The 118,501-nt window shown below is 35.3% G+C and overlaps 1 protein-coding gene across 4 annotated transcripts; it reads left to right on the top strand.

Annotated features, from left to right (window-relative positions):
- The first annotated feature begins 10,901 nt into the window (after positions 1–10,901).
- PLOD2 (procollagen-lysine,2-oxoglutarate 5-dioxygenase 2) lies at positions 10,902–95,968 on the top strand. 4 transcript variants are annotated; one of them, XM_063096046.1, is made up of 20 exons: positions 10,902–11,075; positions 47,328–47,419; positions 50,129–50,265; positions 61,167–61,330; positions 64,712–64,824; positions 67,092–67,155; positions 68,401–68,498; positions 74,114–74,215; positions 77,392–77,517; positions 79,209–79,330; positions 81,011–81,115; positions 84,049–84,174; positions 86,635–86,776; positions 87,965–88,027; positions 89,035–89,148; positions 91,697–91,762; positions 92,827–92,931; positions 94,105–94,251; positions 94,362–94,487; positions 94,653–95,968. In XM_063096046.1, the coding sequence occupies exons 1-20, from the start codon at positions 10,964–10,966 to the stop codon at positions 94,806–94,808; spliced, it is 2,280 nt and encodes a 759-aa protein (XP_062952116.1). In that variant the 5' UTR covers positions 10,902–10,963; the 3' UTR covers positions 94,809–95,968. The 4 variants fall into 4 exon arrangements, with proteins under 4 accessions (XP_062952116.1, XP_062952117.1, XP_062952118.1 ...); XM_063096047.1 differs by lacking the exon at positions 87,965–88,027; XM_063096048.1 differs by lacking the exon at positions 94,105–94,251.
- Positions 95,969–118,501: the final 22,533 nt, after the last annotated feature.

Genomic DNA, 118,501 nt, shown 5'->3' with positions numbered 1-118,501 from the left:
ACTGCAAAGAGAAAATTAGTGTCAATGCTAAACAAGGGGAAAACTGTGTGTGGACCGTCTCTTCTACATCAGCACTTTAAATCATTATAGGAGAAGCACTGGACTGAGTTTAGACTAAGGAAAAACTGATTTCTGTTTGTTGTAAAGACTATAAAACAATTTTTGTTAAAACTTATACTGAGGTGAGCCATTATCGTGTTTATACCTTTCAGTTAAGTTTTTTTTACTTAAAACTGTACAAAATTTTTATGTTTAAAATAATTTAAATACACTCCAGAGGTTTCTGAATATACAAATGCAGTTATAAATCACATACTGTCTAGAAATCTTGTTAGTCATGTTGTTTAACATAATCAGATTTCAAGATGTGGTGATGCCATTGTACTAGCACTGCACATGTTTAATTTATTGTCTTATTTCGTCCATCACAAAGCTAACAAGTGAACAGCGCCACCATGCAGAGTTCTACAGTTCTCACCATCTGGAGATTTGTAAAGCAGACTTACATAGTCATAACAGCCATATGGACTACAGCAGCTGTAAACATTAAACTGTGGTGACTTTAAAAACCTGAAGGTTCCATATTACCTCTTTATGAGAAGTTTTGTAAAAGATTTAAATTATTTTACAATCAAGCTTCAAAGTTTTACCTTATCCAAAATCTTAAATTTCAGTATTATTAAAAACATTCTTAACAAAGATACCATTTAACTTAAAATCTTTCCCTTCTAGGATTTTATGTGAATAAAATGTAATTATTTGTACTGCAGCCACAAAAATCTTCTGCTTCTAAGTTTAAAAGGGTTTTTCATAATGTATGTTTTGTGTTGCTTTATTGTCTATAAATCTTCTTGGTATCATGTGTGCAAATTATTTGAAATATGAATAGAAAAGTATTTTCATGCTATAAAACAAATTTTAGTAAAAAAAGTTTTTGCAAAATTAAATAAATATAGGATGCTTTCCCATTCAAAAATTAAGGAATTGGTGCCTCAATATTAAATGAGACATTTTCATTAGAAACAAATGCCACTTGTAGTGGGGTGTGAGTGTGTGTGTGTGTGTGTGTGTGTGTGTGTGTGTCATAAGAGTGCTGAATTCTCAACTTCCTTGGTAGGTAGCTAACAAATGGGTAATAGACTGTGTTGGTTACCCAACCATTTACACATGCTTCCTAATGAAACCTACATTTTGTTTAAATTTCCAAAACGACCTCTCTTCTATGTGATTTGGAGAAAGCTGACCTCATCCACAGCTCCAGGGATCCATCCTGATGAGCTAAACATGAATGGCAATTGTTTTCTCCTTGCATGATTGATTTAGGAGTGACCATGTGACTTAATTCTGGCAAGTGACATAAGAGGAAATCTTTTGGGCAGCTTCTGGGCAAAGACAGGAATAAAAGCAGTTCCTTTTGTTTTTCTACATAATTTCCTGTCAACATAATGACCAGAACTGCTACAAATATATTGGTACCAGTCCAAGAACAACAGGAGGACAGAGCCAAGAGCATCAGAGAGAAATAGAGACAGAGACCTAATGCACTGTGTCTGAGGAATTCCCTTCCTCTGGTCACCTTCATATAGGCAATAATAAATTTTATTTAATTTCAGCTTAATCAAGAGGCTAAGAAACCAGTTCAAGGGTTCACAGGTATCAGAATTGGAACACAGGTTGGACTGAGTGAAAGACCAGAGGCAAACATAATGTCAATTTGTCATTGCTGAATTACCTTTAGAATATCCCCTTAAAAATAGAAATCAACTCTATGACAGAGAAAATAATTAAGGCACATGAAATTTAGGTGACATGCCCTATTGGTCAATAGCAAAGACTACAAAAAACCCTAATAACTTATCTTTCATTGCTTTACTCTTATAATAAAAAATAGCATTTTTGGTAATTGTTATTTTTTTAGGTAACTGAAGAATCAAAATTAATTATTTCCTTGGTTTGTATTATGCTTTCTAAAATGACCAGTACTAAGAACTGACATGGACAAAAAACAAAGACACAAAAGCACATAAATTTATTAACTTCAACTATTTAATTACACATCAGCTATACCTTATTATAAACAGTAAATGACAATGAAACATTATCTGGAGAGGATAATTCAAATTACTATTTTACCTGAGATATTAACATATATTTACAATAATCTAGTATTCAAAATTCAGAATATTCATTTTTTAGTGAATTTTTATTTTAATTAATTAATTAATTAATTTTTTTCTGTCATTTTTGTGACCGGCCACACCGCGCTCAGCCAGTGAGCGCACCGGCCATCCTTACATAGGATCCGAACCTGCCGTGGGAGCACTGCTGCGCTCCCAGTGCCGCACTCTCCCAAGTACGCCACGGGGTCGGCCCTTTAATTTAATTTTTTAATTGACACAAAATAATTGTACATATATATGGGGTACAGAGTAATGTTTTGATACATGTATATGCTGTGACGATGAAATCAGGTTAATTACCATGTCCATCACCGCAAACATTTATCTTTCTTATTTTGTGATAAAAAGATTTGAAATTTTCTCTTCTAGCCAGTTGAAATATACAATAAATTATTGTAAATTATAGATTCTTAGCACTACTATCAAATATAAGAACTTATCCTTCCTATCTAGATGTAATTCTGTATCTGTTAACCAACCTCAGTAGATATATTATAGACTAAAGAAACTCATAATGTGATTTATTACTTAGCACAATGACTTGCTTGTACATGTAGATATTCAAAGAGAGAGTGGTGTCTAATTCATCTTAAAATCCTGAAAACAAAGTAGTGTCTGGAATATGGTGCCTGCATTAAAACTATTTGTTGGATAAACAAATAAACAACTGTGCACCCACTTTAAGGAAACCATCAGTGGAATAAAGAGAGAAAGAGATTTTCTGCTTTTGTGATTGATTTTGGGCAATCTTGCTGTTTGAATACTAGTTATAACCATTATTTGTCTTGATTTAGGCAATAAATTATAAGCATTGAAAAATGAAATTCAAAGGAGGCATTAGGGTAACTGATTTGATAATACTTCCCAGTTTTAGAGATTTGAAAATTTTTAAGGAAAAAAATTATTTTTTAAAAAATTGTTCTTTAAATGATTATTTGCCTTTACAGTCTATACCTGTCTTAGTTGGTTTTGTGTTGCTTATAACAGAATACCTGAAACTGGCTAGGTTATAAATAAATGGAATTTATTTCTTACGGGTTTGAGGTTGGGATGTCCAAGGTCGAGGGGGTGCATCTGGTGAGGGCCTTTTTCTTGGTGGGAACTCTCTACACAATCCCACATTGGCACAGATCATCTCATGGAAAAAGGCCAAGAGTGTGCTCATTTGCTCTCTTCCTCTCCTTGTAAAGCCACCAGTCTATTCCCATGATAACCCATTAATCATTAACCCATTAATCTGTAAGTGTATTAATTCATTCATGAGGGCATAGGCCTCATTGTCCAATCATCTCTTAAAGGCCTCACTTTTCAAATACCATAATCAAATTTCCTACCCTTTTAATACTGTTACAATGGGGATTAAGCTTCACCGTCAGTTTTGGAGGAGACGTTCAAACCATAGCAATACCTAAAACATTTTTATGTGTGTAAATACTGATAATACTTTGCATCTAAATAGTGTCTTTACTTTTGGAAAAAAAGTTGGTGTTAAGTATTTCTAAATTCCGACTTTTTTAAGAATCATATTAATAGCTGAGAAAAAAAATAAGAGGTCACACACACATTAACAAAGTAACACTACAGCACTAATTTAGAAAAACACTGTGATTTAACTAAAAGATAAATTAGAGGGCAGTCACAAAATGGCTACCTTCTGATACCATAGTAGTGTGATGATAGCTTCAGAGAGCTTTACAAAATATAATGCCTGCAGGGAGTTCAGTGGACGTTTCATATGCAGTCAGCAAATGGGCTGCATGGTCATTATGGCAATCTTCAAAAAGTATGAAGGGGCTCTGTATGTTGTGATCTGTCCCTATAATACAGAAAATTATACCTGATGCAAAGTATCCCTTTTGGAAACTTGCAATGAAAAATACTCTAAAGAAGACAACACTTGTAACTCTGAGGTGCTGCGTTCAGAATGGACATGGCATGCCATGTTTTTCTCTATTGGCATATCATTTAAAGTAAATTCTCCCTCCATTCAGTTCTATTGCAAAAATATTTCCTTTATGGCACAGAATGCATTTCCAGATTTTAGAAATGATAAAGAATAATATTAACACTTTTATGGCATATTTCTGAATAATATCTATTTCCCTAAGGCCAAAGCTTCATAATTTTCTATTATTTTATCTTCTCTGTTCTTTTTATAACATCTAATATTAGAGTTATTTACATCTGTGTTCAGTCCATAATGGGTCTGTGTTCAGTCTCAGTTAGGCTATGCCTTTTTTTCCAAGTTAGCATCTTTGCAGATCTTACCAAGTGGCATTATAATAAAACGATCTAACCTAAAAGTATCCTGGTTGAGTTAAACACTTGTAACCGATATATGTTAAGTTCAGTTTTGCCATAATCATTTCTACCAGAACAGGGATGACAAGTGCCTGTAGAGCATCAGCCATGGGGTAGGGCACATGAGGAAGTACCCAACAGCAGGTAGTAAGACACTGCAGGTGGGAGGCTGCTTTGGATTGAATGTCCCCCCAAAACTTGACCTCCACTGTGACAATGATAAGAGGGTGGGAAATCCTAATATGGTAATTGAAAGGTGGGGCCTTGAAGAGGTGATTAGATTGTAGGACCATGCCATAATGAATGGATTAATAATGGTGGTCATCAGCGTGGTTCTGAGAGCTTTGATAGGAGAGCAAGTGAGATTCTCTCTCACTCTGTGTTGCTGTAAAGACACCACCAAGATGTGTTCCCTGGACTTTGGACTTCCCAGCCTCTGAAACTGTCAGCAATAAATTTTCTTTTCTTATAAATTACCCAGGTATTTATTTCCAGATATTTCATTGTAAGCAACAGAAATGGACTAATACAGAGGACTTGAGGAGGTTCAGATGTTCAGGGAAAATACAGAATTCTATTCTCTGGAAATTCATGAGAAAATAAGGAGAGATCTCAGTCTGGGATGAATTAGACTATCAGACAGGGATCCAAAGTAGTGACTAAAACACTTGAGCTAAGGTGTGTAAGTAAGTATGTAGTCCCAAAGGAATAGAGTGACAGTACCATTACTGAAACTAAGCATAGCATACAATCAGAGCTGACTCAGGAAAGTTCAATTCCATGCTGAGCTGAATGATTGATCATAGACTCTTTATATTCTCAATATTTATGGAAAGGATTGATTCTAGATTTTAGGGGCAGGACAAGGAACCAATCAAGGTTTAATGGGGATCCAAAACTTATATATACTATTTTAGGGATCTTTAAGAAAAAAGATTGTAAGAGTTAAAAATACAAAATTAAAATTTGAGAGCTAATTGAAGATAAGAAAAGAAAATCTAATCATTTATTGAATCCTTGGAGCTCAGGCTCTTTTTTGAAAGATCTCCATAGGCAGTTTCTGAGAAATGCTTTCTTAGTGATTGTTCCTGATTATAACTTGGCTTCCTTTCCAACCTAAGATATTGTACAACTGCCAGCCACTCCTAACACTCAAAGGAATGCATGTGACAGGCACTGACATTTAAGTTTCATTAGCTTCAGGAAAAATCTGCCTCTGGGCAGAGCAGATTCAAGAGAAAGGAGTTAAATGGTCCTGAGAAGCAAGATAATGAGAAGGGCAGAAAGCCATTAAAAAAAAAGAAAAGAAAAAACTACCGGTTAACAAGAAAATGATGACAGTATATTGTGGTTAATTATAATTCATGTCATTCTGGTGTTACCTATGCCAACAAATATGTCATAGCATGGAACTGTGGTCAAATATATTTGGAAGACTGAATGTAGATGCCACATATATCTGCTACTGACTCTGTAGGGCGACTCATGATCCAGACAGCTCTGTCCCAATCATTGTGACTAGTCACAAAACATCTGCTAGGATCATCTTCGGAATACTTGTGTGCTGTCTGGCTCTCTTTGCTATCCTGGCCTGATCTTCTTACTTTGAACTTGGCTGAGGTTAGTCTTATATCCGATATCATTTTGCTAAGTACGAGGGTTTCACAACTTCTATATACCTAGAGAAAGTTCCATATAAGCATGCTAAGATGACTAAAACATACAATCAAGATTTTTTTTAAAAAATGATAGTTTGTCTGGATGTGCTGAATGAGAACTAGGATTTATAAAATACAGTGTTCTTAACCTTTCCTGAAGACAAATAAGAAACCAGAGAAGTAGAAAACTTCAGAATACAGCTCATGTTCATTTTCCCTATGATAAATAACTGTTTTTGTTGGGTGAAGCAGTCTATCATGCTTATTATGTGTGAAGAAGTTCACTTTATTCTCTCATACTGGTTTTGCTTGAAAGGATATCCAACCTTGAAGAAGTCACCTGGTAAATCATTTCTCTCAAATTACAGCTTAAGGAGTTGAAAAAGAAAACTGCTGGGGCCCACAGAGTATGCTACAAACCTCTCATATACAAAGAGCAGCTTCAGCTTTGTGGCAACTGGATCACCCTAAAATTAGAAAGGGCGCTCTCGGACATATGCAAGAGAGGCCTGCTTTAGACTGAAGAGTCACAGCACAAAAACTCAGCTTCACAGTAATTTCCACATCCTCATCTCCAGTTTGTATCTTATATCCGCTGTGGTTTCTGCTCCCATCTAAAGTTTTGATCTTAAAGTTGTGTCTTCCACGCTAAAATCAGTGACCTTCTGTCAGTCCTCCTCCTATTTCCCAAATCTCTCTTCTGTAGATATTTTTCCTATGTCTCACTTTATCAGTCTCCTTTGGTGACTCCTTTTTCCTCTCGCCCCATAAGTGTCCGCCTTCTCTGAGTTTTGGCTCTTTTGGCTGTCTGGCTGTTTTTCCTTCTCATGTATTCATTTAACTTCCCCCTCCCTCTGTACCCACAGGGTTATTACATATGTTCCCAAAGCTTTGCTTCCCATTCACTCAACAAATATTCATTGAGTAAATATTCTGACTGCTTTTTCTCTCTTACACCCACATTCAAACCATCAAATTTTACTGGCTCTACATTAAAAACCTATCTAGAAACTGACTGTTGCTGGTGGTCTTTTTACCAACCTGGTTAAACCCACTACCATCTTTCTCCTGGAACACTGCATTAGTGTGTTCTGGCCTCAGGGTCTTTGCACTTTCTGTTTCTTCTGTGTGGAAGAGAGTTCTCCCATACAGCACGGTCACCTCTCTCTCACCACTTTCAGATTTTTGCTTAAGTATCATCTTCTCAGTGAAAGTTTCAGCATACCCCTTCCTTTTTGGTCCTTCCTAGTTAACTTTCCTGATTTATTTTCTCTGTACTACTTATTGCTATTACATGTTTATTATCTCTTTCTTCACCTGAGAGTAAAAACTCCATAAAGATAGAATTTTTTTTCCTTTTTTGTTTGTTTTTTTCATTGATATATGTTTCTGCCAATATCTAGAACAGTGCCTGAAATATAGTAGCCACACAGTAAATATTTTTTGAATGGACAAATGCATGAATGAATACATGGGTGTATGTGCCAGTTACTTAGAATGCAATGATGAAAAAGAATTGGATCCTGCCCTCGATAAACAAATTGTCTAATTAAAAAGAAAACACAAAAACAAAAACACTGTCACAAGTGAATGAGAGGTTTGCTTAAGGAGTTACAGAACATGAAACAGGGACACATAATCCAGCCGGAGGTACAGCAAGGTACTTAGTAATCAAGCTGGGTTTCCTAGAAGAGGTTGCACCTGAGCTGGAGGGAAGTTAGCCCAATGCGGGGAGGAGGAGAGGTTTGCTATTCCCTTTTAGATAGAGGGATTACAGGAATGAAGGCATGGTGGGCAAGCTCACACTGCTGGTGCCTTTCATTTCTCCTCAGGTCTCCTTACCATTTCTGAGCATGCCACTCTGACTTCTTATGGTCAAGACCTGTATCATCACTGGAAGGCTTCTATGCCTTTGAGCTTAGCAGGCTGGAAAAGCCTGGGTTTTAACAAGTGCCTCTCAGCCCTTATATCAATGATTAATGGGTGTTGGGAGTATAAATAACCCAGTTCCTTTGCCCCTTGGCCAAAATATTTCTGAAGGGTGTATTGTATACTAATCCTGTGGGATTGAGCTCCAGTTGCCACTGTGGTAGATTTACACATGTGCCCATTACTGGCTATCTTTCCTTTCCCGTGTCACTTCACCCTTATCTACCTTGTTTACTTCAAACTCCCCACCAATTGCAGGTCACTGAGTCTTGGCTCAGGGTTAGCCTCTGAAAGAACCCAGATGAAGAGAGATTCCTACTTAATCTCTAGAGAATAAAAATGACAAAGTATCTGGCCTGCTTTGGGAGGTAATAAAGCAAACCAGATTATTTGGGTATAGATATCGGGAGCGATCGTTTAGTTTGATAGTGAATGAATTTGAAGTCTAGGTTAAGGAATTTGGATTGAATCTTTGAGTTTGGGGATGAAGTAATCAAAAGGATATCTGAGTATGATGAATCTAGCTGTGGCATATATAGTGGTGTTGGATTGGGGGCAGGGAAAGTCTACAGGAAAGGCAGCCAGTTAGGAAACAGTTAAAGCAGCATCATTAGTGTATACTCAGGAGTACATTAGTGAGGTGGCAGTGAGACTGGAAAGGAACAAATGGAGAGAAAATGCGAAGGGAAAAAAACGACAGGATTTGGAATCTAGCTCTGAGTTGGTGGATGTGGGGAGCGGGAAGAGAGAAATAAAAGAATGTCTGAGGCCATATGAGTTAGAGAGCAGTAGCATCATTAACAGAGCTCAGGAAGCTGTGAGTGGGATCTGGATTCGATGAATTCAAGACATGTTGAGTTTGTGCCAGTGGAACATCCAAGTAGACATGTTCAGCAGACGGCTGGGAATATAAGAAGGCAGGAAGGATTTGGTTTCAGAATTAGGACTCTTTCAGACTGCGATAGAAATGTCTGGCTATTTTGAAAATCCCAAAGACACACTTGCTTTATACAAGCCTTACAGTCCTGACCTGAAACCCTTAACAGAGAAGGAGGAATGTCATAGAAACCTGCAATTATTGGTGGTCTTTGCAGTTTAAATACACACCTGTGATGTAAAGAGGCTGTAAGCATGCATGGAAGTAAGAAGGGGCCTAGGGGCTTGAAGATGGGAGGGCAGAAAGCCAAGTCCTAGCCATGCAAGGTCTTGAAAGTATTGGAGGACCAGGGAAGCAAGAATTCAAGGAGTTTGGCAGAGACAGGTTTGGGATTCTGGAAACAGATTTGGCTAAAAGACCAGTCACATTCCTAGCACAGTACCTGGACTCTGAGGACTGATGCTGTTTGCCTTCTGCCTAGTTTTTATGGCGCTGCACTTGCCACTCATTGAAGGATGTCATTACGGCATCCATCTCTTAGCTTTTTTCTTCCTCAGACTAAATAAATCTTATTTCATTCTTCACACAGGTAATACTTTCCATTACTTTGTTACTCTTTTCTAAACTTTCTCCAATTTTCCTCTTCTGTTAAAAGACTGAGACCAAACCTTCAAAACACTGCCTTAGTTCTGGGCACAGGAAATGTTGCATTTTCTAAAAGGTCACACATCCCAGCAACATTTTTTTGCAGGTTTTTCCATCTGTTTTTAATGCTTCTATTTTGTGCTTATTTTATCTTGATGTCATGCTAAGTTTGGACAAAACATGATTAAACGTAAAATTATCTTTTCTAATAATTTTATGTTTTAATTTCAAAGGCTCAGAGTCAGAATGAGTATTGGCTTGAATTTTTTTTTTTTTTAAATTTCAGAAAGATTTACGTAGAAGGTTCCAGAATGCTACCAATCTGATTCTCTTTCTCCCATAAGATAGCTCACATCATGAAATGTATGCGGCAAAATTGTCAAGCTTTTTCCTTAATTTGCGCTTTTTTGCCCCTGCTCATTCCACGAGACTAAACGGTGGGTAGCTAAAATGTGAGAAGTAATGCACAAAAAAAGGAATTTGCCTAGACATTAGTCAAAACTGGAAGCAGTGGGGGACGCGCCAAGGAGCCAAGTGATTACTCCAACTGCATCTTCAGGAGTACTTTTCCAGGTGGACTGGAGGAAGAACTTGTAAGGCACAGCCCCAGATTACACACGCCTGCCTGGCTCTGATTCTGCAGATTTACAAGCCTCATTACTGGAAAGAGTCTACAGCGCTCCTGGCATCAGCGGTGGAGGAAGAAATGTTCACTGGACAAAAAAACTTTCGGTTTACATAGTAAAATAAAAACACGGCTTCCCTTTTACAGGAGGATAAACCTGTCCCCTGAATTAACGGGAGGCGATTCATTTCCACGGCTAAGAGTCTGGCGAGATCCCCTTTAGCCAAGATTGTTGCGATGTGCGGTCATTTCTGACCTGGGGGAAGAATCCACGCCCCAGAACGAGCAAGTCCTCACCCTGAGGCCGTGTGGAAGCTTCTGTGCGGGCCGGAGCGGGCGCTCCTCACCCAGGCCCGCTCCCCGCCGAGCACAGCCGCGCGGCTGCCGCCCGAGGGACGCGTGAGCCTCCACACGTCCTGCAGGGGCTCTCTCAGCGGGGTCGCGGGCCAGCGCGCACTCAGGCGTGGCCCCGGCGGGCGAGCCTGCAGCTGCTCCCCCGGCGCCCGCGGCGGCGGGTCAGGCGGCGGCCAATAGCCAGGGCGCGGCCCGCCTCGTCGCCTCCCCCTCGGGGAGCCTATAAGTCGCTCACTGCGCTGGGGGCGCCAGCGGCTCTGCGCCTCCGCCTGCCTCGGCTTGCTCTCCGCCCGCCGTCCGGCCCCGCGCGGCCGGGGGTCCCGAGCTCTCGCGAGAAGTGCGTTGCTGCGGGCGGCTGGGTGCAGGAGCCCGCGCGGCCCTCGAGGGGCGCAAGATGGGATGGCGAGCGGGGAGGCTGCTGCTGCCACTGCTGCTGGCGCTCGTCCCCCGCCCCTGGCGTCCCTGCCTGGCTGCGGACTCGGAAAAGACCTCTGGCATCCCCACAGGTGAGCACCCCTGGTCCGCGCGGGGCCTGCCAGGTGAGCCCCGGGACCGCCGGGGTCAGCCCCAGAGCTGCGGTGGGGCGGGGCTGGTCCCCGTGGACGCGTGCGGGCGCCCGCACGGTCGCGCCTGGAGTTCTCCGTCAGCCGCCTCGCGTCCGAGTTTTCCTTCACAACGAATTGGGGCTGCTTTTGGGTCTTGCAGGTCGCTGGGCACCGGCACCTTTCCTGCACTCTCCTTCCTCTTTTCCGGGAGGAAAGGCACGATTTATCCGTGAGGGACCAGGCAGTACTCCGTCTGTGACCTAAACACGGGCTCAGTGTACTTTCGGATGGGTGGTGACACATTCCTTCTAGCGCCCCAGGAAGCAGCCGGTAACACCTGCCTCTTGCCAAAGTCAACGCTCAGAACCCGCGGTGTCCCCGAACGGCCGCCTGCTGCCCGGCGCCTCCAGGCGGCGCTTCCTCTCCCGGGGCTTGCAGGGAAAGCTGTGGACACACGGCTTCTCCTCTCCGCTCCCTGCTCTTAAGTCCATGCTGTTTCTTGTTTCCAGAAGCTGGAACTGCAGCCAATAGTCAAGTTCGTGTAAAGCAAAACTTTTTCCATGTACCCAAATTAAGAAGTCTCACCGCTTGTGTCTAAACATACTTTGCTGTTATTTGCCGCACATGAGAAATCCTTGGAGTTTTCCACTTTTGTGCTCTTTGTACTCAACTCTCTGAAATTGGATCTTGCATTTAAATGGCTTTCTGATGTACAGTACTTTTTTTTTCCCCCCTTAAGTTTTGGCACCATTTTTCCCCCTTAAGTTAATAGGGTGCTTTTGGGCTTGAGCTTAAGACTGAGGACGGAAATTTCTGTTTCAGTCAGGGTTGCATTCATTAGGTGACATTTGGTATAGAGTAAAACTAATCTGTGTAGCAGTAGTTTTGTCTTCATCTTTTAAGTGTTTCGCAAAGCTTCACCGGGCTGAACTCTCATCTTTCCACATTCCTGCCAAACAGTGCTTGCTTTGTTAGCTTGAGAAACTTAGGCATTCAGATGGATTTTTGTCATAGGATGCTTTTCTTTCTGTCAGGTATATGTGATGGATTAAAAATGGATTTCGGAACCAGTGTGATTCTTATAAATTTAAGCTATACTTTTTCCTAATGTAAAAATATTTCTTTTAGCCTAATATCTAGAACATAGACAAGTAAATGCATTCATCATACTTGGAAATGAAGAAATTAAAAAAAAAAAATTCCCTCTGTCTTTGTTGAAACACCCAAGGAAACATTTATTGGGAAATAAAATTACTTCTAAGGGCTTTGTTATACTTAGGGGGGCCTCTTCAGCGTGTGTGTGTGTGTGTGTGTGTGTGTGTGTGTGTGTGTGTGTGTGTGTGTTGTGTTAGGGGGGCCTCTTCAGCGTGTGTGTGTGTGTGTGTGTGTGTGTGTGTGTGTGTGTGTGTGTGTGTGTGTTGTGTTTTAAAGATGACCAGTAAGGGAATCTTAACCTTTGACTTGGTGTTGTCAGCACCACGCTCTCCTGTGTGAGCTAACCGGCCATCCCTATATAGGGATCCGAACCCTTGGCCTTGGTGTTATCAGCACCGCACTCTCCCAAGTGAGCCACGGGCCGGCCCTAGCCTTTGTATATTTTATTCCACTTCATTACCAACACCCCTCACTTTTTATAAAAGGCATACCTTTGTAGTTGCTTCCACGTTTATAGTCCAAATCAACTGCCTTTCTCACTCTTAGTGGTGGACGGTAAGCTTTTAATGGATTCTAACATCAGAGAAAGGGAATTTCAGATATGAATGTTTTCCTCAGGAAAAACCATGTAACTCCCATTGTTGAGTTCTGAGGACCGGTCACTTTTGGTACCTGGGCATGGGGAATTCAGTTATGTCCTAAATATGGGAAAATATTAATTTGTAATAGGTGGAGCCAGCAGTAGCCAGTTTGATTGCAAACTTCTGTGTAGGTAGATGTTCTCACAGGTTATGTGATAAGCTCATAAATGTAGAAGGCACACTGCCTGATAATGTGGCCAGAATCATGGACTGTGGTCTATTTTATCTCTTAAATATTACAACTGAAAACTATTAAATGGAAACTTATTTATGTCTCTATATAAATATCAAGCTCTTTTTTTAGGACTCTAAGTTGCCTAGCTTAATGGGAGGTCTTTAAGGACAGTTCTTATCATCTCTAATTCCCCATATTTGCAACATGTCCCAGCTAGCCAGGAGGAAATGGATTAGATAAAATTTCTTGCCCTATTGATGTTTTGAGCCAGTACTTTGTTATTGGGACTATCCCATGCATTGTAGTATATTTAGCGGTATCCTTGGCTTCTACCCACTAGATGCCAGCAGCAACCCCTTCCTCATGTGAGGACGAAGAATGTCTCAAAACGAAAAGTAGCCAAATGTCCGCTGAGGGGCAAAGTTGCCCAGGGGTTGAGAATCACTGGCTTAGACAAATCTATGTATTTGAGGCAATGGGGCATTACAGTGTTACTGGAATGATAACAGCAACTGTTTTTTTAAAACAAATATTTTTAATGATTTTCTGTTTTTCCAGTGTAGTAGAAAATGTGCTATTTGAATCACATACATCAGTTTTTGGAGTATAGTTTTTCCTAGCTTTGGTGCTATGTGTTAACCAGAGTTGAGAACACGGCTTTTTGTTCCATTTGCTAAGAATTCTGCTGTGTGCTGTGTTGATTGCTTTTTGGTTGCCACTTTATTCTTAGCATGGAAACAATCTGAATAAGATTTCAGTTAAAAATACTCATTTTCTCCAAGGATCATTTATAGGAATTGTACCTGAAAATTATATCCTTATGGGAGCTTTCATAGACAGAACCCTCCTAATCAGTGTCAATAAGTTGTTCATACCCTGATTGATCTTTCCTGTACTTTCTGCCTCGAGAGAAGGAGGGAGTGGATGTATTCCTGCCAGGTCTTTGGCACCAGGTCTTCAGACATGCATCAAAATTTGTGTGTGCTTTTTGAGGCACCTTGACTTTTTTATGATCTAAACTGGGCAGAAACCAAGTTTTGGGCAAAAATGAAGGAAATGGTTTCAGCTGTTTCTGTCAAAACTAGTATTTTTCAACTATGTTCATTTATAAACTCTTTAATTTACTGTGGTACACTCAAGGAGGAAAGGAATAGTTTGTCCCTATCTACTGATGTAAACCAGCAATTTATGGGGTGGAGAGGGAAAGAGCAAGGTCCTGGAAAAACCACTGGAAGGAAGAGAGAGAAGCTTGTCCTCTGCGCACTTTCTGTGTCCTGGGCTCTAGCCACACAGAACGACATATCATCCTTAGACAGATTACGCCTTTTATTTCATTATAGGAAAAGAGCCATACAAAACAACTCTGGGGAATGTGAGGACCAAAAGTGAAAATTAAATTGAGCCATGCTTTTCTATCCATTTCACAGGTCAAAGCATTTTAAAAATAAATTCCGATAATACTGATTATTGAGAGGATGGGAACTCAGTCAATTGATGGAAGCACATCTTTGGAGAACAATTGGGTAGTTATCTAGTAGAATTGAGAATCCACATGAACTGCAATTTTAGATTTATGCATCAACAGTACTCTCAGATTTCTGTGTCTGCCTGTTCTTGAAATCCTGTTCATTGTTTCAGTCTAGCTCCTAGGAAGTTCTTTCCCTTATTATCTTTCTTTTGGCTCTCTTTCTAACTTCTTAATACAGTTGGTTTATACAAATTATACCTGCTTTGTATTATAGGTGTTTATGTTTCATAAGTTATAAATTCTTTGAAGTGAAGGACTGAGTTATGTTCATTTTTATGCTCTTCACGGTGTCTACCCTGTTCTTTTGCCTCAAAGATATTCTCAATTTGTTTGTTCAGTTTTTGGCCTACTCTGAGAATTATGAAAAGTGGAATTCAGTCAATGAGATTGCTTGTTGTTCTTTTTCTCAAGACTTTAGCTAAATTCACTGAGCTTCCTTTCTCTACTTGGAGATCCATATACGACCATGACCCAGCAACTTACCCATGAAATGTCAGGCAAGGCCATGTTTTTGAACTGAGGTTGGCAACTCTTGTCCACAGGTTATGTTTCCGCCTCTGACTGCCTTACTTGATGTAAAGTGGCACCTTTATTATTACTTGCAGGTGGTTGGGTACTATAATCCTTTCTTTATAAAAATGGAAATTAGGAGTGGTTACATAACTTGCACAGGATCACATAGCTGGAAAGCAATAGAAGAGGGGCTTGTGCCCTCCCTCTTCTTCAGGCTGTTCTCCTTGTCTCTCTTGACCTCATGATTGTTCTGTTAGACTTTTGGGACCTGGAGGAAAGAAATAGACATTAGACATCAGTAACTTAGAAAAGCAAAAGAAATGCTTTGCTAAAAGGAAAAGCACATAACTTGTAGGTTTATGTAAATAGAAGGGAAAAGGATACGCACAGGCTGAAGGAAAATTTGGTCCTAGGCCAGTGTGGCAAACTATGGCCCTTGGGCCATAAAATCCAGCAGGCCAAAAACAGCTACCTGTTTTTGCATGGCCTGTGAGCTAATGATAGCTTTTATATTTTTAAATGGTTGAAAATCTCAAAATAAAAATATCTTATGAAATATCATGTGAAAATAATATGACATTAAAGTTTTGTTGGCTCTCAGCCACTTTCATTCATTTAGGTGTGTTGTCTGTGGCTGCTTTGGTGCTACAAGGCAGAGTTGAATAGTTTCTACAGAGACTGTATGGCCGCAAAGTCTAAAATATTTACTATCTGGCTCTGTACAGAAAAATGTTGTCAACCCTTTCCTTAGGAGATGACATCCCCACTTAAGCTGTGGCTCATGAAGATCTGCTGCTGTCTTGGAAAGAGCCAGACTCTGGACAGTAGCAGCTGGCTCTGGGCATTTCAGAGACCTGTTTTTCATTTTAGACTTTGCCAGTGATTCCTATGATGTTTTGAATTCAAACACAGAGTTTCTCTTACATCTTTTTCAACACAGCACTTGAAGCTAGCTAGACATGTTTTTTGGGTATAAATAGTGTTCTCATGATCAAAAATGAGTAAAATGCTCTGATGGCCAGTTAGAAAGAAGATGTGTATTTCTTCTTTAGAGCTTGTGTATATTCTAGAAATTCATTCTAGAAGCTTGCTTATGAATTAGTGGCTTAGTTTCTGGGAGAAAATAATTATCACATTTATCAATGAGTATTTTTATTCTTCTTTAACCATTGCTATAAGTTAGGCTAAAGAGAAATTGGTGGCTTTTAAAAGTGAGAGATATTCTTTTTATTCTTCTTTAACCATTGCTATAAGTTAGGCTAAAGAGAAATTGGTGGCTTTTAAAAGTGAGAGATATTCTTTTTTGTTTACATTTCACTAGTTTGTATTTGCTGTGGCATCCTTGCCTCACTGAATTGAGCTAAGTAAGAACTAATTTTCAAAGCTGTTGAGATAGTAGTTAGCCAGAAAAGTTATCCAGAGTCACAGAATTGTAAACAATGTGTTATTACTTCTTGTCCTTTCTCTGCTCACTATCTTAAGGCCGTATGTTGCGATCTCCATTTGGTAATGATGTTACTGAAGGTGGTGTGAACTGTACAGAACTATTTCCCTACTAACTGTGTCTAAGGATGCCCCTTCAAAAAATACTGTTTATAATAAAAAATAGAGTAACTTTAAATACATTTTAATGTTTCTTACTCAAGATAACTTTTCTTTTCTTTTTTGGTGGCTGGCCGGTACAGGGATCCGAATCCGTGACCCTGGTGTTATAAGGCTGTGCTCTAACCAACTGAGCTAACCTGCCAGCCCCTCAAGATAACTTTATTAAAAAAAAATTCAAGGGCAGAGGTTTGTTATTTTTATTCACAGAGGGAAGATTTCCATTACATATTTTCTTTTTGTGTAAAAAGAGGGAAATGTACTTTTGTTAATAATTTTAATTTAGTTTTTTAATGTAAATCTTCTTATAAAATAAGTAATTCAGATTAGTGTATTTACATATTTAGTTGCCCATTTGTTGATGCATTTTTTTCAGGCCTTTATTGTTTTATCAGCATATTGTAGCAGTCCTAGGAAAATAATAGTCATTTTATATTCCTGTTGGAATATGAATATATCCTCCCTTCCCCTTCTTGAATTTATTTCTTAAAGGAGATGTGATTAAATGAGAAAATGCTTAATTTGTTAGTATGGAAATGTACTTCACATTTACTATTTCTATTCTGCTATAAGAAATTTGATTTAAAGTTTAGTTTATCTAGTTTTTGAATTAAATTCTGTCCAATCAGGGTGATATCTTTAAGTAGCAAGTGGACAATTTTTTCTCTGCTTTTTATTTCAAGAGCAGTCAACACTGTACTTTTTGACTGTTACTCTTCTTCCAACAGAGTATCAGTTCCCATGTTTAATTTTAATATTGCTTTCATTATTTTGGATGCATAAGACAGCCTGGTGTTTGCTGCATTAACTGATCATCTGCTCATTTTCTTTAGGGTTGCCTTCTCAAATATTTAAAAGGAATCCCCCTATTTGCTTTCTAGTTTCTGCTAACCTGTTTTAGGGTTTCTTTCAAAGGGTAGGAGAGAGACAGGATTTTTCTCTGATTTAAATGCTGTGGTTCTAGTCCTGTGCTGTGGACTGATAAAGATTATTTATGGAACCAAGGAACTTCCAAGCATACGTTATTTTTATTGTTCTTGCCACTGCTCCCCAGTCAGTCCCAGACACTCAAGTGCACTGAGATACTGAATATGCATCATGTTATATGGCTTGACACTCCCACAGGCACAGCAGCAAGTAGAGGAGGTACGTGGATCCTGGCAGTTTTGGTTTCCTGATGCTGGGGCATTGTCTGGCCTGGGAGAGGAACACCCCCAGAAACTATACTTCTTCCAGATCTCCAGCAGACAGTTTCCCATCGGCAAAGCTCTGTCATTGACTAGTCTGTTTTAATTAGTTAAAACCCACAACTTTTATGGGGACTTAGAGTGCTGAATACTTATAGGGTGCTGCATACAGGGGTAGGAAGGGGGCAATTACTTTTCGATATTTTAAATGCATTCTATAACAGGTTCTTTAAACATTTAAACCTTTTCTTCGTTTCTAGCAATATACTAAATGCCAGTAGCTATTTTGTCTCAAAATAAAATTCTGCAAATATAGAATTTAAATCATTTCTTAAAAAAAAGGAGAAAATGGCTAACTGTTTGCAGGTAGACTAAAATGACCTCCCTAATTCAATCATCTGGGGAAGTCTTACAGAGCTGTTATGTAGAGGCAAACTAGTTCATTGATGGGATTTTCCAGTCATGCCCAAGCCAGCTGTAAGGCCCCTTGTCTTCAGAGGTCCCCTTCTGCTCTAGCCATGCTGGTTCTTTTCCTGGCCTCCAGCTGGCACCGCAACTGTGACCACAATGCCCTGCTCATCCAAGCTCCCTGAAATTCCTGTTGGCCACGTCTAGAGAAGGACAATTCTCCTTTTCTTAGTTTAGTTTAGATGAGGTTGGAATTTTTTAAACAGTGACTTTCCTAGGTAACCAAGGGCTAAACAAAATAAAACCCAAACTGGAAAATCACCAAAGCAAAGAAATGAACAGACTTACAAAGTAGAGATTCAGAGTTCTTACTCCACTCTCACTTAAAGGTCTAGCCATGTGTTGCTTAACGACGGTATGTTCTGAGAAATGCGCCATCAGACGATTTTGTGGTTGTGTGAACATAGTTGTGTACATATACAAACCTAGATGGTGTAACTACCACACACCTAAGCTGTATGGTTTAGCCTCTGTCATATATGCAATGTGTCCTTGTCTGAAATGTGGTTTGTAGCACGTGACTAGGTACCCACACGGCTGGCACATTCCTGGGGGTTTGTAAGTTCTGTGTCTTTTCCCAGGTTTTCCTTCTCCAGTCTTTTCTTTTCTTTTTTTTTTTTTTTTTGTCTTTTTCGTGACCAGCACTCAGCCAGTGAGTGCACCAGGCCATTCCTATATAGGATCCGAACCCGCGGCGGGAGCGTCGCTGTGCTCCCAGCGCCGCACTCTCCCGAGTGCGCCACGGACTCGGCCCCCTTCTCCAATCTTTTCTCTCACTCCTTACTCCCCACCACTTCCTTTTACACATTCAACTCTTCCCCATGGTTGGAGACCATGAGGCCCATGAGTAGACAGGGTTAATAGATGGACTAGGTATATTTGTAGTTTCCTAGGGACGTAACAGCATAACCCCAGCCGCTAGGTACTGTATTTTCTTCAGTAGGCAAAAGTTTTTTTATGTGTTTTTGACCGTAACTCTTTTTGTATTGGTTTAATTATTGTTTTTGAGTAATAATTTACAATTGTTTTTGTGAATCTACATAATTTAATAAATCTAAATTTACTTAATTAACTAAGCTTTGAAGGTTCTCTCCCATAATATATTTTTTCCAGAGAGAACTAACAGTAGTGTAACCTCTTAAACGCAAATTTGTGTCAGGAATAATTTCCATTGTGTAATACTATGAAATGTGACAATTAATATTTCAAAATTTAATTTGAGTATTTATTGAATGGTTAGTCTGTGTTCTGTTGCCTGTGCAGAGGAAAAATAGAAAACAAAACAAGGTGAACAGGTAAAAAACACACCTGGCTCAGTTCTTGTTCCACGTTGAAATTCTAAGATTCTTACAGGGAAAACAATGCACATGTAAACTGAATGAATCAAAGGAGTGCTTAGGGTGAAATAACCTGGGCTATGGGGAAGAGCATAGTCACTTAGCATCAGGAAACTGGGATCTAAGGTCTAATCCTTCCACTTACCAACCTTGAGCCAATTACTGGGCCTCTCCAGACGTTATTTGTAATTTTTTACCTTTCTAGCTGTTACTTGATGTTTCTTGAATTGTAAGTGTCAGGATGAGTAGTAGAGACAGTCAGAAAAGAGTCCTCAAGGAAACTTGATGTTAATATATTTCTTAGGGCAAAGGAACCATAGGTAGAAGGTTTTTTTGTATTTTGAATTCTACTTTTCCTTCTAGTTATTGCATCAGGAGTTGGAATTGGCCAGGACTTGATGTTGCTTTTTCTCTGATTAGCTTTTGATTTCGAGGTTAGAAAGTAAGGCCAAGAATAACGAGATTAAATTTGCATTTTAAAATATTCCCAGTGTTTTTATATGAGAGTGGAAAACAGTCTGGTGTTTATGTGAAGCTATTTCCTGTCTTTTGAGAGGAATCATATACTGTTCAGTGCCTTTAAATATTGTAAGCTGTTTTTAAAAAATAACTTTATATTCCTGTTTTCATTCGGACTGTTTAGGTCACATATATTAACAAAAATGATGCTGGTAACTCTTTAGAAGTTAAAAAAACGTCTTTTATAATATACGCTATTTAAAAATTGGAGACCTTCCTCCAAATTGTTACAGAAATAGTTATCAAAGCATCTAGAATGGAGTCTGTCTAGTTAGTGATACAGTCTTAGAACTATTCCTTGGAGAAGATGGTGCTTTTTTTCTTTTTCTGGCTTTTTTCCTACTCTTTCCAGAGGATTTTCTGTAAGTTGAAGGAAGTAGTGCAGATAGAACAATTGGAGGGGAAAGAGGGTGGTTTAATTTTGAAAACATATGTAATTATTACTTTTTCAAGTGTAAGATTAACAAAAATCGAAGAAGCGTTTAGCCTGAGTGTTGTTTTGGGGAATTAAACATGATTGATTGAATAAGCAAGTAAATATCAGCAGTTATTTCTCCTTTACAGTAATGAAAAATTGGGTTGTTAGGTTAATGAAAATTTTGGTTTGTTAAACTGATAAGCTAACCTTTATATGAGTCATTTAATATCATGTACTTGGTATTTTTATGTCCCTCAGGTGTAAGAATATTTTTTCATAGTGTATAAAATCCTGACTAGCCAAGCCGCTTTTCTCTATGGCAAAACACTGAAGGGCTCCATTACACCAGTACCAGCAGCTCCATGGTTAATGGGTGGGTGGCTGGGTGAGATTTTTTCAGGCTGAGGTAAAAGATAAGCTAAACCATACACCCAAACTTAAGAAATAACTATAATTGATAGTTATACCTCCTTTTCTCTAACTTGATTTAAATTATTTATAGATGCAAGGTATGAATTTTTCTTAATAATTCTAAGAATAGCCCTCATTTGAATTAGTTTGTAAAAAATTCTTTTGAAAAAGAGTTCTATTGAGTGTGAGGAGGTGATGGGAGACAGAAGGAAAGTGGAGGAAAGAAGGTGAAATTGCTTGAAATGTGGTATAAAATTACAAAATATGTGATTTGAATGGGTTTGGACAGTTAATTCAGAAAAACTTGAGCTAGAAGCCACTGCCAAGTTCTGGCAAAGGGGAATTTTGCTTATGTAAATTTGGACACCTAATTCTGCCCGAAGAAGAGATATGGTTTGGGTAGTTTCATCATAGGGATTTATTTGTCTGGATTATGCTAATTGATGTTGTAGCATTTCATATTAACCATAACAAATAGAATATCCCAGCCATTCTTGCCATGCCATGACTTCTAGCCTGTGGTCCAGTGTGTGTGGACCTTGATGGGACATGCACACTGAGACAGTGTGTTTTTCATTTGGTTGCAGGAAAACAGCTAGTTGCTTTGGTGATCAGCAGAGGTAGAGAAACATAGATGCTGTGACTCTATGATTCAACCATGGATGTTCCGTGGCAGATGAGGAGACTTCACATCCCTTGGTATTTCTGATAAATTGAGGCACAAGCCTGTTATGCTTCGAATTATCAATAAAAATGGCCAAAAGTAGTGGAGAGAACACCATCTGTCTTTCAAATCTCATGGGAATACATCTGAAAGGAAGGGCATAATTTTCATGCGGTCACTTAGCTCCAAAGGAGTTGGGGAAATGCACTTTTAATATTGGATTTTTCCATGACTTTCTTCAGTAATGGTTCTTATTGAAGCTTGACAAATCATTTAATAGTTTTACAGTTTTATGGGTAAGTCTTTTCAACAGGAAGGACCTAAGTGTCGGCTCAGCGTTACTTGAAATACATGCTCTACTTATTAGCATGGAGCTCTGCTATAAAGTTCTAAGATTATTAAATACTTTGTCAAGCTTCAATAAGAGCCATTACTGAAGAAAGTCATGAAAAAAATACATGAAAGTATAAAATAGAGACAACTGAGTAAAAGAATTTTTGTTACCTCACCCTCCTTTTTTTGGACCAGTGGATCATAACTGATGTGGGGACAGTGTAGGGGCAAGTTTATCACTCATTACACTTTTATAGTGTTTGTTTGACTTTTAGCTATTTATTTTCTTATTTTCTAGTGCTTTCATCTTCTACAGCATCCTTTTAACTTTCAGTAAATACATATCTGACTTAAGTAACTTTTTCGACATGAATCAACCAGGGCTTTCTCAAGGCTTCTGGGTTTTGAGAAGAGATAACAGAAAAATCCTGACTTATTTAGGAAGGGAGGATTTAATTTGATTTAGCCTCTTAGATATTCGTGAAAGAAAAAATACAAAAGAAAATTTTGCAATCACCGTAACTGTACTTTGTAATTATAGATTTATTTTTAATGATTTTTTTTTTGTTATTCATGTAACCATTTTTTACCTTTGTAGTTTCTTTGTTCATCTACAGAGGAGTATCGTGCATTAGAATTAGACTGTTGATTTTCTTCACATTATTTGGAATTTGGGACACACAATTGTTATTTCATTTAACTTGACTTTTCTAATTTCTCTAACTACACATGGCATTTATTTATATTAAAATTTCATTTGTTTTGCTCATTGTTTGTGACAATTTTGGGTGGTAAGTAGATACACCTCAATGCTAAAACGAACAAACAAAACTAGATTGGGAATGGTTGGATTAGATTAATATATTCCTACACAGGTTTAATATGCTGTCATGGACATTTTAGTTTTGTGGTTGTATGTATGTGTATTTAAAAGGATACATCTCAAAAATGTTTGCTTTCATTTTAGTTAAGATAAAAATAAATCTTTGGTGAATCTGGATTTATTTTGATGACGTGTGCCTCGTACAATAACATGTGCCAGGAGGCAGTCAGTTTGGCCCTTCCTGATAGTGTTATTCATCTGTAAAGCATTTTGAAAACTCTAGTAATAAATTACATAGCTCTTGAAAAAAATGTTGACATAGCAGTAGAAATCAGTAAGAACTAGGGCATAATAGATTTAATAAAGATGTTATAACTTCATTTAAAAATTGTAGTTTGGTTACAATGAAAATGAATGCTTATAATTGAAAATAAAGGCAATTAAGAATAAATTAAATTTGTCCGTAATGCAACTATCAACTAGTAAACAATGTAAAAAATTGTGATAGTATTTTTTCCTGTTTGTATATCTTTATATGTCTTCTTTTTATTGCAAGTATTTCTTATGACATTGAATACTCTTCAAGTCATGATTTTTTTTAAGTAACATTTTGACATCTGTCATGGGATTATACCATGATTTGCATAACCATTACCTTATTATTGGATATATAGTTTGTTTGCTATTTTGCACTTATAGAAATAATATTATAGGGATATTATTGAACCTATGTTTTGGTATCTATTTTTTTTATAGTATAATTTTTTTTCAGGGTAGGTTTAAGAAATAAAATATTTAAATCAAAGGATGTGAACTCATTAAATCTCTTGTTACATATTATTGAGTTACTTTCCAGAAGGTTATAGGGATTGTCATCTCCACCAGTAGTGTACAAGATGGTCTGTTGTTGGAATTCTCAGCAGCATTCCTTTTTTTTTTTGGCAGATGGCCAGTACAGGGATCAAACCCTGGACCTTGGTTTTATCAGCACCACATTCTAACCAACTGAGCTAATCAGTCTGCCCCTAGCATTGCTTTTAAAAAAAACTCTCTTCCAGCTTTTAAGGGAAAATAGTATCTGATTTTTTAAAACATTTTCCTTTTTTAATTCTTAAATTTATAGTGCTTTATTTCCTTACTTGCCGAAATTTAAAAAAAAAAAATCTTTTTTTTTTCATTGCTGCTGCTTCTGTGAGTTGCAGGTCTTATCAATGGAGATACATTCTAGTGGAGTGAGAAAGTACAATAACAAATGTAGTAAATGTATATAAATCTTGAGAAGAAAAATAAAACAAGATTAGGGGCAAGAGTGATGAGACTGTGGAATGCCATTTTAGGTACTGTATTCAGGGAAGTCTTTTCATCTTTGGTTGCATTTGAGCAGAGACTTGAAGGGAGGGGTTGTTTCTGGCAGAGGAGGGTTACAAGCAGCAGTAACCACAAGTGCAGACGCCCAAGGCGGGGATGTGCTTAGGTGCTGTGGAGCGGCCAGGAGTCCATTGCGCCTCCAGCAGGGGCAGGAGGAAATGAGAGTGACAGACTGTGGTAGGGAGTTTGGATTTTATTGAGTACTAGATGGAAATCACTGGAAAATTTTGAGGAGGAAAGAGATAAGATCTGTCTTAGCTTAGAATAAGTTACCTCCTCTGAACATATGGTTGGTGAATGTAGTGCAGACTGAATCAGCCCCATTCTCCTCTTTGGGCCCTCTGCTGGGTGAGTCTGTGCAGTACAATTTCTGAACTATGTATGTTATGGCCCTGAATTGATAGAGTTGTAGCCGTATCATTCTGGCAGCGGCGGTGTAAGGACTAGGTTGATGAGGGCGTGGATAAAGCAGGGAGATTCTTTAGGAGCAGATTTCAGTAGTCCAGGAAAAAGATGATGGGTCCCAGTTTTAGGCCAGTCAGAAAAGGTGGTTAGGAGAGTCTGAATTCTGTAAAGCTGGCAGGATTTGTAGAGATCAGTTGGGGAATGTGAGAGGAATACAAGAGTGAGAGATAACTACAAAATTTTTCATAAAATTTTGCATGTTTAAAGTTTAAATTTGCCTGTCTACACCAATTAGGAATACACTCTACTTGCCATTTGTTATATTCTCACTCATGTTTGCATTGATCAGAACTTCCTTGAGGGACTTTGTTGACTATTTTTGTGTTATTTTAATAATCACTGTTATTAAAACTTAGAACGTTTTTTGTGTCTATAATGTTATCCAAGTGTTTATTCAGTGGAGTGTAAGTGCTGAAAACAAGGCCCCTAAAACAGAAATTTTGCAGGGAATCCAGAGTGTTAAACTCCAGGAAGAAGGCCAAAACAGCTGCTGTGATTCATGGAGCTGTGAGTTTAGGAGAGAACGCTCTGTAAAATGTTACAGTGCTAAAAATTACAGAGCAGCTTGAAGCAGATTTTTAAGTTTGCAGAAATTGTTGTGTAAACAGAGCAAGGAAGACAGGAACAAAAGGGGGAAAATTCTGGCTGCATGACTCTAAGATCAGTGCTAGTAAAAAGTCCCCGAGTCAGCTGTGGTTTGTACCAAAAGCATCAACTGTATTTGGTTTTTTCAGGAGATTGGAATTTGCTGACAGTGTCCGTCACTGATGCAGGATATTAATTAAAAAGCATTATTTTGAATTTAGCTGTTATGGCTTGTTCTTTATTATGCTAAAATTATGTTTAAAGGCAAGCATTCGGAAATTCGTGTGCTTAAATTTTAAGGGCAAGCCCTGGGAGATTTATGTGCCTGGAAAACACTCCCTCCCACACCCCGCTTTCCATTTAGTTCAGTGGGAAAATTAATCTTGTGATATGAGAGGTTTGGGTTTTGTAGTTTTTTGACTGACCATCCTTTGCATAAAAATGCAGCTACACTGTAGTTGGAAAAACATCTCTAGTGATTTTGATATGTGGTACTCTTAGTTTTCAGAAGCAGACAAAGGAAGAAAAACTGGAAAAAGACGACGATGGATAGGTAGAGAGATGAAAAAATAGCAAGAAGCATTAGGAGGAAGTAAATTAATAGAGCTGGACAGTGAATTTGGCACTAAACTTTTTTGCTGACTTACAAACACGGACATTTGTTAGATAACATAATTTTATATTTATCGAAGAAGGAAAAAACTGTATTCATATTGATTTAGGCAATATTTTTTTGGTGACAACAATCTGCATGGAAAGAAATAGTTATTTTTCATAAAGGTCAGTAAGTATTTATTTATTTATTTCATAAATATCAGTAAGTAATACCTTCAGTTGTAGTTTATTTAGAGATACTTTCAAAGGGATAAATATTTTCTTCATCTTTTTGCAAGATAGGGTGGAAAAAAGAACAGCCCAGAGCTTCTGAATTATTAATTGACCTTGGGCAGCTCTTGGGTATCAGTATTTTTTTTTAAAGCTCTTTAGGTGTCTGTATTATGCATATGGGGTTCAAAATTGCATTCTAAAGGAAGAATGTGGAATTTATATGTATAGCACACTCTTCAAATACTATTTGTTTTATTTTGGCAGAGGAATTTGTAGGTAGGGTGTGTGCATGTATATGTGTGTATATTTTTTCCCCAGAGGAATTTTGAATTTTTTACATGCCGTTGTACTAATTATCAGAGCAACATGATTTTTCACCAAATACCATGGAAGCCTGAGATATTTTACACTGCTTTAGTTTGGAGGTGTTTTAGGTCAGCCTAACTTTTCTTTCAATAAAAAGTAGAACCTCCCTATTGTCATATTCACTTTATAAACTGAATCTGGGGAGTGTGTGCAATTTAAGTAAGCTGCAAGATAAATTTCTACAGACTCAAATAGTAGTGGTCATTTTATTCTTGATGAACGTATATGGAATGCAACAGTTATAATTTTAATATAGTTAACTTTGTACTTTTTTGTGGGACATAATTAATCTGAACTTCCAGCTATTTCTTTATATTACTTATTAATGATATAGGTAAGCCATTTACTGACAATTTAATACACAGAATCAACCAATGAGTCCTCTACCTCTTAGTATATAATCTGTTATAAGAATTATAAAGGGTCAGTAAATGAAAAAATGTACTGTGTTGATAGAAGCAGGCACACTGATGCTAATACATTAAAATGGAGACCAAGAAATTAAAGGTCAGAAACAGCATGTGAAAAACACTCTGTTTTGAGCCACTTGTAGGGATGAACAGCTCTGTAATATTAGACGTGTCTAGGGAATGATTGTATCACTGGAAATGATCAAGAAATGTAAGAAATGATCATGAGACCTCAAGAAGAGGTTATATTTGTTTAATATTTTTGCATAATTTTAGTATTTTACAGAATGATTTCTATTAAAAAGTGTCTAGAGAAAGATCAAGGGTTCATTGTTTTACTGATTGGAGTGTTTTATAACTAAAAAGCAGAAAGTAATTTGTGAATTTGAGAAACTTTTTCTATTCTTATTTTAAGCCATATTGTGTATTTCTGGAAAAACACATTTAGTGTAGTTTCATCCGGACTCTTTCGAGCTATGTATTTTTTTTAATGGTATACCAGTTTGTAAAATTATTGTGTTTCCTTCTACTTTAAGAAATTTGGAATTAAGAGCAAGTGAGGAGTGTGGGGCGAGGTCACTGATGATGCTTACCCTGCTTCCAGACCACAGTGGAATCAGACTTTACTGGGGACCCGTTATTGATGAGTAATGTCATGAACCCGTTCAGCAGTAATCCTTGTTTGATTCTGTAGTGTAGATGCGTTTTGAGAGCTTGACTTTTTGAGGACTCCCCATTGGAACTGGCCCGATATGACACTGGCTGTATTTTCCCAGAACGGGACCCACATTTCCTGCTGCACAAGTTCCCTGACTGAGCTGCTGATGCTTTCAGATATGACCTGACCCAGTGCCTGGAACCATCATGTCCCTCTATGGGTTTATACAGCTGAGATTAGATTGCATTAAAAAGAAAGCTATTTTATGAACATCTGTTTTAAATATGTCTTGTTTATGACTAATTAATGCCTAGCGATGTTTTTGTGAAACAGTTGTTAAGTCTTGAAGAACCAGTTGGTGAACCATTTATGTCTAATGTGTTTCAGCTAGGAATTAATTGAATATGATTGTACAAAGATAGGGAAAGAGAGAGGGAGGAAGTCAGGAGGAAGGAGAGGAGGGATGGATCAACTTTCTCACATCGACCTTTTAACGAGGTTCTTTGCCAACAGCTGATATTTCTTTCCCCCCACTTGCATTTCAATGTACATGTTCTAATCCCTGTAACACATTTTTTACTGATGACTTACAATGATGGTATTTATACAGGAATGTGCAAGTGTGGCTTGCTTATTCTACAAATTGGTTTTAAAAAGTGAGAGAAAAACCTCTGCATGTTGATTTCTGCTAAGTCCAGTGAAAATCTAAATAAAATATTGTAAAGTGGAGAAAAGCTTTACATTTTAGGATTAGCTCAGTCATTATTCTGATAAAACCCTTAATACCGTATTTAGGTTGTCTGCTAATTGGTATCCTTAACTCTCCCAGGAGTAAGCAAATATCAATAAAAGAGAAGTTATAGGGACTGTGTCTCCTTCAGGATAGGAAGGAATACATTTAGATTTCTTTTTATCTAGAAGGTCACAGTAAATACTTCTAATTTAAACATTTTCTTAACATTTTATGCATGCAGCAGGCTCATCTTTTAAGATTATTCTTTAATAATTTGGAGTCCTTCTTTACTCCTCTTTCTCACAGAACTCCATTGAGTCTGTCAATCAGTTTCGTTTAATCTATCATCGAAAAATATGCAAACTTTATACCTCCTTCAATTTTACCTCCTTTGCTGCTACTCCTTGGTCCATATCACCATAGTTTCTTGCCTAGAATATTGTTATAAATACTCCCCTGATCAGGCTTCCTAATTTTATCCTTGACCTCTTTCAGCAACCAGAGCAATCCTGTTAAACTTTAGTCAGATCGTGAGACACATTATTACACAGCAGTTATGAGCCCTTCATAACTGCAGTGAAGCTGGGCTCTGAGTTCTAATGTGAGCCCTGCTACATACAATCTATTTAATTTTGGGCAACATATTTAAGTGTAAGTGAGTTAAGAGTACCTATATAGTAGACATTATTATTATTATCCTTTAATAGCTTCTCATTGCATTTGGAATAAAAGCCAAAATCTTTACAATGACTATTAGGCCCTGTGCAATCTATTCACTCTGACCTCTGAGCTCATCTCATTTTCTCTTGCTTAGTCTCTTCTGCCTATTTTGAAGGCCTATAGTGCCCTCTCTCCCTTGCCAATATATGAGGCGTGAGCCCAGCTCAGTCAGATTCCTTGTATTTGTTGTTTCCTCTTAATGGAAAGTTTTTCCTCAGATGTCTGCATAGGTCACTTCCTCTGCTTCAGGTCACTTTCTCAATGAAACTTGGTTATTTGATCCAAAATTATAACACAGTCAAGACTCCTTAAGCCCCTTCTCCCTCTCTCTTTAGCCCTGTAAGTTAAGTGGAAAAAAAAATTTTTTTTAAAGTTTTGGTTTTTGTACCCTGCATTAAAATATAAACTCCATGACAGAAGAGAATTGGTTTTTGTCTCTTTTGTTCACTCTTGAATACTGAGCCTCTAGAACAGTGTCTGGCACATAATAGACACAAAATAAATATTGACATAATGAATAAAGTTATGGCATCTTCAGAATGTAAATCCTCTGCTCAGAGCTTCATGTGGTAGCATCTTTCCTTTATAGAACCCCATAGTTCTCTTAGCTATGTCCTCCGTATTCTGCCCCTTCTTGGCTTCCAGCTGCTCTCTCTCAATTCTAAATGGTGATTTGCAATTAATCATTTCCGGTCTTTTTGAATACTGAAAATATTATCCCCTCTCCATTTCTGAATAGCTAAAACTTATCCTATCTTTGAGACCCACTTAAATTTTTTTCTCCTGTGTTATTACTCCAGCCATTCTTGATTTCTTTCTTCTCTGAATTATTGTTGTACTTCATTGCGTAACCTCCTCATTGGGCTGTTATCTTGAATCAGAGATACCTGCTTTCGTATATTCATTGGCATACCTAGGACGGTATAATGTAATCCCTGTTCATATATGTGGTCCCTGTTTGGCATTATCAGCGTCTTCTGTTGCTGATGCCTGGTGCTCAGAAATTTGTTCCCCAGCAGCTCCCCGTTCATACTGAATCAAAAACTCTGGGGGTGAGACACAGCAGTTAACAAGGCTTTAGGTAGTTCCGATGCATGCTAATATTTGAGAATCACTGGACAAGGACATTAAGATGGTGGACCAGACTGGGAATATCTGTATCTTTGGGTTCAGCAATCACCAGGAATGGAAGGAAACTAAAGTGGAAGTAGGAGGGCCAGAAGTTTAGTGTTCCAAGAATGAATAAAGAAGAACGTTTCTCTGAAATGTATCAGAAACTGCAAAATATGTCTACAGGATAAAGGACGGTCAGGGAAATGAAAATCTGTTAATTCTTAAGTCTAATATTCAGACTTTCTTGAGTAAATTTTGGACAATAGATGGTTATCAAAGATCTTGGAAGCTGCAAGGGGTAGCACTGGGCAACTCTTGAGAATGGTAAGCCATGCAGAGACCAAGGCAGTGTTTGGCCTCTTTTGGATGGTGAGCATTTGGGGTACCAGCTCTAAGGTTGGAATATGACTATAGGAACTAAACATAGAGGAAGAAAGTACAAAACTGGAATGTGAACACTGATGGAAGAAAGTAAAGGACAAGCATACATCACCACAGAATCGCTTGAAATTGGAAGAACCCAAGTACTAAGAATAGGGTTGGTGTGTGCTCCTGAACAAGGATAAACAGCCTCAGGTATGGTGATCAGAGGCCTAGAGGGACAAGTTATCACATAAAGCATTAAGGTCAACAAAGTGTCTTCTGTGTGCTACACATTAAATATTTTACTGAAGATCATGTACACCTTACATATTTTCTGTCTCTTTAGTGCCCGAATTATAATGGATTGAAATCAAATATTTTAATAACTTTCTGTTTATGAGTAGTCATTTTAGTCATATGTATGATACCAACGTCTTTGAATTTTTTCCTTCTAATTTTGAACTTGAATAAAACTGTACTTCACATACTAGTAGAATATAAACACGTGTTCAGAAAGACCTTTGACTCCCTGCTAAAACTGACTTATCATGCACATTATAATGGGCTCAAAATTTAGAAAAGTCAACATGTTCAGAGTTTTATATTGTTTTATTTTTATTTTGTTTTCTACATTTTCTTATCTTTTTCTAAATTTTTATTTTTTAATTGACACAATAATTGTACATATTTATGGGGTACAAAGTAATATTTTGATACATGTATATATAGTGTGATGACCAAATCAGGCTAATTAGCATATCCATCACTGCAAACATTTATCATTTTTTTATGATAAAAAGATCAATTGAGCAGACTTCCTTTGCTGCTGTCCCTTAAGCCTTCTAAGTCCCATGTTGAGATGCATATTTACCCAAACCACTCAATTTCACCCCATGGAATTAGCTCAGGTCTAGGAGTGTGGTCCAGCAACACAGTATTGATGAACCGTGGCTGGGGTGACTGAGGCTGTACTGGGGGTGTGGGGGATGACTTTCTTATGGTTCTGAGGTTAACCAGACACAGGCCAGACTTGTTCAGCAATGACTTGTCAGTGAGAATGGTCCCTGTATGTCTTTTAATGTATGACCTGATCCAGAGTTCAAGGAAGTCATTATTGAAAACTGAGGGAAGAAATAAGAAGAGAGAAAAATCAGACTCTTAGACAATAAGGAGTTAATAGAGACAGAGGTCGTTATATCTTAGGGGAGTTTTGTGAGTATGGCATATAGAACTTTATAAAGTCATTTACTTAGAGAAAAAAACAAATTATGAAGCTATATTATCTTCCTGTTAGTTTTAGTGTTTTCAGAATTTGTATACTTTGAAACATATAAAATACTTTTTGGTTAATACTGTTTTTTTTAAAAAATCATAGGTCATCTTGCAATTGTGGTGGAAATTAATAATATTTCTCATTAAACCTTAGTATGTTAATTTGTCATAGGTTTGATAATTCAGAATGGCACCTAAGGTCTTCATTGTTTGGAATAGTATGAGGTAAAGCCTCAGCAGATTTAGCATTTCATTTACTCAGCATCAACCATATTATAAAATATGTGAGTATGAAAAATGAAACTATAAAAATACTAGAAGAAAATATGGAAAAATTATTTTATTATTGCAGCATGTGAAAGTATGCAATACAAAACGCAGAACACATAAGACTTAATGGCCAATAAAAACCATGTCATAGAGAAATAAAATTCTGTCTGGCAAAAATCATACAGTCAAAACAAACACAAAATATAATCACTAAATGGTAAGAAAATGTTCGGCCCAGAAAGTCTACTTAGAATTTGTTGTACAGATCCAGTCTGGCATGTAAGAAATTATTTATGTACGTCATTATCAATTGCAGCTTTTAATTTTATTTTTTTTTACTACAGCAATGCATTAGAAACAGCTTAAATGTATTACTAGTATTCTGGTTAATTAAATTATGGTTCATCCATACAATGGAATACTGTGCAGATGTACTTCATTTGAAAATGTCTCAAAGATATATAAAATTAAAAAAAGAAAAAGATGCAGAATGAGGTAGAGAGTATGTATGAGAGTGTAGTGTTCACTTGTATGGGCATTGAAATATCTCTTAATGCATACATTAAAACCAATAGCATTGCTATCTCCCGAGGAAAAGTCAGCTACATGTCTGGAAAAAAATATCACTTTCTACTTCACCTAGTACAAAAGTTAAATAACAAAGAAGGAAATATTAGGCATGTATGCCAATATATTTTTAAAATTAACTTGGCACAGTGAATGCTAGAATGTTTCTTATATTTTCTGGGATATACTCCAAAAAAAAGGTAAGACATCTTCTTACATAAAGATGAGAGTTTATGACAGTTTGCAACACAAAGTGAATAATGAGAAGCTACATTTGTGGAGGTCTTGTAGTAATTCCATAGAATACAATATCTATAGTTGATTTTATAAAATCATCTACATTTAAGTTTATGTTCTGAAATTATCTAATATGCAGATTCAGTTTCCCAGTTATCTGTCATATGGCAACTTCAACTCATTGTACAGTGGAGCACTAGCACATCGTTGGGGGAGGATTCTGAGCTGTCAGAATTGATGCCATAAAACTTTCAAGACTGTGAGGATGGGCTGCTGCTGAGATTAAATTTACTCATTCTATGCAAAGTGGATACATTGGAAAACATCCCCTTTTAACAAATAGTACTATAATGTGTTCATGGCAACTAGAGAAGAGGAAGCAAATGTTTCACTATAGTTGATGATGATAACTGAAAGTTATGACTTTTCTCCTCTTTCATTCCCACCTCAGCCACACCACACTTTATCAGGTCTGCTTTTAATTTTGCATCCCAGATTCATTTATTTTCATTCCTTCAAGTTAGGCAGACTTGTACAAAAAGATTTTTCTTTTTTCATTATTGAGAAGTAGAGGTTCTCTTGGTTCTCGGGCCCCTCACTCTTCTGACTTTCTCTTAGAACACGATTTGCTTAGGAAAGTCCACCTCGAGGTGGCCCCTGCCCCAGGGAAACTCTTCTTAGTTAGAGGTGAATTGGCAGGAGTACATAAGGATGCTTCAAAAAGTTTATATTATCTTTTAATTCTATTTTTCCACAAACTTTTTGTAGTACCCTCATATGATCTCAGCCTCTGCTGTTTTTCTTGGTTGGTAACTTCACTGTTGATGCCCTTTGCATATGAGTGTAGGAAATATTTTTAGTGCCTGTGTAAAATACGGAATAAACAGTAACACATCAAATGTGTTTCAACAAACTACATAACCTTGGTACTAGATTCTTGGCAGGCAGTTCATAGTCTCTGATAAAGCATTTGGCCAGCAGATGGGTTACCCCATCCCTCTCAAAGGAGGTTCTCATTACTGGTACATCTTTCTTTTTTGGAGGTTGCTGAAACCTTTGAACCCTTGGAATTCAACAGATTAAAGTCTGCTTTGTCTCTGAAGGGGGCAGATCCTTTTTCCTTTGACATTAAAATTAGTGTATAAATTTTATAACATTTGAAGGGATCAAATGTGCTCTCCAAGACATAATTTCTGGAAAATGGTCCTGTACTCTTTGCTTTAATATTTATAAAGATAGAAGACATACTGCTTAACCAAGACAGTCCATTCATTTTGGATGCTTTTTATCATACTTTGTATGGATACAAAATCTGCCTCCACTCAATTAATTCCCCCCAAGCCAATTCTCTCCTCTAAAGCCATATAGAGGGGAATCTAATTATTTCTCTTCAAATGTGATGAGTTAGTAGGGAGCTAGTGGATCTTTTTTTTCATGTAGAAAAATTCTCAGTCTCTCAGCTATTCAATATATAGTATGATTGCCAGACCTCTAACCATGCTGGTCACACTCCATGACTGTCAAAATTCTCCTTAATATAGCAGGTCCAACATGTCATAATTTTCCACACATGGGCTATATAGATTACAGTGGGATCATCACCTCTCTTGTTAAGATTGCTTTAGCTTTTGTTTGTTTTGGCCAGCTGTCTCATGTATTGGCTCATTTTTGAACTTGTATTCAAGTAAAGCCCATAGCACACACTTTTTTTTTTTTCTTCTAATTTTTAAAGTCAGGCTTTACTTTACTTACTCTAATTGAAGCCCCCCCGTAGCATGATCATTCTTTGGAGTTTGGATTTTATTCTTCCCCTCAACTCCAGAAGGAATTTGCTGGAACTCAATGTATAGTTTTTGGTTTCAATCCAGTCATTGCATTTGATCTCCATGTTTTTGGGATAGGATTGGCATGGATGTGGAGGAGTGAGTCTCCTTTTTTCTTCTTACTTTTTATTATATTTAGGTTGAGTTTTTAAGATTTATGTCATGGAGAGTTGTTGAGAGGCAGAAATGGGGATGTGTAGGTGTGGTGAGGGAGGATGGGGTGTTATTGAAAAGAGTTATTGCAGGGAGGTTCTGAATAAAGTGTTTTGTTGTTTTTATAGATCAAATAAATACGTGGTTCATATGTATATATTAGTTATTTTCTAACACATATTGATACTGTTGAGATTAGGAGAATATAAATTTATTTAAAGGTGTCACTGTACTTATATCAAACTTTTCTCATCATAATTTTCTTGATCAGTGGTTGCTATAGTTAATATTGTTATAGAGAAGCCCACAATATTTTACATTAAAAATTACACCCCGTACCAGGAAAAACTCTTATTTTACAGTTCCAATCTTTACCTAATAAATGTTGAAGTTTTATTGAGAAGTTCACTAATTTTGATTTTTTTTTTCAATATAATAATCTTTTTGTATGTTTTTCTTAAATATCTTTAAGCTTTCATAGTACTGTGGAAGCAACTAGCTGTTAGGAATTCTTGATGATAATATTAATATCCCTTTAAACTCTGTCTTGAAATTTGTCTCCTATTCAGTATTGGGTTACCAACAGACAGACTAAACATGTGCATGTATCATAGCAAACATGGACACCCAAGGGGAAAATCAGCAAACCTAAAATAAGTTTTTAATTTTAGTATGTGTATGAATTTCATTTGAAAAAATGTTTATAAAAGCATATTATGATTTGAGATTTATGGAGAGTGGCGATGGTCTCAGTGTACCTTGATCTTTTATGTATCTATTACCTCTGGAAGTCTTAATCTGGTCCTGTTTCACTTGATATCTGGTGTTGACTTTTTAGTTCTAGAAGAGTTTATCCTTAACTTAATTTCTCCTTTCTAGGACTATTTGTCATACAACCTTTCTATAAATAACTGGCAGTGCTCACTTTCTCCAGTCCCACTGCCCTACTGCTATGTTGACCAACTCATCCTGGTTTACCCAGGACTTCCCCATTTTTAAAACTGAAAGCCCAGTGTTCTGGAACCTCCTCAGCCCTGGGCAGACTGGGATGGTTGGTCACTCTCTACATTATCCCCCACTTCCCAGCATACTGCTTAATTTACTGTTTGTGCACTGTCCTGAGTGGGCTGTGGAAGCCTAGGTGTTCGTCTGAATGCTAACATGTGTGAAGATGCCCCATATGCAGCAATAGTGGTTGGAAGTTATTATTTTTTTCCTTAAGCATTCCTTTTCCTGCCCCTTTTTCTATGAAAATGCTAGGAAATCCCCTGATGTCTCTGACATACCCTTTTTAGTTTTTTTCCATTGCTGAAATTGCGATGTGAATTGCTCTTGAGGAATTTTTGTCTTAAACTTCTTTCAGCGGTTCCACAATATAAAATTGTTCCCTTGCCATCTAGAATGTAAGGCTTCAATTTATTTGTCATAGTGTTTGGGTGATTCAGTACTTAACAAAGCAACAAAATTCTGTAGAACAGACCTAGGAGAACCATATTTTTTAGTAATTGTGTATCCTGAATTTGATCCTAGATTGGTTGCAGAATCCTGGACAAGTCTCTTTAGATGTTGATTTCCTCCTTTATAGAAGAAGTGAGCTTTGCTACATGTCCCTGAGGTCATTATTTACATCAAAATGAAATGACTCAGTCAGTGAACAGCAGGGTGTGATTGTCATATGGACCAAATATTTCTTTTCTGGAGTCTCTTTTGAGACTTTATCATATTTTTCTAGCCTGGCTTCTGAGCCCAGAACCTATACCAACCCCTATATCACACACGCAACCCATTTGCCCCATAGTACCTCTTTCAGATGAAAACCGGTCGTCTGAAGATAGAAGCAAAATAGGTTGGGCGCTCCCCAGCCCACTCCCAGCTTTGATGATTCACTAGGAGGACTGATGGGATTTAGCATATAGTTGTGCTCATGTTTGTAATTTATTACGGTGAAAGGAGACAAAGCAAAATAAGCAAAGGAAAAAAGCACATGGGTGAGGTCCAAGGAGACCAGGCCCAAGCTTCCAACAGTCCTTTTCTAGTGGAGTCACACAGGATGCACTTAATTGTCCCAGCAACTAGTTGTGACAACGTGCGTGAAATGTTATCTATCAGAGAAGCTCCTTAGAGACTCAGTGCTTGAAGTTTTTGTTGGGAGCTGGTCACATAGGCATCCTCTGTATCAAAATTCCTAACACCCAGAAAGAAAGTAGATATTCAACATAAACCACATTGTTTGTGTGATTTAGGCTCAGTAAGCCATTCTTATCTGAGAGTGGTGGGAATCCTTTTGGTGGGAAAACCATCTGCAAACCATCTGGAATCTGACTTTTCAGATGCTAGCCAAGGACCAACCCTGAAAGCAGGTCTTTCCAAGGATAGAAGTCTCAGGCTTGCTATCTCTTTTCTGCACACATAGTAAAACTCAAAGATTGCTTCTAGCTCCTTTACCCCTTGCCACCAAGCGAGTCCACATGAAATACTGGAAAAAATGGACTTTGAGGAATAACTCCAAAACTCCACACCTGGCTCTGCTAATAACTTATTAGGTGAGTTTGGCTGAGTTGCTTAACTTTTTACACCTTACTCTGTTCATCTGTGAATTTGCGGTAATAATGCTAACTACAAAGGATTTTGTTGAAACAACATTATTTTACACACACCTACTCATGAGATGTGTAGTATCACTTGCCCCTGAATCCACTCACTCAGAAATGTTTATTAAAATCCTGGTATATGCTAAATACTGTGATAAGCCCTGGTGGTCTAATGGTAATGAAAGGGGCATCCTGCCTCTGGAATTTATAGTCTAGTTGGGAAGAGAGTCTTAATCTCGAATAGTAACCGTGCAATTAATATGTAATGGTAGTTTGTGGTAAGTGCCCTGAAAGAGAAGTAGAGAGTGCAGTGAAAATGTATGACGGACATGGGTCTATTCTGGTTAGTCAGGGAGGATTTCCCCGGGGAAATGGCATGTGTGTAAGAATCTTGTTTGTGTAGGCAGTGGCTACATCAAGAGATCAGGGAGGGACATTAGATAACGGTGTTGTGTAGGCTCTTGTCCTTGGGTGGAATGGAGCAGGCATTGTTGGAAAATATAAAACAGGCCAGTGTGGCTGAAACAGAGAAAGCAAATGGGAGAGAAGAGTGGATGAGCTGGAGAGGAGAGAAGTAGCCAAAGACGGCATTGTGGTAACGTAGTTTGGCCACTATCCTGACAGCAATGGAAAGCCATTTAAGGTTGTTCAGCAGTAAGGTGCCAGGATCAGATACCTAAGTGTTTTGAAAAGATCACTCTGGCTACTTTGTAGAGATATGATTAAAGCAGGCAAAGTGGGCTTAGGAGGGTATTGCAGAAGGCTGGGCTAGTGATCATTGTAAGCTGGGTTAGAGTTATAGCTTGCTTGGAGATGGGGAGAAATTTGCAAAGATTTGAGAAGACGTATCTACAGTTACTTGCTAAATTACTTGAATAAAAATCTTCAAGATGTTTTTACATTAAAAAAAAAATTTCTCTAGCAGAGAAAGGGATGGAGTTATAACTTGCTGAGATTTGGACATCAATTAAAACATATCTTACCCATGTATCTTTTGAGTAGAAATAATATACTGTCTGTCACATATGTAGGATTTAGAATGTGTCACCACACAGAAAACCTATAAGATAGGCGCTATATATTACACACATATTATGAATGAGTAACAGATGAGATACAGAGTTTAAGTAACTGACTGGTTTGAAACAATTTATAAATGATAGCTAGGATTTGAACCCAAGTGGTTTGTCTTCAGATGCATAGGGCTCTTAAGCCAAATTGGCTCATGGCTGTTTTTGTACAGCCAGCGAGAAATGTAAGAATGGATCTTACATTTTTAACGTGTTATTAAAAATTTTTTTCTTGATTTTTGCAAATTTAAAATGAAGGACTGGACCGTGTGTGATTACTCGGGAAGACAGGGATCAAAGGCAGCTGGGATAGTGCTGATTACTTGTGTAATGCCCCCATTTAGACATTGATTTTCAGATGGACTTTATGAGCTGCTTTAGCATTTGGTGACAGGCTATATTAGCAAAAAGATTTTCTGTTTTAAAACCATGTTTTGTCTTTGAAAAGAAAAATTGAGTCACCACTGAACATTAATAAATTCTGTTCAGATGTCAACAACTATTTGGAGGAAAAAGCAACTCTAATAATGCATTTCTTCCCCCCAAACTGTTAAATGAATTAATAAGGGAACATAGGATGTTTTGGCTTTTCTAAATAAATCGACTTCTTGGTTTTTGGAGAAATGCTGAAATTCATCTGAATTTTTATAGAGAGCTAAATATTCAACCATTTAAGAAATATTTATTAAATGTTACTGTAATGTTGGGCATTTGGGGGGACTAAGAACAGATGATTATTACAGATTTTGTGGTTTTTTTTGCCATGAAGTTATTTTTATTTGATGCATTGCGTGTTTCTTATTCATACAAACTATATCAACCTATTTTCTAATAGAGTCAGAAGGTGGCAATAGAGATTACATTTGGTTATGTTGAGTTTCTGTTTGTCTGTTTTTTGATATGATAGTGCCACGTATCTTGTTGAAACCCAGCAGATGATGAGATAGCCCTAGCTGTTATAGATTGGTGGTTGCAGTGTTTGGTGGGTGCCTATTATTAAAGCCCGTTTTCTCACATCTCATTTATCATTCTGCTTCTGGAGGTGCATTGGGTAATGTATTACTTATAGTTATATAAATTGTAACATTTGGTTAAATAATTCTGTTCGAATAATTTCTTCTTTCCTTTTACCTAGGTAATTCAGACTGTTAAAAGATTTACATTGAGTAATTATCTATATTTTTTTGACTGGAAGAATAGAGATTTTGCATTGTTGAACTATCACTTTTTAGTTATGGGAATTTTCAAACATATACAAAAATAACCCAGTTTCAGCAGTCATCACACATGGTCAGTCTTGATTAATCTTTATCTTCCTCCTCCTTTGCCTTCCATCTACCCCAAATAACTTCAGAACAAATAGCAAACACTATATCATTTTATTGGGTAAATACTTCAGTATGTGACTCTTAAATTATAAGGACTCTTTTAAAAAAGTGAATGCCATTAGCACACTAAAAAATTAGCAGTAGTTTCTTAATATCAACAAATATCCAATTAGTGTTCAAATTTTACTAATTTTCTTATAAATGACGTTTTACAGTTCAAATCAGAACCCAACTAAGGTCCATGATTTATATTTGGTTGAAGTGTCTCTTAATGATGTTAATATATTACATTTCACTTCTCTTTTTTCCCTTTTGCCATTGATTTTATAGGTCATTTGTCCGGTAGAATTTCTCATGCTCTGGATTTTATTGATGGCATTTTTTTTTTCTCTCACATCATATTCTTCTGTCCCTTTATTTCTGGTAAATTTAGGTTAATTTTTATTGACAAGAATATTTCATAAATGGTGAGAATGTTGAATTATTGAATGGATTGATGGAAGTTTGTCAGTGGTCCATGTTAGCACTTATTTTAATGTCTCCAATTAAGATTTACTTCTTATCATAGAAATGATACTGAATAGCAGGTAAGAGGAAACAGCTATTTATATGTAATTTTAAACATACCTTCCTTTAACAAAGTTACATATTTATTATGTGGTTATAGCAGTAGTACAGAAACAACAGGATTCCTTATTTGGCATTGGATTGGTAGACACTGTCAGACTGCTCATTTCTAAGCTTTGCCTTTTGAGTAACTGGATTTGGTAACATTTTTGTCTACCTAAGGGTCTAGCCAGCAGTAATTTTCCTATTAAGGATGATGAAATCCTTGCTGTTCATTTTACACTGAAAATGTAAAAATTCATTCAGTCAAAATCTACATTCGTAGCTAAATCTTCTGACTTATGTAGAAAAATTTAACTGAGAAATTTATTTTTAAATAGGGTTATTTTATTACAGAGAAAAGAGACTTTTAAAAGGATGCTTTTTACTCTTATAAAAGAAAACCTGGCATTCCCTATTTCAGAATTTATCATGAGTGGTAATGTCAAATTTTCTTAATCAGTTAAGCCCTGTCTGTAACTTTATAAATGAAATTTTATTTTTTTAAAAAAGAGTAGTTAATTTAAAAATTGTTCTTAAGATATATGAACTCAGGCCTTGACAACTTTAATGAAAATGAATTTATTTTCCCTAGAATATTTATTTCCTATGGAAGAGTATAGAAGAAATACCTCTTCCTTGAAGAAAAAAAAAAAAAAATAACCTAAGAATGTTGATATATATATATATATTTTTTTTTAAATTTTATTTTGTCGATATACATTGTGGCTGATTATTGCTCCCCATCACCAAAACCTCCCTCCCTTCTCCCTCCCCCCGCCCCCCCAACAAAGTCCTTTCTGTTTGCTTGTCGTATCAACTTCAAGTAATTGTGCTTGTTATATCTTCTTCCCCTCCCCCCGGTTGTGTGTGTGTGTGTGTGTGTGTGTGTGTGTGTGTGTGTGTGTGTGTGTGTGTGTGTGTGAATTTATATATTAATTTTTAGCTCCCACCAATAAGTGAGAACAAGTGGTATTTCTCTTTCTGTGCCTGACTTGTTTCACTTAATATAATTCTCTCGAGGTCCATCCATGTTGTTGCAAATGGCAGTATTTCATTCGTTTTTATAGCTGAGTAGTATTCTATTGTGTAGATGTACCACATTTTCCGTATCCACTCTTCTGATGATGGACATTTGGGCTGGTTCCAACTCTTGGCTATTGTAAAGAGTGATGCGATGAACATTGGGGAACAGGTATACCTTCGACTTGATGATTTTCATTCCTCTGGGTATATTCCCAACAGTGGGATAGCTGAGTCGTATGGTAGATCTATCTGCAATTGTTTGAGGAACCTCCATACCATTTTCCATAGAGGCTGCACCATTTTGCAGTCCCACTAACAATGTATGAGAGTTCCTTTTTCTCTGCAACCTTGCCAGCATTTATCGTTCAGAGTCTTTTGGATTTTAGCCATCCTAACTGGGGTTAGATGGTATCTCAGTGTGGTTTTGATTTGCATTTCCCGGATGCTGAGTGATGTTGAGCATTTTTTCATATGTCTGTTGGCCATTTGTATATCTTCCTTAGAGAAATGCCTACTTAGCTCTTTTGCCCATTTTTTAATTGGGTTGCTTGTTTTCTTCTTGTAAAGTTGTTTGAGTTCCTTATATATTCTGGATATTAATTCTTTGTCAGATGTATATTTTGCAAATATTTTCTCCCACTCTGTTGGTTGACTTTTAACTCTGTTAATTGTTTCTTTTGCTGTGCAGAAGCTTTTTAGTTTGATATAATCCCATTTGTTTATTTTTCCTTTGGTTGCCTGTGCTTTTGGGGTCGTATTCATGAAGTCTGTGCCCAGTCCTATTTCCTGAAGTGTTTCTCCTATGTTTTCTTTAAGAAGTTTTATTGTTTCAGGGTGTATATTTAAATCCTTAATCCATTTTGAGTTGCTTTTAGTATACGGTGAGAGGTATGGATCTAGTTTCATTCTCCTGCATATCGATATCCAGTTATCCCAGCACCATTTGCTGAAGAGGCAGTCCCTTCCCCAGTGAATAGGCTTGGTGCCTTTATCAAAGATCAGATGGCAGTAAGTGTGCGGGTTGATTTCTGGATTCTCTATTCTATTCCATTGGTCAGTGTGTCTGTTTTTATGCCAGTACCATACTGTTTTGGTTATTATAGCTTTGTAGTATAGCTTAAAGTCAGGTAGTGTTATGCCTCCAGCTGTATTTTTTTTTGCTCAGCATTGCTTTGGCTATGCGTGGTCTTTTATTGTTCCATATAAATGACTGGATAGTTTTTTCCATTTCTAAGAAAAATGTCTTTGGAATTTTGATGGGGATTGCATTGAATTTGTATATCACTTTGGGTAGTATGGACATTTTGACTATGTTGATTCTTCCAATCCAAGAGCATGGGATATCTTTCCATCTTCTTGTATCCTCTCTAATTTCTCTCAGCAGTGGTTTGTAGTTCTCATGATAGAGATTTTTCACCTCCTTGGTTAACTCAATTCCTAAGTATTTTATTTTTTTGGTGGCTATTGTAAATGGGCAGGCTTTCTTGATTTCTCGTTCTGCATGTTCACTATTGGAGAAAAGAAATGCTACTGATTTTTGTGTGTTGATTTTGTATCCTGCTACTGTGCTGAAATCATTTATCAGTTCCAGCAGTTTTTTTGTAGAGGTTTTAGGCTGTTCGATATATAGGATCATGTCATCTGCAAACAGGGACAGTTTGACTTCCTCTTTTCCAATCTGGATGCCCTTTATTTCCTTCTCTTCTCTGATTGCTCTGGCTAGTACTTCCAACACTATGTTGAATAGGAGTGGTGAGAGTGGGCATCCTTGTCTAGTGCCTGTTCTTAAAGGAAAAGCTTTCAGCTTTTCCCCATTCAGGATGATATTGGCAGTGGGTTTGGCATATATGGCTTTAATTATGTTGAGATACTTTCCCTCTATACCTAACTTATAGAGGGTCTTTGTCATGAATGAGTGCTGAACTTTATCAAATGCTTTTTCAGCATCTATAGAGATGATCATATGGTCCTTGTGTTTGAGTTTATTAATATGGTGTATCATATTTATTGATTTGCTTATGTTGAACCAACCTTGCATCCCTGGGATGAATCCCACTTGATCGTGATGAATAATTTTTCGTATGTGTTGCTGTATTCTGCTTGCTAGTATTTTAGTGAGGATTTTTGCATCTATATTCATCAAGGATATCGGCCTGTAGTTTTCTTTTTTGGTTATATCTTTACCTGGTTTTGGTATCAGGATGATGTTTGCTTCATAGAATGAGTTTGGGAGATTTGCGTCCATTTCAATCTTTTGGAATAGTTTGTAAAGAATCGTTGTCAATTCCTGTTTGAATGTTTGGTAAAATTCTGCTGTGAATCCATCTGGTCCTGGGCTTTTCTTTGTTGGGAGCCTTCTGATAACAGCTTCAATCTCCTTTATTGTTATTGGTCTGTTCAAATTTTCTACATCTTCATGGTTCAGTTTGGGGAGCTTGTGTGTGTCCAGAAATTTATCCATTTCTCCAGATTTTCAAATTTGTTGGTGTATAGTTGTTTATAGTAGTCTCGAATGATTCCTGTATTTCAGATGAATCAGTTGTAATATTGCCTTTTTCATTTCTAATTTTTGTTATTTGAGTCTTCTCTCTTCTTTTTTTTGTTAGCCATGCTAATGGTTTGTCAATTTTATTTATCTTTTCAAAAAACCAACTTTGATTCGTTGATCTTTTGAATTGTTTTTTGGTTTTCAATTTCATTCAGTTCTGCTCTGATCTTAATGATTTCTTTCCGTCTGCTAACTTTAGGTTTGGATTGTTCTTGTTTTTCTAGTTCTTTAAGGTGAAGTGTTAGGTTGTTCACTTGCCATCTTTCCATTCTTCTGAAGTGAGCGTTTAATGCAATAAATTTCCCCCTCTATACTGCTTTTGCAGTATCCCACAGGTTTCGGTATGATGTATCATTGTTTTCATTAGTTTCAAGAAATTTTTTGATTTCCTGCTTGATTTCTTCTTGGACCCATATGTCATTAAGTAGAATGCTGTTTAATTTCCATGTGTTTGTATTAGTTTCCAGAGTTTCATTTGTTATTAATTTCTAGTTTTAATCCATTGTGGTCTGAGAAGATACATGGGATAATTCCAATTTTTTTGAATTTATTGAGACTTGATTTGTGACCTAATATGTGATCTATCCTGGAGAATGATCCATGTGCTGCTGAGAAGAATGAATACTCTGAGGTTGTTGGGTGGAATGTTCTGTAGATATCTGCCAATTCCAATTGGTCTAGAGTCTTGTTTAGATCTTGTGTTTCTCTACTGATTCTTTGCCTAGATGATCTGTCTAATATTGACAGTGGGGTGTTCAGGTCCCCTGCTATTATGGTATTAGTGTCTATTTCCTTCTTTAGGTCTAATAGAGTTTGTTTTATAAATCTGGCTGCTCCAACATTGGGTGCGTACATATTTATGATTGTTATGTCTTCTTGATGGATCAGTCCTTTTATCATTAAGTAGTGTCCCTCATTGTCTCTTTTTATGGTTTTAGTTTAAAGTCTATTTTGTCAGACATAAGAATAGCTACTCCAGCTCATTTTTCTTTTCTATTTGCGTGGTAAATCTTTTGCCATCCTTTCACTCTTAGTCTGTGTGAATCTTTATGGGTGAGGTGGGTCTCTTGTAGGCAGCATATAGTTGGGTCCTCCTTTTTGATCCAGTCAGCCAGTCTGTGTCTTTTGATTGGGGAATTTAAGCCTTTTACATTAAGAGTTGTTATTGAAAGGTGTTGATTTATTCCTAGCATTTTATTGGTTGTTTGGTTGTCTTAGGTGTCTTTTGTTCCTTGCTTTCTGATTTACTGTTTGGTTTCTGTGTCTGTTGGTTCCTTAGGTTGTAGATAGTGTTTTTGTTTGCTTGTTTTCTCTTCATGAATGCCATTTTTATTATACTAGTGGGTATTGATTTTTCTTGGGTTTTTATGGCAGTGGTAGTTATTTTTCAGGAACCAAACCCAGTACTCCCTTGAGGATTTCTTGTAAGGGTGGTCGTGTGGTAGTGAACTCCCGCAGTTTTTGTTTGTCTGAGAAATATACTATTTGCCCTTCATTTCGGAAGGATAGCCTTGCAGGGTAGAGTATTCTTGGCTGGCAATCTTTGTCTTTTAGTATTTTGAAAATATCATCCCATTCCTTCCTAGCTTTTAGGGTTTGTGATGAAAAGTCTGATGTTAGCCTGATTGGGGCTCCCTTATATGTGTTTTGACGCTTCTCTCTTGCAGCTTTTAAGATTCTCTCTTTGTCTCTGAGTTTTGCCAATTTGACTATGACATGTATTGGAGAAGGCCTTTTTGGGTTGAATACGTTTGGAGATCGTTGAGCTTCCTGGATCTGAAGATCTGTGACTTTTCCTATACCTGGGAAGTTTTCTGCCACTATTTTTTTGAATATGTTTTCAATGGAATCTCCATTTTTCTCCCCTTCTGGAATACCCATGACTCGGATATTTGAGCGCTTAAGGTTGTCTGATATCTCTCTCAGATTTTCTTCAATGTCCTTGATTCTTTTTTCTTTCTTTTTGTCTGCTTGTGTTATTTCAAACAGACCATCTTCAAGTTCAGAGGTTCTCTCTTCAGCTTTGACAAGCCTGCTGGTTAAACTCTCCGTTGTGTTTTTTATTTCGCTGAATAACTTCCTCAGTTCAGCAAGTTCTGCTACATTTTTTTTCAGGACATTGATTTCTTTGTACATTTCCTCTTTCAGATCCTGTATACTTTTCCTCATTTCATCATGATGTCTAGCTGTGTTTTCTTGTATCTCATTCAGTTTCCTTAGAATTATCACTCGAAATTCCTTGTCAGTCATTTCAAGGGCTTCTTGTTCTATAGGATCTAGAGTTTGAGATTTATTAACTTTTGGTGGTGTAAGAATGTTGATATTTATCTTCATGGAAGTGTTTTCTTTTTTTGGTTTATGAGTGAATGTTTGAACTTATTATTTCTTTCTTTATGTGTATTACACTTATTTGTATTTTGTTGTTTTAGTTATTTTCAAAATTTAGTGGAGAATAACCCCAGTTCACATGGAATTATTTTTAACTGATTTCTATAATGCATTAATTCTTTGCCCAGTGTTTATCTATTGCTTAGGAGACGTGTAACACCTTCTGAATTTTTCTTATTAATAACGGGCAGGTGAAAATCAAATGATATAACTTAGTGTCTAGAATGTTGGTGTTACATTGGACTGAAAATAATCCATTTAAAAATCGTATTAAAAAGCTATATATTTACCAGGACAGAGCTGATTTTAGATCCATTTATTCTTTAAGGAAAAAACAAAACACTGAAAAAATAATGATATAATTGTGACTTTGAAGATTTTTCATATAAAAATTTGTGAATAGGAGGAAGAAATTAAGATTTTCTTTCTAAATATTTGCTTCTAGTTTGTCACAATTTATTTTAAAAATATCAGTCTTATGACTGGATCTTTTCTTTATTTGCACATCAGTGGTTTAATATAATGTGCTGTAGAATCTTACTGATGTGTGTCATAAATCCGGGAGGATTTATAGGGGACAGTAAAACTGTTTGATTAGATAACGTCTAGGAGAGTCTTAAACTTTACAGATCAAAAAATGTGTATTTTATGGAAGTTTTTCTCTCAATATTAAAATACTCTATTGAGGATGTGCTTTTTCTTAAGTGTTAAGGTAATTTTTTTTTTAACCATTAAAATAATTTGTAATTTGATGGTACATTATTTGGCAGGAATATAACCAATTTGAATTGCCTATTTTTTCAACAGCTCTTTGTTTAGTCTTATGTAGATTAGCAAACCAGAGCATTCCCTTGGGTTTAATGAGGTCTGTAATCACTGTAGTGAGTTCTAATGTGTCAGCATTTAACCTCTCGGTAAACCTTCTTATGTTATTTCCTTCTGTCTTTGCAGATAAATTATTAGTTGTAACTGTAGCAACAAAAGAAAGTGATGGATTCCATCGATTTATGCAGTCAGCCAGATATTTCAATTATACTGTGAAGGTATGGTATATCCTTTAATCTATGGAGATGTTAGAATATGTACCTAAATTACATTATTTATAACAACAACAATAAGAGCACAATCTGTAATACATACAAGGAGATAAAATGTGGTTACATAATTGCTACTAGTTTATATATGGTTTTAAAGATTTTGTCCTCAGTACTTTGGCACTCAGATAATATTTTTTTTAATATTTGCTAATGCTTTATAGAAACATGTTTTATAAAACAACAGAAAAATATGTTAATACGTTCATGTGGATACTTCAAAAAAGTTCATGGAAAGATTATATTATCTTTTAATTCTATTTTTCCACGAAGTTTTTGAAGTACCTGCGCGCGCGCGTGTGTGTGTGTGTGTGTGTGTGTGTGTGTGTGTGTGTGTAATTTCTTTGGAGGGTCATGCACAAACACAATATAACTAAGATTTGATACTAATTTTTTTCACTGCCTGAATATTTTTTCTGTAATGGGTTTGTCTGTCATAGTGCATGTCTTTGTTTACAGAGATTTGGAAACATGCCTGTGAAGGGGATGTCTTTTCTGTGCATTATTAAGAGTTGCTTTTCCTGTTTGTTTTAGAGGAATTTGGGAGCACTGTAAAAGTATAAAAAGGTTTTAGAAGACTTATCTCTAGGAGATAAACGATCAGAGGGAACTTGGGGAAGTTGATAGAACCGTTAAACTGAACTATAAGAAGCTTGCCTTTTTCGTTTACTTTTTAAATTTCTTAATAGAAAAAAAGATCTGTCAGCCAGGTCTTTTATATAAGTAAGAGGAGACTAGGAGGCTTCTAGGTAGGAATTTTTTTTTAAAACCTTAAAAAAAAAAAGAGGGTAAAGATTGCTTTTTGCTTGGGAAAAACTGAGCTGTTCTAGTATGTAATGTAGAAAAGAGGTAGCATTTATTACATAATCACTGGAAAACTACGTTCAGATGTCAATATAGAATAGCTATTGAAGAGGCTTAAGTTTGCTGGAAAAGAGATCTTGTAATAACAACTAGATGTTTAGTGCAGGATTAATGGGAAATATGTTAGAAATATGTTAGAATAGATGAGAAATATAGCAGTATGCACTGAGAGGAGATGCTGTGTAAGTAACAGAAAAAATTAGAATAAAATATTACTGAAATCCAGTGGAGGGATATTTAGGGCTCAGACTGTGGAGAGAATGGAATGTTTTTACGTGCAAGGCACCTGCTCAGGCACTTTACACATGGTGTGCTGTTGATTCATTATAGGAGCCATGTGAGGTAGATGTTACTGTGTATATGGGTAAGGAAACCTTGTCCCAGGATGCACAGCTATAATGTGTCAGATCTTGGACCCTAGCCCCATTTAGAAAGGAAAATGCTCAAGCCTTACCCCAGATCAACTGAATCACAAATTCTGGGATTGGCACCCTCCACGTGATTCTGAGGCACACTGAAGCCCGACAGTCACTGATGTGATGGAAAGAACGTAGAGACTGGTGCTTAACATAGTGCGCTGAGCACAGTAGGCTCTCAGATGTGGCTGGGTGCAGCATTACTACAGGATTGGAGACTCCAGAAGGGTTGTGGAGCAAATCTTAGGGCCAGAGGAGGCCACTTTTTATGGCAAAAACTAATAATTCTACTAGATTAACCCCAGTTTGAATCCAAATCCACAACAGCTTGATTTTTCTTGGAAAGCATTTATCCCCCACCCTTCAGTATAGGTAGTGATGAAGTGATAATAAGAGATTTGAGGCTGGGAGCTTCACAGGCTTTGCCAGCTGGTTATATTTGGCTCAGTGTTCAGTAAAGTTGAAACTAATAGTGTTATTTTCTAAATTTATTTTATCCTTTTCTTGTATTTGTTTTAAATTTCATTCCACCTTAATTTCCCACATCTCCTAGTAGATCATTATTTTGGCAACTTCAGACTTCGTTTTGATGACTAAGGTAAACAGTGTGTATGAGGAGGAGGAGGAGCATGTATTATACTTTCTGCTCTCTCAGAGCCAGGCCTGTCAACAATGCATTTCCGGTTCAGAAGCAGCTGCTGAAGCTGAGGCTAATAGTGAAGAGAAAGAACACAGCGTTAGTTCTGATTACTTGTGTGTAGGCAATTTCTTGTATTGATAAATTCTGATTAAGCTTTTGAGGATGAAGTAATTTTATTAGTTATGAGATAAAGAAGGTAACGTTTCACCTGATGCCCTCTGTGTTTTCCTGAACAATCCATTTTGGTTTAGTAGGAAAATCGCTTAAGGGCCTAATCCAGGACTCACTGACTTTAAAGGGCTTTCAACTTTGGTCATACGGTTTTGCTGGCAGATTGAAAAAGTCTGAACACAGAGGAATAACATAATTAAATATGAGAAATACTTTCTGGATCCACCTTTTTGGATTAGACCTTTAACTTTTGAAATGGTGAAATTGGGAATGGCATTTTTGGGGTGGATACCACTGAAGAATTATGACTTGACATAGGCATAAAGTTTTTTTCTTTCTAGCATTATGATTTAAGGAAACATTTACTTATTTTTATTTCTGATTTTATTTGTTTCCTTGTATAGACCTTATATGAGACTTGCTGCCAAGAAGACCTGTGCTGTAATGAAACATTTAAAGAGTGGTTATGGTGCAGTACTGTGCAAGTTGCTGATGTCTTTCAGTTTTTTTATGGTACTATCATAATTTGAGTAATGCTCAAGGATGAAATGTTGATTTTATTTATAGGTCCTTGGTCAAGGAGAAGAGTGGAGAGGTGGTGATGGAATTAATAGTATTGGAGGAGGCCAAAAAGTGAGATTAATGAAAGAAGCCATGCAACATTATGCCAGTCAAGATGATATGGTTGTTTTGTTTACTGAATGGTAAGAGAAATCCCCTGTGGTTTTTTAATTCTATATTAAATTATTTTTTAAAAGAGCTGAAATATGTATTTGTAGATTATGTATTATTTTATTTAAATGTATTATTTTATTTATAAGGAATCATAGTTTTATGAAGTAGATTTTACTCATAGTTATAAAATCATGGTCTGACATTATGATGTAATATAATCAAAGTTGATGAGTTACCATAAATATCAATGAGAAAACATGGCACGAGCTAGCATTTTTGTGAACTTCATGTTTTAATCTTGAATTAAAGATGGAGTCAAGTTCATGTGAGCTTTTTCTATTGAGAAGTGTAACTCAATGGATTCTAGTCAACCAGCAGGAAAAAGATCATACAAAGTTATAAACTCAAGTGAGACATGAGAAAGCCTGTGTTGGTAAGAAAAAAGAGCCTTCCCAATGTGTAATATCTTTTTGTATACTACTTCACTCTCCTAATTAATTTGAAATATCTACTGTCTTTCTTTGCAATCATCTTACATTTTTATAACAACATCCAGTTGTCATGAGTCATTCGTTGCCAATTCCTCTCCCATTCTCTGTGTCTTCTTTTTATTTATTTATTTATTTAGTTGAATGTTCATTTTAAATCCCCTTCAGTTTTCCCTTCTAACTTAGGAAAGTCTTTTTATATCTTTCTCTCAATTTGAAAATGCAAAGACACAAATTATTTGCAGATGAAAATAATTTTTTTTGCAAGTGTACAAATAAGAAAGACAGTAATTTTGAAATGAAAATATAGACATAATGAAGTTCTAGTGCCATCAACACTTAAAAGTTTCAAAAGGATCCATAATACTTGCACCTTTAGGATTTTCCTGGTGTCTTCCAGACAAAAAGTTAAGTTCTGCTTGTGGTTACTTATTCTTACAAGATGAAGTGTGGTAAGGCTGGTGTTAGCTTGTATACTGGGGATTTTTCTACAGCATCTGTTATTTTATATCTTTTTACCCCTAGAAAAATAATAAGCTCATTATAATAACTGTTTAGATTAAATATTGAGTATGTTTTGGTTTAAAATTACCATGAATTTCAAATAACTATATCAGTCAGCTTGTACTTGCCCCGTGTACATTTTGATTTGGGATCTGAGGCAGATTCTTCTTGTAAAAGTAATCCCATATGAGCCAGTAATGATTTTAGAGTCTCAAGCCTCCTTTGGGTTTTAGGAAGAACTTCTTTTCTCTTCCCTTACCTTCCCATCCTTATCTTCCCACCCGCCCTGTCTAAGATTTAGCCTTGTGGGGAGCTGGTGTAGTGAGGTACCTGTTGTTTATGATGAGAAAAGGGACACTGTGAGATATATACAGTCTCTTGAGACTGGGTTTGTTCACTTGGATGGTACTTTAAGACCCAGCTTGACATAACAGAAGATAAAATTTTAATGGAAGACTCAGTGTCTTCCAGACACTATTAGTGTTTGGGATATGTCAGTGAACCAAACACGCAAAATTTCCGACAACGCCTCCTGTGAGAACAGCCAGTCAACTGAAAACATGAAGGCCCAACTCAGCCAAGCCGTTGCTCAAGAAGAGTCATCAGTATTTTCTCCTTCGTTACCCACCATGTCTGTCCCAGGGACCATGAGGAAGTAACTAAGAGGGTAAAGAGGGTGAGCAATGGGTATCACTTTGGAGCTTTTTTTCCTTATTTTTTTTAAAACACCCTTTTCTAAAAGTGTTATGCACAGAGTGATGAATACAGTTGAAAGTTGTAGGTAATCTAGGGCCTGGGTGAAATGAATTAGGCAGTTTATAAATTATTTGAAATATGATGCCCATTCTGTAACAAGATTGCTCATCTCCTAATTAAGTTTGCCTCTGGTCAAGGGCCAGAATTCAGAATACATTTATTTTAATAAAATAAATTCTAATTTCTTTTGTGATTTTTTTTAAAGGGCAATTCAAATGTAATAATTAGTTATATGGAAGCATAGATCACCACCATATAAAAAAAATACACAGATTTATGTCCTTAATAATTCAGGTAGGCCTTTTTTTAAAAACAGCTTTATCGAGGTATAATTTATATATCATGGCATACAATTATTTTAAGAGTAAAATTCGGTGACTTTTAGTAAATTTACAGAGTTGTGCAATCATCACCACTATTCAATTTTAGAACATTTCCAGTACCCCATAATGATCCATTGTGGCCATTTGAATAGGCTTTTGTGAATTAATTTAGAAACAATTTTATAACATGACTTCCGTGGGAATATATATTCTGAACTGACTTTTGGATGAACATTTAATATTAGTATATTATAAATATACTCTGTAAGTAAAATTTATCCTATTTAATTTAGATAAAAAGAAATATTTGGCAAGGTTTTAGGTTCTTCTCAAAACAAAATGAAAACTGAAGATCTCCATATGGGAGCATACCTCAAAGTTTTTTTTAAAGTTATTTCATACTGCACTGTGTCCAGATGTGTGTGTGTGTGTGTGTGTGTGTGTGTGTGTTTCTTTGCAATTAGTATAGCATATAAAGTTTGATAATCTCCCCTTTATTAGAACAATTATGAATAAATATAATGAACTTTTAGTAGACGAAGTATGATGGATTCTTGTGATAGGGGATAATGAAAATTTGGGGGACAAATACAAGTATTGTCAGTTCATGGCTTCAGATTCCCTTAGGGAGACAAATGATTTCATAATGATTTTATAATATATCTTAGTCAAGGTAAATGAGCATCTTGAGTTTTATAATAAGGTACTTTGCATTACTTTAAGGATTATGTTATAAAGCATATATTTCTTTTAATCTAGTAACATTGAAGAAAGATAATCAGACCTAGTTATTATATGGTGACCAGTGGGTTGTTGGGGTTTTTTTTGTAATGTTAATGTGTAAACCAAAATGTAAAAAGTTTTTGTGTTCTTTGGAGTATATTTGATACATATTGAATATCCCCACATAACTTTTGAAATACACATATGGTGAAATAATTTTTCCAGATTTTTGGCTGTCAGATAAAGTCGTCTAATAAACATTTTGGCTATTTGTTTTGTTTTTTTCTTTTAGACTTAAAAGCGTTTCTTTTAGACTTAAGATAATTATTTATTCATAATAAATAAATAATAAAATAATAATAAAATTATTTATAAAATTATTTTATTTCTATAAAGTCAGTGTAATTATTTGAGTTTGAATTTGGGACAGGGAAGGAATTTACTCTTTCTTTGGCAGTGCTCTATATAACTCAATTAATCAGAATGTGGGTGTGCTCCATTTGAAAGAGTCCCAGTATATAAAATACTTGAAAGACATGTTTGGTGGTGGTTATTGGCCTCTTATAAAAAAGCAGTATTTCCTTTAAGAAAATATCGGCTCAAAGATTTTGGTATATAGGAATTCCCCAGTTCATTGAAGTATTTGTTAAAAGATGATTATGACTTTGAGGTGAGATTTATTGGCTATTGACACCTAAAGATAGCAGTAAGGAAGACTAAACTTAAAAAAAAAAAGGAATGGTAGTCAATGCTGTACTGCAGAAGTTGTTATGTGTAATTAAAATGGATATAAAGTGAAGTCATTATTTCAGCAGTTTTCTAGGTGGCTCTGTTCTTGAAAGTTGGTCCTAGATAATTCAACACTGGCTAAAAATGGAGGGATGATCTCAGTCACACAAGCCCCACTATTCACCAGTGTGCCTTATCACTTTGATTGTATATGGCTAGCTTGTGTTCAGTTATCATGCTCAACTGTAATTGTGTGTTCCACACTGTGAGACTGGGGGCTGTACCTGATTTACGTATTTTCAGGACACAATAAAAAGGAGTCAATAAATATTGGATAGCGACAAATTGCATTACAAGGAGAAACAGAACTTGCAAGAAGGAGAAATATGGTGGATACTTTAAAAATGTATTTCAAGATTTTTTTTCTCTGTTCGTTTGGAGAAATAGTGACTTCTAAAGGCAGGAAAGCATTAAAATTTTTTAAATCTCAGAGGATTGTAATTATTGAAAAATTGAATTGATTAGAAACTGTAAATATGATGCTGCTGTTTCTGATCTTTTATATGTCAGCCAATGTTTGTTTCAGTTTCTCATTAAACATTATTTTGTTAAAAAAGTGAGCTGAGTGAGCTAGTTTTTCCCTTTACATTCAGTATACATGTATTGAGCACAAAATGTAATCCAGGCATTGAGTTTAACATTAACCAAAGAAAGAGAGACAGGGACAGATCCTATCTTTCCAGAATTCTCATTTAAATCACACTAATTCTGCCAAAAAAAAAATAATAATAATTGAATAAGCCCAATGTGGAAGAATGCATGTCTTCAACAAAATCTGAACTTGGCATAATCTCTTTAAAATAATTTATTTTTAGGAAATCGTGAAAGGTTGTGTTTTATTGGGTCACCTTTGCTAATTTTTTGTGAAAGTATCATTTTTGTGTTATTGTTATTGTTATTATTGAAGACGTATAATTTATATGTAGTATTCTAAAGGTGACCAAATCCTAACTTGTTTGTACTCAATGAAATAAACATTTTATATCACTCATAATTCAAGTTACATGCCCAGTATGCCTGCCTTTTTATATTGTTACATAGTTTACACAGAAGATAGAGTAAAAATTTTCTGAAAGCAAAGCTTTTCAAATACGATATTTATAATTTTATCTAACAATGGCAGATTTATTTGATGGACTCCTCCGCCCCTGCAGTGATGACAGTTTAAGTGTGCAGACACAAAGAACCTAGTCATAAGCGATGGACAACATTTCATTATATTAGTATGAAGGAAAGCAAAAACATATCAAGGTTCCCAGTTTCTGTACTGTTTCTTTCATTCTTCTTTTTTTTTTTTTTTTTTGTCTTCTTCGTGACCGGCACTCAGCCAGTGAGTGCACCGGCCATTCCTATATAGGATCCGAACCCGTGGTGGGAGCGGCGCTGCGCTCCCAGCGCTGCACTCTCCCGAGTGCGCCACGGGCTCGGCCCCTTGTTTTTTTTGTTTAAAGTAAAGATTGAAATTATTTAGCTGTCGCTTAATCAAATACATTGCGCTACCTCTGGCTCATCTAGAGTAGTATAAAATGTGTTTAGAAATTAAGTAGGAGATGAGTGATTTTTGTTTTGTCAAATTGTTCAAATGTTCTTGTTAATACTTAGTATTGACTGAGCATATTAATGGGTATGGTGGAATGAGGAAGAAGCAGATGATATACAAAAGAAGTATTGGGTGTTTAATATGTCTAGATTGTTCCTGGGTATTCCCCTATGTGATTATTTTGTCTGACTAGTGTGTGTGTGTGTGTGTATGTAGGTATGTATATATTCTCAAAACAGATTGTGTACTCCTTGAAATTTTACTGAAAAGTAAACATGTATTAAGCATCTGTTATGTGCAAAATATGGTACTAGTGCTGTGGCTGGGGGCTGGCTGGGACAGAAATCCTGCCCTCTGTATACATTTTTCTTTCAGCACCTTTGTGTATGTTGTATCTGGCATGTTGTACCTTTATCATAATAAAGGCTAGGGATTAAAAAGAAATTCTTTATTTCATCATTGATTCAATGAACACTTATCGTGCACTAAACGTGTCTATTTTGAAAGTTCTAAGCAGAGATAAACTTAACTATCATTTTTACACTAGGAGAATTTTTATTTCATTCATCAAATCGTTTCACTAATAAAGAGACTGACCCAGAAACAACACAGATAGCTATCAGCTAGAGCACCTTGCCATCTTTGCCACCATTCTCTATGCCAAGTGTTGTTCTAGTGCTTGGCGCACTCTCAGAACACAGTCTGGAGAAAGTGACCGTCCAGCTAGGCCATGTCGTCATTGACTCCCACCTCTACCCAGCCTTAGTAAGGATTTCATATTCAGCAAATGAAATTATATGCCATTTGGAAGAAAATTTCCCAAGTAATATTTATGTTTTAAAATAATACCCACGTTATACCAGCTAACTCCCTTCTTCTCCCTCCAGAATTTCTAAAATAAATTTAATCATTTTCACTGTAGTTTATTATCATTTGTTCTGCAAGGTTAACTGGGTGGGTGAACATTTTCAACTTTTGTTGTTGTTGGGGGTGTGGTTTGTGGTGTTAATTATCTCTGCAAATATAGACAGATGTGATGAAAGCATTTTCAGGTGTGGTGCTACTTCTGTGCTTCAGTTTCGTTAGACATTGTTTATGTTTTGGACAATAGCTGCTAATAATTTGGATGATTATAATTTTTGTTTGTTTATGCCAGTGATGATGAAGAGGATATTGGATTGGGAAGGAATAACAGATAAAGTTAGGGAACATTTCTGTTGCTATCTTTACTGGCTACCCGGTAGCTTTTGCTTCTTGTTGAGACTTGGGATCATTCATTCATTCATTCATTCACCCATTTGTTCAACAAATATTTATTGACTATCTTCAAAATACAAGGCTGTGGGGATGTACAGTTGCATAAAGCCATAGGTCTAGCATTTGCAGGAGGAACATGCACTCTAGCATAAGCACAGAGAACAGAAAATAAAGTGTGTGATGAAAGGGGAGAGAGCAAGAGCTGTGAGAGTTAAGAGGACGGAACAATCTTTTCTAGTTATGCTGCTCAAGGAGAGGTTTGTAGAGTAGGTAGTAGAGGAGTTAACATTTGAAATGGGCCTTGTAGGTGAATAGTCTGGACCCAATTGGGAGAAATGTGCTGAGCAGAGGTGACATTATGAGTAAAGACATGGATGACAGATCAAATAATTCAGTTTGGCTTCAAAACAGGTTATTTAGTAGAAGGCTATTAAAGTGAGGCTGATTTGTTTAGCCTATTCTATAGGCCAGGGGTTGGTAAACTATGGCCCACCCCACTGCCTGTTTTTGTAAAAAGTTTTATTCAAACACAGCTCTGCTCATTTGTTTACATATTGGCTATGGCTGCTTTTGCAGAGTTGAGTCATTGGGTCAGAAACCATCTGACCCTCAATGCCTAAAATATTTTCTTTAAAAGGCTAGGGACTAAATATTTACTGATTCCTGCTTTAGGCTGTAATTGGGAACCACTGATCCAGTCTGGGGACTGGCATAGAGTGGTTTTCAGGAGAGTTTCTCAGATAGTCCTAATTAGAAGTGGGGAGGATATGGATAATGTGGAGGCCTGTAGAGTTTTTGAATTAATTTAGGTAAGTGCCTTCTAGTGGGAGAGGAGTAGGATTTGAATGCTAGATTGAGTAAATGGAATCAATAGAATTTGGCAAAAGATTTGATGAGAAAGGCCATGGAAAGGTAGGAATCAAGGCTGAATGAAAGATTTTCGACCTGAGTAACTGTGAGATTGATGACGGTGCCACAGAAACAGGGATCACCGAAGGATGAATACTTGTTAAGGTCTCAATGACTTATTGGGGATAGAACTCTGACCTGTCTAGTGGAGGACTCAGTATGATCCCATAAGGTAGGATCGTATGATTTTTGCAGAGCTCAGGAATATTTACCACAGTTAAATGTGGAAAGTTTTATTTTATTCTTCATATCTAAATGGACAGAGTTTCTATGAGAATTATTTTCATGACCTTTGTGCATTTTTTAAAAATTTGACTATTTAAGTTTTTGTGGCCAAAATAATTTTAAATAGAAAAACTTTCTTGCCCTTTGAGAAGTTTTAAGTAGGTTGAAAGAACTTTTCTAATGTATTTAGATACAGAAATAACAATGCTACTAGAATGAAATGTTTCAGCAACCTTAAATTGTTATTCAAAGTCAAATTCTTGAATTATGTGAAGATAATTTTTGCTTTCACTTTCTGTTTTAAATAACCGTGTTTTGTTTTAAGGGTCATAACACATGATTATAAAATACTAAATTATTAAAGTACGAGTTACCACAACTCCTTTTTAAGCTATTGACTTTTATTAATATTTGAAATATATTGTATACACTAGGGTTTGAAAGATAGGAAACATTCACTCTCCAAAACTGCATTTGTAACTTATCAGTTTGGCCTAAGCCTCCAATCATATGATTCTCTGATATCATAAGGAATTTCTCCCCATCTCCTTACAGTGTATTGGGGTTCCTCTGCAACTTGCGTGCCAATCTCTGTCTCAGAGGGTTTGATTCATTTGCCTCACGTCTTGTGGCCCAGCTGCCCATAAAACTGGTCTTATTTCTTAACCTTCAATATTTAAAAAAAAAATTATAAATGACTAGTAGTCTTGACGGAAATACTTTTCTCTTTTTAAGAGAAAAGTAGGACTGAGGAAGTCAGCCGTACTTAGAAGAAAAAGAGAAACTTGTTATGTTTTGTAAAGTCAGATTAATTCAGTTGTTTTTTAAATAAACAGAAAGAAAGAGTTGTTTTGAGATTTTAGTCAGAGCAGTTTTATTCTGATTTAAAGTTTATTTTTAAAACTATGTGTATATGGCTAAAAATAAAACTACTTTAACCTATAGATTGGTAAAAACTTAAAAGTGGGTTTTCCTCTGCCTCTGCTCTCCCTACAGTCCCTCTCCTCTAGTTAATCATTTTAATTATTGATAACATTGTTGAGTGCTTACAATGTACCAGCCATTTTTATTTGTTTTACGATAACTTGATGAGATAGATACTACTTCTCTCTCCATTTTATAGATAAAGAAACTGAAGCATAAGTAGTTTAAGTAGCTTGTCTAAGGTTACTCAGATAACAAGTGGCAGAGCTGGAGTTAGAAACCTACCTGCAAACTTCACATTTTGTGCTGTGAGAGACTTTGTGATGACGCTGTTAACAGTGATAACAGTTTCCTGTCTATTGATCCTGGATGAATAAGAAACGCTATGTACCAATATCTATCTATCTATCTATCTAAATTAGATACAGATATAGATATATAGATATGTTTCAGTTTTGAAGTGTTATATTTTTATAACTGAAATAAAACAAATGATAAAATTTAGATTCTCTAGAATAACTTAAAATGAAAAGTCGTCTCTCTGATCCCAACCCTATATTTACCATGATTTAAAAAATGACTTAAACATAATTACAAAATTTAGTTGCACATTCTCAACATTTTAATGATCCTTTTTCTTTTTTTTTAAGATTCAGAATTGAACCTATATGGTTAGGGTGTGTGTAGGTCAAGTATTTTTCACTTGTGAACTCTGGTTCACTGTGAAGGGGAAAGAAAGATGTCTTAGTCTGTTTGCATTGCTATAACAGAAATACCCGAGACTGGGTAATTTATGAAGAAGAGAGGTTTATTTGGCTTACGATTCTGGGACAGCTGTGTCTGTCTCGGGCCTCAGGCTGCTTCTACTCATGGCAAAAAGTGGCAGGCAGCCAGTGGGTACAAGCAGATCACATGGCAACAGGAAGTAAGAGAGAGAGATAGAGAAGGTGCCAGGGTCTTTTTAAGCAACCAGGTCTCACGGGAACTAATAGAGCGAGAACTAACTCACTACCCCTCCTCCCCCAGGGAGAGCATTAATCCATTCATGAGGGATCCACCCCCATGACTCAATCAGTTTCCAACACTGCCACATTGGAGATCAAAGTTCCACGAGTTTTGAAGGGGACGACATATCCAAACTCCATCAAAAGAGAAAGAGGAAGCAGAGATAGGCAACATCTTTTCTACAGGACAGCACCTGGTTCTATTCATATCCCGTTGGACAGAAGTCATGTGCCACATCTAGCTCCAGAGTAGTTTCTAAGCAGGATAACCATGTGCCCAACTAACACTGGCGGGGATTCCATTATTAAAATAAAGGCATGGGAATGCATGTGGGGGTCTGTTAGCATATGTGTCACAAATCCAAATAGTGAGTATAAACTTATAATTTTCTTGCTAAAATAATTTTTCAAAAAAATTTTTGGCTTTACTCTCATAAAGATGAGCAATAGTGTGTTTTGGAAAATAATTCATGTATAGAAAGTTACTAAATCTTTTCTGATGCTTAACTACTATCCTAATACATTAACCAGTTCTTTAAGAGTGGATATGGCAAGAAACAGCATATGGAGCAGCCTCTTTTCTCTCCTGGTCAGAATCACATCAGTGTATCCAGAGTATTGGCAGGAGGAAGACCTGATGCTGAATTCATGAGCATTTGTTTGCTCTCGTTGTTTGCCACCTGGGGTTTAAGTCATTAAATTATCATCTTTGGAAAATTTTGGCCTTGAGGTACACTGATGTTAAAAAAAAAAAAAAGTGTGAAAGAATTGGTGGTTGCAATAGTAGAGAACTTATTGCAGAATGGAAACATTTTAGTGAATTTTCACTTCATATTTTGTTAAGTCATGGTGATTCCGTGAATGAACTATGAAGAATAAACCTTCGGAAAAACCAGTGAAACTGTAGACATTAAATCATAGTGTCAAGTTATATGTAATTTTTAATAAAAATTATTGAACTTTAAAAGATACATTCATCTGAATATTTATTTTAAAATTTCAGGGTAAATAGTGAATCAGATTTAAATATATATTGATGAACATTTAGTAGTTAAACATATTTGTCAAAGACAATGAATTCATCAGAAACTATAATGGATTAGTAAAAATTGAATTGAAATATTATGCAACCTCTGTAAATGATTATATCTGTATTAAGTTATGCAGTAAGGAAATGAATTTTTAGCATTTTAATACTGTTTCAGAATTTTGATTTTGGCGATACGTGATTATTGAAAAAAATATTAAGATGAGCACTAAAAAATCTGTCTTTTATTTGGACTTCATTTACTAATGTAATGTAAACACTAATAATTCAATGCAATCCATATAATTTAAATTGATGGAAAATTGATGTAGTCTGTAAACAGCTGGTATTAATCTTGTGTTGGATTCTAAATTCTGACTTTTATTAGAGACCTCTTCTTGGTCTATTGTGCCTAAATTCTGATGAGTATGTTTCAAAAGTTTTTTTCCCTCCTTAAACAGCTTTGATGTCATATTTGCTGGGGGTCCAGAAGAAGTTCTAAAAAAGTTCCAAAAGACAAACCACAAAGTGGTCTTTGCAGCAGATGGAATTCTGTGGCCAGATAAAAAACTAGCAGACAAGTATCCTGTTGTGCACATTGGGAAACGCTACCTGAACTCAGGAGGTGGGTAGATACTGGCAGAAGAGTTTAATTCAAGATTCAAGTCATAGTAAATTATAGATATTGTTGAAGCAACTTTTTTTTATATGTAGTAACTATATACATGAAGTTTAAAATAACTATTATCTTTTCTAAAATGTTTTATTTATTATTAGCATATTCATTCTTACAAATTGTGATATTTCTTTACTCCCTTTGCCCAACCTATCACTTCCCCACCCCCCCAATTCTAGCATCCTTAGGTTTGTTCTCTCCTTCGGAAAGTTCAACATGTTGTGGTCTTTTCTTTCTTTCTTTCCTTCGTTCTTCCCTTTTTCCCTCTTTGGCTCCCTCCCTCCCTTCCTTCCTTCCTAGCAGCCAGTTATGAGTGAGAACATGCGGCATTTCTGAAAAATAACTATTATCTTATATTTACTGTGGAAAAGGACTATCAGTCTAAAATCCACAGTGTGTTTTACTGGTTTTTTTCATATATTATGTCATTTGATACTTCCAACACACTAGGCAGTGTACATTTTATTATTTCCACATTATAATACATTCAGTTGCTAATGGAAAAACAACATGAATCTAGGTCTTCTGATTGTAGTTTCATTGAGAATTTTTTGGTTATAGTAAGTTTTCTTACTTGGGAAAAAGTTTATTCTCAATCTACAATCATGTAGCTTTTATAAATAAGCATTATTTAATTTTATCTGTTTTTGAAATATATCATAGTAAATATGTGATTTGTCTTGAAATCAGTAGTAAAGAAGATTTGAGTGTCTGGGTATACTTAAAGTGTTGCATTATCTATGCCAGCATGGCTTAAAGGAACACATTTTCCTCCCCTTTTAAAAAATGAAATAAAATTTGACTTTAGACATTATTATGACTCCTTAAACTGAGATTAATGTAAGCATATGACCAGAAGACCTAATCAAATAGGATGGGAGATACGTTAGAGAAACAAGTTGGGTACAAATTGTAAGTTACATGAGAAAAATGGATTTTTAGGGTGTTTTACATGTATATACAACTGATACTGTTCCGGCCAGTTAAAATAGAGCTGCTTGAGGTAGCATCATATCTGAGTTCTAGGCTTTCTCAGCCATTTACAGCAGTGAAATCTTTAGCAAGTAATTTAATTTCTCTATGATTTCTCAATTCTAGCTCTTTTCACCAGTGTTTTATTTAGCAATCAATTCCCATAGTTATACCTTAGAACTCTGTCAGCTCATACAGACATTGAACTTCTGAAACCTTAAATTCTATTTTGCACTGCCTAGTTTCAGCTCCCTTTTCTTCTCCATGTCAATGCATTTACAGTTCTTGCTTTCTGGGATCTTTTGACCATTTTATTTTCTCAGAATCTATCTACCACCTTTGAGTTTTACTTAAGTATTCGAGTCAGAACCTAGGGTTTTTCATATTTGCTCACTCTGTCTTTCCTTGCCTTAGTCATCTTTCCCTCTTGAATTTCCAGTTTGTGAACTGTCACAGCCTCCCCTAAGACGGCTGCCGCTCTCACCGCTCTACTTGAACACTTGTTCAAAAACAGATAAAATTAAACAACGCTTTTTTATAAAAGCTACACGATTGGTGCTGCTTCCACACTGTGGCTTCCAAACTGGCAAGCCCTCAGTTACAGATGGTTAATCTTTCAATTTATCCTAAGTCCTCCATAGTTCAAAAACCAATCTTTTAAAGGAAGTATTTTAGATATGGAACTCTAGGATAGGTTTTATTTTATACTTATTAACATTTCCAAAGGTAACTTGCATAGTGAAATCTCTTATGTAAGGTCATTTGGACAGTGATATATGAGGGGTCTTCAAAAAGTTCATGGAAAGAACTCAATTTTTCCACGAGGTTTTTGAAGTACTCATGCATCTACTGGGCTGGCTAAATTTCAGACAGACTCACAGGTCGTGGAAACAGCAAAAAATTAACAGGTATAAGTGCCATTGTAAACCATTATAAGTTTAATTAAGGAAAAGGTATTTAGAAGTGGGAAAGTGATCATTTAAAGACATCAAAGCATCATCCTTGTTCTTTCTGTAGTCAAAGTAATTAGAGAGATGGTAGAAAGTATAAATACATTTAATAAGAGTTTTTGTAATTACATGGATGATATATTGAGACCTATTTAAGGGACATGAATCATGTTTGTGAATATATCATTTATTTTTAAAAAATAGTTTTTAATAGAAAAATATAAATTATTTTAAACATTTATTGTATACTGCGAAGATAGGTATAATCCCTTTTCACTCATTTGAGAACATTTTAAACTTAAAATAAGATAAAAAAAAAAAAAAAAAAAACCAATGGAAAATGTTATGTGTCAGTCCTTGGTATATTTTTCCTCAAAGAAGATTGGTCCTAGGAATTAAACAACGTATTACCTTTTAATGTTCTAGAATTTTTTTATTTGGCAAGAATAACAAAAAACAAGAAACCAGTCATTGGTTTTTGTCATGTTTTCATTTTGTCTTGTTTTCTCCAGGTAGCAGTAGTATTCCTGGACCTATTTCTTTTAATTCTTTTATTCCTGTTAGGAAATTTTAATTTTAAGGATTAAAAATTAGATTTTCTTTAAATTCATAGGAGTAACATTGAATACCCTTTAAAAAGTGTTGTGTGTCAATGAAACGTAGCAGGTTGGCTGCATTTCCAAAATTCAGAGGAAGACTCAAACAGGAAAAATGATCCTATTTGTGTCTTTTATACACAGATGTTATTAGTGGATTTAGTGCTTACGCTCTAAGGCCAAGGGGAGCAATCCAATTTTAGACTTTCGTTTTCAGACTATGACACATAAAACCTAACCAGAGAATGGTTTAGCAGGCACAATAATGACTGGCTTAAGTAACGGAAAAATTCCCAAAATATCCTAGATATAAAATTTCTTCGGGATGTTTGCAGTCAGTGACAAATTCAACATTCCTTTGATTTTATTAATGTCTCTGGCACCCACAGTAGTAGAGATTTTCTGTCAGAAACAGTGAATCCTCTGCAGAGGATCCAAGAAGAGCATTTTAGATGGTCAGAGAGAAATCTCTTCAGTCTTACCCTATTCTTTTCCAAGTAGCTCTTTTTCTCATAGGAGCCTTGGAAAACATTAGTTCTCTCTTGTCAATTAATTTTAGGAATGTGCTTATTTAAAAAGAATCTTTGATTATTTTCTGTTTTGCATTTGGTAGCAATACTCACATTGTTGTAGTTTATATATAAAACAGGGTACTCAATAATTCATATCTCTTTCATGATGAACTGTGAAATTCCAACATAAGGATTAGGCCTTTTGGCTTCACAGCTGTGTGCAGCTCAGTGCCATTAACATAGACATGAGATTTGGGCTTTTAATCCTAAATTCTCTACTTTCTTTCTGTTGTGTTGCAGGATTTATCGGCTATGCTCCATATATCAACCGTATAGTTCAACAGTGGAATCTCCAGGATAATGATGATGATCAACTCTTTTACACTAAAATTTACATTGATCCCCTGAAAAGGGTATATAATAGCCTGCATTTTCTTTTTGTTTTATTTTTCTAGTTGCTTTGTTTTTTGTATTTTGTTACTGTGGAATAGTCAGAAACAAAGGATTTTATTGATAATGTGGCAGCTGGAAACCTGAATTTCAAAATGTTCTTGTCAATAACATATTTTAAATAATATGGGTCAGTGACACAAACAAATAGTACATAGGTAAGACTGGTTTCTCTCACCCTGCTGGGTATCAGCACTAGTTTAATGTGTCTTTATGGCTCCTCTTTGGTGGCCAACTCAGCAACCTTGCCAGACTGAAGTGGATTAGGCAGAAGGAGAAGAGTAAAGATTCAAGACCTCACCATTTCTCCATAGTTGTATTATCACACCTACTGAAATACCTTGATGCAAAATGAGGTGGCAGCTCTCACTCCAGCATTATAGCCCCACCTCCACCATGGACTCACTTCCAAGGCAGAGTCTTAATAACAGAATGAGTTACATCATCAAAACTTTTGAGCGTGGAGATTTAAAGAGACAGTAATGAAATCCCATACACTTTAGAGAATGACTTCGGTCAGATTCTTAGACAGATAGCAGTCATTTATTAAGACACAAAGCATTAGAAATGTGTTCTTTTATTTATTGTATCTTGCAGCTGTAATGATTTTTTCGCAAAAGCTACTCCAAAACTATTTGATAACAGTACTTTTGTAGTTTAAAAAAATATGAATAGCATATTCTCATTTGTAGTCCCCTTAATCTTGCAAAGCCCTTTGTACCTCTGTGAGTTTCTTTGATCCTAGATAGGTAAGAGGCAAGACTCTGTAGCCACATTTTACTAATAGAGAAACTGAGGCTACATAACTACTTAGTGACACTGTAGGGACTGGATCCTAGGTTCCCTGAATGCCAGAATTAGGATTTTCCCTCTATTTCATATGTTGGTGACATTGACTTCATGTGTTGACTTGGCTAAACTTTTAAAATGACACTTTTGGGAGGGGATAGTTTGAAATGGCATGTGAATAAGGCCACTCAAAATGCAGTTTTTTAATTCTAAAATTACCTGATACCACTGAGGACAGGGTCCTCACTTATAAGATTCGGAACCTGGAGGTGGAGGGTACTGGGGAAACATTGAGGCCAAAAGCCCTAATTAGTGTTCAAGTCTTGGTGGCCCAGAATGGATGGAGCCTGTGGATATAGTAGACCGGGTGTTATCCTTCGATGGAATCCTGTGGAACTTCATAGTCAGTTTGAGGATCTAGAATATTTGAGGATGTGGAGCCTAGATATTTAAAGAAATGATAATGAAGTCCCAAAGAGGTTAGAGCTTGAGGATCCATGGGCTATGCAATAGACAGAGCCTCATGCCTTTTATTAATAAGAGTACTATAACTGTCACAAATAGAGCAACTCAAAATAGCAGTGGCCTAAATAAAATAAATGTTTTGTTTATGTCTTTCCCTCCATCTGTCACATTTTAAAAAAAAAAAAAAGGTCGGGAGCACAGGCTGTTACGGTTGCTTTATGGTAGCAAGAGGGATAGCTCTTTGTCGTTCTAACATTAGCCCATACCTACCATTTTCAGTGTAACCTCCTTGTCCAAGATGCTACTAGAGCGCCAACCACTGCATTCGTATTTTGGGCAGCGAAAAGGTGAAACAGTCAAAAATAGTCAAAAACAGCCCATCTTAGTAGCCTTCCTAGAACTTGCACAGAATGCCTTCTCAAACTTTCTTAAACCTGAACATATTTACGTGGCCACACATAATATAGGAAGGAAATGTCTTTTATTTCAAACACATGTACCCTACTAAAATTTTGAGTTCTTCTATTAAGTCAGGGAGATGTTGGGGATGATAAGCAGTCTGCTATAGGCTCTGCAGAGAACATTCTTGAAATTGATTTAAGTGAAACTTTGAGAAAAGTAAAACCAAAGTGATTTAATTGGAGAATATTTTTATTTTATTTACTTAGTAGAAATTAACATTTCATAAATTCACTATATATAATGAAGACAGTTCTAAAGTTTTCCAAATTGTGTTTTTATGGGTGCTGTCATTAGGAAATATAAGATTTTTTTTTTCAGTGTATTTTACAGTGATTTGCAACTATAGCTGTTTCCATGTCTTAGCTAAATACTTCAGTCATCTAAATATTTTCATTAGACACTTAAGAATTTTCATCTTTAAATTCACCCGAAGAATAAACTATGTTGACATGATAGTGGTATTTGCTGTTTTTGTTGTATCTTCAATATTATCTCTATTTTAATTTTTTTTTAGCAAGCTGTTAACATCACATTGGATCACAAATGCAAAATTTTCCAGACCTTAAATGGAGCTGTAGGTATGCTTCCTAAATATTGAATTGTTCATGTATACAAATGAACACTTGCGTTTTCAACTATCTTCCTTTCTTCTACCATTTTAGAGCTTTGACAAAGGTTTACAGTGTAGATATAGCAACCGTTAATAAATATTGGACTTGAAAAAGCTTGATTTAGTTCACTACAGTTGGGTAAAATCATTTCCTAAGACTACTGTGAAAAAGATAAGCTTTTGGCCTTAAGTAAGTTAAAATTTAGTGTCTCACCTTCTGGGGACTATAAATATAATTATGAATTAATTACACCCATTGTTATACATTTTTCAGTGTAAATTCTTTGTATTGTGAATTACCCAGGAGTATTAGTAGATCCTTTTGACCCAGCTGAAGGGTTACTGGTGACTAGACAGATTGACTACTTGTGGAAGAGTGGGTGTGTATATGCTCATGCATGCATTTAGATGTGTGAACGTATGCATATGTGTCTGTGTGTTTTCCTAGAGATACATATATCTTTATAAAAATTCATTTATACATTAAAATTAATCAATACATTAAAAATCAAAATAATTTAATTCATTATACTTTAAAAGTTAAAAATATATTTCAGTGTAATACAATTCTTGAAGTCAGTGCATACAGTGAAAAGATTTTCGGAATGGAAAGTATTTAGTTTGGAGTGTTCAGGAAATGTGAAGAAAGGAACCTGAAAATAAAAAACTGCTTCTGCTGCACTCTGAATTATGTATTTCTGGTCTGATTTTGTAGGAACTGGAAATACTATCAGTACTGGCCAATTGTGGAAACCTTGTTTATGACAGGCAGTGTTCTATTCAACATACAGATATTGTTGTTAGCTTCGTAGTAACCCTGCAAGGAAAGCATGGATCCCATTTTACAGATGAATAAACTGAGATACTCATTTAACTCAGCTAGGATCATATTTCTATCAAGGAGCAGAGGCAGGGTTGCAAAGATGCTTTCCTTCTACAACACAGCCCAGTGGCTTAAGTACCTCAATCATTTTAGTGGTGCCAGGTTTGAGTAAATGAGGTGCACTGGAGCTGGTATCTGTATCTTTATCAACATCGTTCTTCATTTTGGGTATCTGCTGACCTGGAGTAGGTGAAGTTTCTAAAAGTGTTGTAGCACACAGAGTATTATATCCGTGAAAACTTTTATAACAACAAAAGACACACCCACACACGAATATAGACACATGCACATATTTTAAATTATTAAAACCGTTTTCTCTTTTCAACCCAGATGAAGTTGTTTTAAAATTTGAAAATGGGAAAGCCAGAGCTAAGAACACATTTTATGAAACATTACCAGTGATGATTAATGGAAATGGACCCACCAAGGTGAGTCACAGTGGCTTTTACCTGGTGCTGTATTTCTTGTGGATAGACAATGGAGCAATACGTAGAATGTTTTCTTCTTCCTCTTCGTTTTTACATTTCTTTAAAAGGCTTTATTTTAATGCCAGCAATTTACTGGCTTCATCTTCTACAGTGTATGATTTGGTTTTATATTAACTAATCAAACTGATGATTTTTCCTCAGTAGGATGATAACTTTTCATTCTATCTATAGCACATTTCACTTTGGGTGTAAAGGGCCACAAAAACAATTACATTGTGTAATGATAAATATTGTAAGAAAATAAAAAGATTGGGGTATAACCGTATGGCCAGAAAGCTTCCTCTTGTACTTATTTTCTATCAAACTTAATATGCTGTTTTGTTTTGAATATATACGATTGATCTTGCTGAAAATGTTACTGCCTGCAAAATTTATAGACGAAAAGTTTGTAGTGTATGTGTGTGTTGATCCTCCTCCTGTACTGTTTTGGTAAATGTTCACAGGTGTTTGTCTGAGGCCTCTTGCTTTTCTACACACATTCTTGACTAATTTGCTTCATTCCCATGTCAGCAAATCCTCTGTTAATGCTGACGATTTTCAGATACTTGCATGATTTTTAGAACCTTCAGCTTTGTTCCTCTTCCATCCCCATTAGTTAACCAGACCAGGTTTTGTTTTGGCTCTGGACACTTCCCACTTCCACTCCAAGGGCTCTCCATTCTAACTGATGTGCATGATGGTTTTATCTAATTTTCTCAGTGCCCATAGCAACTTCCTTAGGTCAGGCCACCTGCAACCTCCTGCTAGCAGTCATGCCCCCTAGCAACCTGGAAATAGAGTATTCTGCTGAAGCAGAAACTGTGTCACACTTCTGGCCTGTATAATGCCTTTCTATGGATTTAAGTATGAAGTTCCAAATTCTCGACTTGTCTTACAAGCTGTTTGTTTACTCCTGCTCTAGTGGCCATCAGTGCACCACCCCGTTCCCTCTCCCACTCCTGACACTACACACATCCACACACTCCTCTCACTCAGTGCTTCTCTCCTTCTTTTGCTCACTCAGCTCCTGCCATACTGAATGGCTTTCAGCTTTGCAAAAGTTTCATGTTTCCCCTGTCCTTAAGTCTTCTGTACATGTGTTTCACTCATTCTGGAATCCTCTGCCTCTGATTCCCACCTGCTATGTCCTTCCCTGCTAAGTCTTGTTCATCTTATAAGTGTCGGTCTAGTCTTTACTCCTCAGGTCTCCTGTGTGCTTTTTTAAGATCTGGAACTTCTTCTGTCACAGTACATGCTGCCCGTTGGACAGGGATGGCATTCACTCGTTTTCCTGTCTTTCTTCCTTATCAGGCCCTGGCCTAGGAATTACAGAAATATCTGTTTTATTCACTTTTTGTTCCTCAGAGTTCAGCACACATATGGCATACATTAGGCTTTCAATAAATCTTAACCGAATGTCAGAGTCTATAAACAATCTAATGACCTATCATTATTCTCAGGAGTGATAATACAGATCTTTTTTCTGGCAGGACAAAAAAGTCATAAAATTACTGTGGGTCCCTCTAACTGTCCTTAGGCGAATTCCATAAGTGGATAAACTTTGACTATGAAGCCCTTTGCTGTATGTGCAGTTTCTGTTTTAGCTCTCTGTCTCGGTGCCCTGGTACATCCCTGCATCTGTCATAACTCAGTAGTGCTATGCTTCCTGGTACTGTAATGTTTTAATCAAATTTAAATGTCTTTAAAGAGTGAGCTTGGTCTTGGGAATTGGTTATTGTGGGTAGGGCCTCATGCTCAGTGACTTCCGTGTTACCAGTTCCTTCCAAATTTCCAAGATAATGCTGACTGTAGCTTTAAAAAGTGACTGAAGAACTTATCAAGAGAAAAGGCACACTAATTCTTAATCATTTAGAAAGACGTATGTGTACTAAGAAATCTTAAGTCTTTTAGGAAACATTTTCAGTTTAGGTTGTCACTGTTTCTGGCATTTCAAGCTGTGTGATGCTCCTATTATGTTTTCTCTGAAATGACCTTATCTAGTTTATTTTTTATTTTATGAGTTTATTTGACAACAAAAAACGAAGTAAGTTTTATTGTAAAAGTTATATTTGGTATAATATAAAAACTTGAGAAAAATATAAGCATTCCATTAATGCTTATACTTCACTTTATAGTATTATGTTAAAGTTGAGTGGATTCACATGAGTATTGGACTTGTCCAGACTGATGGGAAAAGAAAGCAGATTACTACAGACTTTTAAAAAATCTTCACAAGAGGTGTAAGGATGTTTTTGTATGAAAGTCAGTTTTACTTATTATTTTGTTTAGTAAGGGATGGTTATAATCTCAGTAGTTTTGAGCCGTAATATTGAACTAAGTCGTTCTTTCATTTAAAAAATATATCTAGTCTGTAAATAATAAATTGTTTATAGTTTGTTTATAGTACCCAAGTATATAAAAATGAGCTTATTTCTTAGTTACTTTTTCGAAATCTCATGCTGTTAGACAGAATTTTTAAAGTAGAAATAATGTTTAAAATCACTGATAATCCTTGACCCTTCCATATTGTTTCATTCATAGCTGCTTTCATTCTTTATACCCTTTCAGTATATATCTAGAAGCATTCATATCTATCATTTGTTTTCATAATGGTCTGTAAACAATTTTGTGTTTTTTAAATAACACTTCATTTGAAACATGTTTCTGTATCTTTTCTAAATAATTATTTTCATACTTGTCTAGATACAATCTGATATAAATCAATTTTTAGATAGAAACTATCATTTCTGGCTTGAAACTTTACTTTTTATTCTTTTTTTTTCTTTGTAGTTTAACCATGTTCTTTATTTAGCAAACCATTTTAAAGAGTGAATAGCTGAAATAGCTAAAACCTTACAAAATAACAAGGCATTGGTTTTCTTAAGAGTATGAATTACTTTTTATTCTTGAAGCTCATTTATTGTTAGTAATATGTCATAAGATGCTTATTTTAATGCCTAGCCTTTTATTTTAAGTATGAGACAATACCCACCTATCCACTTTATGGTAATCATTATGAATTAGTGGTATTTTTTATATAAAGAGAAGTTAAACAGGGGAAAATCAAATCACCTGATTTGCATATGGAAAAAAAGTCATTCCTGAAACTAACTTGATTTGTACTAAAAATAGAGACCTTAATTTCGTGCGGAAAAAACACAGTGTTTGGGTCACTGTGACCTTGAGTGATTGGATGATTTTTAAAAAGAAAGAAAGAAAGAAAAACAGTCTGGTTGGAAAAGTTTTTCTGCCAGTGAAAATGATATCATAGTTGGAAACATTTTCATATTGTGAAAGAAGAATCAGGAAAATACTACCACCTAGTAGTCAGGGAGTACCCAGAGTGGCCTAACTACATAAACAGCTTTCTGCACCTTCCAAAACTGCCAGCAGAAATGTCTGCAGTTTTTATGAAGAAAACAGATGTAAATGGGGGTGGCAGCGGTGGACAACCTCTGTGTGGTGAGAGACCCAAAAGAGGAAGGTTTCCAGTCAAAAGTAACATTTCTAAAAAAATCTTAATTATCTGTGAAATACATTAAGGTAAAAGCAGAGAGTAGAAAAGTTACAAAATCAAGTTTTAATTCTGAAAACTAAAAGAAATGCCTTTCTAACCTTTTAAAACTATTGATCATTTTCATATTCATATGCAGAATCTACTACATTGATCAATAATTCATGAAATAAGTAATAAATTTTTGAGATTTCTGAGATGGGGAAAGTGCTAGTCTTTATATATGATGAAAATTTTAGAAATGGCCAAATATTTGGGGTGTTTTTCCTTCCTTAAAAAAAATATTTCCCAGGATATTTTAAACAAAATTATGCATTCACACTTGCTTTTTTTTTTTTATCTATTAAAAGTAATGCTTTATAAGGAATCCATTTTCACATAAATCCTTCAAAACCATAATATTTTGTAGAACATGAGTGATTAATGTTTGCGTTTGTCATTTGACAACAGTAAAATTTTGGGTTTTTATTATAGAGGTATACTAAAATGACCATATTGATTCTTGAAATACCATTAATGAATGTCATGATTACATATTTCCTGCCTTATAATTTGTTTCCTGGAGTATCATGAAATCCAAAAGAAATGTGAATGAGTTACTTGTCCATGTCTTCTGATTTTGCTGTACAGATTAAATGTAGCTATATTTATAATATCTATATAACACTAAAATGTTACCCATTTTAATGAATAGTGTAATTATTTCAGCAACATTTATTTCAGAGTTTCAGTACAATAGGAATATATGGACAGAATCCTAACTATTTGGGAGCAATCTGGTAAAATGGTACTGGACTAATTACCTCATTTATTCTACACTTTAAGCTCTCTTTAAGGGTCTTCTTGAGACCCTAAAAAACCTAGTTGGTACTTGTGTATGTTTTTCGATCCCCATATTTAACACACATCTTTTTCTTTTGATTTCATTTTACCTTTCCAATGAAAAATTAATGGATATATAAGCAAAATGAGAATTTTAAGTGTTTCCTTTTAACAGTAATATAAATCACATTCAAAACTAGTTTGTTACAGCTTCACTGACTTAAGGTAAAATCATTATAATTTGTGAAAATAAAAAAACCCACAAGTGCTCATACCACTACTAGGTATTAAAATTGCAGTAGAAAGTATAGTAATTTTATTTATTATTTATTTATCAGCAGAATTTTTCCTAAAATGTCAAAACTGTAGGGATATTCAAGATTTGTTTGAGGGCCTGAGCAAATCTTAGTGTGTTTACCTCTCTTTCCTATCTGTCTTTCTTCACAGGCAACCCCCACCAAACACACACCAGAACAGATTGTACAGATGCCAATAGCTGCTTGAGGAATAGGAGAGATAAGTCACAAAGGAGAGCCTTTGAGAAACTGAGAGGGGGTGGGTGAGGAAGCAGTATTATACTTTAGCTTCTTGTTAATGGGATTTGTGGGGTAACTAATTAGGAACTGCATTAGGTGTTTTAATACAGAAGGTATCTTTTCCTGAAGTCAGTGCCACTGAATCACTGTCCAGATACCTATTTTATAGTCCTATAGTTTCTTGGAAGAACTCAGTGCCTTTTGGTGATATACTTTACTCAGCGTTTGTTTTGTGTGGTGATGTGTCGGTAAGAGGTCACATTGCCTCTGCCCTATTTACTGTAGGTGTCCGTCCTAAGCTTTTAAACATATTTATTTTATTACTAAATTACTATTCACATAACTGCTTTTATTTGTGTTTTTGCTAATAAGTCTCGTTAGCCATTTAAAACTGTTTTTTGACATATTTCTTTTTAATTTTATTTTCTGGTGTTATTCCTCAATAATATGAAATAAAGTGATCTTTGTGATTTATAACACTTTTTTTTTTTTGCCATATCTAGACATAGTTTGCTTTGCTTTATGATTCCATAGTCTAGAGAGAACTTTGTTCAGTATGCATACGTAGGTGATAAATATTAGTAGACTTACTGAAGTAATGTGCCTAATGCAGAAAATATGCTTTGAAATTAGATGATTATAGAATGAAAGCACATTGATGGCACATGCTTACTTTTGTTAATACATTTTTCTTCATTTATTAGATTCTCCTGAATTATTTTGGAAACTATGTACCTAATTCATGGACACAGGATAATGGCTGCACTCTTTGTGAATTTGATACAATTGACTTGTCTGCAGTAGATGTAAGTGTGATTGACTTCGTGTGAAATGCAGTAGTAAATAGTACATTGTCATGAAATGCAGTGATTTATAGGGAAAAAAAGCAAAGTATTTTATAGTTTTGATTGTATGGTAAATGATGGATTTATAATGTTAAAACATGGTTACACAGAAAATTGAGAGATTTGTGTGTTTCTGAACTGTTTTTGAAAGCAAAACCAGCTGATTATTGAACCCAGTAAGAGGAGCTTGGTTGTTAATATTTAATAGCTTGCTGTGATTGGGTATACCTGTGTTGTTTTAGTCTGTGAGCTTGATCCACACATTGAGAAAAAATGGTTACAATGCTTCAGCATTTTTATTGTCTAATTTTATCTGTGCTTGATTTTCAAGCTTGATGTAACAAATAATAATATATGATTATATTACTAAAGGACTGTTCTAAGTGCATTACGTATGATAACTCACTTAAGCATCATGAAAACCCTAAAGTAGATAGTGCTATTGACCTAGTTTTACAGATGAGTAAACTGAGGTGCATAAAAGTAAGTAACTTGTTGAAGGGAACACAAGTTTTATGTGTTGGGGTAGGAATTTGAACTTAAGTAATCTGGCTCCAGACCCTGTGTTCTTGACCACTGCTCAATTTTGCCTGTATGTCATGAACATGGCATATGCCAGGCATGGTATTCCTTATATATATATTTCATTGAGAATTATAGCTATATTTTATCATTTATACTTTGAGGGTGAACAGTTGGAAATATTTATTATTTAACTATAAAAAATTTGTATGGATTCTTGTTCTGTCATCAGCCAGAACAGTTTTAAGATATCTTGCAGTAGCATTTTTTCCAAAAAAAAAAAAAAAAAAATTGCTCTAGTAACTTGGAAGAATATTATATATATATGAACAATTATATTCTAGGGAGTGATTTTGTCATTAAGGCTGATTCTTTCCTTCGTTCCCCATAAGTTTAAGTGCCTACAGCATGACAAATAAGTAGGAGCAATATAGGCAAAAATAAAACTCCCAGGAATGTAGTTCTGGTAACTCCTAGACCTATGCAAATGCTATGTACTTTTACTGTAACATACTTAAGCTTCTGAATTAGTTTCTATGCTTATCCCTGTCTGAAAAGAGGATAAAGAGTAATTTGTATACCTTTAGGAGCTTCTGAATAGAGCCCTATTTTACTTGAAAATAAGACATTTTGGCTAGTCTCTCAAATAGTAAATGAATGTTTCCGATCTAGAAAAAAATGCCAGAATATTTCTGAATGAAGCTGCATCAGGAAGATGTATAAAAATTCATTGTGATCTTTTTTGCAGAAAGTAGTGTTGTCCTCTGGAGGGAGAGGAAATACTTTTTATCTGTTTTTTTGTTCCTTTTATATAAACTTTCTGTTACAAAGGTAGAAAAATATTTTTATTAAACCTTTTTATCTTTTGTTTTTTTTGCATGCAGCAGTAAATCACTTGATTCTTAAGCTATTTTGTCTTACAGTCTCTTAAAATGTGCTAGAAAGGAAAACTATTCATTCCATTAAGCAAAATTGTATGCTTTCTGTTAAATAAAATTATGTGCTATGTGTAATTATTACTCAATAGGGATATAAAAATTAAAATTGCGTGGATAGTTAAGGCCTACCATATTTGTAGATGTGGACCATAGGCAAGTTTCTTTTTCTGTAAAAATAACAGTGGCCATCTCAGAGGGTTAATAGGAGGGTTAAATGAAATTTTACACACACATGTATGATGAAAATATATGACAAAATGATATTTTATAAGTATAAGTGTTTTATATGTGTGAAGTTGTCAGCCTTTAATAAATGTTAACTGTTGTAGTATCATCTTAATTACATAAAAATCAACTTAGATTAATAATGGTGATGTAGCATGTTGAAGCCCAGCTCCTCACCTACTAGTTTATGTGTTCTGGGTTACTTAACTCCTCTAAATCCCATTTTCCTCATGTGTAAATTTGGGATGATAAATAACTTATAAGGCTATTATGAAATTGACATGAAATTCTCTTTTGAAAAGAGGGAGTTGTGTCTACTTTTTAGTTATTTTCCATATTAAATTGAGAACTCGTAGAGGGTAGATATTTTGTGTTTAGTTCCCTGTATTTGTTTATTCATTTAATAATAAATATTTGGGTGAGTGAATGGATTGATAAACTAAAGAACAACAACAATGTAGAAGGTATATTTCTATGCAAATGTTACAGGACAGATAATGGAAGAGTGTGTGAGGTACCATGTATGAAAAGATAGGAGAGGTACCTAATTCATCACTTAACATGTGGTGTTTAAAAAACTCTGTAATCCTTCACTTCAGACTTTAAGACATGGTTTTGGAAAGACAGTGTTAAGAAGTCTTCCATACAGTTCTGGTAGTAACACTGTTTGTTACATGGTAATTTACTTGTGTTTCTGTCTTGCCTATCCAGTTGTAAGTTTTTCAAGCCAGGAACTTTCATGTCTTTTGCTAAATGTTGCCCATCAGAGGCCTAACATGTATAAAGGATATTTCAGGAATTTTAATGCAATCAATGAAAAATCAACTACACACTAAAACATACCTAAAGAGGAATTGTGGAAAAATATGAAAACAGATACAATACATTAAGATAAAATATAGTCGTGGAAGGAAATAGCTTTCCTTATATATAATAATGAAGGAAAGTAAGAGACTATCAGTAAAATGAGATTTTCAATGACAGAAATAAAGGCTCAAGTCCTTCATGATTACTTCATGTGACTCCAAACTAATGCTGAGCTTCAAGCCATGAAAACAAAACGGGAAACACAATTAGCATTCTGGTTATTTAGATGGAGCTTTGAAGATACCGTTCAGATCTAAAGAAGTTAATTCAAGGGCTATCATTAAAAAAAACTTGACTATTAGAGTAGGCAGTATCCTTAACTACATCCATATAATAAATATTATCGTGAGTTTCCTCTTTAAACCTAACTCATAACCAAGATGTGATTCAGTAAAAGCACTTTGATGAGGTCCACAAAGATTTATTCCAAGTGTTAAAGAGCTGCCATAGAGCAATTTGGTTTTAGCAGATTATGTTGAACTGAGATTCTAGTGTTTTTTGCATTGTACTGATTAAGATTTGAAAAGAATTTAAAATAAAACCACACTAATGACAATTTGTTTTTATGTTTGGTATTAAAAAAAGGTCCATCCAAATGTAACAATAGGTGTTTTTATTGAGCAACCAACACCTTTCCTACCTCGATTTCTGGACATATTGTTGACCTTGGATTACCCAAAAGAAGCCCTTAAACTCTTTATTCATAACAAAGTAAGTATTTGAGAAGTGACTGTTTTATGTGAAAACTATTTTTGGTCTTTGGAACTATTTATTATTTGTATCTTAATAAATTCATTGGGCTAAATTCAGTCAATAATTTTTGAAGTAATTACAGACCTGCCTTTTTAGTACCTATGCACTCTAGAACCTAGAAACTAGCCTAATACTAGGATGAGCCACATGAAACTGCCAGTTTTTGTAGATCAAAATGACTGAATATTAAATGTCCATTTTCATGTAGCTGAACTCAAGATATAATGAAGATGTCAAATTATCTTATATTTCTTTGCCTTTGTGTTAATTCTGGTACTTTATTTTATAGAACTAGTCATTAAATTGTTTGCAACTTTTAAGATAATACCATAATATCAGAACTTGAAGCAATTTCCAATTAAAATATTGTTTTGATTAATCACATAATGGCATGTTCTTTCCCAAAGGATTTTGATACTGTCATTTCCTTTGGAAATATTCAGAGCCTCCCAAATACCTCCCACATATAATTTAAACTTAAAGACATTTTTTCTCAATATTTTTCCATTTATTTTTATTTTTCCTCTTAAAAGCAGTTGATATTTAACACCATCTTGAAAAACTAAATAGCTGTGAAATATGCCATGTTCTCTTTTCTGTCCTAATGCTAATTGTTTACCACTCTTCTTTTTTCCTAATGCATGTGCTGGCTAATCATTCACCTTTTCCAAACAATATTTTAAATTTACAGAAAATCAGCTTAAATGAGTTTAAGAGGGAGAAACGTTAAGTGTTTGTAAATTGTTGTAATATATATGTACGTACACTAAAGTGTTTTGTTTTTATGAATTGTGTCTTTTGCTTATATTTTTCCTGGTTGCATAAAGCTTCAAACTCCTTAGCAGGAGTTTTTATCTTCTCTTCCTTTGTTTAAGATTAATTCTATGTAACTTTTGTCCAAGTGATTTTAACAAACTGTGAAAAGCATCAAATTTTCAGCAAACTTAGTGGGACTTGACACATGAAAAACTTTAAAGTGCTGTAATCATGGAGATGTATAATCTTATCTGAATTTCAGCACAATTGAATCACACTAAATTGATAATTTTTATGTTGATGATTTTTCCATTATATTTCTATGTCAATAAAATTTCATTAAACTTCCCCTTTTTTTCTAAAATCAAAATTTTATATGTGACCATTCATTTTTTCTCTGACTTCAAAATTTTTATAGGATTTTATTTTGTGAAGTGTGATTATTTAAATTTACAACTCAAATTAATATATATTAGGTTTAGTAGACATTTTTTCTGGGTATTTTCAAACAAATGTCTAAGATTCTCAGGCTACAAGCAATTTTTCTCCCTCTAGTTAGAAACATTTTATAGTACTCAGGATTTAGGTATTTATTCAACGACCTGTGGAGGATTTAAATTTTTATGCAAGGACCTATCTAGCAGTAGATATTAAAAGAATTTTGAAGTGTCTTCTCTTTTAAGAATATTGATATGTATGTATTTTAGATTCTTCATGTAGCATTTAAAGTGGTATTTAAATACAATGTGCTTAATATAGTTATTATTTTGAGTGTAATTAAATGAATATGTGAACTGTGGAATTCACACCTTTGAATGTGAAGCAATCTCTACATATGAATACACAGTCATCTTATTTTCTCTCTAATTTTCAAATTTTAAAATATGTTACAGGAAGTCTATCATGAAAAGGACATCAAGGTATTTTTTGATAAAGCTAAACATGAAATCAGTACTGTAAAAGTAGTAGGACCAGAAGAAAATCTAAGTCAAGCCGAAGCCAGAAACATGGGAATGTATGTTTTAATAAATTATCTACTAAGGAAACTTTAAAAAGAAACAAACTATTTTTTAAAATTAGGATACTAAACTTGGGTGTCTCAACTATTTGTGTGTGTGTGTGTGTGTGTGTGTGTGTGTGTGTGCGCGCGCGCGCGCGTGCACAGATGCTACAGCAAGAGTCTGCTGTTAGATTATGTCTGTGTTTGATGTATATAAATGTAAAGGGCCATGGAAGTTACATTTTTCTTTTACTGGCTAGGAGTCAACTATAGTAAACCATGAGTTTGCTATAGAAGAAGATTTTTTTTTTTAAATACAAAGGTAAATGAATAGTGTGAGTGCTGTAGCAGTGACTTAAATTTAAGTTTACTATCTGAAGTTTGTGTGTGGCAAACTATGTGTTTTAAACTGTGGGGGAAAAAGAGTATTTCTTCTTTCCAGTTTCCTACTGATCTAGTTAATGCTGTAAACCCTATAAAAGGTTCTAGGCCCTTTTTATAGCCCCCTTAATACTTCAGACAGACAGTAGTAGTAAATAAAACTCTGGTAATAGTACAAGCAATTATTTATTCAATAAATGTTAATTGAATATGCCAGGCAGTGTGTTAAGAGCTGCCGATAAATAGGTAAAGACATGGTCCCTTCTTATCAGGAGATATTCTTACGTATTACTAACTCTAATGCCTTGTGCTGTGGAAGCTCAGGGCCCACAGTGGTGGATTCTGCCTGGGGTGGGGATGTAGGAATGGGTGGGAAAACAGGCCTCTGAAAAACCAAACTAATGTTATTTCAAATGGTTTCATAATTTATTCATGGGAGAACCCTTGGGTCCACATTCAGAATTTATTTTTTCTAACTTTTTGCGCAATTGTAACAAGGTTTCCTGTCTGGTGTCCTGTTTGGCAATTGCTTAGAAACAAATGTGGTGTGGACGTGCACACTGACAACAGCAGAAAGTAATAATTGGGACCCAAAGTGAGGGAGGGAAGCTCAGAGCTAGGAAAGAGATAACCCCAAATGCAGAAGCCATTATATGTGGAAGCATTTCACATGTAATCCCCATATCACGAGTGCTTCGTTCCTTGATATTCCTGATGATAATGCTATAGATTCTAGCTGGGAATGCAGTCATCACAGTCAATGCTCTCTGATAAGAAGACAAGGGAGTAACAATCTTAGAATTTTATGCTAATCAAATTTTAAAAGTATTGGTACTTAAAGAGTCATATACTTGTATCCCCAAGATTCACTTAAAACTGAGTTGCTGGATATCCAAGATTTTGCATTTTGTGTGCTTGTGTGTGTGTATATGCTAAAAACATTTTGATTTTGGGAAAATCTGTTGATAAATACATTGGGGTAAATTATTTTTCCCTTTCAGAGAGGATTAAATACTAAATTACAAATTGCCATTCTGACTGGATGTTTTATGCCTTAGGATATTTAATGGCTTGAAAACATCTTTTATCCTGCCTAAAATTTTAATGTTGATCTACATATGAATATCTGTGTTGGAAAGTTGACTATTTTGAAATTTAAGGCAATATTTATCTTTTTGGATATTGTCTCACTATTTTGATTGCAAAAGTATGTTACAGAAAACCTAATTTACATATGAACTTCATGTTAATATTTCTCAACCAGCAGATATTTATTTTATCTAATTGTTATTTCATTTTCTTTTTCAATGCCAGGGATTTTTGCCGTCAGGATGAAAAGTGTGATTATTACTTTAGTGTGGATGCAGATGTTGTTTTGACAAATCCAAGGACTTTAAAAATTTTGATTCAACAAAACAGGTACTGGCTAAGATTCAATATCCATTTATTATTAAAATGGTAATAATTTTCCACATCTGTGTGGACACACTGTAATTACTTCTTTATCTTTCATTAATTGAGGGAACTTACATTATTTTCTATACCTTAAAAAATGCCAATTTTAATTAATTACTTTTCTTTAAAAGGAGTTATGTAGAAATCAACTTGATGACAGCTAGAAGTATTTAATATTAGTTACAATCACAAATGTGATGTTTGTCACTTATATTCAGCCTGTTTTTCACCTATTTAAAGCTAGGTGAAATTGTGATATACTTGAGACTAGTAAAATCTAGGATTATTTTATTCTCTATTCTATTTATGTAGAATTTCATAAAACTTCTGACCTAAAAAGTAATTGCATAAAAAGTTATTATTCTTGGAGTCTGAAAGAAATTTCAGAGGTATAGATTATTCCACAACCACATTTGTAGTTTTATTTACTATTGAACTAATTATCACTAGGCAGTGCCTGTTTTCACCTCACTGAATTGCAATTGGAAAGAGACACCATGTATATCAGCTTATAATGATATTAATGTTCATTTGTTAATACTACCGCTACTACTAATGCTATTAGTACTACTACTAATAGCCTACTTTTAATGAGTACATATTAAGTGACAGGTATTGTTCTAACTACATTTAAATTATTAATACAATTATTTCTCATAATAAATAGAATGTTTAGCAGATGAAATGATAGAATGACTTTTATTTTGGTAGGTAAAATATATGGGAAATCTACTATGTTCTGTTAACCAACCCTATATATAACAAATATGCCACTGGAATTTGTCAATTTGAGAATTCAGTTTTTGTTTCAAAATCTAAGACCTCTCAGCAGCAATCTGTATTTACACTCCACTGTGTAACTATCTGTCCATTCTTAAATTATCTATCTGTAAATTATAGGCAGTTTTTCAAAGCATATGAATAAGGTTTTGATCATTTGGCAAGGAAAAGCAGTTGGAATACCAAGAGATACGGGATAGAGTATAACTGGTAATTGGAAAAACCTGGTGGAATTCAGTAATATTTTCTTGAATTCACATTGCTAATTTCCTCTTAATTTGTTTGATTGATTGCAGTAATGTGCTATTCCATATGCTTTTAATAATATTTAGATGTTTTTATTTTATGACACTTTGGTAGTTACGTATTAATTATTCTCCTAATAAACTGTTTAATGAATTCATTAGGTATTTAACAAATATCCCCTTTGATATTAATGGAAGGTTTTTTACCTTCTGAAAAATAAAATTTTTCTCATAAGGAACTAAACTGCCTTTTCCTCTTGAAGAGTCAGTAAAACTCAGGTTACAAGTCTTCAGTTACAGTGATCAATGGATTTCTGTTACTTATCAAAGATTTAGTTTCATGTGATACCTGTAGTTCTTGCTTCTGTATCCATGAATGCAATATCCATAAGAAATTTACTTATTCCAAAATGTTTTGAGATTTAGTAGACTTGACTGAAAGTTAGAGGGACAGGGAAAGGACACATCTTGTTCATGTGATTTTCCGGCATCTCATCAGCTCTCTCTTCCCTCTCCTCTTCTTATCTCTGCTATTTATTGCCTTGCTCCAAATTTTATTCCTTCAATTATATAATGCCCAGTGGTTATCCTGACATTTTCATTTTCAAAAACATTAAGGCACACAGCAGAAGGATTTTGGTTTTCCAAGTTTTTTGGTCCAATCTTTTTTAGGAGACAGCTAGGATGATAAATTATAAAATTGTTTTTCTTAAATATTTGATCTTGTCAGTTATTGGCAATGATTTATCATTCCCTAAATTAATATAAATGTAGATTATAATTTGTATTATTATTTCCAATACCGTAGATATTCCAAACAAAACAAAATATGTTTCTGGTTAATATTTTGCTTTAATAGGAACTGGGAAAAATAGACCAAAATGATCATTTCACACGATGTATATTTATCTGTTTTATTTCAGTTTTGTGTGTGTAAGAGAAAGGGCCCAGCTGGTCTTCACAAAATAAGGGTATTGTGAAATAGGTTTTTATAAAGAATGGTTGGCCCACGCACTTCCTCTTGTAGGAGTTGTGTGAAATTTTCTTAAAAATTGTACAACCCCACTGCATTTTAGAACTAATTCTAGAGGAACCTCAGATTTTACCTTATTTGGAACATGTTGACATTATAAATTAGATTTACCTAAGAAGAAATCTGGCATGTTTTGAGTCTGTAACACGTCCTTATCTCAGAGGGACAACTTTCCTGGTAGGTAGTGAGACAGAACATCTTATTTTATTTTTTAAAATAGGTAAAGGGCTAGAAAAATGGTCAGTGTTGCCAGGGCTATGTAACGTAGCCACAATCCATTTTAAAAGTTATAAAGAAAGGAATCATACATTAAAGTAATTTGGGACTTAATTTTAGGAAAACTGGCTTATTTACAAATATCTCAGCCCATCTTTATTTATTTATTTTTTCATTCAACAAATATTTATTGGATAGCTTATTGTACCAAAGGCTATTTGCCCAATGACAGTGAAAATATTTAATTTTATTGGGTATAATTTCTGAAATACTTGAATTAAATTTAAGTATTATTAAATAACTAAGGTATTTTCACTCTCTTGGATGTAAATAAGGTGCATTTAAAGTCATGTTTATAATTTCATTAGCATTTACAATGACTTTTTTTGTTACTCTTTATAAGAAATATGATTGAAAAATTAGCAGTGTACTCACTTATGAAAAGATGTTGGGAAGAAATTCCTTTTTCTATTTTATTTTAATTTTTTACATTAACCACATGTATGTTAAGTGAACTTTATTGTGTTATGTGTCGTGCTAGGCTCCAACACATAATTCTGTGGTAAGTTAAAAGTAAGTAATTATACTAGTATGGATTTTTTTCTCTCTCTCTCTCTCTTTAGAAAGATTATTGCTCCTCTTGTAACTCGTCATGGAAAGCTATGGTCTAACTTCTGGGGAGCATTGAGTCCTGATGGATACTATGCTCGATCTGAAGATTATGTGGATATTGTTCAAGGGAACAGAATGTAAGTTACTTGATTTAATCTTGTAATATAAAATACATAATCTAATGTTCTTGTTAATATTACCTTAATTCTTTTGTTACATATCACTTTTCTTTATGTTTAATGGAAATTTGAGAACCTGAAGACCACCTGGGATCCTGAAATACCTGTGTAGAACTGATATTTTTAAAGAATTGTTTTTAAAGTTCTAAATCTTCAAAGGAACAAACTCATTGTTGTGGGAAATGCTAAGAGTATGTGATTACTATGGGTACTTATCTTACGGTGGTTAGAAGAGTAATACTCTTAAGTTAAAAGTTTGAAAAGGGAATTTATTTTAGCTACTTTATGTAATGACCATTTTTAAGGGTTGTTTTGATAGCTTTAAAAAGTTATAAATAAGCAAACCATAACACCACCAACAACAAAACTTCACTATTCCTGATTGCATGAGTTTTCTGTGTGAAATAGCTAATACTCTGCTTTAAAGGTAAATTTCTTTACCAAAATGTGATTTCCATTTCTAGATACTGAAAAGAATATACATGCTACAAAATATGTGCATGATTAATGTTTATTTCAGAGACAATGGTTGATATTTTTTAAATTAAAAAATAATCATGGTTGAAATAGTTTCTCTAAGGTAATATCTGGGAAATATATCATTCTTTTTTTCATAGAGATGATGGACCAGAGTGACCGAGTCATTAAGTGCTTTGTCTTAGTTCTCAAACATGTCAGCCAATTAAAAAGGGGAAACATACTGTAATGACTAGAAATATGTGACCTTAAATTTAGAAAAAAATCATACTTCTCTTTGTACAGCTGAGTGGTAAAAAGATGTTTGCTTGTGAAAACAGTCATTGGTGTAGAAAGCTTAAAATTTGAATGATGTAAATATGATAAAGGCTTTTTATTTTTTTAGCTGAAATTAAAAAGCATGATAGCCCAGAAAATACTATTGACATTATATTCTGTTGTTTCAAAGTATTTGTATTGACTCTGGATGATTTGTGTCGACCACATGCCTGATGTTATCTGTGGGCACAGCAGAAATGAGTGTTTATAAGAGTAGTATGGAGAATTGATGTTTCAAGTTGCTTAGAAATCACTGGTGGTTTTCTCTCCAACCTCCTATCATTGTTGTCTAAAGTATAAGGAAAAGAATATGGTGGAGGCATATAAGAATACATTTCATGTCCAAAAGCTACAGGACAGAATGACGTCTCATGAAATGTGTATATGTATTTTTTTACTTAAAAATTGAAACACTGCACACTCCACCAGTGATTAATTTCTGAATTCAGCTGACACATTGTATACAGTAGCCCTCCTTATCTGTGTCAGTTTCAACCATGGTCCAAAAATATTCATATATTTTGAGAGAGAGATCATATTCACATAATTTTCATTATAGTATGTTGTTATAATTGTTCTGTTTTCTTATTAGTTCTTGTTGTTAATCTTTTCCTGTGCCTAATTTATAAGTTAAACTTTATCATGAGTGCATATATGTAGCAAAAAACATAGTATATGTAGGGTTTGGTATTATCTGTTGTTTCAGGCAACCACTGGGAGTCTTGCAGCGTATTCCCAAGTGGATAAGGGGAGACAACTGTACTTCTTAAGGCAGTTTTCTTTGGGGCTATTTTAGTGAGGCAAAATGATATCATATTCCTTTTAATATCTTACTGTATTTCCTCGGTCAAGATCTTGCTTTGCAGTTCTCTAAAAGCAACAAGCACAGCCCTTCAGGCAAAACTCTTCTTATGCTGTTCTTAGGAAATGAACAATGTTCAGAGTGAGGAGGTAGGTGTGGAAAAGAAGAAAGGAAAAAAGAGTCTCCTAATACTTATGCATTTTTTCATATCTCCCTTTTTCATAAGATGGCTTAATGAATTTCAAGAGAATATAATTTAGGAAAATTTTAGGCTATATTCAGTGGTGTGCTGGTAAGTATATAACAGCTGGCTCTTGGGGGTGGGGGATACACTGATAATGTTTGCCAATTTCTGTGTAGTAAATACTTTTACCATGGCTGATTTCAAGTTTCAATTGAGAAATCACTGAATGTGAACTTGGCACTAAAAGTCAGCTCTGGGGAGCCAGTATGAGCCAGCTCTATTGCACCAGTGGTTGTATTTTTGCTATCAAACTCTTTAATATTAAATAGAAACACATTATGTACAACAGAATATTATGCTCTAACTGCAACAACTGAGAGATGACAGCCAAAAATGTCAAACAGATACCGGCTCTAAATTGAAGTTTGTCTAGAGAGAGATTTGTCTCTTAAATTTCATAAAATATAGTATATACCAAGTAATCTCATATATTTGCCAAATGTCATTAAATGTGGTTGTGTGTTGATTGAATATATATTTGTATATAAAGTTTAAATACAAAGCATTTATTTTAAAAACATAAAAATAAAACATGTTGTATTTGTGGTATTTTAAAATGTCTTCTTTTTACTTTCAGAGGACTATGGAATGTCCCATACATGGCTAACGTGTACTTAATCAAAGGAAAGACACTCCGATCAGAGATGAATGAAAGGAACTATTTTGTTCGAGATAAATTGGATCCTGATATGGCTCTTTGCCGAAATGCTAGGGAAATGGTAAGATAAACAATTATGACTTGCTTGAATGTTCTCATAAGATGGCTTGCTTTACCAGTTGGTGTGTCATTGTGTTTTGATGCCCTTTTCCTTTCTAATTTGCAAATACTAGCCAATTTTTTTGGTTCTGTGTTAAAAAGTTGGGAGCAATTTTGGGGAATAATCTGTGAACATTTACCAGTAGAAACTGTTTGAAAAATGTTAGGTGTAGTATTCAGGCTGACTCATAAGCAACACAGTAGGATTTCATTGAAAAAGATGAACTTGTTATAAATAGCTTTGCTCTTTTAAGAATACATGTTTACTTCCATTTGAAATTCTATGGTGAAAACTCAAATTAATTAAAATTCATTAGATAGAGCCTGAGTGAAATGATCATAACCGTTTAAGAACACAGTTATGTTCTGAAATCCATGTCCACATTTTCTCTAACTGGTGTACTTTATATCATTATTAACTTCTCATTTTTAAAGAGCAGGTTCCTTACTGTTAAAGTGGGAGAAGGGTGGAGATATGTAGTATATTAATCTATTTCAAAAACTAATGATATATTGGTGTTCTTCAAATATACCTTTGTTGTAAAACTTAAATGAGTAGAAAAGAGATTGTTTTTCAAAATGCATAAATATGTTTTAAAACACATTTGTGTGATTTTCTGTTTTAGGAATTATCGGGTTATTTTATTTCCAAATTAGATAAGCAATTGTGATTTTTGAAAAAATCAGAAAAGTTGGCAAGTATATTTTTCTTAGTTTAACAAGGCATGTGTTGTTTGAATATGTTGGTTTCTCCTACACACTCATGTGCGTTATCATCGAGTACCTCAGTACCTGTGGTTGTATTTTGCACTCATGTTCGGCTAATCTGACTCAGCAGCACATCCTGGAATGGCCTCTCTCACTCATTTTTTCCTGCGTCTTAATTATGTGTCTAATGAAAGTTCTGCTAAAGAATGAGCTTGGATTTATGTTTGACCAAAAAAAAAAAAAAAAAAAAAAAGAGAAAGGGCTGAAAGGGCTGGAGATGTTTCTTTGTGTGCGCTGTAAGCTTTGCTTGTTCTGCATGTTGTCTGTGAAGGACATGTCATAATGTTAGCTTTTGATGACGAGCTGCTTTTTTTATTTACCAAAAAATACCTGAGAGGGTGAGTGTGCAGGTCGACTTACCCAATGCTTCTCTTCATTTTAGACTTTACAAAGGGAAAAAGACTCCCCTACTCCGGAAACATTCCAAATGCTCAGCCCCCCAAAGGTGTTCTTTTTATTTATTTACTTATTTATTCATTTATTTTTATTTTTTTGTTTATTAATATTAAATATGGTATATTGACTATCGGTAAAGTTTCTTTAAGAGCCTTCTTTGCATTTAGCTTGGTAAAATGTTGGTATACATCAGTTAGTAATCGTATATGTGCATGTGTGTTTTGTGTAATGGGGGGGCTGTGCGATAGTCAACTTTTTGTTCTTTGAACTGATTCATATTTTATGGTTAACAGGTAAGAAAGTTGAACCCGAGTCCCTTTCACTCTTTCTTTCTAGGTTTTTTGTTGTGTTTTTTAAGGAGGAGAAGAGGTAGGAGTAGATATAGGTATAAAGTACATACATCTTGATTAAAATGAGGTTTGGGTACTCTTCATTGATTTGTTAATCACTAACCTTTTTACCATTAAAACAGGTGCAAAAAGAAACAACCTTACCTCAGTGGTGTTTGCCATATTTATTTGGTGAGGCAAGGATATGAGACTGGTTTTCTTTAGCTGTCTTTGTAATGCATGATGAATTTGTGTGTGCAGACTTTAAACATTAAAGCAACAATAACAAAAAAAATAAAATAGCCTGATGAAATAATACTTACATTTTGAGTTCTTTTATAAAAATGTGATATTGTATTCTTTGAAAGGGAAAGAAGCCAAAAGAGGTTCAAGTCATTACACTTTGGTGTCTCAAATATTTCTGCTTTTAAACAGAATTTTTTTTTTTCTCGAAGTCTACATCTAGGATCAATAAGAAAGGGACAAAACCAGTACATTCTTCTTCTCTTTTTCAATTGAGTGTCAGTGCTATCTATTAGTTTTGTGTGGTATCTGAATTCATAATCAAAATTTTATTTCTTTTATTTTAAATTGTGCACATTTTATATGACAAAATGCATGTTCATGAATGAAATATAAAAATTAAAATTAATATCTCCTATATATTTTTCCATGGTTAAATTTTTTTTGTACTTTAAGATTAATACTATTATTTTTTGGCACCTAGGGTGTGTTTATGTACATTTCTAATAGACATGAATTTGGAAGGCTTTTATCAACTGCTAATTACAATACTTCCCATTATAACAATGACCTCTGGCAGATTTTTGAAAATCCTGTGGTATGTATTTCATATTCAACTTCACTTATTACTTACTTTTCTATAACTCTAACTAGATGTAAATCAGTTGGGTAATAATGTAAAAATGTGGTAGGAGGCTTTTTAAATAATGACATAATTGTATTTCATAATCTTTAGAGTAGATCTAAACTTGACCAAGAACATTTTATATTAAGACATATATTAGGTTTGGGGAAGGAAATTATTAGTTTCTTTGATTTCTTCTAATCTTTTTTATGTTTTCAGAAGCACTGTCTGATTTTTATTCACAATTTTAGAAAAATGTTTACAAATAGCTCACATATTTTTATTTTCAGGAAGAAAAATCAGGAAGTTAGACTGGGAAAATACATCTTAGTTTATCATTTTGTTGATTATTTTGACAATTTTGTGAATGTAAACCAAACATAGCCAGAGAAAATTGCAGAATAAGCTGATTCAGCATATGAAGAAAGTGTTGTTGAGGAAACTATTCCTTTTGAAAGTCTATTTTTTTTTTTTTTAAAGATTTGAACTATACAGTAATTAGCTCCTTTTTTGTTTTATGGGAACTTCTTTTCTTTAGTCAAGTTGGCACATTATTCAAGTGAAAATACTCTCTTGAATAATCATCTCTGTAACGCTGCTATTTATGATTTTCCCCGTGCCTATAGTAAAAATTTTAAACTGCAAAGACTCAGATGAGAATAATCTTTAATTTATAAGAATAGTTGAGATATCGGAATAGTAAATTTAATAGTCTCTAAGCACTCTGTTGAATAGAATTTTTTTTGACATTTTGTTATTTTAAAAGTACTTTTGTTCCGTTGTAGCTGCAAATCTTCATCTTTCACAGGAGTAGAATTGAAAAAAAGGTTTTTGTTTTTTTGTTTTTATGGTGAGGGTGGAATTATATATTTTGCTTTGGACTGAATCTCTTCGTATTTTGAGGGACAGAATTATTTGATTACTTGGGAATATTTGCTTCCTAGTAAGAGGTCCTAAATTATTCTCTGAATTGTAGACATTTTTGTAAGAATCCAAGTATTTGGAGAGTATGCAATGAAAATATCAGAATTGAGTAGGAATTGCTTTTCTTTCATGGCTTTCTTGATTCTTTGCTAAATTAGCCTGATCAATGTGCCTCATAAGGTATATTCTATAACAAAATATTTAGTGATTGTTCCATTATCAGAATTTCTAAGAAATTAGTAAAGTCATGGTTTGCTCAATAACTTGAAAGGTGGTGTAAAATGAAAAATTAGTATTAATACCCTAATGTAAAAACTTAGGGACTTTTTCTTTAACTTAAAAAAAAATCAACAATGAAGCACTGTAAAAAAATACTATAGATAAAGAAAGATTCTTAAATCTTAAGAATCTTTACTTCTAATTTTCCCCCTTTGTTTGGAATTAGAAAACTAATAAATGTTAGAGGGAGTAATGACAAGTCTGATCCTTAAAATTATATTCTATGTATAAATTAAATTTATTAAAGAATTCAAAGATAGCTTTTGTTCCTCTACATCAGCAATATCCGAGCGACATATAAACAAATATGCAAAACAGAATGACGTAAAAATTATCCTGGTATAAATTATCAGTCCCTCTGAAATGTAATCTCAAATATATTTCAGACATGTTTTTTGAAACATATTTTGATTGGGATTTTTTTTGAGTCCATGCCTCAGTTCTTTCCTGCTGGCTTCCCTATATTGGTACTTCATAAAGAGAAACTTAAGAATTTGGTTAAATAGTCTAAATACGTTTAAGAAGAGATCTTTTTGGATACTTAAATCATTCCATATTTTAATATATTCATATTTCAATAAATACCCATATTCAAATAAAGCACTCGATCCAGGGAAAGGATTCCTTAACAGAGATATCTTTGTGTGTGTTTTATGTGCCAGGGAATGGTCAAAGAGAAGAATCAGATTCATTAATCAGAATGAAGAGGAAACATGTTTCAGTATAGGACCCTAAGCCTTAATTTTAGTAACTAAAAAAAGTGAAATGTTATGTAACCTCATGATCATTCTTTGATAGGTATTAAAAATTTAAGTGAAGGCAGAAACTTCAAATAAAAATTCAAAATTTCAAATTAAAAATTTCATATAAAAAATCAAAAACTATTTTAATGTAGTGCACTGTGGAAGTAAGTCTCTAGTTAACTAATTTACTAATTTTTACTAATGTTTGTTGATATGATTTTGTTCCTTGTCTTAGATGTGTAAATACATCTAACACATGTATTTACCTATCCCTATGTATATGCATAAATATGGCATGCAAATATAATCACTGTTAAGATTACTCATTTTAAAATTCTGAGATATAAAACTTCATAAATAAAAATTTTGTGTTTTATAGAATGATGTGCACATGCACAGATCAGGCAAAGATTAAAACATATACTGTAGTTTCTGAAAATTCTTATTTTGTCCACTACACACAATCATTTATAAATTATTTGAATAATTTCTAAAATTTAATACTTTGTATTTTCCAGGAAAGTACTTATAAAAAAGGTATTTGCTTTAATACGTACAATTTTTTTTTTTTATAGGACTGGAAGGAAAAGTACATAAACCGTGATTATTCAAAGATTTTCACTGAAAATATAGTTGAGCAGGTTTGTACTAGTAATTATTAAGATGTATAGAGCATCTTTGCTGTATTTTCCAGAAGGGAATATTATTAATGCAATAACTACTTTAGCAGAAGATATTGTGAAAGTGGAGAAACTATCCTTTAGATAAAATTCATGTGGCTTGATTACTAACTGTACAGTCTTATGGATCATATAGCTGTAAAAATGTAGAACTTGGATATTAATAATTTTAAGATTGTGCCTTTTTAAAAAAGCACGCTCCCAAGTTTTATAGTTTTCTGAAACCACTAAAAATAAGGAAACATTGACAGATCTCTGATGTAGACCTTTTTAATGAAAGTTTATCTTTGAAAAAAATTGAGCTCTTTGAAAGAAAGTCTTTTCTCAGAGAGGTTTTTATTTTTTTTCAGTGATTTATTAGTCATTTATTCAGCATTTTTGAACCCTGCTGTGTTTTAGACACTGTGGAAGACTCTGGAGACAGATGAATATGAGGGAGCCCTGTCCTGGACAACCCCACAATCTAAATGGGGTGCCCTGCAAGAAACCAGATGACACTGAGTTAGAGATTGGGTGATACATCCTGTGGTATAGCCACACAGGAGCATGTTGTTTGTTTATTTACTTATTGAAACATAATTGTACATATCTGCGGGGTACAGCATTGAATATCCATACCTTTGTGCGAGATGTGATGCCCAAATCAGGATAATTAGTATATTCAGCCTTACACATTGTAATCATTTTTTGTGGCCCTTTACCAATTTCTCACTAAACCCCCCTCCCCTTTTCCCACCTCTGTTGGCCTCCATCAGAGAGATTTTTTTAAAAATGAACTCTATTTCAGTTTAGTGTTCAAAACTATTGCTAATATTTATTTTTGAGAACCTAAGATGTCATCAGTTCTGAGATGCACCATCATTTTATGTACCATTAGAAAGAAAAAAATACTGCCAGTTAAATGTTGACACAATGTTTCTAGTCATCTAGTATTTTTGATTTTTATACATACTGGAAGAGCTGTTTTAGGCTTATTAAGCCACAGATGTTATTATGCCTTCTAATGGTGATGTCATGTTTTATAGCCTTGTCCAGATGTCTTTTGGTTCCCCATATTTTCTGAAAAAGCCTGTGATGAATTGGTAGAAGAAATGGAACATTATGGCCAGTGGTCTGGGGGAAAACATCATGTAAGTTGTAATTTCACACAAAGAACTAAAATGTGTTTGTGTTGGGGGCAGTGAATAGGAAGTAGATATGCCGAGAGTTCAGAGAGGACATGTCCTTTTGGTCATACATGTCTGAGTCCCAGACGTAAATGAACTGGCTAGCCAAGACTAACAGGAAAATTCTCAATCTAATCTGCCACTAGCTAATTGTTTAACACTTAAGAAGCTATTTATTCTGTCGGGGCCCTGCTCTTTTTTAATGCACGTTTTTATACCAGATGGTCCCTAAGAGTCAGTGTCCTGATGCTGGAGGTGGTTAGGTGATACATGTCTTTATTAAGTGATATTTCTCTTCTTCAAAGTCACTTTTTATTCCCTGCATCTTCCACAGTGAGCTGTAGTGAAAATACTCAGTAAGATGCTTTATCTGGCTGGCTGTCAAAATTATTTTTGTTTGTGTAAACATGGGAAGGAGGAATCTTTTTGAGCACCTTTGGTATAATTCAGTTTTGTGTTTACTTTTGATGGTTCGATGTGTTTCTTTTCCTCTGAGAACCCACAGATGCCATTTCCTTAAAGATACCAAGGAATTTTAGTAGAATACTTTGAAATATTACTGCCTCTGCTCAATCATGTCCCACATGTAGTTAGCTGATCAGGGAGAGGGGAAGTTCAAGGTATAAGGAAGGACTTGAAGTCAGTAGGTTGTGGGATAATGAAAACAGTCACTGAAAGACTTTGGGTGTCATGAAATAGAAGTGAGGAACACAGCAGGGAAAGGTTGTCTTCAGTGGCTGGTAACCCAGATACCAGGTAAGTGTAATCTGTGCTAACCAAGCAGCTCAGACTGCTTGAAGGGTCTGTGTAAAAATAAAGGAACACTTTTGGGAGGAAATGTGAGATCTTAGGAAGTCTGTTTTTACTTACTTTATAGCTAAATCTCACATTCACATTTAATAAATAGGAAAGGAGTCTACAACTCTGCAGTAGTTTGCTTCATCATTCATACATTTGCAAAGCCTTGTTATCTAAGTTATTTTGATAGTTTTACAAATAAAGTAGATGGTACATCATAATTGAACAACTGTTATTTTTATTGCCCAATATGATCTATGGTTGAAAAAAATACCAAGGTAATATAAATGTGAACTGCACATGGACTACACGGTATTATGTCATTAATGCTGTTTCTAGGATAGCCGCATATCTGGTGGTTATGAAAATGTCCCAACTGATGATATTCACATGAAGCAAATTGATCTGGAGAATGTATGGCTTCATTTTATCCGGGAATTTATTGCACCAGTTACACTGAAGGTCTTTGCAGGCTATTATACAAAGGTAGTTATCCCCCCACCCCTTCCTGTATACTCCTTACCAAATTTTACACAAATGTGCTTTTTTATGTTTTTATTGACAAACAAATCCACTTGTTTACTTTGCTTTTTTAGGGGTTCGCGCTACTGAATTTTGTAGTGAAATACTCCCCTGATAGACAGCGTTCTCTTCGCCCTCATCACGATGCTTCCACATTTACTATCAACATTGCACTTAATAATGTGGGAGAAGATTTTCAGGTAATTATGTGTCTTATTGTTCTAGTTTTTCAAAAGAAATGCATAATTTATGAAAGGGCCTTTGTCTTAGTTTCTTTTTTAGATTCTGCTTAGATGACATGATTTGAATTTTGCCACTGATTAAAAATAATAAACTGAAACATTTATTTGTTTTAACTTTTTTAGGGAGGTGGATGCAAATTTCTAAGGTACAATTGCTCTATTGAATCACCACGAAAAGGCTGGAGCTTCATGCACCCTGGGAGACTCACACATTTGCATGAAGGACTTCCTGTTAAAAATGGAACGAGATACATTGCAGTGTCGTTTATAGATCCCTAAGTTATTTACTTTTCATTGAGTTGAATTTTCTTGTGGAATGGATGATTGGCATGATCGCATCTTTGAAGTTGTACTTGAGAAGATGAGAGGAATATTTAAATAACTTCAACAGAACAACTTCACTTTGGGCCAAACATTTGAAAAACTTTTTATAAAAAATCGTTTGATGTTTCTTAATGTCTGCTCTGAGCCTTAAAAAACAGGTTGAAGAAGAAAAAGGAAAAAAGTAAAATAAAATATTTATTTCTATGCTTTATTGTCTTTGAGAATAATGACAATTTTCTGAATTTGTCTTTCAAGTTGATAAAATATTCAGGTACAAATGTACAAGGGACAAATAAGACTAATAATATTTTCTTATTTAAGAAAAGCCCAGGAAGAATTTTATTTATCAGTATGTACTGGAAATGTAGAAAAAATGGATGTAAATGAAAATCATCAGGTTTTGAGACCTTGGAAATCTGATTCTATCTGAGTTTGTATGTAATTGTGTAAGTACTTTTTTGACCACCCATGAAGGGCCTTTTTATAGTAGTTACTAAGGGAACACGAAGAAAATACTACACAATGTTTTTCCTCAAGAAACTTAGTAGAAAACACAACTGAGGAGCATATCCAGTTGAAAGCAATTTGGTTTAGATTATGAGACAGGTTATTTTATGTTTGTAATAGAAATTAAACCCTATGTGCCTTCAGATGAGTCTCCCACAGTGGATTATATCAAGTTGGTATTAGATTGAGGAAAGCTCACAGGCCTTTCCGTATCTACTGCTATATCAGGTATCAGTTTAAGATTAGCAGGTGTCCTTAAGTCAAAACAGGTTTTGCTTTATTTCATTTTTTTTTAATTTTAGAAAATAGTGAGGAAAAAGATAAAAATCATTGAGATTAGTAGTGCATCTTATGATCTTTAAAAATCTTTTAAGTACTTGAATTTTGTATCAGGACAAGAAAGTAGTTGAGCCTACCTTCTTCCCTGTGCCCTTTGTCTCTCTCCTTATTCTTACTTGGGGGAGTTATTTTTTCTATTCTTGTCGTAATCTCCATGTTATTCTTCCTAGTGTCTTTGTTAATTCCCTCTATCCTGCTTTTTAAAAATCCCCAAAGTTGTTGACTTGATTTTTCACCATTTCTCTGAGTAATGTTTAAATATTCTTATTATAGCTACAATTTTTAATTTAAAGATTAAACTTGAAAAGAAGTTCTTAATCTTGGTGCGAAAATTCATTTTTCTAACACCATGTGTTAGAAAATTATGAAAAATAAAGTAGTTTAAAACAAGTTTTTGTCATTCTCTTCATTATTGATGATTTATCATTAGAAGCGAATGTATGCCTGAACAGTCTGAAAGAATATCTGGATATAAAGGCTATGATTGTTTTCATTTTGCTTGGTAGATTTAATAATGTATCAAAACTCTATTTATTGAATTTATAAATTGAATTATAAAATCTTCAATCTTGAGTGACTAGGGATCTGATCTAACTCGTTTTAAAGTGAGAAAATAGAGGCCACACATTTATTCCATATGTGTTTATTTTTTCAGTGGTGGTTTTTGAGTCTTTATTAGGGGCCAGGTACTGTTCCAGGCATTGAGGATATAGTGATAGACAAGACATTGTAGTCACTGGCAGATGGACTTAGGAAACAAGGGAGTTGGATTCTATCTCTGTTCTCTTGTTTGGTGGCACTTAATACCCAAAATAAAGTCCTACTATCCATTAACTAGGATGAGGACACATGTTAATAAGAAATTATGAACTATATTGCTATAGGAGGGTACTTCAAAAGGTTTATGGAAGGATTTGTATTATCTTTCAATTTTATTTTTCCGTGAACTTTTTGAAGTACGCTTGTACTTCAGGAATGGTATTTAAAATATGTAACAATTGATATGGTGTAGATGCTAGCCAGTCAGAACAGACTTTGGTTATAAAAGCAGGCAGAGTTCTACCAGTGCAAGCCAGCGTAATGTCCCTGTGGTGCAATTCAAAAGAAAGACATCTACCAGATGCTAGTTCTTTTCAGCTGTGGTATACACGGGTGGTCACCTATTGGGACTGTTTTAATCTCATGCTGTGTTTTCAGAAATTGGATCAAAGCAATTGACTGAGTACATTTTTCTATCTTTCTACTTATCCTAGATTCCATGAAGTAATATAAAATGTACATTTTAAAAGAATGATTCCTAGTGAGGGAAAATGAGAGAAAAGTTGCCATAAGTAGATCAGAAAATTTGAAAGATGGGAAACAGTAGGATTGGATGGATGGAGAAAACTGCAGCTTGAAACACACTTAGCAGAGGACTGTTTTGGGAACCAGTTCTATTGTATGATTAATTTATTTTATGGAATATTACAAAGCATTTCAAAAGAATAAGATAAATACAGATTTATGTTTATATATGTACAAAATCAACAATCAGGTATGTCTAAGAGAGATGAACCTGAGAAAATAAAATCACGATATTTAGAATATGATACCGTTTATGTTAAAAAAAAAAAAACTATATATATGTGTGTGTAAATTTACAGAAAATTTCCTGGGAGATGGACTTAGGATACTCTGAATAGTGTGAAATCATGGAAGAGTAAATGGGATTTATGCCTTTTACATTTCATATCTCTGTGTTATTGAAGTCTTTTACTATGGAAATATATTTATGTATTAATTATTTAATTTAAAGGGAAAAAAAACGAAAGGAGAGGATTCCCATAACTAATTTAATTTGAATAAATGGAAGTATATTGATGTCAATAGTAACCATTTGTGTGTGTGTGTTTGTATACATTTCCAAAGAGCTTTAAATTCTCATCGTGGTGGCATTTTTAAAATCTTAATGTGTATAGTAATCACTATGAATATTTTTCCCTAATGTAGATACTGCAGTAGTAGTCCAATCTATTAATCTTCTCTATGCTGCTTCATCTTTGAAAAACACTGGTAATTTACCTGTATTGGTAACTTACCTAAGAGGTCAAATATCCCTCTGTGGACTAGAAATATGGAAAACAATAAACATCTGAATTGACTGGTTCCAAGGGACAGAATCTCACTCCTATTTTCCTGTCTGTCATATGTACTTCTTAGTTTACTTGCTTGCTAACTCTTAAAATCTGTCTTATATGACATTTTGGGGACCTGTCATTCATTTGGAATATGAAGTGGTTCATTCAGATCTCTTCAATTTGCTGAAAAGCCCAATAGAATTTTTAGTCACAGTTGGGAGTCAGTCAGTGTAAATAACTATCTTTGACTAGATGTTGACCATTGGAAAATTAGTCTTTAAGACTCCAGGAAAGCAGCTTTTGTCAAACAGTACTGTTTTTCCTGTGATCTTTTAGAATAGCAAGCTAAAGATTTCTTGTAGAATAACTTTTTATTAAGAAAAAGCCATTGGGGAGAAAAATAGAGGATAATGTATAAAGCTTTTTAATGAAAGCAATGAATTTTGGATTAAAATTGAGAAATATGCTAAGAAATAAGTAATGAAGAGAGTAGAAAAGTGTACATTTACACGTGCTTTACAAATGAAAATACTATGTAGCTAAATTATTTTGATAAAAGGAATTAGAAAAATTGGGAAGGTGAATATATAGGCTAGAGATTTGTGAACTTCATATACCTTAAATCTCCCTGAGAGATTTTTTTAAAAAATTTTTTCAAGTTAGGTTTAAATTATATTTTTGTTTCATTCTTTATATATTAAAATAGATTTTCCATTCATTTGGAAAAGTGGTTTCATTGCTGACAGATGTTATTAAGGTGCTGGTAATGTTAATTTGAAAAATCAAGTAACAGTGATTAATTTGGCATGTTATTCTGTCTTCATTGAAAAATGATTGACTGAAAATCTGAATACACTGTTTTGAAAAGTAATTCAAAAGAAATTTCTACTTATTTAACAATACAAAACACAATCAACTTAAAGAATAATTTTAACAGATGAAATGGAAAAGATTATGCATGTCATAAACAGAGAATATACAGTTCCTTTCAAATCGTCCTCACCCTAAAGTAAATATCAGATTACAAAATAGAACTAAAGGATAGACAAAGATAAAAATATTTCATGTAGATTTGAAATGAGTAATGAACAACTTATTCTGTGTTAATTATAAAATAATATTAAAAATAATTTTTGTAATCATTTGTAACAGTGATTTAAATTCAGTAATCTTTTTTAGGAATTTAATCTGAAATGGCAGCAAGAATCACTAAGGAAATCACATGTTGATACACAATTCTGCACCTACTCAGGACAATTTTATACATGTATTTGACAAACCCCAATAATTTCTAAGTGAGAACTTGACAAAGCATAGTTTTCTTTTGAGCATTAATGGTTAGATAATTGATTAATTGCAAATAATGCATATTTGGAAAATGAGATCTTATTAAACTTCGTTTTATTAATTTCTTTTTGTCTGTTTACTTAATGTAGCTTGCAGATCTTGCCAAATTGTGACATCACAGCCCCACCTTGTGGTCAAAATTGATAGCTACTAGAATCTAAATTTCAAGCAAAATGCAAGAAATTTAATTTTTTAAAAAAATATGAGTTCAAAATTTTTATTCAAGGCTAATACAAATAAAAATGATAAATATTGGATGGTATTTTTCAAAAATTCTTTTTGAAAAATAATTTTTGTAGTATGATATAATACAATATTTTAAAAGGAATTGTGACACCTTATTCTGAAATAAAGGGTAGCTAGCGTATTTCCAGTTAATACTGATGCACTGATTTGTTTTCAATTCTTATATACTTTGTAAACTGCTAAACTGCTAATCTATATTCAATAGCTAATATGTGCTGAATTAATAATAAAAAACAGTATGGAAGTAGTCAGACTCATAAATAATGAAGTAATTGGTTTACAGTAGACAAAATTCACATAACATTACCAGACCAGTTCCATAGGGTCCTACTGCAAAAAGAAAAAAAAAGTGCTGTGTGTCAGGGAAAGGTAAACCATAATAATTTTTTCTTCGTAATCAGCAAAGGGCTGGTAAGTGCAATAACAAAGATGCGATTTCTGTGGGATGAAAATTTGGGTGATTCAGAAACCGTGAAAGGTAATCTCTGTTTTGGCTTTTTGAGGATTAATGAAATTGGTTCCTGCTGATGCTGGTGAAGGGTGGTGCACTAAAGGAGTCCTAACTTATGCCAGCTCTTGCATATTCAGATGCTGACCAGGTGTCCCTCTTGATCACCCTTTCCCTCCCTCGTGCCTTGGCTGCTTATGGATCAAGAGGATCCTCAGCTAACTCTAGAGTGGCATCATTGGTTTTCATAACGTGTCAGGAGAGCTTGCCTATTGGTCTCCTGAGCCAGGAGGAGAGAGAATACAAAAGTCTGTACTGATGAAATGATTCAGTGTTTGTGATAGTAAGTCTCCTAAGATGGTCCTCAATGAACTGTGCCTCCCAGGATTCGTACCTTGGCGTAGTCCTCCTCCCACATTGAATCCTGGCGGGCCCTCCGTAACCAACAGAATGCAGTAGAAGCGACTGCATAATTTCCAAATTGAGTTATAGACGCCTTGTGGCTTTGATTCTTAGAAGTTTTATTCTTAGGACATTCCCTCTAAAGTCCAGGTGCCGTGCTGTGAACAGCCCATGCCACATGGAAAGGCCACAGGCAAACACTCTGCCAGCAGCTGAGGCTGAGCTCCACATTAGCTTCCACCACGTGAGTGAATTATTTGGACATCAGGCCCAGGCAAACCTTCAGATGAGTATAGTCCCCGTCAACACCTGCCTGCAACCACGTGTAAGACCCCAAGTGAGAACCACCCAGCTGAGCCGGGTCAGTCAACCCATAAAGCTGTGAGAGAGAATGATAACTTATTGCTTTAATACACAGCAATAGATAACTGAAACAGGAGTAGTCGCCTGTACTGCGCCTGCAATAGGCCCTCCTCCGAGCACTTAGCACACTGGGTTGTTGACCTTTCACTCTCCTCACTAAGGCTCCTGGAGGGTAAGGACTGGGCACATAGTCTGGCATACAGTGGGTACTTTTGCGTGAATGAGTAATTGAGAGTTGGTTTTATGTCTGAAATTTTATTGTTTGCGTCAAAATGATCCCTGAAGGGGAATAGAAGTTTTGTATTTAATAGGTAAACAAAAAATAAAAATGAATCTTTGTGTACTTTAGTTATAATGTGTGAGGTAAAGACTTGAGAAAGATTGGACAGTTTGTTCCCAAATAAAGGGCTATGTAGGTGGCCCTGAGTTGGACAGAGTGATGGGCTAGGATGTTGTGAAAAGAAACTCCTATCGCTGTTATCCTCAGCGTTCTAGGCCAGCGGACCAAGACAGGGATGGTCAGTTTGTGAGTAACCTGTTTAATAGCCATAGGTGTATTAGGTTTTCAATAAGTATTTTGAATGGAATATATTTGGTTTTATACTTCTTAAAACAGTTGTTTTTAAAGTGATTTAAAAAGCATTATGTCTACATACTGACTAAAAACACTGTATTTTATCCTCTAACTTTAGAAAATAATTCTAAAATAGAAATGTGAAGACGGCAGATTTTCCAATGCCAAGGAGAGTGTAGCCTTGATGTGTATTTACACTGGAACTATTGTTGTTACCTTGGTTACAGTTTAACTGCGTTGCTCACTGGGTGTGGCCTGTTGGATTTTGACAAAATATCAATCATTTTAATATCTATTCAGTATGGTCTTAGAAATGTGATAAATAATGGAATTAAGACTTTATAATTCAAAATTATGGACCTGTATGAATCTGTTCAAAAATGAATTATTTAGGAGAGTTGTAACTGGGGTGATGTTGGGAAAAAAAAAAAAAAAACCAACTTAGAAACTTTCTCAACTGCATGTAAATAATAGTTTAAATAGACTTGGGAATTAGTATTTTTATATAAATATAGAGGAAATATTTTTAAGTTTTGAAAATTAGTAAATGAACTGGCCAATCTGATATTCAATAGTAACAAGCAGCAAATTCAAGTGTGTGAGGCAATAAAGACTTGAGAGAGAACAATGAGATTCAGGAGTTACAATCAATCTAATTATATTTAAAAGTAAATATGAGAAGGAACATAAACCCACATCTAACTTGCCATTGATTAGAGGGGTTTAATCTACTAACTGGAGACATTTCTTTTGGTGTTAGATTTCAGATTATTAGTTTTGGACAGCATATTGTCTGCAGTGTATTTTAGACATTTTCATCCTCCAACAGACTTTTTTGCAAATATTTAGTCCAATGTTACACTATTCTTTTAAGGTCTAAAATGAGGACAGAGTAAGAATTGAAAAATATGTACTTGTGTGACATTACTAATTGGTGTCTGCCCTCAGATGCTTGTAGCCCTGAATCTTAATTTTCAACGATGGTTTACTTTTGTGACATGTATAGCTATATTCACTGAATACACAGGTGCTTCTCAGATTTCCTACTAGCTCATGGTTAGCTGGGGCCGTGCGACTGCTTGTGGCCAGTGGCCAGTGAGCAGAAGTGGTGTGTATCACTCCCAAAGCCAAGTATTTAAGGGCTCATTTTAAAGACTTTTGAATCGTATACAAGGGGGTCTTCACAAAGTTCATGGAAAGATTTGTATCATCTTTTAATTCTATCTTCCACAGACTTTTTGAAGTATCCTCGTATATTCAGATACCCAGATCCCTGATTCACTATTTTGAAGGGAATTTAAGAGCTGCCAGTCCCACAACAGATGTGTGTGAACGTGAAATGAAGTCTTTGTATGTTAAGCCACTGAGCTTTTAAAGCTTGCAGACAGTTTTTTTTTAACCTGACCGATACAATCATGTGTATGAGAAAAAGAAACATTTTATTTGGAGGAAACAGATTTAGGTCTGTGTTGATTTTCAAATAATAAAAACCTAGAGTTATCTTAGGGTTTCATGATTTAATTTGTGTCATCTAACACTAGAATCTGAGGAATGGAAGTGGCCTTAAAAGCTAGGTAGTTCAATCTCTGTTCTAGCCCTCCCTCAACAGATCCCCTTTCAAGCTGCCGTGGTTGTTGATCACCCAGACTCTACTCGGGAACTTCATTTAGTGAATGTTCATCTGTTACATGCTCATCGATGGACCTGAAGATATAAACATGATTTAGACCTCATCCCTGTGTTACAGTCCAGCGACAGGCAATTCACTGCATCCTGACACAGAAACAGCAAAGCTTTTTATAACTATATTAAAATCTGTCTTTCGTGACTTCTACTTAAAGTTTGTTTGTACATTTGGGAATGATGTAAAAAATTAATACCTTTTAATATGGGCTCATTAAATATTTAACAGCAGTAATCACAACCATTTCCTCCCTCCCCTCCAACCCCCTATGCCTCACTCTATTGTCTTAAAAATATTAGATTTTTCACTAGTCTTTATATGACCACCTTTGGAGGCTCCTCCCAGGGAGTGTGACTTGCTGATTTTACAAAATGTTAATATCAGTTCAAGCTGTCTCTTCTATACTTGGAATGATTTGTCAATACGTCCACGGAAGAGTGGTGGCCAGATCTGAATTCAATATGCCAAGTAAAACTAAATATAAGTGATATTTAAACAAAGAGAAGAATTACTGATATTTTGTATTTTTGTTAATACAATTTATATCAAATTACTTTTGGTGGGGGATAGGCAACTGTATTATAGTGCTGAAAGTTTGCAGTCAGGTTAAATTTTGTTTTCCTTCACATTATAAGCTGTTAAGCCATGACTTTGTAATACTTGTTTTTGTTGAACCAAGTATAGAATGCTACTAAGTTAAATTTCATTGTATTGGTTTTTAATTATAGTTTTAACCTGTTGTAATCTTTGTGAAAGCCGATTGGATTCTTTCACTCAACATAATTTTGTCATTCTCCTTCTGGCTCATGCCACCCCAAATGATGAGCAAACCTTCAATAACTACATGTTGGTAATTTACAAAACTGTTCAGAAAGACCAACACAAATTCAAATAGTTTACCATGTTCTGTAAAACTTACAATCAGAGAGCTGATTATGGTTACAATTTTTTTAAAACTTTTTTTTTCAACAAACGATATACTTATTTGCAGTTAAATGATAATAAAACATTGAATCTTGAAGTTTTACAGAAGTACATTAAATAGTAAGTATTTTAGTGGTTCTGAGCCTTGGCCTTCTATTAGAATCACTTGGGAGTTTTTAAAAGCATTTAATGCTGTGGCCCCACTTAGACATTAAATTCTATTCTCGGCAGGTGAAGCCAAGCAATCAGTTATTTTAAAAGTTTTCTAAGTGCTTCCAAAATGCAGAAAATGTTGGGAAGATCTGATCTAGCTCAACCCTTGAAGATTAGTGATTATTTCTACATAACACTTCTGAGCTATACCCAGCTTACTACATGAGAATTTTCAGCTAATGAATGGAACTGTGTTAAATGAAAAATGTTTGATCAATCATTAAATAGCAATCAAAGTGAAAACTACAATCAAAATTTCTATTTTGAGAGGCAAAAATAAAAACCAATTTCTCTCTGATAGGATGCTACATCCAGAGATGGGACCAGTGCTATGGGGGTCATGTTAGTCCTAGTGGGGTCACACAAAGAAAAACCAGATTCTGCTTATAGATGGCAACTTTGGTTCCATCCTATAGTATGAGTTCCTCAGTCATGCGCTGCTTCTGCTTTAGCTCCAAAAACTGTAGGACACAGTTTGAGAAATTTCATGAAGCTTCAAGATGCTCTTTCAATTTATTTGAAGAATTGAGAAAGAAATTATCATATAGTCGACCCTCCTTCCCGTGACTGATTTCTTGGCTTGTGCTTGAATATTTTGCAGATTGCTCATCTGAGGTTGAAAAGCTCTTGTTATCAGAATGCTCCTTTGGATTGAGTTGAAAACAGTTGCCCTACTGTCTTCCTCCCACCTACTTTAGCTTTGCCTCCCCTGTGTTAGCAATGCAGATGGACTGTAATTTTCCTAAATCTGCTCCTTAAGATAAACATTTCAGTTGTTGCAACATATCATCATCCTGTCCTTGAGGACTCCCTGCTTCTCTCTTCTTTGTCAACATTGCACTGCACAGTGAATCACCTGGAATAGGAGAGAAAACCACTTGGCTTCTGCACGGGTTCTGATTGCCTCCTTTGAGCTGGTCACTGTACTTCCAGAGATAAAGCCTAAGATGTCATCATCTTTGATAGGTGTCATACCACATTGATTTAAAAGATCAATGGTTCTCAAACCAGGCTACACATTAAAATCAGCTGGGGGGAGCTTTCAAAAAATACTGACACCATGTTCTAGCCTTGATCAATTAAACCAGAATCTCTGGGGGTAGGGCCGAGGTGTAAGTATTTTTAAAAAGCTAGAGTGATGCTAGTGTGTAACCAAATGAATTTTGCTCTTTAATGAGGTTTCTCTTAGAGGTAAATACTTTTTTTGTTATTTGAATGTAAATGTTAGGATTTTGCTCTGTTCCAGTTTAATTATCTCTGATAATAGTAATCCTATCATTTCTAAATGTAACTTTTTAAGGTCAACCTTCAACAAAGTTAGAAGAACACTTAAGCTACTATGTCTGTAAATGTTTAGGATTTTGAAAAAGTATAAAGATTAATTAATTTTAAAATTAATTAATTTAAATTAAAAATAATTTTGAAAAAGTATAAAGATTAATTCTTTTATTTCTTATATTGTTGGGTTTCTGCATAATATAATATGGTTAATATGTACCATAAGTAAAAGTATCTTAAAATCACACTATGAACAAACTTGGATGATCATTGATAGCAGGTGACATAGTCCAGTAAGTATGTGATACAAAAATAGTTTTCAAAATTCAAGATCTTTCCAAACAAAACAAGTTTTAATGCTATCCTAGTTGTTTCTCTTTTTATTTAAAACACTGAATTTTAAGGCATGCCTTCAGTTGAATGTGCCCCCAGAACTTAATACCCACTGTAACTGTTGAGGGTAGGAAATCCTATTATGGTCGTTGAAAGGCGGGGCCTTGAGGAGGTGATTAGATTGTAGGACCATGCCATGATGAATGGATTAGAAATGGTGGTCATGGGTGTGGTTCTGAGGGTTTTAAAAGGAGAATGAATGAGGAGGTTAGTCTCTCTGCTCTCTCTACTTCCACCAGCTTGCAATGTGAGACCCTTGGGTCACCATTGCCACAATCTGATGGACTTTGGACTTCCCAGCCTCCGAAACCATAAACAATAAATTTTGCTTTCTTTCTAAATCATTTAGTTTCAGTATTTTGTTATAAGCAACAGAAACAGACTACTACAGAAAATTGGTACCAGAGAAGTGGGGTGTTGTTTATAACAAATACTTGAAGATGTGGAAGTGACTTTGAACTGGGTATTGAGGAGAGGCTGGAAGAATTTGGAGGAGCAGACTAGAACAAGCCTAGCTACAGGTGGGAGTTTAGAAGACAAGAAAACCAGAGAAAGTTTGGAACTTCTTAGAAACTGGTTAAATGGTAGTGACCAGAATGCTTATGGAAATATGGACCATAAAGACCACTCTAAGGAGGTCTTGGATGTAAATAAGAAGGAGCTTTATGGAAATGGTGGCAAAGATCATTCTTGCTATGAATTGGCAAAGAATTTGGCTGCATTTTGTTCATGCCCCAAAGTTTTTTTCAAATGTGGAACTTCCAAGGTACTGACCCCAGGGTATTTGGCAGAAGAAATTTCTAAGCAGCGAAGCATTCAGGAAGCTTCGTGGTTACTTGCAACAGCCTATGCTGAGTTATGGCAGTAAAGGCATGACACAAAGCCAGAATTTAAAATTCAAAAGAAAGGAGGGGGAGAAAAATTGGAAAACTTTCAGCCTGGCCACAAAAGCAAAAGTATATGGCCCAGGGCCCCTTTGCTAAGGAGATGAGTGCGGAAGAAAAGGATTATCAAGAGAAGGGGGAAAAGGCCCTGAAGGCATTATGGAAGTCTCCGGGGCTAACACTTCCATTACAGGCCCAAATGCCTAGGGAGGCAAAATGGTCTTGGGGAATAGGCCTGAGGCACCCTCCATGGGCTTGTTGCCCAGGGTTATCTTGGGAAGCTGCTTCCAGCACCAGCACCTCAGCTGCTTTGGCTTCTCCAGCTGTGGCTAAATTGGCCCCAGGTGGGGCTGGACTTGCAGCTTTGGAAGATACAAGCAGGAAGCCTTGGTGGTGTCCACGTGGTGTTCAGTTTGCAAGCTTGCAGAACGCCAGAGTTGTGGAGGCTTGGGAGCCTCCACCTCAATTTCACATGATGTATAGAAAAGTCTGGGGGCCCAGGAAGAGATCTGTCGCAGGGGTAGAGTCACCTCAGACAGACTTTTCTAAAGCAAAGCTGAGCAGAAACGTGGGGTCAGAGTTGTAGCAGAAAAACCCCACCATTGCCATGCCTAGTGGACCCGTGAGACCAGGACTGCCATGGAGACCCCAGAATCATGAAGCTACCAGTGTACAATGCAAGCCTGCAAGAGCTAAAGCATTGCCTGAGACCAGGAAAGACATAAAAGCAGAGCTTCCTGAGGACTTGGGAATCCAACCCCCACAGCAGCGTGCGGAGGACATCGAACATGGAGTCAAGGTACATGATTCACCAGCTTTGAGATTTAATGCCTGCCCTGATAGGTTTTGGACTTGTTTAGGACTTGTAACCCCTTTCTTTCAGCCTATTTCTCCCTTTTTTTTTTTTTTTTTTTTTAAATTTTATTTTGTCGATATACATTGTGGCTGATTATTGCTCCCCATCACCAAAACCTCCCTCCCTTCTCCCTCCCCCCTCCCCCCCAACAATGTCCTTTCTGTTTGCTTGTCGTATCAACTTCAAATAATTGTAGTTGTTATATCTTCTTCCCCCCCCCCCGGTTTGTGTGTGTGTGTGTGTGTGTGTGTGTGTGTGTCTGTGTGTGTGTGAATTTATATATTAATTTTTAGCTCCCACCAATAAGTGAGAACATGTGGTATTTCTCTTTCTGTGCCTGACTTGTTTCACTTAATATAATTCTCTCAAGGTCCATCCATGTTGTTGCAAATGGCAGTATTTCATTCGTTTTTATAGCTGAGTAGTATTCCATTGTGTAGATGTACCACAATTTCCGTATCCACTCATCCGATGATGGGCATTTGGGCTGGTTCCAACTCTTGGCTATTGTAAAGAGTGCTGCGATAAACATTGGGAAACAGGTATACCTTCGACTTGATGATTTCCATTCCTCTGGGTATATTCCCAACAGTGGGATAGCTGGGTCGTATGGTCTATTTCTCCCTTTTTGAATGGGATTATGTACCCTATGCTTGTCCCCCCATTGTATCTTGGCAGTAGATAACTGGTATTGATCTCACAGATGGGACTTTGAACTTTGTGCTCTTGAGTTGGAACAAGTTAAGACTGTGGTAATAAAACAAATGTGGTTGTATGTGAAAAGGACATGAGTTTTTGGGGTATGGGACAGAATGCCTTTGGTTGAATATCCCCCAAACCTTAATTTCCACTATTAACTGTTGAGGGTGGGAAATCCTATTATGGTAATTGAAAGGTGGGGCATTGAAGAAGTGATTAGATGCTAGGACCATGCCCTAATAAATGGATTAATAATAGTAGTCGGGGCATGGTTCTAAGGGCTTTAAAAGAAAAGTACTTGAGAGGTTAATCTCTCTGCTTCCACCATCCTGCAATGTGAGACCCCTGGGTCACTGTCACCAACACCAGATGGACTTTGGACATTCTAGCTTCAGAAACTGTAAGCAATAAATTTCTTTTTCTTTATAAATTATCCAGTTCTGGGTAATTTTGTTATAAACAACAAAAATGGACTAATACAAGGCATAACCAAAATAAACTACTTTTTATTCCCTTGACTTTTGATATCTTTCAGCTGTTAAAAAGAGTGTTTCAGAAAGTTTGGCAGGAAACTTTGTCACATCTATAAAATCACAGCATTGAATGAGAGTTAATGAGAACAACTACAATGATGCAAATTTGTGTCCCTGGGTCATTTGGCAACAGAATTTGTTTTCAGCGTTGTCAAGATTGCCTGTGTATTGTAGTATAGTGAATAGGATTCCATAAAAATCAATGTTACCCCTTTATTTAAAAGGCAAGGAGCAACCCTCATGTGATGTTCCCCATTATTTTTGGAATACTAAGTACAATATTGATGATCATGAGGTACAATTATGAAGGTATTAGTTCATAGGCTAAAGTATCCTACACTGATATTCAAAACATGTATCACACCCATGTAAAATGAATTAGAGACAGCTGAAGGAATAATGTTAATACCATTAAAATGAAGAAAGGTTAGAAAATATTTAGAGGAAGAGGTGAGAGGACTATTGTAATTGCACACAAAACTTATTTAGCTCTCTTAATAGCCAACACAAAAGAAACACAACAAGTTATCTATACAGAGTCCTCTTTATAGTGCCACAAACGCATTCCTCTCTTCCTAGCTATCATCTTCTTTTTCTATGTATCGGGCTGAATCACAGATCCCTCTGCCCCTCTCTGTGCAGGTTGTGAGTCAGGTAGTTGGAAAAAGATTCTAGCAGCCTTAGGCACGATAGTCATGCTTTATTTCAGATGCAAGCTCTGCCCTGCCTGCACTTCAGAACTGTTGTCTTTTATACTACAAGTACACAATATGGCAAACAAGCCAAGGAGTACATATTCAGTTATACTACTCTTATATGACTTGTTTACAATGGATGTGCTGAATCATGTGCTGCCTGATATGAGGTGAGGAAGCCTGACTAAACTTTCTATTTTCCTCACACTGTGTACACATATTAGACCTTCACCTATAGATTCAGTATCACTTTCAACTATGAGTTCTAATCCTCTCTGTGCTTAAGGGCTCCAAGTAGGTCAGGTCATAAGTTAACATTGATGCTTATTTTGCTTTGACTTTTTCCTTTCCCATCTATTAAGCAAGGTCTATTTGAACCTAAGAACAAACAATACACTCCACTTACTAGAATTGGATTTGTCTTGCTCCTTTTGTTTGAACACCTTCCTAGATATCTTGATTCTCATAGCTGTTACTAAGACTGGGGTCCTGTTAGGAATGAGAAGTCAGTTTATGCTTTAGGAAGATACCAGTTTGCATTTGCCACACAAAGGTTACATAACAAACCACTGAAAAATACATTTCCAATAATTTAACCTGATGAATGTGTGAGTCTTCTGGGTTTAGCTTAGTGCGATTTTCTCTGCAACACTTCTCTCATCACCCTTCCAGGCTCAGGGGGCTGCCTATTATATTCATGCATATGTTTACCATTTGTGTTGCTCTTTCTTTATTCTTGAAGTTCCAGTTTTCCCTCTGGTATCTTCTCTTCCACCTGAAGAAATTTTTGCATTTCTTTCATAAGAGATTTGCTGGTGATCAATTCTTAGTTTTCATTCATCGGAGAACATCTTTATTTTGCCTACATTTGTGAATGAAGATTATTTTTATTGGATAAGAATTCTAGGTTGACAGTTTATTTCAGTACAGTAAATTTTTTTCTCCACTGCCTTCTTTCTGATGAGAAATATACAATTATTTGAAAAGTTATTCTCCTATATGTAACACATTATTTTTGTCTGGCTGCTTTCAAGATTTTCCTTTCTTTATCTTTGGATTTCATCAGTTTGATTATGATGTGTATGGGCATGAATTTCTTTGAGTTTATCCTGTTTTGGGTGTGCTGAACTTCTTGAATCTATAAGTTTATGTCTTTACCCAAATTTGGAAAATTTGCAGGCACTATTTCTTCAAAATTGTTTTCTGTACCACAGTCTTCCTCTTGTCTTTCAATTACACAAAAGTTAGACCTTTGGTAATGTCCTTAGGTTATTGAGGCTCTGTTTGTTTTAAAATTTTTTTTCTTTCTATTGTTCAAATTGGATAATTTCTATTGATTTATCTCCAAAGTCACTAACTCTTTCCTCTATTGTGTCCATTCTACTACTGAACCCATGAATTTTAGCAAATTTTTTAAATTTTAGCAGATTTTGGAAAAAATTTTAGTGGTTATATTTTTCAGTTCTAAAATTTGCATTTGGTTCTTTGTAACTTTTGCTTTTCTGATGAGACATTCTATCTCTCCATTTAAGAATATTTGCTTTTACTGCTATGAGCATTTATAACAGCTTTCTTAAAGATGTTGATAATTCAACATTGGTTCATATTGGGTTGGTATCTGTTTTTTGTTGTTTTTTTTTTTTCTCTTGGTGAGACAGGAGGGGCTCAGTTTCCATGTGTTCAGGTTTCAGGACATACCTCTGAGTTTCAAACCACTCCTCAAGGTCTCAGGCCCCTCCACTAGACCCTCATTTAAGAGTCACTGTTGATTATTGCACTTATTTTTGCTACCAACATGGGGAGATTGAGACTACACAGGGCATATTTATGCAAATCCAGTGGCTGAGCATACTCAGTAGAAAGGAGTTTATCAGATTTATATAATCCTAATGGCCAAGCATGCTCAGTAAAGTAGAATTTATCCTTTAAATGACCTTCCACTGGAGGCACTAGAGAGCACTGAATAGTCTTGAATATATTGGGTGCTTGTGGTGGAATCTGACCAATGAGCATGCTCTAAAAGAGATCAACTGAGAATGTGCAAGACTGTTACATAACTGGGAGCCACCCCTATAGTTGAATATTCATTAGACAGCATAAATATGTATTAGATAGTGAAACTATAAAAGTTGAATCCAGCAGAAGGCCGGTCTGTCGCTCACTCTCCCTAGAGCCAGCCCACATTTTGATTGAGTTGTGTATTGCTTTCTTTTTGTATCAGACTTGCCTTTGGGAGGCTGCTGTTTCCTCTAGAACCAGCCTGCACTTTGTAGTGAACATTAAGTATGTACTTCTTGCTCTTGTGTTAAACTTGAAGTGGGCCCTACTCAGTCTCTGGAGCTAGGCCACACTTTTTCTATGAAATCTGTATCTCTTATGCGTTACATTAAACCTGTTCTCCCTTTCTACTGTGACTCTGTTCTTGAACTCTTTCCTGTGGCAGAGTCAAGAATGTGATTTGAGGACGGGTAGGTTGAGACCGACTATTGGGCTTCCCCAGATCCTCTCCTCTGGTATCACTGGTAATTTCTGAGACTTTCCTGATTCTTTTGTATGTTGAGTAATCTTGAATTGGATGCTGGGCATTTTGAATATTGAGTTATGAGGGTCTAGGTCTGGCTCAAATCCTATAGATGCTTTGTTGTTGTTTTGTTTTAGTAAGCAATTGATCCAGTCAGCTGCTGGCTGCAGTTTCTGTCATGCTTTATGTGGACTGTGGTTCAACTGTTAGTATTTTTTTCAAAGCCTTTGCAGTATTGCTCAGCCGTCTCCTGCATGTGTGCCCCCCCCCCCTCAGGGGACAGTCTGAGACCTGAGGGTCATCTCCCACATACTTCAGTTCTCAAAACAGTTTAAGTATTCAGGTACTGTTTTGGGGTCAGATCCACTGCTCGGTTCAGCAGTGAGCCAAAGGGTTTATATGAAACTTCTTGGGATCCCTTTCTTGAGCTCCCTCTTCTTCACAGACTCCTGCGGACTGTCTGGCTCCCAGGGTCCCTCCTTCTTGGTTTTCTGGATAGTTTCCTCACCCTGCCATGCACCTCCTGAGACTCATTCTGCCCTCAGATCAAAACAGCAGGAGGAAGGGGGAAGAAATGGAGATTTTCCTCTATGGTTCTTAGACCACAGAGTTCCTTTGGTTAGAGAAAAGGATTCTCCTCCCTCAGAGCTTTACGCACCTGCCTGGCTGCCACTGCCACTGCCACCACCACCACAGGGTTGTGGCTTCAGCAGTGGGGCTTGCAGGAGGCAGAGCTGAGACAGAAAGAAAAGGTCAGGTAATTTCCCCATTCACCACTCTCTCTATCTCATAAAGACTCCATTTCCCAGTTCTAAGACCAGAAAAAGAGGAGTTTCTCTTGGAACTCTTTCTGTCCATGCCTGGTACACTTTTCTGGGATGTGTGCACACTCAAAGGCAGGGAGATATGTGTGGGAAAAGAAGAAAACAAGGAAACTCCCTGCTGGAGAGCTTGCACTTTGTATTCTAGTTTTCTTTCTCAGGCCACCTGATACCTTTCATTTTTCAGAGTCCCCATGCAGCTGGACCATGCATTCCGTGGAGGGCTCCTGATTTCATTTCATTGGAAGGAGAGTGGAGTTGTACATCTTCACTGGATCTGGAAGCCTCACTTAGGTTTTGTGCACTGCGGTGACTTCATCCCCACGTGGATGTGATCAGTCCTTGCCCTTTCCCGCTCACAGGGTGTTTAAAGAATCTGTAAAATGGAATGGCATATTTGAAAGTGTTTTAGAAACTGTGAAATATTTTGTGTGGCAGTGGTGGCATACTTATAGTACTTTTATAAGTACATCTTATAATACCTTTTGATACTTACACATAGTTGGAAAACAATTTTTCCTATTCCACTTCATCATTCTTGGCATTTCCTGAAATATGTGTCTGAAAAGTTGGGAAACCCTATGTTAAACAGAGCTAAGCAGGTTTCCTTACTGTAGGACTTACTGCAGCCTCTGATAGGGTAATGTACATTTTGAATTCTCAAAAGATAGTTGAACAGATTTAGGGATTCTGTCAGCTGTTTTATTTGCTTCTGTTTTTCTAAACAAATCATTGCAGAACTATTGTTTTTAAAGCGTTCTAGAAAACTCTTCTCTGTGCCATCTTTAACATGAATAAGTGTTGTAAACTTTGATCACACCTTAACTCCCCCTTTTAATCACCTCTCATAGATAAAAATATGGCTAGAGAAAGAAAAAAGATCTAGGGAAAAACGTGGGGTTTTAAAGAAATAACAGACATGAAAGAAAATATTGTACATCTGGACATCTTTCTGACATTTCATTCAAGTAAAAGTGTTGATGGCTTCATTTTTCGAGCCATGGTCTATTAGTATGAGAAGAGTTGACAGACATTCTTAGAATCTGGTACTACAATGAGGATCCAGGCTGTATACTTGTACTATTTCTTATACTAGAGATAGAGCCTACAGCTTTAGAGAAGTGTTATCTAAATCCTGGTGTATTTATACTTCCTGCTTCTTTCAATTAAAAAAGGATTTTTGGAATTTAAGGAATTTTTAGAATAATGTTAAGTTTCATGTATATAACTTTATTTTCCTTATTGGAATGCTAATTATTTTCTATCTTTAATGGTTAAAATTGGACATGATCCAAAGTAATTTCTCCTTCCACTTTAAAATTTTGTGTAAATAAGCTTGTATTAACAAAAGTGCAAGAAGAGTCTATATTCCTTAAAAAAGAAAATGAAGACCATATAATCTCAGGCAATGAGGAATTTGACATGTTGAAAGTAAAGTATGGACGTTAGCTTATAAATCAGTTTAGAATCTCAAATTCACTAAAAAAAGAAAAATTCCAGATAAAGAGTCACTGAATTGTCAATGTATTGATCTACATGTATGCTGTAAAAGGTAGTAAGCAAGTAGAGGAATTTATATTCACAAAAGTCCTGAACCTTGACCAACAATGAAATTTTTTAAAGATAATTATTATGCATTTTTTATCACATTAAAATCTGGTTGTAATTGTGTCTCTATGTCACTACTTCACCACTGCTTATCTCAGGAGAAACACTGGCCCCCACATGCTTGGAGTCTGTGCCACGCAGACAGTCCTGGGGTTTTCTATCCATGCATTTTTCGAGTGCAGACTACTGTTACTTGCAAATTTACAAGGCTGGGTTAAATAAAGCATAGAGGGCAGTAATTCAAGCTTACCCACAGCAACAGCAAAATCACATTTGGGGTCAAGTCTGGATATATCTAGCGTCTGACCAACATCTGTCTTCTATTATTGAGAGATCAACTGTACTTTTTGAAGAATGACATTTTATGGGCACTCTGCAAACACTTCAGTTTATTTTTATTTAAACAGTTTACGTATTTCCTCTGTATTTTAGCAGGGGCAAAATTTTTGTAAGAGGTTGCATTTTAAAAGATGAATATACTCGACATTTGTGCAGAATTCCATTTCCAGATAGTAAGTTTGGTGCCTTACTTGTTGCATCATCAATTCATCCAAATGTCAAGTGTATGTGCAGATGTGGGCTCTGGCTGCTGTTCACATTTCTCATCACTGTCTACTATCAAGGCTAGAAAGTAGAAACATTCAATTTCCAATCTTCCCTGGGTCAGACACCATATCAGCTCTGGTTGCAAAGTCTGTATTTTGAAAAAAATGAAATTTTAAAAGATTGTGAAGATGCCCTGGATTCTGTACCTCTATGCACTATGGAACAAAAAACATGATGTTTTAGATTCTCAGGATGAAAGCAGACAAGAAAAGGTAGTATTTTCTTTGGGTAGTCAATATAGCAATATTTCTTAAAATGTAAAACCACTTTATTTCTGTTTAAAAATCTCACTCAGTTTTAGTTTGAAACTGTTGTTCAAAAGGTAATCATCTGTGATGAGACACAAGCTGTTTCAGAAAGCACCTGCATCAGAAAGCAAGCTGTTAAGAGTTGCAGGTTGTTAAATTCACTCTTCAGAGCAGCCATGGAAAAGTGCCATAGCACTTCAGGTTTAGTTTATTTCAGAAACTTCCTAAGAAATCAGAGATCTGAGGCTGGGATAGCCTATGCACTTTTTACAAAACAGCAAAATCTCAAGGAAATGTCTAACTGGGATAAGTTTACTTTGTGGGTTTTTCATACAGAAGGTCACTGAGTGATCCTAGTCTCTTCTGTCAGGTTCTGCCAATTAGGAAGAGAAGGGGTGGGAGGTGAGGATTAGAAAAATTAATGCAGGAAGAACTTCTGATATTTAGCAGAAGTATGTGATAGCACTTGCTCCTTGAAGCCACTTTGAAGCTTTGTATAGTTGCAGTAACTTGGACCTGTCAGAGTTTGATTTTCATACTCAGCTGAGATGTACAAAGTATAAGCTCATTGAAACAACATAACGGTTTAGTCAAAATTCTCTAAGAGGTTTATTAAAATGAATTGATAACTGAGTGATAAAAAGTGAAAAAAGTAACTATCATTTTCTTTAAAAGTTTGCAGCCTGGGTATTCATGTTTAATTTGGTACTTGATAGAGATAATTGAATTAGCTATTGTAATAGAATATTTGGGGCAATAAGAAAAGGAAGAAAATTTTAATTGAAATATAACAAATATGCAGTGAATTGTATAGATTTTACATGCAAAATTTGCAGTTTGGATATTTACATACACTCATATAATCCACACCTATCAAGATATAAAATATTTTTAGCATTCTAGAAACTTCCTAGTTTATCCCTGCCACCATCTCTACCTCAAAGCATCTACTCCTATGATTTCACTGTTTCTTAGTTCTTTTGATCTAGAATTTCATATAAGTGAAATCATACAATGTACATTCTTTTGTGCCTGTCTTCTTTGACTCAGCATGGTATGTCTAAGATTCTTTCTTGCTGTTACTAGGTATGAGTAGTTTTCGTTTTTTAAACTACTGAATATTCTAACATTGTGTAAAACATAATTTGTGTATCCATTCACAGTTGATGGACTTTTGATTATTTTCAGTTTTTGGCTACTATGAGTAGGGCTGCTACCAACATTCTTACATACATTATTTTGTGGAAATATATTTTTCATTTCTCTTGAGTAAATACCTAGGGAAGGAATTTCTGGGTCATAGAATAGGTACATGTTCAACTTTCTAGTAACTAATTTTAACAGTTTATACTCCAGCCACGTATGAGAGTTGCAGTTGTTCCCATCTTTGCCAACTTTGGTGTTGTCAGTCTTACTGATTTTAGCCACTCTAATGGGTATAAATGTAATCTCATTGGGAATTTAATTTGCATTTCCCTGATAACTAAAGGTATGGAATTTCTTTACATATGTTCATTGGCTATTTATTTTTCTTCCTTTATGAAGTGCCTGTGTAAGTCTTTTGCCCATTTTTGTTATTTTGAAAGAAACAGAAATCTATATATAAGTAAAATTATTTCATTATTTAAGTGTTGGCATTTAGTTTGCTTTCGTCACTCTGCAGGCCAACACTGAACAAACTCAGATCTAGAGTTCGAGGGAAGTTTGCAAACTCCTGTGTAGACATCGCAGTGACTACTGCCTACAGGCAACACTGGGCCATCCTCCTTGCAAGGCATTAATAGACTGGTGCTAAGTGGTTGCTGTGCCTGTAAAGTGTTTGGCACTCTCCCACTACCATTGCTAGGTGATCTAATTAGTGTTATATTAGGCAAAGGTTGTAGACAACCCAGAAATTCTTTTTCCTAAAAATCAGTACTTAAAAAGGGGGGGGGGAGAGAATCAGTATTATATGAGGGGAGAAAAATGAACCTCAACCCATACCTCACACCATACAGAAAAATTAATTTGAAATTGATTGATCATAGACCTAAATGTAAAAAATAAAACTATAGACTAGAAGAAAGCATAACAGAATAAATGTGGGGTAGGCAAAGGTTTCCTAGATGGTATCTAGAACTAACTAAACTGTTAAAAAATTAGCTATTCTTAAACTATAAACTATTAAACTTTAAAAAAATTGATATAATAGACTGTCAAAATTTAAATTATCTGCTCATTAAAAGATACTATTGAGAAATTAAGTAGGGAAGACATGAACTAGGAGAAAACATTTACCACACATATAAGCAACTCCAGACACTTATTAATAAGAAGAAAAATACCCTATTTCATATGGTTACAAAGAGGGAATGATTATGCCATCAAAAGGTGAACTCTAGAAACAAAGCTTGTAAGTATCTTTTGGATATAAGGCCATAGACACCTAGACCTTGACTAGACACAAAATGTATCAAGGTGAATATTACCCAAATGGTTTGTCCAGTACAAATGAATTTTGTTTCATTGTTCTTTGTTGTTTCCATGAGCATTTTGCCAGAGTGAATGATTCATCAAATTCCCCATTTACATTGTTTCTTATTCAAAAATGAAATGATAGAATCTTTGGTGGTGGCTCAGAAATCACCAGCAGTACCTGAGGACTTCTTCAAATCATGAAACTAGAAATTCATTTATGCATTCATTCATCAAAATCAATTACTTATCGAATGTCTGTTCTGTGCCAGGCACATGCTAGGCATGGGATTTAACAGTTGAAAAAAAACCCCAAAAAACAAACAGGTGTCGTCCTCACATAGTTTTATTTCAAGTGTGATGAAGAGAGCATACCTAATTTGAATTCTGATTCATATGTCCAAATGCCACTTCACATCTCCACTTGGATCTCTAATGGACATCTCAAACCTACCACATCCAAAACTGAATTCTTGATATCCAGCTTTTAATGCCATGGTCTTCTACATCTTATTATAACTGTAACTCAACTCTGCTGATTGCTTACACAAAAAATACATGGTGATCCTTGACTCCTCTCTCTCCCTCATATTTTGTTTCTAATCCATCTGCACTTTACTTTCAAAATATGTTCCAAAAACATGTACTTCCTATGGTCTCCAATACTACACAGTAGTCCACGTCACTACCATCTCTTGCCAGGACTATCGACTGCAGTAGTTTTCTAAATGATCTTTTCCCCATTTTTGTTTCTTACAGTCTTTTCTCCACACAGCATCTGAGTGATTCTTCTAAGTCAGTTTACATCCCAACTCTGTTCAAAGCTCTCTATGGCTTCCATTCAAGGCAAAATAAAGCCCAGTGTCTTCATCAGGGCCTCGGTGCCAC

Source organism: Cynocephalus volans, chromosome 1, assembly GCF_027409185.1.
Source record: "Cynocephalus volans isolate mCynVol1 chromosome 1, mCynVol1.pri, whole genome shotgun sequence".
Lineage (NCBI taxonomy): Eukaryota > Metazoa > Chordata > Mammalia > Dermoptera > Cynocephalidae > Cynocephalus > Cynocephalus volans.
This window is presented reverse-complemented; position numbering and strand designations above follow the sequence as displayed.

Coding starts and splice junctions, on each gene's coding strand:
- PLOD2 (XM_063096046.1), top strand. CDS start 10,964: ATGGGATGGCGAGCGGGGAGGCTGCTGCTGCCACTGCTGCTGGCGCTC. Junction 61,331..64,711: donor ACGCTACCTGAACTCAGGAG/GTGGGTAGATAC, acceptor GTTGTGTTGCAG/GATTTATCGGCTATGCTCCA. Junction 94,488..94,652: donor ATGTGGGAGAAGATTTTCAG/GTAATTATGTGT, acceptor TAACTTTTTTAG/GGAGGTGGATGCAAATTTCT.